Raw genomic sequence first — 144179 nt, 5'->3', positions numbered from 1 at the left:
TAATATCTAATATAACATTCAGAGTAGCTAAGCAAGATCTATGTAAATATTACACAGACACCAAAAAGAACTAAGAAAACTCTGAACAACCCAATTCCCGATTACAAGATATTACATTAATCATTTAAACATAGTAACTCAAGGACACTGCCAGATTGTGTTATAACTGGGAATCTATATACAACCTTATGTAAAAATTAACACTTTAAGTCAGACGCAGTAGGATGAGAAAGAAGGGTTTATGAGACCTTTTTTTTTTTTAAACAAAACAAAGGATAGCTATATGAATTACAGATGAAGTCTTTAAAATCACACAATTTGAAGGAAAGAAAGAAGACATTTAATAATTTAATAATTAAGTGTCAATTATATCAAGAAAACTCAACATTCTAAGTATTGTATTGAGAAATAACCATCAACTCTAAAAACTTGTGTAACCTTAGAATGTCTAGATTTCTCCCCATCAACAGGAAACCCAATTATTTTCTTCAGTATTAAACAACAAGGTAGGTTCTCTGATCCAATGTATTCTGACACTAACTGTAAATAGTTAAATCCTGGTAGGAGACTATTCCACTTTCCTTTTAGATGCCTGTCTTTAACCACAAGTTGATTTAACTGTGCTTCTGTCAGTTTGGCTACAACTTAGATTCAGTTATTTTGTCCAAACAGCTGTCAGAACTCAGAAAATTTTCTTAGTAGCTTATCATTAATGATAAGGCAAAAAGCATGGACTACAAAAGACTTAACATAAGGTTTTGAAAAAGGGAATGGGAACTTGATAATTCACATGTGGACAACTGTGTAGACTTATGATCAGAAGGGCAAATAGACCTGACTGATGGGAAGCCAGGCATAGCGGTGCCAAATTGGAATCCTAGGGCTTGGCTGAGGCAGAAGGATGCTGACCTGGAGTCAGGAAAACCTAAAACACATTACAAAACATTTTTTCAATCAATCAATCAATCAATCAATCAATCAAATATCAATAAAAGAAGGGAGGAAAAAGGTAACAAAACGGCAATGATGAAGGAAAGAGAGAGAAAGGTAAAGAGAGAGAGAGAAAGAAAGAAAGAAAAAAAAAGAAAGAAAAAAAAAGAAAGAAAGAAAGCACTCCATTTCTGCCCCTCCCTCCACCCACCGTGGTTTGGAGCATGGCCCTATGATATCAGGAGAACATTTTGTTCTACTTTCAGACACAATGGTTCAGATAGTTTCTTTAGAGAAACTAAAGAGAAGGAAAAATTATAGATACCATATCCTTTGGAGAGATGGTTATAACCTGGTGTAAAAGGAACTTTTATTCCCCTGACATAATTGTCATCTCAGAGGCTTATTGTTTCAGTCTGCTAATTTAGGCCTAGTTTCTAGCCTCCATACAGTCTAATCTAGGTCTAGAATGTTTTCAGCCTCTGAGACTCACTGCTGAATAAGCTCACCATTTCTACTTCTATCTGAATTCTGGGCAAGTGCTTCTACTCAGCTGTTTTGGCTCAAACTCCTTTCCAGGCTGACTGATTCAAACTGTTTTCTGTCAGCTTCTCACTGAATTGCTTTGATTCGCCTCAGACAAACTGTAGCAATCTGCTTTAATATCCTGGCTCCTCATTCTCTGGCTTGTTTTGCCTTGCCCTGTGTCTAGTTTGTTTTCTTTGCAACCCGACTTTGTAAAACTGTCCCAGCAACACTTCCTCCTCTCTTTCCCTCTCTCTGCACTGCTCTCTTAAGTCACTTCTCTTTCCTGTTCTGTTCGCATATGAGTTGGGCATATCCTATCTCTGGCTCATTCTGTCAAATCTTTCTTTAATCCATCACCTTTTCTGCCCTGCAATTAGAATTCACTTTCAAACATAGTTGATGACTTCTCCAAGCTAACTTTATCTTCTTTGTTTGGGACTAAAGGTTTATAGTAAAGGTGTGTTGTTATGCCAGCCAGAAGATTAAAAGTGTATCATTTCAATCAGATCACCCAGACAGACCTAGAAGGTCTTTGGTTACAACCCCTTGCAAGACCAGCCATGTTGCTGGATTAAAATTCTTCTACAACCTGGAAACTTTGGTTTAAAAAAATACCCTATATATTACACACACATACATTACAGCATTACAAATATGAATCACACTGGAAGAACATTGTATAGTATTAAACACAAGTAAATAAATATATAAAAAACTAAAATTTGATGCTTTAATAATACTCTTCTGACAACTTATAATAAACAAAGATATAGAAGAATAAGTAGTATTATTAATCCAAAGGATATATTAAAGAGTCTACAGAACTCTCCAACTGACAGCAGCAAAATATTAATTCTTTTAATTTTACTAACGTCCACTGATGTAGACTAAATTAGAGTCAAACAGCAAAATAGAACATTAGAAAGACTTGGGGCCATAAAAATGTATTCTTGAGATAAAAATAACACTCGATGGAGAAAGATAGCAGGAAAATGTGAAAATACATAAAACTGTCAAACATCTGAACATAACTTAAAGCATTAAAAAAATGTCTCATGTAAATCAAAATATAGAGTGGGCTGAATGAAAAGGAAACATACAATACACTATCCCCGTATTATATCCCCAAGAATTAAAACAAAGAGGAGACATCGCCATTCAATAATAGAAACTCTAACAGCAAGAGCTGAGAATCAAGTAATCAACAGATCACTAAAGAAATAAGGACTCAGAAGGGAGAACTTAGCTTACTTTAAAATTAAAATTAATTAAAAATATCAATGAAAAAAAGCAATTCTTAGACACTAGGCATGGTGGGCATGGGTCTGGATGTTCGAAACATAAGGTCCTCAATGCATTCTGAGGAGGAGGATTGTGTTCCAGAGTTACACATGAATGTTCACCCTGAAGAGAGGCCTGACTGGGAGGAAACACTTAGCGCAAGGTATTAGAGATACCCAAGCTGAGAGATCATCCAAGATGGTGTTGATCACACACTGTGTCTGATCCATGGAACAGCAGTGACTGCACAGCCACCACTCCCAAACACAGTGCTATTGTTTCCCAGAAAGAATGAAGTTCTGTCATGTGTATCTTCCATGCTCTCCTGCCGTAGAACCATGAGACCACGCTCAGATGAGTTCCTGGGGACCCCAGGCCACCTCTGCTGCTGCCGCTTTTCGGGTTGCAGCCTGGCGCCATGTAGGCCAAGGAGATGTAGTTTGAGGAGGGGGTGCTGTTCCAGCTGAGCCAGAGCGATGACCGTACCGCCCATACTACAGGCCTCAGGGACCTCCTCGTGGCCGGCTGGGGACATTCTCAGTGCTGAGAGCTGGATCGTGCAGAGGCGGATACTAGGGGCAGCACTGAAGCAGGGGACCATGGCGGATGGAGCATGCAATGGAACCAGAGACTCGGGATGTGTGAATCAACAGAGCCGCAAGTTCCCCAGGACAAGAAGCTGAGCTGTGCCAACATCAACGGTTTCTGTGAGCTACTCAATGAAGACTTTAAGGGGCCTCCACTTGCCACCTGCTTTATGGCCCACAAGATCTAGTACCCACAGGAGTAGGAGGCTATCCAGGCCTTGACGGCCATCAACAATCTGGCAAAATGAACGGGAGCAAGAGAGCTGTCCCTGAGGACATGGAAGCAGGCGAGCTGACCTTGAGGACACAAGAACAGGTGATCTAGCCCTTAGGACAAGAGAGCAAGTGAGCCAGCCCTGTGGACATGGGAGCCTGAGAGCTGGCCCTTCCTTGAGGAGTCAGGAGCAGGAAAGTGGGCCCCATCCTGAGGACACAGGAGAAGGAAAGCTAGCCCTGCCATGATGACATGGGAGCAGGAGAGCAGGCCCTTCCTCAAGGACATGGGAGCAGGAGAGAGTGTCGTGCCCTGAGGACATGGGAGTGGGCGAGCCAGTCCTCCCCTGATGACATGAGGGTGGGAGAGTGGGCCCTGCACTGGGGACATGGGAGCAGGTGAGCCAGCCCTGCCATGATAACAGCTGGCTCTGCCCTGAGGACACAGGAGCCTTTGAGGCGGCCCTGCCCTAATGACAGGGGAGCAGGAGAGCAGTTCCTGCTCTGAGGACAGGTGAGCAGGGGAGCTGGCCGTGTCATGATTACACAGGAGCGAGAGCAGGCCCTGCCCCGAGGGCAAGGGAGTTGACCCTGATCTGGGCCTCTGAGTAGACCTCACACCAACATCTACCCCATGTATGACCTACTGGAACAGATGAAGGGGCCAGACCTGCAGATTCAAAGATCAAGAATCTCCTTGACTCATGGCAACAACAGGATATCCAATAACAGTCCCAATGAGGATCCAGTGTAGGCCTCCAACCTGACCCATGACTCATAGTAATGAACATTTGAAAGTAAACATTTGTGGACAAAAGGCTATATTGCGTGTTTGTCTGTTTGTTTTATTTTACTGCGGGGAGGAGAAGGATTTTGGTATATGTATATGTATATGTATATGTATATGTAAATCATAGACATTCAATAGAAGTATAAAAAAAAAGAAAAGAAAAAAGTAATTCTTTGAAAGAATCAAAAAATGGAAAAAATACAAATCTGACACAACTCAAAAAGTAAAGTAATTTCTAACAGTGTATAGAACCTGGAAAAAAAACTAATAACAATAATAGCAGCAATAGTGGCACATTATGAAAATTATACATATAAATAAAAATGCAGTCTCATTACTCAAAAATCATAATCACAAGGTATAAAATATGAAATAGGTATTTTGGGACAACATAACTATTAATGGAATTACATAAATACATACACAGACACACAGACACACACACAGACACACACACACACACACACACACCATGCACACATGTATACACAATTTGCTTCAAAATTTCTTCCAAATAGCCAGACCTAGATATTTAAACTTGTAAATTTTACTGAACATTTGAGGAATAATTAGTAGCATTTTATTTATTTCCCCTAGAAAACAGAAAAAAATAGTTTTACAGAATTTTATTAAAGTAGTGGTAGCTAGACATAAAATTAAAGACAATAAAACATTTTAAGAAACATTTTCTAGATTATTTTTATTATTTTACGTGTATTAGTTTTGCCTGCATATGTTTATTAGTGTTTGATGAACCCTGAAGAAAGGCATCAGATCCCCTGGAATTGGGGTTATTAGATGGTTGTGAGTCACCAAACGAAGCTGGACTCAAACCTGGGTCCTCTCCAAGACCAGTAAGCATTTTTAAATGATTGAGCTAACTCCTTAGCCAGTGAAGATGATTTAAAGTCTATACACTTGCATATCCTGTGAATAAATGCATAATGTATAATTTATAAAAACTACATGCCAAAATTTATTGTCATTTATTTCAAAGAATCAAGGATGACTTAGTATTTGAGAACCAATTAATGAAATCCATGATAAAAACAAACAAAAGAAAAAGAGAATAAAAAATTCTATCAATGAAGAAAAAATCTATTGGCAAATTTCATCAGGCAAACATGATAAAACAAAAACAGGCCAAAACCCAGAGCTAACATTACAGTCAGCATTCCATACCTGCGGGTAATACACTTATATATTCAATAATGAGAATATGCTAATTTCTTTTTAAAAACAATATATGATTAATCACTAATCACTTACTCTATCAACTGCACATATTAAGATAAATACAACAGAAGAAGATGTCATAAACTGGAGAAGTTAGGTGAACAATGGAGGAGTTGGGGAAGGAGGATAATATAAATGGAGTGTTTATTTAATGATTTAATTTAATTATTTAATTTAAAAAATAATATATAACAATTTAAAAAATAAGAGCCAAAATTCTAAAAGTGGCTATGTGTTTAGGAAGACCAATAAACTCTGTGTCAGAAGATCATTGCTTTTTAATTTTATTTCAATATATATATATATATATATATATATATATATATATATATATATATATATATATATATTTATAGGAACGATTACTTGGGGTTTGATACTCAACAAAAGTTTCCTTCAGAAATACTGCTACTCTATTTCTCAACAGCAATTAATACCTGATATTCTTTTTGTAACTTTGCATTGTGAGATTTCTCCCCTTCATTTTTCCCTATCAACTGGTGCTGCCATTGTCTCAGTCTGATTTAGGCAAGCATAATGTTGAGGTCACTAGTGCAGCTTCCTTGTCATATCTAGAAGACACAAAACTTCAGCAGACTTCCTGTTTCTTTGGCTCTTAGACTCTTTCCTGCACTCTCTTCGGAGATATTCTCTGAACCTTATCTGTGAAGGATCTATTTAGGTGTGTCATTTGGGGCTGGGCACCCATGATTAGTTGTTCCTTGTGTTTTGAACAGTTGTGGATTCCTAAAATGCCCTTATTCTGCTCCAAAAAAAATCATCTTTAATGAGGGTAAAAGCTACATTTATCCGTGGGCAAAGGGATATTTATATTTATAACTTAGAACAAAGAAATAATACAGGTTTAAAATGGAGAGAGGAGTGGGTTCACACACAACCCATAGGGAGGCGGCTAGCTTTGCAGTGTTAGGCTATAAATCTCTTCTGTTGAGCACACCATAAGTCTAATTAGATGTCTGTGGTTATTCTCCTGCTGTAGGTGCGTCTTCTCCACCTTTGTGATATCTTGCCGTGATGGTCAGTTTTGTGGTTTGAATACATTATCTCTGAACAAGATATATTGATTTTCTTTCCTGGCAGCTTGCATAACATCTTCAGACACGTGAGAGCTACTTCTTAGGAAGGAGGCTTCCAGATCTGATCCACTTTGATTCTTCCAAATCCTGTGTCCCAAGTATATGAAATACACGGTGTCCTCAGCAAGTGGAACTTAACTTTCAATTTCTGCAAGGTCATCCAGGGCAATGGCAATACCGCGCATTGGTTTTGATAGCAGTTATAATCACAGAGTTCTTCAATATGACTCAAAGTTCAGAAATCAGTGATAAGCACTAAGCTTTTAAAAGCATGTTTCAACTGTGATTTTTTTTTAGCTTATTTCTACACTAATACCACTGTACTCAATGCAACATTAGTACAGAAGACACAAGCCCTTAAATAGAGCTAGCCAGTACCTCTTATGCTTGACCTTACATTGTTTAGGTATTTAGGTTTTCTGAGTGCTTAAAAGTATGACTTGAGAATTGTTGTTGATAATAAAACCAAAAGAAAGTGAAAATAACTCATTCTCTTGAAGACTGAAGGATGGTTGTACCTTCCTTGGGTACATTTGGCTGTTACAGCCAAAGCAGAGGGAACTGAAAGTGATGGCAAAAAGCTAATATGACTGAAGAACTGGTTGTCTGGTGACTTACAAGATACAGTCAATTTAGTGTACACTGGAGACCATGTGATTATCATCATTACACTGGAACTTTTACATGTGGGCATGGGCACAAAAGAAAAGAAAACTGCCTAGAGAAAGCTGCCTAAACAGAGTTTAGAAGTTAATCAACACATATGCTTACACTTGTCTTGTCTGAACTAAGCACGTAAATGTCTCCAAAGAAGAGTGTAATTGCCTGTATCAGCTACACCCCAGTTATATATACACGTGTTTACACATATGTATTGCTGGAAAAATATAAGAAACACTCAATTGTAATATCTAAAAATGGGTGATTTGAAGGCTGGTTGCCTTCAAATCCCAGCACTTGAGAGGAGAATAGGAATCTCAGAATTGTATTATCTACAAAGTGAATTGGAGGTCTTATAGGATAATGCCTCAAAACAAAGCTAACTAAGCAAACGAAAACCTGTGTCTTTACTAAACCAGCATATTATCTAGCTAAATATTTGTCTTTATACACACAGATGAATGTAGTCCTCACTCGTAATCAGTAAGATTTCTCTTTAAAACAGACCCCATTAAAGAAAAGGACAACCAATCAGAATGCAAAGTTGTATAGCTCAGGGCCATCTGAACTTAACCCCTCCATGTAAAGTTCAGAGATGATTGTAAAAGGTGGAGCATAAAGATTCTAAAAACCAGAGGACTGAGTTTTCTGTGGGATTATGTTTCCTAGTAATGTCAGAAGCTAACCCGTAACATCTCATCACACAACTGCCCCAACATATCCTGAATAAAACAGTTAACAGTGCACAGGGAAAGGCCCAGTGTCTCATCTCTCCATTAAGAACTACAGAAAAGACAAATAAGGAATGCTGAGAGAGGAAAAGTAGTTTTCCTGAAGGGACAGTACACCAATTAGTTACATAATGCCAAGTGGTCAAAGCCGAGAACATATAAATGCAATTAACATACATACTGTGCATTTTGTATTAGTGTATTTAGGAATACATTCAGATATATAAACAGGCTTATGTAACATGCATTTATGTATATAACAACAATTCAGGAGAAAAGAGGTATATGGGAGGGTTTAGAAGAAGGAAGTGAAAGGGGAAATAATGTAAATATATAATAATATCAAAAATAAAAATAAATAACAAACCCTTTGTGGATAAAAAGTACTTTTATAACATTTTATTTTATTTTTTAAATTTCATTTTATTAATTTGTTCTTGTTACATCTCAATGGTTATCCCATCCCTTGTTTCCTCCCATTCCTCCTTCCCTCCCATTTTCCCCTTATTCCCCTCCCCTATGACTGTTCCTGAGGGGGACTTCTTCCCCCTGTATATGCTCATAGGGTATCAAGTCTCTTCTTGGTAGCCTGCTATCCTTCCTCTGAGTGCCACCAGGTCTCCCCATTCAGGGGAGGTGGTCAAATATGAGGCACCAGAGTACATGTGAAAGTCATACCCCACTCTCCACTCAACTGTGGAGAATGCCCTGTCCATTGGCTAGATCTGGGTAGGGGTTTGAAGTTTACGGCCTGTATTGTCCTTGGCTGGTGCCTTAGTTTGAGCGGGACCCCTGGGCCCAAATCTGCCTATCAAAATTTTCTTCTTGTAGGTTTCTACAAGAAGATCCTTCAACTTTGCCATTCTCCCATGCTTCTCTCATCTAGAGTCTCAATAGGATGATTTTATAACATATAAATAACATGAGTGTAAAAATAATCTCCAAGTAAAAATAAAACATTGTCTATGTTATTTATTAAGGAATGCTGTGTAAATAATGTGGGTTTACTTTTAAATATTCCTCAATAGTATCCTGTATATACAAGTTTTAATTAGTAGTTTTGTCATAATTTTAGTTGTGTGCTTTCCATTTTTTTTAATATCATTAAAGAATTTAGTTTATCAAAATGATTCTACCCTTATGAAGGCACTTTTGTTTCCAAAATATTTTGAAAGAAAAATAGGTCATATCAATAAATTATTTAGTCTGTTTTGAAATGGCACTGCACCAATATCCTGCTGATCCTTCACTGATTCCTGGAATAATCTCCATCTGAAATGCACTGGCTGTCCTGGGTCATTAATGTGCTCTTCAGTAAATGGCATCATCTTGGGGCATCAATTTCAGTGGCAAACGAGTGTGTGGTGCTTTTATTTGCTATTAAAGAACAGGAAAAAAAAAAAAAAAGAATAGAATGAGGAACTGAACTGATTTTCTCTTGGTACAACTGAAGAGTGGATGCCATGTCTGTCATGCGATTTTGTATTTTGATCTGATTCTTTTGAGTGTGCACTTATGCTACATGTAGGCACGTTTTGCCTCACGTGAAGAAAAGCTGTCCCGTAGTTGTCTGCACTATCTGGAGCATTTTATGGCAGTAATTATACAATTTGCCAAATGGTCAAAGATCACTTTAAAGGCATCTCAGGAAAATGTTACTGTGTAGATTGTGATAAAAGGGAACAGCATTAGTTCCAATCTTATTAAAAAGACAGGTATGGAAGGTATATCATAAAGTTTGATAAGTTGATCACCTGAAATATGTTTGATCATTTTGCAGCAATGTAGAAAATAGAAGAACGAGAAACGTGTATAGCATACAGTAAAAAGTTCCGAGTCAGAAAGCAATGGTGAAAGAGAAGTGTGGCAGGTATGGAATACAAAGCATTTCAAACTATGCTATGAGATTTAAGGAAGAACTAATTTATTTTCTCTGTTTTTGTAACAAGACCACTAACTTTAGTAAATAAATAAATAAATAAATAAATAAATAAAATCAATGTTAAATAATTCTCAGGAAATTTCCTAATAGTTTAGTTATTATGAAACAGAAAGAGCTGTTCAAAGTCCATGTGTATTACAGAGTAAGAGTTGCCTCTATGGATGGCAGTCTTTGGTATTATATGTGTTATCTGGACAAGCACCAGAGTTCACTAAGTACAAAGAGAGTCCCTTGGGAGTTTCGTCACATGCCTTGCCTAAGAATCTGGTGAAGATGCAGATTCTTGAGCTGCTGACTTCATGATTCTGAGACTTTCTGTTTGGGGCCAAGAAGCCTGTTTTGTTTTTGTTTTTAAATGAAATTCTAGGCTTTCTCAATGCAGTATATTTGGTCCACTTTAAGAAAATCTTAACACACTTGCTACTTGTAGACATGGAGAGGCCACTTTTCTAGTAATAATTCTAGTGTCAGAAACTTCAGGTACTTGCTACTCTTTGTACCCAGACCAGATGATTTTTAAAGCAATAATCAAATTGCTACAGTTATTTAGAATCTGTCAAGATGATAAAATATTATATAAAAACATTATGGTTACACCATTTATGATGGCCATATTTTTGCATATATAACTGCAATAATTGTTTATAAGAACAATAAATCTCACAAAATTGGAAAACAAATTAACAATTTGGCATCACTAAATTATGTTTTTGAATTCATATGTATTACTTTTTACTTGTAGTTCTAGAGATTCAGCACAGTGCCTTGTAATGCTACCCTTGAGATAGATTCTCACACTTGTAAAATTTTCGCTTCCAAATGACCAGTGCAATACTAAAGCATTATCTCACTGTGCTTATTAATCTTGATTTCCTGTACAGATAGTAATTCACCTTCAAGGTGTTTGAAGTTTTTTCTTATATTCTTGGTTGTGAGCCTAGCCTTTAATGGCCAAGCCATCTCTCCAACCCTTGAAGCCTTTTCTTAACTTTTATTTTATTTTATTTTTTACAGAATATATTGTAAGTTGAGATGTAGGAAGGCTAGTATTACTGCTCTGCTAAGCTTAGGAAGGTGACATTGGAAGTGACGGTGTCATATTTTTCTCTTCTTTCACTCCATTACCTGATGTAATGAACCAAAGGAAGAGATCTTTAGTCTTTCCTCATATTTATTCTCCCTTTACTTATTTATTTTTGAATTCCTGATTGCAGTGGATCTATGCATACTGCTATATCTAAAAAAAAAAAAAAAAAAAAAACAAACAAAAAAAAATAAACCACACACACACACACAAAAAAAAAAAAAAACCCAGGTCCATGTAATGTTAGTTAATCTGAAAGATAATATAAACTCTAGCAAGGTGATTTTATTTAGAAACCTTTGCTGAGCAATGGATTTATATTAAGAGGGGGTGACTTAATTAACAGTTTTGTAAAAATACTTATCCCAGGAATCATTTGATATAATTGATAGACATAGACTTGGTTGGTCTTAGATGGACCATGGGATTGCTGTTAAAGAAGTCTCTATACTTGCTTATAAGGACATAATATGGTTAGAACTGTGCTAGTAATTAATGCTGGATTTGTTTTTTAGGTGTATTTTTGTATAAAAGCCTTCATAACTAAATCAATGAGAAACCTATAGCCCTAGCTAGCAATTTTGAGAATGTCTAAACAAAGCACTCTGTAAATTTTCACGCTCTTCTTTTTTATGAGATTATATTAGTTATATAAACTTTTGGCTTTTATTTTGCCCTGTGTATAATGCATTTTGATTATGTTTACCACTTCTATTGAATCTTCTTCCCCTGTGGTTCTTCTACACTAAATAATATACTTTTTTCCCAGCACCTCATATGACTTCCTTCAAAATTGACACAAAGCAAATCTCAGCAAATAAAAGGAAATTGAAATATTATCCTGAATCCTATCTGATAACCATGATTTAAATCTGGATATCAACAATATGACTTGATGAGCTGGGGTGGATGGAAATGGGGCCTTTCTTTTTCTGAGGAATATGAGAGAGGGGATGGGAGAGAGGAAGGGACAGTGGGACTGGGAAGTGAGGAAGCACAGGAATATGACCAGGATGTAGATGAATAATAAATAAATAAATAAATATATATATATATATATATATATATATATAAATGTGTTAAAGCACTAGAGAAATATCCTATTAATAACTTTATGAAACAATGGAGAGTTTTAGAAAAACAAAGAAGAAATTATACCCAAAATGAATTGACAAGAAAAACAATTTTAGAATGGAAATCAATGATATAGAAACAAAGAAATTACAAATCAAGGAAATGAAGACTTGGTTCTTTGAGAAAAATTTACAAAATTATCAAACAGTAGCCAACTTTTTCTTCTTTTTTTTTTGCATTACTTTGTTTGTAAATTTTTTTATTTAAGTAATTTATCCAGATCACATATAAATTGTGATCCCCTCACTTGTATCTTCCTGTTCCTCTCCATCTCACTTTTATGCTATTCCCCTCCCATAGGTCTGTGACAGAGGGGACCCCTTCCCCCACTATAAGATCACAATTTAAAGAGGAAAATATAAAGACACATTTATTTGGTGGATTTAAGTTTGGACACAACATCAGTGATGATATACAGCTACACATAAAAGTTCATCAAGAAACTACATGTGTGTATAATATATAGATTTTTAGCCAAGTCATTAAATGGATCATGTTGCCCAGTTATGTTTTTTTTTCTCAAAGAATATATTTATTAGTTTATCATACAGATTTGATTAGTCTAACTAAATTTATCTCAGTAGCTTAGTTCAGTGTAATATAGAGAAAGTAAACATAAAAAATTTCAGAACTGTATAAATCCAAGATGGACCTAAATAAGTTATGGGTGGAGCAAAAACTCAACCAAAGTTAATACTAATGTACATGTTATTAATTTTAAACTCATGATTTGCTGCAATTGTCATATAACATCTTCAAATTCCATCTCTTCTACTTTCCAAGAATCCAAGACAAACAAAATCTTCCTTAAAAATATCTAAAGGAAAAATATGTGATACAATGAACACCAGGTGTTCCAGGTTATTCTGTTTAATGTAATCAATAGTTAATAAGAAACTCAAAAGTCAATATACTGATAGTGTCAGTTTTTAAAACCACTTTAATTATGTAATAACTATGAGGTTCATGTCAATATAATAAACTGCACGTGTACTTATCTCTGTGTATTGCCAGAATGGATATTGTATTTGAGAGTGTATTCTATGTAGTTGTGGATACATTATTAAAATTAGACCAAGATTTCAGCCAGTTGTGGTGGCACATGCTTTTAATCCCAGCACTCGGGAGGCAGAGGCAGTTGGCTCTCTGTGAGTCTCAGGCCAGCTAGGTCCACAAAGTGAGTCCAGGACAGCCTAAGCTACACAGAGAACCTCTGTCTTGAGAAAAACAAACCAAATCAAACAGACCCAAATCAAACCAAAACAAAATAATTAGGCCAAGATTTTATTGCCTGTAAAAATCTCCTTCAGTAAAAAGTATTTATACCTTCTGAGTCTTTTTATTTTTCTTGAAATTGCTTTGAAATAGATACTATTTTTCTCATAATTTTATAAAAGATTTAAAAACCTAAGAATGTACAACTTATATACCTAACCAGGAAAGTTCATCAAAGAACTGTGATATGGGAATTTTTCAACTTTTCATTTAATTGTCTGTTGACTAACAGTATTTTGAATCATGAAGATGGTTCGATTTTTAATCCATTAAATTTCTCAATGTTGTTCTTTGTAGGACCCTAGTCCCAAAACACATTTAGATACAATGCTGATCAAGTGCTTGTTTTAATAAAGAAGTATATGAGTAAGACAGTGCTTCCCTATTTTTCTATTCCTTATATATTTTAATACTTTGATACTTTTTCCATCTGTGAGATCTTTAAAAATACTATATTGCTCTAATGCTAGAGAGAGTGTTGTGTGACTGCTCAGGTAGTAAACTGTCTCAGTCAGCTTTTCGTTTTAGAAACTGGTAACCTGCACTTCTAGTTCACTCAGGGGTTGAGGACCAGGTAGTTTAGTCTTACAATCAAATTTAGTTGGTTAAGGGATAAGATCTTTTTAGATCAAGATAGGTAATTTAAGTTAATAGAGATGAGATATGAGAGATGCTGATTTTCACTTAGAAATTTAGACCCAACAAAATAGGAAAGATATTTACTTCAAGTTTGCTAAATACAAATCACTATGAGTGTAATATTTATATAACTCATGACTGTCTCATGGTTCTTCCTCCTGTATGTAGTTTATTTTATTCATGTGTAATGATATAAATGTATATGTTAAAAACATAATAAAATAATTTTAAAATGTTATATTGCTATTTTGGGGGCATGCATACCAACTGCACATATATTGAGGTCTTAGGGCAAGTATCAGGAGTCTATTCTTTATTTACATATTTTGGTTCCTGGGACTCAAACTCAGGTCCTCTGACTCATGAATAGCACCTTTAACACTGAGCCACCCCATCATTCCCTGGAAATTATTTTTTGACCATTTCTCATGGATCAAACAGATTATGTTTAATTTTCTAGATACAAGTTCATTTAAATGTAAATGCCACCAGAAACATTTTTCACATTATTAGAGGTTAATAAATGGCAAATAATTCCAGTATGAATGCAATGTATTTTAAAACCTTAAATTTTATCAATATATTAAGAAGATACCTGATTACTACCTCATTACAAAACACAAACATTTAAATTAGACCAATGTGGTGGTATATACTGCCAGATACCACAAGAAGCTAAGGCAAAAGGTATTTTGAGTTTGAGCCCAGCCTGGAATATATAGCAACTCACAGGCAAACAAAAACAAAACAAGAAACAACCTCAGACAAAGTCTCAGAACCTCAAATAAAATAAAATAAAGAGACAAAATAAGTTAAACACACTTATTTATAGAAAACTTCCAGGCTTATTATATATAACAAGTATCTTGTGGTAATCTTTGATGAACTAAGGCTATATAACATTCCTGGGTATATGCTAAATTGTTATTATTATATTATCATTTTTTGTTTTGTACTTTATTGTGATTTTACTGGTTATTTGGCATGAGCTTTTAATTGTCCTCCCAACATCCCTCTGTCCTATTCCACTGCTAAGAGAAGTATAATTCTATTCTGCTACCATTTACTCACTGCCTTTGGTCAGTAGACTGTGACAAAGTTTATATCATTTACTAGGTTCTCCTATTTCCCTTTCTAGAGAAACCTAGAGGTTGGTAATCTAAGGCTGGGTAACTCATAGCCATAGCACTATCTTCAGTGTTGGTTCTTCTTACTGCTTCCCTACTTCATGGACCAGTTTTGGCTTGATAACTACCACAGCAGTCACACAATGTCTGCAACAGCTTACCTACATCTTACCCTTGTCCACACTTCCTTCTCCATCGTCGAGCAAGCGATTTTCTGAAGTCCCGCTGCACTCTCCCTCATGACTCACTAGTTACAGTTGTATGGCATGCCTTTGCTTGGTATATTAAGTTATTTGCTATTGTTTATGTTTTAGGCAACATATTTTTTTATGCCCAGGCTGATCACCAATTAGCTCTGTAGCTTATGATGACTTTGAAGTACTGTTATATCTGGTTCCATCCTCTGAGTGCTAGTATGATTGCACTGCGCCACCATGCCTGGTTTTTGTGGTATTAGGCATTGAACACACAATATCATACATACTAAATAAGTACTCTGTCCACTAAAACATATCACTGGTCCAGCAAATTTGTCATTTAAATACATCTTTTGTCATCTTTGCTTAAGTCTAAACTGTCCTCCCTTTCCAGTATTTTAATGGCTATGAAAAAAAGGGAAATGAAACTTGCTTGTGTTGATAAAGAGCTTGGTTGGAAACCACTGCATGAAAGCACGTGCTTCCTGCCTGTGTGCTATCACATTAAGATAAAGAATTCTTCTAAGCAAATGTGACCCAGGGAACTTTGGGACTTTACTCAGGTTATTTCAGATAATGGCAAGAAGTTTTCTAATATCAACATTGTACATGGAGCTACAATTTATTATTTAAAATATATGACAGGTTAAACTCCAAAGTTGCTCATAGTTGATGGAAAGAGCATTGCCTTTGGAGATATAAACTGTGAAATTTCCCTTGACTCTGGACATTGAACTACGGAGCTGCTGAACAAGTGCTCAATATATCTCCCCACCCCACCTCTTTGAGTGTAGAGTAAAAAGAAAGAATAATGTAGTAGTTTTGTTTTTGTTTTTTTCAGAAAGGACAGGTCTTGTGCCAATCTCAGATCTTCTAGTTTACCCCACAATCTGCTATGATGGCTCCCCTCATACAACACAGTTATTTGAAGGCATTTTATATTTTAAATCATTTGTGCAATCTAATTCTTTTCATATAGACTTCTTTTTCAGGGGGAAAGTAACTTTAGATAATAACTTGAAATAGGCAAGTCATTTCAAGTACTTGGTTTTATTTTACAAATATGCAGATTTCTTAAAAAACGTTAATACAGAGTCATTTAATATTGGACAATTTTACAATTTAAATGACTTTAATATTCTCATTTTTTTTTTCTTGCTTTTGGTGTCCTCATTTCTGGATGTCTATGATGTAGTTTGAATTTATCTGGTTCTTCTTGCTACAGGTAGTTTATTGCATATATCTGCAATAATATAAATGTATATGTAAAAAATAAAAAAGTTTAAAAATTCTTTGTATATTATTAGTTTTGAAATAGAAAATGTGGCTAATTAATTCCTACAAAGTTACATATTCTTCTAGATACTAATCTATGTGTGGATGTTAGAATACGGAGCTTTTCTCCAAATAAATAGCAGGTAGTTTCTGCTTTCTTTTAAATACTTCAACATGACTAATAAAACACTAAAGTATTCAGTTTTTCTTGAATATTCTTATTTTGCGTTTAATGTAAAATGATTTAAATGGTAAGCCATAGAAAAGCTACAAAATGAGTAATTTAAACTTTTTAATCTTATTATAATTCATACAGATTATATTCAGATTGTTATTACCTCGCTTGTATCGTCCCATTCTACCCTCCCTCTCTCTTCCCCCTTATTCCCCTCCTCTAGACCTCTAACAGCGGGGGACCTCCTCTCCCACCATCTGACCACAGCTTATCAGGTCTTATCTGCTTCCTCTTTCTCTGTGTGCCCACAAGGTCTCCCCACCAAGGGGAAGTGATCAAGTAAGGGGGCACCAGAGATTATCTCAGAGGCATTCCCCACTCTTTCCACAACCCTGGAGAATGAGCTGTCCTTTGCCTATATCTGAGCAGGCGGTCTAGGTTTACTGCAGGCAGTGTCCTTGGTTGGTGCAAAAATTTGTACAAGTCCACTTAGGTCTGGATCTGATGGCCTTGAAGGTCTCCTTGTGGGGTTTCTGAACACTCTGGGCAACTCTGAGATTCTACCTGACACCTACCAGAGTGATTAAGATCAAGAATGCAAGTGACAGCACATGCTTGCAAGGATGTGGAGAAAGGGAAACACTCCTTCATTGCTGGTGGGAGTGTAAACTTGTAGAACCACGTTGGAAACCAATTTAGGTCTTTCTCAGAAAACTGGGATTAGTGCTACCTCAAGACCCAGCTACAACACTCCCAGGCATGTACTCAAAAGATGCTCCACCATACAACAAAGTCATTTGCTCAATTGTGTTCATAGCAGCTTTATTCTTAATTGCCAGAATCCCTCAGCTGAGGAATGGATAAAGAAACTGTGCTACATTTACACAATAGGATACCACTAAGCTATTAAAAACAAGGAAATCTTGAAATTTCAGGCAAACAGATAGAATTTGAGTTGATTATCCTAAGTGTGATAACCCTGACCCAGAAAGATACATATGGTATATACTCACTTATAAGTGGATATTTGTCCAACACAGATGACCTCTGATAGATTTTTACCCAGCAGGGGATTGGGAAAGATGCTGTCACTCACTGATGGAATCCTGATGGAGTGCTGAAAATGGTTAGGAAGAATGAGAGGTTGGAAAATATGTAATTTTGAATGACATTTTTCCACATCCAACTTGCTAGAGACTCCTTTTCTTGTATTTATTCATGTCTTCAGACTGACACTGAAACTAGAAACACAAATAGATGAATTACTATTTATTTAGTAGAATGTGCTTCTATTTTTCACTAAGCTTTGATTCAGTCACAATGGCTAAAATTCTCCATTTTTGAATTCTCATCAATATAACCATTTTGATATTTTTGTATTTTTTGTTTCCTGCCCATATCCGACCCAAGTCTGTGCTTTTCCCAATCAATCAAGCTGAAACAGCAGTAGTCAGTTTAATGTGCAATCTCTCCTAATTTCTTCAGTCATCCTAACTGAAAAAAAAAAAAAAAAACCTATATCTAACAGCCACTATGCACCGGTAGGCATATTATCAAAAGGATGATGGGCTAGAGAAAAATGCAAGGATTAATGGGCCACAGAGGATAACTTCATAGTTATGAAGAGCAGAGATGTGGGTAAGGAATATGAGACACAGTAAGAAAGAACTCAGAGGTTGGAATTCATGTTTCTGTTATAGGTGGATCTACAAACACCAGACTCACATCAATTCACAAAATATACATAAATTTGGATTATATACATGAAACAATTATCTAATTTTAGACACAGTACTATATTGTAGCAGCAAATGATAAGAATAGTTGAAAAGTAATATTGATCTGCCACACACAAAGCTAGCTTTCAATGGATGGCGCACCTTTATTTGAACTAGAACTTAGAATATCAATTTAAAAACAGAGATTTAAGTGAAACGAGTTGCTTAAACTTAAATGTAAATGTTCAGTTGTTTAACAAAGTCTTCTGTCTCCAGCTTAGTTGACTGGCTAGGACAGTTAATTCCCATAGACTTAGAAATGGATATTAACTAATCCAGGTTCATTCTGGCCTTAGAAATACATTCAGAAGCCTAATACAGCAATGAGTGCACTCTTCCTTCAATTCTATAATGTAAATACAGCATTAAATAGCCCCTGCTAAATTAATCATTAATCCTCATTTAACTATTTGTTTGTCTACTATCTAAACATCATATAATCTTCAAGAGTAAGTATCAAATATAATTTGCATAATTTCTCTACTTCACATGTGGTTTATGTGTATTTGTGCACATGAATGGAGATAGTTTCTCTCTGTCTCTCTCTTTCCCTCTTTCAAATAATCACCAATTAACTTCTTAGTATTTTATGTTTATTAAAGAACTGAATATTACAGTAAATTGTATCGGTTCGGCCTAAGATGGCTAATAACTGACATAGGTTCTGGAAAGGACTCTAAAACTGTTAGTACTATGTGCCAGGCAGAATCTAACCTGATGCAAATCTACTGGTAAACTAAAGAAACTACTCTAAACCTCATAACATACATATATATCATGCACTTGCCACTATGATCCTTGGGCCGTTTCTCTGTCCAGTCCGGTCCTTGTGCACTTTCAAGGATCTCACCTCTCAACGTCAAACTTGTCTCCGCCCCCATCCCAGGAAGTGTCGCCTTCCACTTTCTGTCCTTCTGCCGAGCTTGTTGACTAAACAGCGCTTTATTGACAGTTGTTACATCTACTCAAGACATTGCTCCACAACTGAAGATTAAAAGACAATCATGATTTATTTATAAATTTTGTTTTATTAACCTTTAAATCAAATTTTGTGCTATTCAACTGCCCCTGTGAACTCGAGGTATATCTTCATCTACTATGCTATAATCATCTAACACTAATGTATTTTTGCCACTTTGTCAAACCTATGACATTTCGTATGCTTACTGGTCTGACAGTGCTACATACATACACTGCCATTAATATCTTCTTGAATAGCCAGAAACTAAAAGAGGGGAAAAAAAAAAAACATTTGCTAGTGATTTCTTTTCTTCCTATGGACATGGGTATTGTTTGTTAAGCCAAAGCCATTTTTGGCTCTGGTAGCCAAAGAAGAAAAGATGACCCTCAATCACCCACCTCTAAAAGAACCTGAACAGCAAGCTTGTGTTCACACACTTGGCTCATGTGGAAAATCTTTTAAGATTTTCCATGCAAAGGAAAGATGTGATATCTTCACAGTACATACAAGGAACGGAATGTAATGATACATACATCATTACAATTTGTTCTTTTTTACACCCCATTATCCTCTCAGGTTCTTGTCCCTTGTCCTGTTGATTATCTGTCTTCCTGTTTCTATGTCACATACATCTCATTACCCTGTATTTTTAATTTCACCCTGACCTTTATATATCCTCTCTCCAGTCTCCTGTATACTTTTATTATAAGCCTTTAAAATCATCTTTATTGGGGATTGTTTATTTATTCATGCTTTCAAGTCACATTGCAAAAGTACTTGTTTTCAGCTCAAGGTTTCTGTAGTGTTACCACTTTAAAGATAGTGGGGCCCTAGGATAATGGAGCCCATAAATGAGGTGTACTAAAGTTTCAGGCAATACACAACTTTATTCAGAACATCAGACAGTTTATACTTTAATGGTTAAGAATGGTGTCATGAGTAAAGTTCTCATGAGTTCAAGCAATATACAATCACGAGAACAAGCTGCATTTGAGAAACAAACAAACAAACATGTTTGCTTGTTTTTACAAAAGATAACAGCAGCAGAAATAATGAGTAATCTGAAACAAACTCACTCTTTTACCCTAAGCTGAGAGGAGCAGGGAAATACATTCTAAGAACAACTCCATGCTTTAGAGAATCTGAATCCATAGTACTCTTGTTTTGCTTTCTTGGAGTTTTCTCACAAGCACTTGGAATTCCCTTCATATGACTCCATTCCTGAACTGTATTCCCACACTTTAGTATCTCTTCTAGGATGCATGCGCCTTCTCACAGTGCATTTGGTTTTACCTTCATCTAAAAATTACTTAAATAAATTTAAATTTAAATGTATTTTGATCATATTCTTTATCTCCTTCAAGTTCTTCCAGGTCCTCTCCATTTCTTATTCACCCAACATTAAATTCTTTCTCAAAAAGATACAAAAGTACAACATACCTGCAAAACCCCCCAAACAAAATAAAACCACATCCAAGATAAAAAAGAGCAGCAAAAAAGAAAAACAAACAAACAATCCACCAATCTGTAACCAAATAAAAGCACACACACACACACACACACACACACACACACACACACACACACACACACAAACTGAGGAGTCAATTATAATTTGGGTAATTAATCTTGAATATGAGGCCTATACTAGAGTGGCTGAACTACAGTGTCACTCTGCTGAAGAAAATTGATTTTCTATCTCCCATCAGATATACATAACACTTCAGCTTTTAACATTTACCTGGATAATTAGGATTTCATTCATTCATATTCATTCATTCATTCATATTCATTCATCCATTCATTCATTTATATTCATCTATTCATTCATTCATTCATTCATTCATTCACTTTTAAATGTACTGATGTGGCACTGCTTGGTGTCTGAATCAGGAGTTTGAACAAAAGCTTGAAATTCCCAGAGCTCTTTGCCTTTACCTTCACTATCCCCTTCCAGCACAGCTAGGCTCTAATAGCAAATGGAACCTGACGCTGAACTCTAGTTAGAGGCACCTTTAGCCAGTTCCCTCCTCATTAACCTGCTTAGATATCTGCCACACTTTCCACCATCTCATACCTCTTGGAGTCTGAACCAGAACCCGGAAGGTTCTTGGTGGCTATTATTAAATGAGCTGTTTCTCCTAACATCTAGATGTCTAAGAGGGGCGTCTCACTTCCCTGATTTGCTAAAACGTTGATATTGAAATCCAGTGTGTATTATGTGCTACTCTTCCCAACACTGGCAGGTATTTATATTGACTGATGTTATTCTGGGATTCTCTCAATTGTGGCTAATGGTCTGTAAGAAATCTTTGAATCTATGATTGCTGGGGTAAATGAACTAGACACTGATGTGGATTACAGAAAGACGGTCATGTTCAATGAAATTTGTAGAAAAGACCAGTGTCAGGTATGGATTAATACATTTAAATAAAAACACAGTTTTTGATAAAGATTGACCTTAATGTGACATTTTTATATTAACTCTGAAGTCACATTGAGAACTGAGCAGAACTTTGTAATCATCAAATGCAGTCAATCACTTTTTATTATCCAATGTTTTCCATATCGTTTAAACATTAAGATCAGGTGTGCATACGTAAGCAGCAAACCTAGATTTTTGCATTGAATCTTGAACAGGCACTAGTTTTGTTGTTAGTAGGAATAGAAAACTCGGGCAATACTTGGAATCCAGAGTGCCCTAGTTAGTGTTTGAAGACACTCATGCTAAAGCTCTGGGAAGGACTTTGGACTCTGCCCATTCTCTTGCCCCATAACTCATCTGCCTTTGTCTATCATAGTTAATGTTGTTGACAGCAAAGGAGACTCTCTGGAATGGTCATTATTTGTAAGGTCCCATGAATTTCAAGATGCCAGAAAAAAAATGCTCTCTTGTGGATGTCTCTGAGGTTGAGACTATTATGCTGCTTGTTTTACTAAGATGATAAAACAACTAATGTTCCATCACATCATAGTTTGTGTACAGTTCAAATTGATCAATGCTGTCCTTTGGTACCTTTTACAATATCATGTTTTATAGGCTTTTCACATGTTGACCTTTGGCAGGCTGTCATTTGGTTTCAGATTTTATTACTTTTGTCTATTACATATGATTCAATGAGTCTTAATTCTGACTGTAGAGAACCCACAAATTTTTATTATCCAGGCAAACTGGTGTCTCCTTCATTATCGAATAGAAACATTTTTGTTTTCTAAGGCTCACATTCATCAATAATTAATAATAACCATTTATTTAATATGTGAATTATTTTAAGAAGTACAGTTTAATAGCATGTTCTCAGATCTATTTTAAAAGATATGTAAATCACAATAGATTTAAACTGAACTTCTATCATGTGATTTTGAGACAGAGTAGTTTTCTTGTAAACCTATGAATTATCGTATAGAGGAAATTACAATTCTACTTAGTAGGACTTGATATGAACTAATGATTGTATAAGGAGGACACAACACATAATACTTATAGCTATAGTCCATAACTTAAATCAGTAAGTAACAAAATAAGATTTATCTAATGTTTAATGCATTTAAATTATATTTAAAAGTAATTTTAATTTTGTTGGCTCTGTTTTTTAGCAATTAGACTTTATTATATAACCCAACCATCTTATACAAGACGGAAAAATATGTTAGAGGCAAACAAGAATAAACCTTTTGGCATCTGTTTCATGGGACCAATATTTAGGTGTCTCTGGCCTGAACATTGGTCTGGCCTATAAGCTGGTCATCTCCCCAATCCACAGGAGGGGAGGATATAGGAATAGGTACATTTTTGAATCTATTAGCTTCAAAACTCTTAAATTGGTATTGCAGATTGATGAAATTTTAAGATTATTTTGGTTGATGGAAATTTAAGACTATTTCATTCAACTTTTGCTTCACATTGATAAAAAATTAAATTGCATATTGTTATTCATCTTTTGCCTTATGTATTATATGTTGACAATATATATTATATGTTAGTAGACTCTTAAGATCATTCTGTTCAATGTTTATTTACTGTATTATTCATGTGCCACTCATTCAAAATGGTAATGTATTATAAAAAATAACTATTAATAACCTGTTCAAGAAGATCAGAGGTAAAAGTTAGTATTCAGTTACCTATAGATCCTACTAGGTACTAATTTACTTGGTCACAGAACAGGTTCGTTCAGTTTCTTGTAGATATCATCATATTTTAGCTCATATATTAATCAAACACACACACACACACACACACACACACAATGATACAGTGAAAATTCTGAGGAGGGAAAATTCCTTGAGAGCTGAAATTTGTTATATGTATTTGTGCAACAAGGTTGGGCATGTGGCATAAAGTGAATGTGGACGCCAGAGGAAAACTTATGTAAAATGAGTTATTTTCTTCCTCCTGATATTTGGCGTTAAGGACCAAACCCCATGTGACAACAGCCATTATTTTCTTACCAAGCCATCCTCCTGGCCCAAATCTAATGAAATAGTGAAAATTTGAAAGACAAGAGGTAAATCCTTAATGTTTTCTCTAATAATGGTGGCACAAAAAATTATTGGAAAGTTTTAGGAGAAAGACCAGAGAAAAGATGTAGAGTTTGATTCCAGACCTTGAGGGATGAAAACACATTCAAGTAAAAATGTACAATGTAATGTTATATATATGTGTCTGTGTTCTCTGTGAGAAGATGAAAGTAGAAATAATAGCAGAGAAAATTCAGAATGCTGTAGTTTAGGTGAGAAGAAAAAGTAGAAAAACAAGTTTAGTTGTTTTGAAAAAAGAGATGACAATTGAAGGATGAGCTCTCTGAGGAATAGGATTGTAAGAAAAAACATGGGTCTAAAGTAATTTTAAAAGCCAATAAAATTTTTTGTTGATCTATCTTTTGATATCCAGCTCAATATTCTCTTGACAATCACGAAAAATATGAAGAGACCATGTTCAGAAAGCAAAATCTTCTTCCTGAAACACCTCTCTCTAGAACAAAAGCCTATATCAAATTTCATTTAAACCAACATATTTTTAATAAAGCAATAAATTGTCTATATATAAGATAGCCACATCTTTTCTTATGGAAGAATTTATTTCATCCAGATACCTTATTCCTTTGGCACAGAAGACTTTAGAGAAAGAAGAAAAGTATCTTTATTTTCCAGAAGTTATTAGGTAAACTCTACACAGGTATATTTTTATCCAAGATCCAAAATTGGATGTGAACATGAATTTCTCAATTTTATAACCAGTTCTTGATAAAAGCTATATTTTCAGCTAATTGTCTCTTCTCATAAATTTTTAAAAAATTATATTAATTTATTTTTATTATATATTGAGTATACATATATATATGTGTGTGTGTGTGTGTGTGTGTGTGTGTGTGTCTATATGTGGGAATTGCAAAATGAATGGTGGTGGCCACAAGGTCAGCGTGTTGTATCCACTGCTGATGGAATTACAGGCAGCAGTGAGCCAAAAGACAAGGATGCTGTGGAACAAATCCAAGACCTCCGCAAGAGCAGTGTGTACTCTGCACTCTGTATCACTATGCTATCTCTTAGATCCACTTTAATAGGTTTTAAAATCTGCATTCCATTATTACTATAAAAGGGAATAATATTTGCAGCCATCTTTGGATCTTTAGGCTAAGTTGTATCTGTGATATAAAGATACTTATACTAAAATGCTTAGTTTGCTGTTCCTGCTTTTTTTTTTTTTTTTTTTTTTTTTTTTTGGTTTTTTTGAGACAGGGTTTCTCTGTGTAGCCTTGGCTGTCCTGGACTCGCTTTGTAGACCAGGCTGGCCTCGAACTCACAACGATCCGCCTGCCTCTGCATCCCGAGTGCTGGGGCTGTAATTAAAGGCATGCACCACCACGCCCGGCTTGTTCCTGCTTTTTTAAAAATAGCATTTAGTTTTCTGACTTGTTTCTTATCATAAATTGTAAAAAACAAATATTAGATAATGGTATATGTATCATTTTCTCCTTTTTAGAACCAAAAGATTAGTAGATATGGCTGATGAAAAAGCTCAGTGGGTAAAACCCTTTATATACAAGCATGAAGGTCAGAGTTCAGACTCATAGAACCAGGTGAATGCTAGGAAGAACTGGCAGCACATCTGTAAGCTCAGGCTTGGAAGAACAGCTGGAAGAGCAGAAAGTATACCTCAAGCAAGTTGGCCAGCCAGACTAGTTGAATCTAGAAGTCGTGGGCTCAACTGAGAGAGCCTGGCACACTCCATAAGATAGCAAATGTCGACAATGACTATTGATACCCAGTGACAACTTCTAGCCTCCAAGTTCTCTCACACATGTGTGTAAGCACTTTCATGAACACATATGCCAATACATATGAATGTGTACACACACAATCATGTATATTACACATATATACTCACACAGAGGCATTTACTCTTTCACTCAAAGTTACTTGAAGCATATATAATTTTAGTTATTCCAACATTTTCGGTGAAGACGTTGATCTAAAGTTCATTTAGGGAATCTTCTTTTTTTGTTGCTGTTGCTTTGGATTTTGAGACATCGTTTTTCTGTGTGGCCTTGGTTGTCCTGGGCCTTGCTTTGTAGATCAGTATGGCCTGGAACTCACAGAGATCCACCTGCCTCTGCATGCCCAGTGCTAGGACTAAGGCATGAAGCACCACCACTGCCTGGCTAAAGTTCATTTATGACAATTTTATCACACGTCACAAGCATGTTAGAGATCTTATTTTTTTTCTTAATATAATGAGGATAATATATTTACTCAGAAGAACTGGTAATGTGTTGTTAGACAAAATGGATCACCCATGTTTGCTCCTATCACTAATGACACATGAAAACATGATTTGTAGGTTAATACCGTAATACGGTAAGGATTAATATTAAAAAATATGGTTATATGGACATTAATTAAAATATACACATATTGATTTGATCATAGTACTTACCTATTGATAAACATAATAGTTGCACTAAACAAATTGCATATTACATATTGACAATAGTAACAAAATCTAGAAAAAAATCGCTTATGAGTCAAATATACTATACAAAGGGATGGAAAAATTCTATTTAAGATTATTAATAACAAAGTCTTCAGATTGGTTCATGGTAAATATTACTGGTTTAATCACTGATTTTTTCTTCCTGGTAGATTGTGTTAGGTAAATCATTATCATTGGGTTGGAGAGATGGCTCAGAGGTTAAGTGCACTGATTGCTCTTCCAGAGGTCCTGAGTTCAATTCCCAGCAACCACATGGTGGCTCACAACCATCTATAATGTGATCTGATGGCCTCTTCCGGCCTGCAGGTGTACATGCAGACAGAGTACTGTACACATAATAATAAATAAATAAATCTAAAAAATCATTATCATTATTTTTATTTTCTGATAGACTGTGCTAGGTAAATTATTATCATAAAAAGATTCTATTCTCTGTACTTAGAATAGAGCCTGATATTTGTAAGTAGTATGTAAAATATTTAAAACTTGACAAATTAATTTTTTTGATCTCACACTCACTTCTAATAAATGTTCACATAAATAAGTGAATATCTACTCCAGTTTACAGTAATGAAGGATACAGTGTGAGAATATATCATTAGCATGGATAAGGCTAAAGGAATTATCTGTTATGGTATGATCTGGAGTGTATCCAAATTGTCTTTTTAAGAGTTAGCACTTGCTCAACTATGTTCATTGTGACAGCTTTATTCTTAATAGTCAGAAATTGGAAACACCTCAGATATCCCTGAAGAATGGATAAAGAAATTATGGTGCATTACATGGAGTTTAATCAGCCGTTAAAACAATAACATCATGAAATTTGCAGGCAAATTGACACAACAAGAAAAAAAATATCCCAAGGTAACACAGACCAAGAATGACAAATATAGCATATATTCATTTATTAGGTAGTTATTAGCTGTTAGGTAAATGATATTCAAGCTATAGTCCATAGTCCTAGAAGAGTTAGGTAAAGAGGAGGGTTCTAGTTGGGACACATGGGTCTCCCAGGAAAGAGGAATTGGATTGATTTTTCAGGTAGACTGGGGCAGGTGAGAAAGAAAGGAGTGGTAAAGATCTAATCAGGGAGGAGAGGAGGGAGAGAGTGCTGGATAGATAGTTGGAACTAGGATGCATTGGGTCATAGGGTAGAAACCTAGTTTCCATTGAAACTTCCTGAAATCTTTAAGAGTAGCCCTAGTGAGGACTCCTAGTAATGGAGGATTCAGGGTCTGAACTAGCCATCTTTTGTAGCCCGGCAAGGTTTTCAGTGGAAACAACTGGATTACATTCTGTTGAGTTGTTGCATGAGGGTGTCCAGAGAATATCCCTAAACAACTCAGGCTGAAGCTAGGACAGAGAGTCAGTCTCTAAGACTGACAGTGGGGCCGCATTGCCAAGGACAACCTTTCACACACCTCATTGAATGTTGAGAGGTTGAGCTGGTATCTAAATAGAGCCTTCATACTTACGTTCTATTCTCTTTTCTAGAAGAAGGTATTCTGCAGGGCAAGGAAAGAGAAACCTAGACACTATTCAGCCACAAAATCTTAGACCTATGGTCTGTCAGGCCTGCCTGCATGATGTGCTGGGGCAACGGTAGTGGTGACTTTTAATAGTGCCATCCAATCCTTGGTTTAACTTAGGGAATATGCCAAGAGAAGGAGGCCATGACCTACATTGCCTTGTTGGCCAGGACTGGATGGCTCACAGACCTAGAGTAGAAGCAAACATGAGTGTGAAAAAAAATCAACAAAATGATTCTTTTGATATTCTGCTAGGCTTATTGATCAGTTCTTTGTCCAGTTCTTTTCAGAGAGGCTTCCTCCAGCAGGGGGGGGGGCAGGTACAGAAGCCCACATCCAGACATTATGTAGAAAGAGTATAATTGGTGCTCTCTATCAGGACTCTCTTCTCAGAGATTAGGGCATCTTGAGGAAGATGGGGAGAAATAGGAGTCAGAGGGAACAAAGGACACCAGGGGAATGTGAATCACCAAATCAACTAAGCAGGGCATGTATGGACTCAAAGAGACTGAAGTGGCAAGCAAGAAGCCTGCATGGGTCTGCACCAGGTCCTCTGTGTATATGTTATGGCTGTCAGCTTGGTGGATTTTTGACACTCCTAAGAATGATAGCAGGTGTATCTTGACTACTTTTTCTGCTCTTGGGACTCTTTTTCTCCTATTTGGTTGCCTTGTCCAGCCTTGTTATGAGGGCTTTTGCCTTGTTTTATTTTATCTTGTTTTGTTCTGTTTGGCTGTCCTCTCTTAGAGGCCTGTTTTTCTTTTATTCTTGTTTTATTTTTTTGTTTTGTTTTGCTTTTTGAGAAAATGGTGGGGAGTGGATCTGGGGAAATGGGAGGTGTGTGTTAGGATATAAAAATGGAGTGAGACACAACAGATCTTATATGGAGAGATTTATTCAAGAGAAGGGAAGGGGGAGGGGAGAGCATGAGTGGGCCATAGGGGTAGAGAGACAGAGACAGATATAACCGAGGGAAAGGGGCACATAGGAAAAGGAGTGCCCTTTAGGGAGTGTGCGAGAGAGAGTGCAAGAGTAAGAGAGAGAACACAGTGGTGGGTTGATCCTTTTATAGTCTGGCACACACCTGGTGGCAAGTGATGGTGTCAGACGTTGCTAGGCAGCCTAGAGGCAGATCAGCTTTTTGCTGATAATAAATGGACAGCAGGCTGAAGAAATCTATCTTCTTTGGCTGGTGCCTGATGAAACTGTGGTGGTGACAGGGTCAAAAGACTGAAATGTTGGTCAAGTCCAGGAAGAGCAGGCTGATGTGTTTGCTGTTCAGGGTCTGAGAACATATGCGGCTAGGAGGGGCAATGTAGGTCCATTTGACACACCATCTGTGAGGCTGGACTGGAGTACCTGTGGGTAGCATCTTTGGTACTGTCTTGGATGTAGGAAACATGAACGTAGCAGAATACTGGAACATATATATGGGCAGGAGACAAAGTTAAGTTGGTTAGGGAGAAAGGTCTCCTTAGGTGTACAATCAGAACTTTTGGCAGAATGAAGAAGAGAAAAGGCTTGAACATAGGGAACCTCCTTCTGTTTACCCAATGTCTGGCAGTACCTAAAAGGCGTGGTTTGGATCTGTCCATGTTTGGTTGTAGAAGTGTGTAAGCTTAGCATCCCTCAAAGTGGGTGTCAGTATTTGAAATTCTCCAGAAGATACTCCAGAAGGAATCGTAAAGGGATAGGCAAATGGTCTTTTCCCATGGGGAGTTGGAGTCAGTGAGCCGTCAGGGTATCCCCTGAGCAAGGTTTGACACAAAATTGATGCTGTCTGTTCCAGCAGCTAGTCAGTGCTGGTCAGAGAGCAAGGGCATAACCTGAGCAGACATGGTCTCCTGGTACCAAGATTTCCAGCACATGTGAGAGGGAGAGGGGATGGAACATTGTTGATAGAGGGAGATGTCACCTAGATGAAGGGTTTGGACGTAGGTTGGAAAGAACGGCAGGAAGTAGAAGGAGCAAAAGCTATAACTACATCATGTAAACAGTCTCTCTATTTAGAGGACTGGATGCATATAATTCAAGTGCAATGGAAAACATTTTAACTCTATAGTTAAAATACAATTTAAAATCTTGAGCTTGGAACTGTGAGAATGGATTGTCCAGTGGAATGTTTTTGACCATAGTTAGATTAGTAAATCAGAGTTCCACTGATTATGGACAAAGCTCTGAACAGTCTCAATGTAGCAGGAGCATAGCAACAGAAAGAAATAAAACATCTTTTTAGATGCTTTGACCTTCTTAGCTTGCATTTACCAACTTTAAAACACCTTTTTAGACCCTCAAATAGCTTCTTTTCAGCTTTAGTTTTTAACTTAAATTTCTGTATCCTTACCTAATTATTTACTATGAAACCCAGGTGATATTGCTGTGAGGAGTCACTATACTGTAGCTAAAATAATGGTAAAATGCTGCACCTCATACCTGCTTTTTGAGTTACAAGATTGACTGTATGTAGCCATGACAGTAGCAGCTCTAAGAGTGAAGCTTAAGGCCTGGTACATTGCATAAGTGCAGGACTGAGGAGGCATCTAAAACCTGTTTGTCTTTAAGCTGAGGTCTGTGAGTTAGGCAAGTCTGTTTGCCTTTATATAAGAGGTCTAGTATCTAGTAGTTTTAACTAGCTAATGAATTGACTAACAAAGTAACATGACGGATTACTTTGGGCTAAAGAGCTAATTGCTTGTGCCCTAGCTATCAAACTACTATTAGCTTAGCCATCAATGTGATCAGAGACCCGAGAAGGATAAATTGTAACCTAAATGAATTTATGTATCATTCAAAATGACAGAGATTACTAGTCAATCCATAGCCCAGTACCTACACTGTTGTCGCAGGCACCCATGGTTTTCATGGCATTATAGGCCAAGGCTGTGTGGCCATCAAGTACAGAAAATCAGAGGCTGTTTCTATGGATGATGAACATGGAGAATCTGACCTGACCTTGTTATCAGTGACATGAGACACTATCTCTTTGGGTGTCCAGTTTGTCTACAATTTAGGTTAGTCCCTAGCAGAGTGCAAGGGATTGGGGGCAGGTTGCATACCACAATCCAGGCTTGAATTCATATGTTGTTCCCAAATCCTCTGGTAGACCTTTGGGAACTACTGCTAGTATACCCAAATTTCTCTTTATCTTGATAGACTTACACATGTTAAATGCCATATTCATCAGGTCTCTGACAAGAGTTAAGCAGCCTTTGTCTGTCTTTAGTTATTTGCTCTAAACTATGTCTTGCAAACATAAACAGAAATTATGAACTTAAGTTACATTTACATTTGACCTTGAATATATGTATAGTAGTCTAAGTAAAACGTAATCTTGTAATCTATCACATTGGTCTTTAGTATGACTAAATGTATATTTCTGAACACTTTAAAGAATTTAATCATTTGTAAGATCTTAATCATTAAAGGCTAAGACTTTAGATTTCATTCCTGTAAAGTTGGAGCTTCCTTATGGGCCACCAATGTTAGGATATAAATGCCACAGATCTGATATGGGGAGATTTATTTGAAGAAAGAGAAGGGGGGAGGAGTTAGGGCCTGAGTGGACCATGGTGGTAGAGAGACAGAGACAGAGGGAAAAGCAGAAATGGGAAAGAGCTCCCCATTATGGAGTGTACAAGAGAAGAGTGCAAGACAAAGAGTGGTGGGTTATCTTTTTATAGTCTGGCATACACCTGGCAGTAGGTGATGATGTCAGAGTTTGCTGGGCAACGTAGAGACTGACCAGATCAGCTAGCAGCCTAGCAGATTGGCTTGTGATCTAAGAGTGAGAGTATCAAGAAGGAATGGAGAGAGTAGAAATGGTGGACAGGATGCATCGAATGAAAGAATGATCTATTTTCAATAAAAAGAAGAAGAGGTAGCATTTCAATTTCCCATAATTTATGTTTTAAGCAGAAGCCAGATTTTAAAATATTAGATAAAACAATCTACTTGAGAAGTCATATTAAAATTTATTCATGAAAATTATGTATTACAATATTTACAATACATATTTATTACACATAATGTAGTTTAAACCCAAATTTAATACCAAATATTATTCCTACTTTATATTGTATCTATAGTCCCTCAAACATCCTGAGAAGAATAATTACAAAGTTAATATTATAAGGTTTATTTTGTATATTCCTGATTAAAATTACAGGGAAGCCACTGGCATCATAAAATGTTAGCATCACTCTTTGTTTTCATTTAAATTGGACAACGTCTTTAAAAATCATTTCCTAAAGAATCTAACTTGAAACATTTGTTCCAAGTACAAACTCCTCTCCACAGTTAACAAGCCTGTGTGTATTGCTCTTCTCTCTCTGCCCTCACACAGTACTGGCCTTTCTTAGCACATGGATATGTAACCATGGTCACAAAAGCTCAAAATGTGGCACTTAATAATGTTTGAGCTAGGCTGGTTCCTTGCTCCAATTGCTGTTCATTGATTTAGAAAATATATGAGCTAAATGACCCTTTACACCGGTCTTTTCTTCCTGGAAACATATTCTTGAAATTACTGTTGATGTGGACATAAAAAGCCTGTCTTGTGAGTTGGTGGATGTAATATTATATAGTCATTTATAAAGGTTTCCTTAAAATTCTAAATATTTTAAAGTTACAATCATTTAAAATTCTCTTGTCATCACTGTGATATAACAAATAAATATATTATAATTTAGGTTCTGTTTTTGTTTTCTATTTCTGGAATAAAACATAGTGGAAAACACTTTAGAGGAGAGAAAGTTTTGTTTTTGATTTTTTTGTTTAATCTTACAGTTTATAGTCTTTCATGAAGGGAACCCAAGCAGGAATTCATAAAGGTATGAACCTTGAAGCAGGAACAGAAGCATAAAGAATGGAAAGTATGCTGCTTACTAAATTTTTCCCCAGGAATTACTACACTGATTTATTATATAACCTAGGACCCCAAAAACATCTGTCCAGAGGTAATATTTCTTCTGTGAGAAGGGCTTTCCCACATTAATCATTAAGCAAGAAAACGCACTCCATCCTTTCCTATAAGCAGTCTGTGGGAGGCATTTTCTTAATTTCAGTTTCTCTTCCCAAATAACTCAACCCTGTATCAAATGAACAGGTTGATGACAAAACTTACCACCCAGATTTGAAATGTGAAAAACTGAGCTTGTGTGCATAATTACTTGATAGCTTACTATCATTATTAAGTACTTAAAAGACTGGAAATTTAAGAGAAATTGTTTGGAGTCCTAGGAAAAGAGTATAATTTAATGTTTACTGTACATCATTAACCATATAAGATTGCCTTTCATGTATTTAAAATGTGAAATTTCAGACTAACTTTAGGGTTTTTAGGTTATGTGTCAAAGAAATGTGGTTTCAAGTTTCTAGATGTTTAGGTCAAAGAAGTCAATCTCACTTTATCAGTGATCAGATTAATTTCAGGGAAGTCCTCTTTACGTTTCAAATCTTTCTCTCAACTCTTATGTTTGCAACTTCAGCATGAGTAGCTATTCCACTATAATCACCTTTAAAAGTCCTTAGTCAATTTGTTTGCTGTATCTATCATGTAGCCAAGTATTTCACAGTTCAAAAGTATTTTCTCTATAACAAATTTCCTATAGCTAAAATATGGAGATATATGTAAATAAAACTTTAAACAAATTTTTGAAATAGTTTTAGAAATGAGATAGACTTTTAAAAATATTTATCTTCCTCACTATAAGAATATTTTCTCCAGTATTTATTCTTATAAGATGTTCTATTTTATGTGAATATTTTAGTGCTGACAAAATAAGCTTTTTTTACATGTCACAACTTGAATTACTACTAGGTGCAATGTATTTTACCTATTTGCTGCAATGATGATTAAATGATGGGTTTGTATATTATTAGGAATTATTTTAAGGGCTTACATTTGAAATAATGAATTTTTTGTCAATCCGAGTTTATTCAGCCTGCTCTAACAAATAAGCAAAGACTTGGAAGCTTACAAAAAAAGTTCCTAAACCATTGATAGTCTTCTCTTCCTTGGTGGTCCTTTGCAATCACAAAGCATGAATCCAAATTCTATTTCAAACCTCATGTCAACTACCTGTACCAAAAGTCTCTGCTCTTTGTTTATCTGCAGCTGTGTTCCAGATAGCTTTAGGCTGGTGAGTCTTGAAAGGGAAAAGTCGTCATGAGTATAAAACTCTGCTGTACGTTCCTGTATCACTCTACAGTGAAGATCGTGAAGGCACTGTGGACCAAGGAAATAAAGGTATTCTTGCTCTCTACATGTTATCAGACTCACATACCGCCTTTAGGATATGATGAGCTGAGGCAGCTCTCCAATATTGCATACACATTAAGCTGCTGTACGGAAGAAAATGTCATCCTTTTGAGCAGTATTGTAGGACAAGGATTGAGGGATTTGTTTGAAAACTACGTGCTGTCAGACAAGCTTTAAAGTGTGGACTGACTTGCATTAAGAAAGCGCAAATCATATACAGGACCAAATAATCATAGATGAGAAGTTATGGAAGTTGATCAGGGTAAGGGAGTGTAGAAGCATATTGACAATGAGATTAAATCAAATCAAAACAAAACAAAATGGGGGGCCAAGTGCATATGAGTTCTTTAAATAGCATTTTTGGAGGGTTTTGTCTCATAACACAATGTCTGGGCATACTTTTGGCTTATACATTATGTTTTCTAATTTTATGTTTTTATGAGGTGTGTGTGTGTGTGTGTGTGTGTGTGTGTGTGTGTGTCTGTACTTATCTCTTATTCTTTTACTTTGGTTCAATTTTGTTTGTTTTGTACTATTCTGAATTTTTAATAACCTGTTTTCTTCTAATGAGAAAGAGAAGGGGAAAGGAAGGGAGGGAGGGTCAGGTGGAAAGGGAGAGGGAGGCACGGAAGGAGGGAGGCAGGGAGGGAGGAAGAAAAAAAGAGAGAGAAGAAAGCTTGTGGATTTGGTGGGAAGGATTTGGGAGGAGTTGGAGGAGAGGAAGCCATGATCAGAATATACTGTATGACCATATTAATTTTCAATAAAAATTAAAGCTATTAATAACTTTTCTCGTATTTTCAAGTTGTTTTTTTATATGTCTCTGAAAAAACAGTATCTTTTTTGATAACTCAGTGTTATGAAATATATCAGCATTATTGCTGTGAATGTTACAATTAGGTCACTTTTTCTTTCAACAACCTTAAAAATCACCATTTAAGTCTAAAGATTTTGCAACATCTTACTCAAATGTGCATATTTTATATACACTTTTTGTGTCCCTAAATTAGAAATCCTGAAATGCTAATTAATATGTCTAAGCATATCAGTCTCATTTTAGAGTACAATTTAGCATAATTCTGTTTTGTTATAGTAGGTTTCACTCACTGTTTATTTAAATTCACTCCAGTGTTTACATTATCTGCCTATTTTTTTAACCCACTCAAGTTTAGGTTGTTTTGTTTCACAGTTTTGTCATTTTTGTACAATTTATATTTCATCAACTGAAAACTTCGGGGCTGGAGAGACAGATCAGCAGGTAAGAGCACATAATGCTGGTATTGGTTAGTTTTTTTTTTTTTATCAACTAGACACAAACTAGTCATTTGAGAAGCTGGAACCTCTTTCAGGAGTTATCTATATCATATTGGCATATGGGCATGTCTGTGTGGCATTTTCTTGTTTATTGATTGATTCAGTAGTACAGAGACCACTATGGGTAGTTCTATGCCTTGGTAAAGATGGACTTGTCCTGTATAATAAGAAGAGTAGCTGAGCAAGTTAGGGAAACAAACAAAGAAGCAGTGTTGCCTCCTAGTCTTTGCTTGAGTTCCTGCCTCAAGGTTCCTGTCTTGCTTTCTTGCCTTGACTTCTTTCTGTGATGGGTTGTAAAGTTCAAACATCTTATCTCTTTTCCTTCCAAGTGTGCTTTTAGCCAGTGTTTTATCACAGAGCTACAAAGCAAACTAGGGCATTTTTTTGCAGAAAAACTGTTTTCAGCAGTCAGCACCAAAGTTAGGCAGTGCAAACGTGCCTCCAGCTCCAGGGTATCCAATGCCATTGGTCACTGTGAACACCTGCACATACCAAAGCCTCCCATAACTTTAGAAATTAACATTTGCTTTAAATAACAACATTCTGTTTTAAAAATCTCCCAAATACTGGATATAGTTTGTCTTTGTTTGTAACTGAATAACCATTATGGTTTTATCAGTCCTAGTCTTTTCATCAATTTCTAAACAGATCATTCAAAGCCATTGGTAGGAGTGTGAGAAGACAGAACAAAAAAGAAAGAAGAGAGAAGAAAGAAAGTGCTCAAGTAAAAGTCCACCTCATAATATTAGAAAGATATTTAAAGAGGGAATAATTAAAGAGAATGTATGAAAACATTATCATATACATTTTATGAAGATTTAGCTTTCTTTAACAAACTTATTTGTAAATATTAAATTTCATAGTGACATTACTGAAACAAATATTTTGTGGGTTCTCTTTGTGTCCACTCATCTCCTCTTTTCTTTTTCTATCACCTCATACCTAATAGTTGCCTGTACTTCACTTGTGCCCTTACGGCCTCTCTCTTCCTCAACACCTGTGATCCATCTCACCTTGTGGTATCCTATCTGTAGCAGGGCCTACACTCATTCTCATATGCCTTTATGCACATGCACATAAACGTTCAAATTAGGATCCACATCTGATAGAGAACATATGATTTTATGTTTATACCCATGAGTCAATTCAATATAATTGAAAAAGACAAAAACAACTATGTAAGATATATGAATACACCAAGGACAATGTGAAAGATAAGAAATACCTATAAAAATCGATCTTGATAGAGGAATAATAATAATAAAAATGCATACATACAACATTGAACTGAAAACAAACTGGTTTTATGAATGGCCTCAGAGATTTAAAATTGATGCTAAGAGCAATAAATTGAATTTTAAAAGTCATTCATGTTCTTTAGTAAGACAGTAGTTTGTAATTTTTGTTGCTGAGTATTTTCCAGTTTATGGATATGTAGGCCTGGCAACTTAAATGTTTCCAGTTAAAGGAAAATATGAACCAAGTCATTATGAATGTATTGAGGAAATTTTATATACCTCATCTATGTTTTCTGGAATTTTTCATTGTTTTTCTTATTTTATCAATGAATATTGTGTTTACTTCATTTCCACTGTCTTCCTCTTCCAACTGCTTATATGCTTCCTTAAATTTCCTCTCCTCTTTGTGATTTATTCTTTAATGATAATTGAATAAAACATAAATTTATAGTTATATACTATACACATATCTCTCTGAGCTTATTAGTGTTACAGTGCACACGTGTTTACAGTTTGCCATCTCAGCACCTGGGGTTGGATAACCTATTAGGGAGCTTAAGAAAAATTTTGGGAGAAAAATGATTCTTTCCCAGCAGCAATTGGTTGACTATAGTCCTTCATGTAAGGTGAGACCTTTTGAAAATTCTCCCAATATTGTTGCCACTCCGCCTGGAATTGTCGTTATGCAGATCGTGTTTGCGCAGCCACATTGCTGAGACTTCTTGGATGCAACTCCCCTATTACTCACAGGAGATATCGTATTACAAAATAATCCTCTTCTTATGGTTCTTACAATCTGTCTGCCATATGACAAGGCTGTAGCACTCATGGTCAAATACACCAAAAATTCTATCTACTACAGAGATACTTGGTCATCCTTGTTCATTAGTACTCTATTCATAGTAGAAAATGGAAACACCTCCACTGTCTTTTATCTAAAAAATGGATAATGAAAATGTGGTACATATATACAATAGAAGTCAATTAAGCTGCAAATAAAATTAAAATTATTAAATGTGTAAGAAAATTGGTAGAATTAGAAAATATACTGATATAGATATAAACAGATCTATATAGATAATATTATAGATAGATGATAGATGGAAAGATTTATAGCTTAAGTGACATTAAGACATACGGAGGGAATAATTTTTTCCCATAAGATCCATAGACTATATAACAAATCAGCAGTGCCTGCCTGTCATGAAAACTTACTTTTGAATTCTTAGGAGAGTTCAAAAGACTCCCAAAGCAATTGAATGTATTTCTATTGCCATTGGTTGTCCCCCAGCATTTGAGTTTAAGGCATCATTGAAAGATCCAACATACTTTGTAAACAGTACTTGAAGGAACTGAGCTGGAAATGACTTATTTGTCTCCTCTCTGAGTGCAGTCTGTAATATTGAAAGGTGTTATACAAGCTACCAAGGAAGAAAAGCAGCTGAATAACCTAGGAATCATGCTGATCATTGTCCCAGCAATATGTTCCCCAGCAATACGTCAATGACCTAGGGGAAAGGAATAAGATAAAAGCAGGAGGGAGGAAGGAATGGGAGGATACAAGTGATGGGATAACAATTGAGTTGTAATCTGAATAAATTAATAAAATTAAAATAAAATAAATAAAATCAAAAATACATCCCACACGGTTAAATAGTGGCGCTTTCATGTAAGGAGTAGCTAATAGCTGTCTAGTTGGACTTAAGGTTCATTTAATAGGAGGGAATTCATGCATTTCTCTAAAAATACTGCCAAATACCCGCAGCAGAAGAGTTCGTAGACCCAGAAGAGAATCTACTACTTCCATTCTAAATAAAGATAGTTCCAATTGTATCCTAAACTTTATCTTTATACACACAAATGAGTGAAGATTTCACTCCTTATCTCACTCACTTCCTTTCATCAAGAGATGGAGAGAAGGGCAGAGATCCTCAACTGGTCAAACAGAAAATAAGTAGCTGTAGGGTCCACAGTCCATATTGGTGCATCTACAATTCAATATTCATACACAAGGCAGATAGATAGTAGAAATATAATCTTATTTTAGTATCTTGAAATTTTGTATTTTATTTTATAGAACCAGTAGCTTGATAATAAATGAAAATATTACCTATACTTTTATTTGGCTTTTTTCATTAATAGTATGATTATCTTCTTATATATATATATATATATATATATATATATATATATATATATATATATATATATATATAGTATAGAAAATACTTCTTTGCACTATGTGTCTTTTTCCTTGTAAGGTGATTGGATGTCTCTTTATTTATATTCTTATTTGTTTTAGTTTCAGCTTGCAAATGGTCTTTGTTACATTGGAATTTAATGTACTATCATGTATCATTGTTATATACTTTTGTTACATTCGCATATTATTTCCAGGGGACTCAGGGAGAGTCCGTATTCATTCATACGGTCTATATGTACTATATGTAAAGAGCAATAATCTAAAATTGAGGTTTTATTGAACTTATTTTTCTGCTCCTGGAGACCAGTCTAGGGCAATTCTCATCTTATTTCCTTGTAAGTAGAAGGTTTTCCTCTCTCCCCAGAGTCTGGTAATGATTCAGTCATGCTGGCTTTTTATTGTTTATGTTCACATTATACTCAGGCTACCTTGAAAGGGAGTTGCTCTAGCCTCTGTGATCACATTATTTTGATATGACTCTGCTGAAAACAATGTGAGAGAGCGTATAAGATACAAGTACTATGTAAGAGACAAAATAGACTCTCCTGGTGTCAGTAAAAGTGAAACAGTTGTAAGAGATTACGGCAAATGATTTTACTCTTTCATTAAGCATATTATTAGGCAGTTTCTTTAACTCTTTTTGGATAAAGACATGTGTTCAACAAACTTGCCTGCAGATTTTGTGGGCAACACAGGTCTTTTTGTTCTCAAAAACCATGCTCATTATATCTTTATCTAGCAACATAGTCATAAATTCTAGAAATTTTACACTATGATCCAAGAAACATTTTCATCATGTTTTTTTGTAAAGTAAATTAGTGTCATATATAAAAATAAATATAAGTTACTATTCCTGAAGCCTTAGGAGTGGTGATATATGTAATTCACCCTCACATAATCAGTAATTTGTAATGAAATATTAATTTTTATAGTTTTCAATTGGAAAAGCCTGATATTAATTATTTCTCTGTAGAGGGAAAAGCAAAGATGAGAATGAACAAGATCTGTCAGGGAAGAAACAATTCCAGGACACTGGATGACTGACAATGCCGGAACCTTAGAAATGCTTCTGCGCGCTGTCCTTTTCTATATCTAGTGATTCTATGAATCCTCTTGGGGTATTTCAACACTTGTGATGTAAGATACCAGATTGAAACTCCGATTTATAACAATGAAAACTTTCCAGTTAAGTGTTTCCTTGCAAATACTTTATAATTTACATTGTTGCAATGTTTCCAGGTGTCAATATAAATGTAACAGTTCATGAAAAGAGATAAAAGTTCTCAGAACCATGTCCAAATATTGAATGAACTACAGATATTTTTCAAAGAAGAAAGCTAATTTCAAAAATTGATTATTTCTTACTATCTAGATGTCAAGAGCTATCTAAAAATGCAGTTATTAATTAACTTGGCATGTCAGAGGGATATATTTATATATAGCGCTTTCAGGACTAAGGCTTCAGCAATTAAATGTTGTACAGAAGAATATTAAACATTGATAGGCTTGTGAAAGTGCAATAAAACTTTATGAGTAGTCAATATATACCTGAGCAATTTTCTCTGATCATTACTTTAACAACCGTGCCCAACTCCAACACAACACAGCAAATAGAACAGGCTATGAGCTAAGGTGAGTCTCCAGATCCCAACATGTCACTGTGGTCTTGTGTCTAAGCAAGTAAGCTCTTAAGTTATATTAGAAATCGCTGCACTTTAAAAAATATTTAAGTAGTAATTTTTTATTCTAAGTATGATGCTTGTGCTACGGGCATAGGAACAAATTCAAATTTTGTGAAATAGAAGCATTTGTTCCTAACTTGCTCTGAAAGTTTTGTGTGTGTGTTTGTGTGTGTTGTGCATGCAAATATAAGTGGAATCTTAGTTTTGTTTAAATATGTTCTAGTAGCAGAAAAGATTCAATGTTTTAAAATACTGAGATAATTCAGGTACTGTGAAAGCATTTTTTAAAAGAATATCTACATAGAAGAGATTCTAGATTTATTAAATATTTAATTATTGCTACGAGATACTTAAAATAACACCCTTCATACTACCATCTAATAAAATATTATTTATGTAAAATTGGTTATCAATTACAATTTCCCAATAACATTTTACTTAAAATTAGTATGAGCTGAAATACAATTTCTTTAATTTCCACCCACAGAAAATGAATAATTTTAGAGACTGTTTTTGCATACTCGTGTCTAACTTGATTTTAGTACATAACTTTTCTAAATAAGGCAAGGTTGATATAATAATACTATGTATTTTTATATCTTGTTGTTCTATTATTGTAGATTTTTAAAAATGTGTTTTTAATTTTTTGACATTACTATATAATTGCATTACATTTCTCTCCATTACCTCTATCCAACACTGTCCTCCATGTTCTCTTTTAAGTTCATGCCTTCTTTGTCTTTAATTGTTGTTACATACATAAATGTCCACAGTTTTGTTAGCTTAGTAATTAATATATAAAAATGTATAATTAATTGTGGCTTGCTGACAAAAACTTTACATTTTATTCCTGAACTCCTTTCTTTCCTCAGATGGCGAAGAAGAAATTCAGTGGGTTAGAAATCTCTCTGATTGTGCTGTTTATTATAGTGACAATAATAGCTATTGCTCTTGTTGTTGTTTTAGCAACAAAGGTGCCTGCAGTGGAAGGTAAGTCATACTATCTGCTCTAAGCAGTGGGGGAAGTTAGGGTAAAGTTGCTCCATAATAGATATGGGTTAAAAACCGTATTGGTGCCTGTGGGGTCAAAGTAATGAACTAACTCTCAGAAGTTTTAAGTTCTCCTTTTGCTTCCATAACCATGCTATAACACCAAAGTAATGCCTTACCCTCTCTCCCTCTCCCTCCCTCCTTTCCCTCCCTCTCCCCTGTCTCTGTTTTTGCTTTCCTTTTCAGAAATGTAAAAAGTCCATGGATGATGTAGACAATATTTTTGTCCTCTCTATGATGTATAAAATAGAGCACATGACAAAGTACAAGAAAGGTGATTAAGGATTCAGGTTTCTAGTGAGTTTTGCTCTCTTAAGTGGAGTCGCTGCATGTTATTTTGGATGTCCAAACTGTTTCTTACTTTACTATTCTCTCTTGACGAAGTGAGAACTGAAAAAGATGTTATATGCTCTACTCATGTAAAACACCTGTTACAGATCCTGTCACTGTCATCACCATATTCCCGCCCCCAATTGTTAACAGCTTTATAAAGTCACATTCCTCTCTTCTAGAAATCAGACTGTACCTATAATATTTAAAAATATTACTTAAACTTTTCACTATACTGACCAAGGTTTGAATTTTTAGGTCTTCTAGAAACAAACATTGATTTCAATTTAATTATAAATAAACTGAGTACATTTTTAAAAAAGTATTCATTAATTTAGAAACATGTAACAATACTTTTAATATTTTCTTTTTCCAGAAATACAAAGTCCAACATCAACCCCTAGTGTTGGAAGGTGTCCCAACCAACAAGATGATCCTATCAATGAGAGAATTAACTGCATCCCAGAACAACTTCCAACAAAGGTCTGCCAAAAATGCTCTGGATGATTATAAAATATATACATCATTACATGAAGAAAACTACTCAGTATAGAATAATTTAAAGTTATTAAAGACGTAACATAAACTTACTTATGTTCCCATTAATTTTCTGTATAAATACATGACAGAATCGATGTTAATGAGCCTCCTTTAAATTCCTTTGGGTATTTCAAATTAAGTTAACAAACTATTGTTGATGTTATAAACTTTCATGAAAAATTCATTGTTTTTTCTTAATTCTTAATGTAGAATCCATGAGAGCACAGCTTCCTTGAGTATCACTTGCATGTTTTAAATTAAACTATTTGTAGTGCAGAGCATTAAGAAGAATATCCAGAAAATTATATATAACTCACTTTTCTAAATATATTTATGTTTTATTATCAAAAGTTAACAGAGAATATGGTTGCATTCATGTAATCATACCTTGACTCAGACATTTTTAAATAATATTTTTAATTTTTTACATATACATTTATACTATTACACATACATAAAATTAACTACATAAAGAAGAAGAAACACAAAACAATCAGGAATTATATTAATGTTACAATCATAGTGTTTTGGCTATTTGCATTTAGCAACTTTAAAGAAAACATTTTCCTATCTTGGTGAGTCTAAAATTCTGAATGTAAATCACTATCAGACTTTCTAATTCATAAAATTTGTGAAAATAAAAGTCAGTGAGTGTATGTGTTTTATGTTCATTTTTTACAGTTTCTATAATATTTCTGTTTTAACCCAAATTCTACACTCCCCATCACATGATTTAATGTAATATTTTCCACCTTTTATGCATCACTCTTTACACAAAATTTTCTTATTTATTTATTAGAAACTATACAAATCAGTGATGTATTCTTCAATAAACTGAGAGGAGTAGCTTCTTTTTCCATTGATGATGCAGCTACACAGCAGTACTTACAGTTACGCATTGAGGAGAGTAGATATTCTGATTACTCATCTTCTCAAGAAATTTTGGAAGACTAATAGTGAATCTCTTAAAAAGAATATGGAGAGATCGCTCAGAAGTTAAGACCACTTCTTGCTCTTCCAAAGGTCCTGAGTTCAATTCCCAGCAACCACATGTTGGTTCTCAACCATCTATGATGAGATCTGGTGTCCTCTTCTGGTATACATTGTGGCAAAACACTGTATGCTTAATAAATAATTGAATATTAAAAAAAGAAAAAAGGGCACGAGTCTTCTAGAAAGCAAATACACAATCAGGCAGTGATTTAGCTTTGATGTCATCTTTAGATTTTTATTGGTAACTCAATTTATTATACTAATGAAGAGTATCTTTATATTCATGAGCATAGTAATAATACAAGCTCATGAAGCAAACAAATTCTGATTCAGCAAGTATATTTACATTTGTCATTCAAGAAGACACTGTGAGTCCAACATCATGCTACATGCTACCAGAGAGGCTGAGGCAAAATGATTATAGGTCTGATGCTAGCATAGGCAACAGAGCCAAGACTATATACACATATCTGCAATGCATCTCTGTGGTAGAGTGTTTACATAGCATTGTACGGGCTGGGCTTGATAGGAAGGCAAGGCAGAAGGAGATTGGAACAGAAAGGGAGTTTTTTTTTATTTAGATAAAAACTTTAAATTTAATAAAAATGTTTAAATGAGATTCTGTTACTTAGCAAACTGCCATTCATTGAATTCTGGAACAAACAGGAAATTCAAAGAGTTTATCAAAGCAAAATAAATACGTTAGAGACTTCCACAAGTGTATACAAAGTTCAATCTTAGCTTATCGTCCGTAAACTCAATAGGCATTAGTCATTAACCAGTGTCTTAAAATATTTTAATTAGACTTTCAAGGTAGTTTTTTACCACAGAAAACTGATAAAATCAATGAAAAATTGAATCTGCCAGAAATTAGAAATATATATGGCCTAAATATTCTTTCTTCTCTATCTAACTTAAATGATAGTATATATTTTAAGTGGAAAGTTTATTTAAATTATGTCATATGGATTTTTATAATCTGATTTTTAAATTATATGTTTCCAAGAATATTTTTTCAGTAATACATTACAGAATCTTTAACATACTTGAACTTTTACCTTCCATTATCTTTAGTGATAATCTGAAATAGTAGTTTATTAGCTTGATGTATATAATTGATTCATACTCTAAATATAAAATTATTTTTGAATAAATATTATTTATCTCAAACAAGGCAGTTAAGATTAAATTAGTCAAATGATTATTTTCTGTTAATTTCTATTTTTTTTAATTATAAAAATTCTTTTGAATTTTATATAGGCAAAAATTTGTCAAGATGGACAAAATATTTTAAATCAAAATGTTTAAATATGAAACATGATGTGTATACAAACCATGCATACTTATTGTTATATAGTGACAATTAATGGTAGAGTCAAAATGGTAATGTAAATAGCAGCTATATCCTCACTCAAAGTGTTTTAGCAAGCATAGGCTGCCATAACAAATATCTCAGATTGGTAACTTCTGCATGGGTTTCCCATAGCTCCGGTGGCTAGTTGTCCAAGACAAAATAGCCATTTTCACTAATTTCTAGTGAGGACTTTGAATTTGTTTTTAAATATACATGCTTAATTACATTACTGCCACTCTCCCGTTTTTCTCCCAACAACTCCCAGTCTCCAACCCCCATGGCAATCATTGTCTCTTAACCCTTAATTATTACCGTTCGATATACAAACATAAATGAATAAATGCAACCTCCGGAGCTCATTGGTGCTGCTTGTGTGTGTATGTTTAAGAACTGAATATTTGGTATTGGATAATCATATAGGTGGCTTCTTAATTAGGAAGACTGATTCTCCCTCTCTCAGCGGTTATTGATTGCTTATAACTCTTGATCTAGGAGTGGAGTCTTGTGAGATCTCCCTACCCACACTAGCACATCTTTCTAGAACTTGTGTTCGTCTTTTGTGTGGGGAACCATATTGTTCACATTTTATGTATGTGTCTTCTCTGTCATATTTAGAAGTCATTTTACCACAGATCCTGTTCATCCTGAGCCTTAGGTTTAGGCGTTGGGCTGTAGATGTATCAAATGGAGCTAGTCACTACACCATTACTTGAACTCTACATTTTATCAAGTTGTAGCTTCCTGTAATTGTCTCTGTGTGCTGCAAAAAAGACACTACATTTGTAAGGAGTGAGAGCTGAGCCTCTTTGTGCATATCTACAGAGAATGTCACTGCTGTTGTTATAGATGGTGCTTCTTGCATCCTCACAGAACATCTCTTTTGTATGCACATCACAAGTAAGGTTTTTTAAAAATAAGGACAGCAGTAGTTTTGAACAAGTTGAAGTAGGCTCCACACTGTTTCTTTATCATAGCCTCTATCATTCTAAGGACTTTATCACCAAACAAGGTATTATGAGAAGAAGACCCAAGGCCTTCCTTCAATATTTGAATTTGAGAAGAATTCAATTTTTTATACCACTGGTTCAATATAGTATGTATATTACTATATACATTAGAATTCTAATTATTGTATATACATGAACTCATTCTACATAATAACATAAGAATTGAGGTTTTGCCATTTTATTTATGAGAACTTACTGAAATTATGCTCATTGGTAAATTCTCAGTGTGCCTTAACCCCCTTTCAAGCAAATTAGAAAGAAAAACGAAATTAGAGAAACAAATAAAAGTATTGAAAGACTCTTAAAATTATAATTAATAGGAGGATCAGCAAACCAAAAAAACCCCATTGAATTCTAAAACTAAACTAAAATTAATAAGTTACCTTTAAAAGTAGCATGATTTTTGAACTAATATTATAATTTATATATGTAGTGAGTAACATTATTTCTGCCAACTATTTATATCAACTTGGAGTCCCAAAACAGGATCTTATTTAACAAAAAGGCTTTGGCAGATGTTTCAATTAGTATCTTTATATAGAGGCACTATGAGGAGTGACAGACAGAATACATTTTAATAAAGATTAGAATCCAAGACATACCAACTCTACCAAGGGTCACTAGAAGTCATGGAAACAAAGGAGGATTCGACTATGGACTTTCAGATGCAACATGTCTTCCTAGATACCTTGACTTAGGCTGCCCAAAAAACAGTGTTATGAAAAATTCATTTCTGTTGCTTTAACACACCCTTTATTTCATGTTTTTAAAGGCAGCACCAGGAAAATACTAAAAGAATATATTTTAAGAAATTTACTATGATTCTACTTTACTAACTTTTCAGTATGTCAAAATATGCTTACATGTGCTTTATTATTTTATATTGTTTTTGTTTTTTCAAGACAGGCTTTTTCTGTTTAGTCTTGGCTGTTGTGAACTCATTTTGCAGACCAAGCTGGCCTCCAACTCACAGTGATCTGCCTGCCTCTGTTCCTCCATTTTTCCTTTTTTTAAAAACACAACTTTACACATTTCTTCATTATTACATTTATGTCTAGTTCTACTTTGTCTTTGAACGAAGTTAAAACAAAGCATCTTAGAAAGACTTCTATAGTGTCTACTATTTTCCAGTAGATTTTGTGTTGCCAAGGACTTTTTGATAGGTTATACAACTACAGATAAAATTGTTCCAATAAAGTGTGCACAAACATGATGCTCTACGAGATGTCAAATGAACCTTTTCTCTCTTGTGTGATACATATATGTTTCTATGTTTGAAGCATTTTTATGTGATATGGAGATAGGAGTTTAATGATACCTTCATCTAATTAACATGTGCAATTTGAAAAATGGTTTTCAAAAAATATATATGAAAACATTGTGCCAGTATTCATATTATAAAAATATGTCAAAATTGAAATTTTTATTATGTAAATATTCATTTGCACTATTGATAATGCACATCACCATGCCAGTCAACATTTTAAGTATGCATTTATGACTTATTCTACTTCATATGATTTTCATGTGGTTATTAAAATTACTATATAATCAATGTTTTTTAATATTTATTAAGTATGGTAATTTCTTCTAGCTATTAAAAATAACTCAGCTACTAAAATATTTAACCAATAAATGGTTGAAAATGTTTCATAAAACTGTGGGCTGAGACTGTGGTTAAGTAGTAGAGCATTTATCTAGCATGCACAAAAAAGGTTATGTTTTTAACCCTAGTCATTGCTACAAAAACTATATGTGCTTAAATTAAGTTTAGATTTTTCATTCAGGTAGCCTCATCTGCATTTGATGCTTAATTTACACAAATATTCCAATTCTTCTTTGTTAGTATTATGATGAAGGGAAAATATTGATTATTGAGAGGGCAAAATATCTTGACATGTGTGCTTAGAGTGATACCAGTAGGTAAAGCAGACACTAATATATATGATTACAGTGCCAATCATGTTATTTATTAAAAATATTTTGTCAGGCACAATGTGAAGAGCGAGGCTGTTGCTGGCGCCCATGGAACAACACGGTCATTCCTTGGTGCTTCTTTGCAAATAACCATGGCTATAATGCTGAGGCAGTAACTACAAAAACTACTGGTAAGGAAGGTCCCTGTCATGATAGTTCAATATATGTTCTGAGTTGAAAGAGTCTATTTGAAGTTGTTCTTTGATGATAGTGTCTTCAATAGAGTCTAATAAGTACATATACCATTACTTTTAAATACTATATTGAGTCTAATAAGTACATATACCATTACTTTTAAATACTATATTGAGTCTAATAAGTACATATACCATTACTTTTAAATACTATATTGAGTCTAATAAGTACATATAACATTACTTTTAAATACTATATTGAGATATTTCCCCCCATGGGTGCATCATGTGAAATTTAAAATAGAAACAGTAATTTGTGACAATAAAAAATTACCAATGTGAAATAAATTATTGATGACGTTAATATCAATACATTATTTTGAAATATGTGCTCTCCCCACTTTATCTAAGGACTTGAAGCCACATTGAACAGGATCTCTTCTCCTACTCTATTTGGAGAAGACATTAATAGTGTGCTCCTCACAACTCAGAGTCAGACCCGTAATCGCTTGCGGTTCAAGGTTTGCCCTTTATGATTTTAAAAGATTAATTTATTTTTTATGTTATGTGTACAAATGTGTGTGGGTGTGGATGTGCCCCTAAAAGCAGTACCCAAGGAGTCCAGAAGGGATCTCCTGAAAATGGAGTTATGAAGAGCAGCAAGAGATATTAACTAAGGAGTTATCTCTCCTGCCCTTGCTTTTTAGGATTTTTAAAAAAGATTTTGTCATAAAGTATGCTGGAAGGAAATGTTCAGAGTTATCCTTTCCATATGTTCTTCACTCTGAAAAATATTTATTCCAAAAATTAACTACAATACTAGTGGTCACTTTTTTTTTTTTAAAGATTTATTGATTATTTATACAGTGGTCTACATGTACACCTCAGGCCAGAAGAGGGCATCAAGTTACATCATAGATGGCTGTGAGCCACGACGTGGTTGCTGGGAATTGAACTCAGGACCTCTGGAAGAGCAATCAGTGCTCTTAACTTCTGAGCCATCTCTCCGGCCCCAGTAGTTTTCATCTTTTTTTATACTTTTATTTTATTACACATATATAAAACAAACTGCATACAGCAAGGGGGGAACCATGTGACAACTGTAAGAATAAAGAGTTCTATAAATGTTACATTCATAGTGAATTGGCCATCTGTATTCAACCCGTTTGAAGTATGTGCCTTTCCTGTCTTCATCTTATGTGTCTTCTTTTTTAAGGCAATATCAATAGCAATAGCATTGTTTTAATAATTCAAAAATATTTCATATTTAAAAATAGTCATGTTATTTTCTTGAGAAGGATAGGTGCTCAAGAAATATTTGTATTAAACGGTAGGCAATGTAGGGTTGTTACTTAAGACATTTTAAACAATTGTTTATCTTATGTGTATGGATGTACTGCATGTGTGATTGTTTTTGCACTGTGTGTATGTCTGGTACCCACTGAAGCCAGAGACGCCTGTCAGACTCCTGGAAATGGTGTTTTCTTCTCTCATAAGGGTAGTGAGTATTCCTAACCACAAAGACACTTCTCAAGGTTTTTAATTTAAAATTTAATTTGAGAATAGGTAATGGTACTTTATAATGCAATGGTTTAAACTTCATACTTGAGTTTAAAACAAGAGATACTGGTTTATAAGAAGGAGTTAGTCATGTGTATGTTGTGTCAGGCACATACACCTATAATTTGGAGAAAAATGCTGACTTTGCACCTTTTCAGAAACATATTCTAAAGTTAAATGACTTAAATTTTTTATATATAAAATGAGTTTTGAACTGATAAGAATAGAATATGTGTGCTGAAGAGATGGCTCAGACGTTAAGAGCACTGACTATTCTTCTAGAGATGGTGGCTCACAACCATCTGTAATGTGATCTGATGTTTTCTTCTGGTCTGCATATACTTGCAGGCAAAGCACTGTGTACATAATAACTAACAAATAAAATATTTCAAAAAGAAGAGGATATGTTTAAATGAATATGAAGAATAAATATGCGGAAAAGGTGGTCTATTCCCACAATGTATGACAAAAATACCAATTTGAAACTAAATTCCTTATTCACTGTTGCAAAGAACCTGAATAAAAGTAGTTGTCCATCAACAGAAAGATGGATAGTTAAAATTTGATATTACAAATATATTCATGTAACAGACACATATACTTGTTTGCTATTCAGATCATAAAATTTAAAGAAGTAATAGACTGTCCTCTCATCTATCCCAATTTCCTGGTGGGGCTCAGAAGAAGGATAGCGGGCTACCAAAAAGAGACCTGATACCCTATGATCATATAAAGGGGGAGGAAGTCCCCCTCAGTCACAGACATAGGGGAGGAGAATAGGATCAAAGCGGGAGGGAGGGAGGAATGGGAGAATACAAGAGATGTAATATGAATAAATTAATTAAAAAGGAAATTAAAAAAGAAATAATAGAAGAAGGAATGAGCAGAGGTAATAAACAGAAAGTATAAAAGAGGGTATATAGCTCTTTGTTTTTAGTTCCAATTTTGTCTAGGTAATAGATGAATGCATAGAAAATATTCTGTATGTCAAGCTTAAAATTCAATGTGAATCTTTACAGCTCCTTTTCTAGTTTCTACATATAATTTAGAGATTCGTTGAGATGTACAGACTTGGGGTCTGGTTAATTTTAATTTATGATTTTTCCATTTGTCGGTTTTTAAATAAATAATTTTTAGAAAAGATAAATAACAATTTCCCTCATGGGAATATCTAAAGATATAGATTGTAGTGGAAGTTTTGGTTATGTTACATAAACATGATTTTGTTTTGATCCAGTGTGGGATGTGAAACGACCTTTAGCTTACCCACAGCTGACACCAATCCATTCCAATCTTAGGGAATAACTGTTTTGTGTAGCCCAGTTACTTAATATTTGTTTAACAAATGGAGAATGCATTCCGTAGGAAATGATAGACTGATAAAATGCTTTACATCTATTATTTCTATTGGATGCCATGTTACCTCATCATAATAATGACCACTATTATTAGAAGGCAAGTGTTCCCAGTTACGGGGAAAGCTGAAGGCGCTTCTATAACCACAGGCAACTCCTCTGGTGGTGCACTTGGCTCAATATTAACCCTTTTGTCCTGTATAGTCCTCAGCCTTTCCTGGTCCCTAGCCTCACCCAAGTCTGCTTTAGATACTAAAGGAGCTTACAATATTAAAGTTAAAAACCTAGTTTTAAACAACATTTAGTAACACTGTCTCTCTTATCCTGACAATAAAATATTTATTCAACCATATCGAAGACTCTTAATTATTTATATATAATTATTTCTTAGTAATCTGTATTGTTTATCTGTGCACAACCACTAAAATGTTAAATTTATTGTGTGGCAGTAATATATGTTTTATATAATTTTATATATTTGCATACATATTTCACATCTTGTACGCAGTAGTCGGAGGTGGGAATATTACAATCACTTCTTGTTTATGTATTAAAATCTGGGCAGATCACAGATCCAAACAAGAAAAGATATGAAGTGCCACATCAGTTTGTAAAAGATGGTACTGAAATCCCAACTGCTGACGCGCTCTATGATGTCCAAGTCTCACAAAAACCATTCAGCATTAAAGTGTTCAGGAAAAGCAACAACAGAATCTTGTAAGTGGTGACTGTATTTTGCATTTATATCTGTTCAAATAGGTGGCCAACATCATCCTGTTTGCAGAGAATAAGAATATCTTAACATCCACTCTAGTTCACAAATATTCAAATTTCTCCCAAGAACCGAAAGTGAAGAGTTGTAAATATTGTAATGATAAGATATTTGATTCCCTTGGAAGAAATAAAATGAAATAGAAATCTGAAAATATCATTTGATGTCAAACAAAAGCAGAGATGGAGGGAATGGCTCAAAATTTTTGCGTGGCCAAAATTGACTCATATGTAGGAATGGCTGCTATGTACTTTACCCTCTTTATTTCTCCTTTTCTAAAACAATTTTAAGAATTAGATGGTTTCTGTTCAGTGCAGTATGAATTTCCAAGGCAATATAAAAATAATTTTCTCACACGGATCAACTCAAATTCAAGCTGAACTTTTTCACTTAGAATGTATTTTTCTGGGGTAAAGAATAATTGTTGGAAAGACTTTGTAAAATTTAGTAACTTCCTATAAAAATCATCATACATAAAGGTACCATTTTACACACACACATAATAAGTATTATTAGTAAATAGTTATTAACTTTAAAAAGCAAAGGCTTATGAGAAGATTTGGAGGGGAAGGAAGTGAAGGGAACTGATATAATTATATTTCAATATCAAAAAATAATTATTTTAGAAGTAAAAGAATTCATTTTTTTAAAAGTAAAAAAAAAAAAAAAAAAAAAGAAGAAGAAGAAGATATAGGCTCTTATGTTACCAAGAAATGTATTTAAATTTAAAAATGCTGAAACTCAAATCTCATTAATTTACTCTACCTAAATATATTTGGACATTTTCTGTATTTTCTTTGCCCTATATCATAAAAAATAATTTTTTTCTAAGCAGAATAGTTAAGCACACAGAGAGAAACACTTTACTGACTCACGTGTAAAATCTGGAAAGTCTAACCATAGAAGTAGACCAACAGGATGCTTACTTATCTTGGCTTTGGGTAGTCAAGGGTAGGAGATATTTGCTAATGCACTACACATGAAAATATAGATAGTTTTCAAGAGTTTTTCTTGACACTTTAAATGTTTTTGGAAATACTGATTTTTGAAATTAATTTTAGCATGAATGGAAACAGGTAAGATGATGATTATTACAAACACATCACTCATCTCAATGAGCACAATTTAAACCTGGGTCTACAGAATATGATATATAATCTTTAAAAATACAGCTTGCTTTATTACTTATTGTTTGTTTATATGTTGCATCTGTGTAACACGAATGATAGTGGTAGTTATATTCTGAGACTGTAAATAGTGTTAGAGGGAAGGATACTTATGAAAACTCGTATTGATGAAAACCAAGTTTGCTTGATGCCATAAATTCTGTGTGTGGGACAACTTGTACTATTTCTAGTAATGACCAAAGCTGAAGGCTTAGCCTTAGAAATAAAATAACTCAGGTGATGTCAACATTAAATCAAGATAAGGGAGTGTTCCATTTATACACATACCTTTTTTTTTTTTTTTTTTCTTTTGTGGTTCAGGTTTGATACCAGTATTGGTCCCCTGGTGTACTCGAACCAGTATTTGCAGATTTCAACAAAACTTCCAAGTCAATATATTTATGGCTTTGGGGAACATATTCATAAGAGATTTCGTCACGACTTATACTGGAAAACATGGCCAATCTTTACACGAGACGAACTTCCTGGTGATGTACGATATTATTAATAGATTAAATAATTACACTGAAGAAGTTGATTCATTCTCTTCATTTTGACAGCATTAATTATGTGCCAATAGCATTGATTAAATTATTTACATAACAGAAATACTTACCATAGACATGTACTGGATTTTACTTTTTAAAAAATTATAATCGGCTAGAAAAGTATCAAGTTTATTATCGCATTCTCAAACATAATGTGTTTGGGTTGATATTCTTTCACCTTCTCGGAATGCCCTCATTTTCCTGTTCCCCTGCTAGTACCTTCCGTCGCCTATAGTCTTTCTGCTTTTTTCTGTCTTATGTGTTCCGTTACCACTCTCTTTTCTCAAAATCTATTTCTCTTCTTTTTATGGTCACCTTTCCAGTTACATCATGACCTATAACGTGAGAGAGAGAGATAGAAAAAAAAGAGAGGATGGAGGTTTAAAGCCAGAAACCAAATCTGAGAAGAAACATATGGAAATGTGTGGCATTTGTCTTTTTTTTTTTTTAGTCTAGATTACATAACTTATCATAGTATTCTTCATCCCCACTCTTTTTCCTGAAAACTTCAATAAGAAAACTGAATACAATTTTATTGTGTATGTTTATCATATTTCCTATCATTCATTCATTAGTTGAAGGGCATGTAGTCTGATTTATGCTCTTGCTATTGTGCACAGAGTAGCATTAAACCTTCATGTGTGGCTACCTTTTTGGGAGGAAATGGAGCCCTATGGGTATATGCCCAGAATTGGTATACATCAGAAATATGATAACTTTTTAAAAATTTGTTTGAGGAACCCCCATACCATTTCCATGATGCATCTATCAGTTTACACTCCCAACGTCTACGAATATGAGTTCCTTTTACAAACATTTTAATCTAGGATTTCAGCCATTTTTTTGCTCTTGTTTGTTAGTTTAATTTTATAACATTTATTTTATTTTTATATATGTACAGATTTTGCATGCACCAATGTCTGTATACCATGTGCATGCACGTTACATGCACAGGTCAGAAGAGGAGATACATACCCTGGAACTGGAGTTACTGATAGTTTTGAGCTTTCATGTGGGTATGGGGAGTCGAATTCAGCCCTCTGCAAGAGACCCAAGTATTCTTAACCACTGAGTCAACTCTCCCCATTTCATTTGTTTTCTTGGTGATAACCAATCTGAATCATAAGAAATAGGATCTAAGAGAAGTTTTAATTTGCATTTTCCAAATGGACAGGGATAAAGAACACATTTTAAGATAATTACTGAAATTTTGTGTTTCCTCTTGTCAAAGTCACTTATTTGTTTGATTATGTCAATTATTATCAGATTTATTCTCTGAGCATCTCTCAGTTCTTTATGTATTCTAATTCCTAACTACAATATTTGAAAGACATCTGGTAAATTCTTTTGTAATTCTTAAAATTATCTCTTTTTTTCTGATAGTTTATATGCAATGAAGATATTAATTAATGTCACCTTATGTAACTTCCTGTCTCTGTGCTTTTAGAGTCTGCTTTAGAATGTTCTTATCTGTGCCTAACTCTTGAATTAATTTTCTGATATTCTTCTTTATTAATTTTTGTATTTGTTGATTTAAAAAATTTTTAATTTTAATTTGTTCACTTTACATTTTCATTATAGCTCCTTCCCTTATTGCCTCCTGGTCCCACCTTCCCTCTCTCATACCCCTTCCCTCCCTCATTCCTTCCCAAACCATCTGACCTCAGCCTATCAAATCTCATATGGACTGCCTATATGCTCTTTCTCTGTGGCCTGGCAACAGTGCCCCATGAGGTGGAGGTACCAGAGTCCGCATCAGAGGTAGCCCCTACTCTCCATATTGTGGGAATGACAAGGAGACTGTGCTTCTAGGTCTTCACCATGCACTGTCCTTGGTTGATGCATCAATCTCTGCAGCCCTACCCTTATCACCCCATTCTGCCAGATCCCTGGCCTGGATTTGTGGGTTCCATTCATCTCCTTGTGGAGTTTCTTTCCTCTTCAGGTCCTTTTATTCCCCCAACTCTTCCATAAGACTTCCTGTGCTCCATCACACAGTTTGGATGTGTTCCAGCTTATGCTTTCATTTCCCTCTGTGTGGAGGCTTTTAGGGAATCTCTATGGTAGGCACCATCCTGTTCCTTCTCTTCAATTGCTTTAGGGTCTATTCTATTTGCCCTTCTGAATGACAATTAGGCATTTTCCCTTGGGTCCTCCTTGTTATTTAGCTTCTTTAGGTCTGTGTATTGTAGAATGGTTATCCTGTATTATGTGGCTAATATCCTCTTATAAAGTGAGTATACACCATGAGTGTCTCTCTGGGTCTGGGTTCCCTCACTCAGGATGATCTTTTCTAGTTCATGCATTTGTCAGAAAATTACAAGATTTCTTTGTTAATGATAGCTGAGTAGTATTCCATTGTGTAAATTAGCACAGTTTCTTTATCCATTCTTTTGTTGAGGAATATCTAGGTTGTTTCTAGTTTTTGGCTATTATGAGTAAAGCTAATATGAACATAATTGAGCAAATGTCCTTGTATGGTGGACCACTTGTGGTTATATGGTCAGCAGTAGTAGAGCTGGCTCTTGAGGTAGCACTATTCCCAATTCTCTTTTAGTTAAAGCCAATGAACTGGAATAATACCAAATAACTTGTTTTCCTTATGATGAGGTATCTACCTACTTTTAGTCACTGTCCCTTGCAGTCTTGTCTCCTTCCTCCTGATCCACAGTGCACAATCACCAAACACATCCAGTTTTTGCAAGGAAGTCATTTCTTCATAAATACTGCAACTTCAGATCATTTGTACTTTGCATAATCTATTATATAAAATGTCATGCTACTTTGTAAATATTTTAACTTCAGATAATTTGTACTTCATATTATAGAGTACATGAAGTGCCATGTTACAAAACTTCCCTCATACTTTCCCATAAAAAATTAAGCCTTCAGAATTTCTAACACTTTGTAACCAGATGATAGTCACAATGCTTTAATTCTGCATGGATTAGTTCCATATATTAATATAAAATTCAAAATACTAAACGATTAACCTCTACAGTAGATTTTACTAATTATTAGTTATCTTTTTGGGTTCTTATACCAATGCTAAAACTATTATTTTCCAAATGAGTAAATAGACAGGTGGTTTTAAAGAACTTGGTCTAAAACTACTGATAAATTCTAGCATTCTCTGTATTTAGTGTCAACAACATTGCCATCTAAAATAAACACGAGGCCGAATGCCTCTTCATTTTGCCTTTCTATATGGGCTTTCGGTTAAGCTTCTGTCTAAAACCCGTTAGGACGACTTAACTTACCACCAGTCAGCATTTTAGGATTTGCCTGTATTACCTCATGTTGTCTTAACAAATATACTGCAGAATCAGGATAGGCATATTTCTGTGCCCTAGGCAAGAAAAAAATGAGTCCTGGTCTCTCTCTCTCTCTCTCTCTCTCTCTCTCTCTCTCTCTCTCTGTCTATGTTTCTGTGTGTGCCATAACACCATATAGACTATTGAAATATATTTAATTCTAGTAAAACAAAGAAGGCAAGCAAAATATTAGCACACATTCATGTCTCTTTTTGCTAATATAAAATCATTAAACAAAGTACATTGTACTATTTTTACACTATAGTCATTTATGTAATATAATAAAGGAAGATAATATAGAGTTATAGACAGTAAGTTACAAAAAGCTGGTGAGTTTGTAAATCCCATTTAAGTATATTTTGTCATGTTGATTCATTTCAATATTTAAAATTTGAAACTTCACCTTTCAGAATAATCATAATCTTTATGGGCATCAAATGTTCTTCATGGGCATTGAAGATAACTCTGGGAAGTCATATGGTGTTTTTCTAATGAACAGCAATGCAATGGGCAAGTACAATTCATTCAATAATATTTTTATGTAAAATTAAACATGATGTATAAAGACTTGTTTGATTCCAATCATAGATATTTGACCTTAAATACAACTTTTTCCAATAATTATAGACTATGAACTTTTTATTGGAAAGTTTTAAAATTAGGTTTTAGTTGTCGGTGTTTTATTTGGGAAAGGATACATTGTGTTGTGACACATAGTTGATTTATTTCCCATCAACATAAAGCTTAAATGCATTCACACAATGCCTATTGTCAAGATAAGTTAAACAATACTTTCAGAGAAAACAAAACTAAGAAACTGGAAAGGTCTTTATGGACATTTAAGTGGTAACTTCATTTCAAGTACTGTGGAATCTTTCATTTTCTAAATGGTGTGACTAGAGTATCTTAAAATGTGGTTCAAGTCTCTTCTTGGTAGCTTACTATTCTTCCTCTGAGTGCCACCAGGTCTCCCCATTCAGGGGATGTGGGAATGATAGCAGGCTACCAAGAAGAGACTTGATACCCTATGAGCATATACAGGGGGAGGAGGTCCCCCTCAGTCACAGTCATAGGGGAGGGGAGTAAGGGGAAAATGGGAGGGAGGGAGGAATGGGAGGATACAAGGGAGGGGATAATCATTGAGATGTAATATGAATAAATTAATAAAATAAAATAAAATAAAAATTTAAAAAATGTGGTTCATTGCTAATGAAAAGTTACAATTGTTCAGCAAGAGAAATTTTTGTTCAAAATTATCTGTAAATTACTTGTATAATGTTATGTTAAAACTGTTTTTTGAGACAGGGTTTATCTGTGTAGCCTGGGCTGTCCTGGACTTGCTTTGTAGACCAGGCTGGCTGGCCTTGAACCCACAGCCATCCATCTGCCTCTGCCTCCCAAGTGCTGGGATTAAAGGCATGTGCCACCATGCCCGGCCTATGTTAAAACTTTAAAAAAAAAAAAGAAATTAATTCATATTAATATGATCTTTCAATAAATCTTAAATTTCAGTAACTAAGATACGATTTTAGCAAGACATTTGTTATTGTTAGGAGTCAACATCTATGCTCTGCTCTACGATTTTCAGAGGAGTCATATCAACTCTGGAGAAGGACATCTTGGCAATCCTATCATAGACATTACAAGTGACAGCCTTCTGCTTTCCCCCCATGTTATTCCTATTTTCAGTAGCTTACTTCTCCTTAATAACTGAACATCATGAGCCTGATATCATTAACAAGACGATCTTTAAATGTGTACAACACTTGTTTTTTCAGTATTTAAAACAATTTGTAGATTTTCCTATTTTTATTTTGCAGAGATATTCATCCAACCAACTCCAATAATTACTTACAGGGTTACTGGTGGAATTCTAGACTTTTACATTTTTCTTGGAGACACACCAGAGCAAGTAGTTCAACAATATCAAGAGGTTTGTTTCACACAGAATTTGTAAATTATTTCCCACTATAATTTATTTTAATGAGTTGTTAAATAATTTGTACACATGTGGCCTTCTTACCTACATGTATTTTGGTTATAAACATTTAAGGACAGGATTTTTATTCCCCTGTGTAATGAAAACTGCATGTATTTAATGTCTAGTTTTATTTATATTAAGTTTATATCTAGGTAGCTGAGCTAAAAATTCATTTATTTGCGATATTAAACTTTACTTAGTCACCATCACTTCTGATAGATTAAAGCAAAAGAAAGTGTTTAATATTGGAGAATAATAATAGTAAATAAAAGTTTGGCTCATTCTCAATTTTGATCAAAATAGGAATTGAGGGCATGACAAAATGTGTTCCTTTTGTGTTATATTTTTTCACTATACTTCCAGTCTTATATTTAATTTTCAATGATAGATAAGTACATCTTTGCAAATGTTATTTTCTTGATAGTTTCATTAACACAAAATATACAAAAATCTGGGATACAACATAAACTTATGAAAGGCTTTATAAGAAAGTTCTGACAGGAAAAATTAGAATTTAACTGTCGTTTTGTATTTATAGTATGTAGCAAGACGAGTGCTAGATGCATAGAATACAAGCCACATTAATGTTAGTAGGTCTAATGACATGTCTCTTTGTTGAAACTAACTACTGATCCCTTAACCTCAGCTCATTGGGCGACCAGCAATGCCAGCATATTGGAGCCTTGGCTTTCAACTGAGTCGCTGGAATTACGGGTCACTGGACGTAGTGAAAGAAGTCGTAAGAAGAAACCGGGAAGCTGGCATCCCATACGTAAGGACAGTGAAGGGTGCTAGGGATTGGGGTATTTGAGGAAAAGCATTGTCACATAACAGAAAATTACTCCAAGTGTCAGGATATATAAATGTATAAAGTATATTAGATTGATTGTTTAGAATATTTATGATTACAAATGTGATGGAATGGTAAATTTATTACATGTTCATATATGATGTATATAGGATGATTAAATTCATGTACTTTTTTGCTTTTGTGACATTATAGTTGTATTATGCCTCTTTTTTATTAATTGCTCAAAAAATATTTTTGAAGAAGTTATCAGGAGTTGTATTAAAACAAAGGTGGTTTGTTATTAATTTTTTATTTAAATTTTAACAATTCATACGTGAATGCAGTATTTAATAATTTGAACTCTCCCCCTTGGTCCTTCAACTTCTGTGTTCACACTATTTTTTCTCAAAATCATAACTTCTTATTTAATTACTGTTACATACACATACATTTGTATATAAATACATCCTGCTGGGTACATTTAATGTTGCTTGTATGTGTTTAGGGCTGCACATTTAGGATTAAATAACCTATTGAAGGTCTCCTCCCTGGAGAAAACCTATTCCCCTGTCTAACAGCAGCCATTCATTTCTGGGAACCTGAATTTGGCCTTGGGTCTTTGTTAGATTTCTTCCCTCCATGCTGATAGTTCAACTGCAAGTGTCATTGTGTAGCTCATTTTCTGGCATCCATATTGTTAAGATTTAATGGTGCCATTTCCTCTCTGACAGAGAGACACTCTCAGTTCAGATGAGCTGGTCTTTTGGCTCTTATAATCTTTCTACTCATTCTTCTGCCAAATTCCCTGAGTCTGTAGGGATTGCATTGTAGATTTATCAATCTGGCTTAGGGACACCAAAGTCAATCTTTTTATGCATTTTCACCAGTTGTGGGTTGCTGGTAAGGTCTCTATTGGCTACAAAAAGCAGTTTCTTTATTAAGAGTGAAAGCAACACTTTTCTGTGGGTATAATGAATACAGTTAGAAATTTTACATATTTATTGAAATAACAGTAATAGGAAATAAATATATATATGGACAAAACCATTGTGTTTTTAAATAATACAGATATCATAAACACACACATTTGAAGATTTGAATAGAAATTACCAATGAAATATTCAAATGAATAGTTATTTAATGCTTTCACACTTAAAAATGAGATAATGTAGGGCAAAGATACTGGTTCTGTAGGAGAGCATTACTTATATTCTCGTTTTTAAAATCAGCACTGAAAAATGTAACAGAAGGAACAATCAATATGAATGAAAACACTAAACAGTTTTATAAGAATTTAATTCTATTTTTTTATGAAATAGCCTGTTAATTTAGTACCTTTTTTTCTCAAAACAGTGTCTTCCTCTGTAGTCTAGGCTGACCTGGATTTTAAGGCCTTCCTCCTTCCCTCTCCAAATATTGAGATTAAATTATAATACCACTCTCCTTTATGACTAGGTTGAGTTCATTGTTATCACTTTCTGCATAAAACAAATGATAGCCTTAACCACTGAGGTTACTAGAAAGCTTTTTCTACTCTAACTGAAATACACTTTCCTAAATTTCAGGATGCACAAGTCACTGATATTGACTACATGGAAGACAAAAAGGACTTTACTTATGATGAAGTTACATTTAAAGGGCTTCCTGAATTTGCTCAGGATTTACATAACCATGGACAAAAATATGTGATTATCCTGGTAAAGAAAATCATGTAATAAAACATATTTATTCTTATACATTTTTACTTGAACATATTGCCTACAGGATCTTATTTCTTTATCAGGACCCTGCAATAGCTATAAATAAGCGTGCCAATGGAGCAGACTATCCAACATATGAGAGGGGTAATGCACAAAATGTTTGGGTGAATGAGTCAGACGGAATTACACCACTTATTGGACAGGTAAGTTCTCATATCCATGAAATTTATATGGATCTGACTTCCTATTTTACAAACATGTAAATGGTGTACATTGTGTGTGTTTATCTGCTTTCCTCTTTGAATAATTGTCACTTTTGAAAGGCAAATTTAGTCTGATGAAGCATCCCATAAAAGATCATTTAAAGTCAATAATCAAAATTAAATCAGATAAATATGATACACTGTTTAAATTCTTATAAATATTCTCCAATATTTGTACATAAAATTTAATATAAAATATTTATTAATACAATCTGAATAACTATTTACCAGGCATGTAGTTTTATGATTTATATGTAAAATCCAAAATAATGTGTTGTTACTGTTGTTTTTAATTATCAATATTATTATCATGCCTACCATGTTGGGCACCATTTGTTGTTTTTAAAATATCAATAGGCCCTATTTATGTTTATTATCAGGCATAATATTATTATTACTTAAGTATGCCTGGCTAGTAATCAATTAAGACACAAACACTTGTTATATTTTAAAAGTGCCTTAGTTAACCTGAGGCAGGGTAGACACTAATCTTCTACTTCCCATAGTGGGCCAGGTATGGGATCTCTGCCTCAATCCTATGCCATCTGCTTCTAATAATGTGTATCAAGCTACCTCCCGTTCATAACCACATATACTTGCTAATGTTCTTCATCTGGGCCAAATCCCCATACATGCTGGCCTTGTGCTTCTCTTCCATCTAGCCCATGGCAGACTTCTCCTCTTCGGGGTCTCTATCCTTTCTCTTTTCCAGGATTCCTCTCTGTCTCTCTATGAATCCTGGAAACCTCAGCCCCATCTATGTCATCTGTTCTGCCCAGGTGGGATGGCTTTTTTTTTTTTTTTTTGGTCAAAAGGTGGGTTACAGAGACAGGAAGCAGTAATTAGCATAAAAATACATCAGACCATACCCCAACAAGTTACTGAAATTGTTGCAAGGAAGAAAACTGAAATATATAAAATTGAATTAAAATTTCAAAGATTATATAGCCAATTATTATCACAAATCAAATTAGTGCCTAGATTATGTTTATATATGTATTTTCATTTGCATCTGTTTGTTCACCGATCTCTATGCACATGAGTGCAAGCTTATGTGCATTATGACATGGCATGTATGCAAGCGTCGGAGAATAACTTTGGGTGCCAGTCCTTGCCTTCTTACCTGTTTGACATGGGACTGCTTGTTTGCTGTCGTGTTTGTCCAGCTAGATGTTTCAAGAGCTACCCAGGGTTCTCTTGTTTCCTCTCATCGCACCTTAGGATATTGGGATTTCAGAATGTGTGAGTGTTCTGGGAATCTGAGTGCAAATCTTACATGGCAACGATTTTACCAGACCTAGATGTGCCTGTTTGGAGAGAGTAAATATTATTAGAAGCATAGTCGTAAGTCATGTCAAAAGCAAATAGTGAGCAGACACGTTGATAATTCACTATTGTTGTTAATGAAACTAAATAAAAATACTAGAGGAAATACCAATTTGAAATGTTTATTTATTAAAGCAGTACTTATAACAATAATAAATATGCTATCTATTCTTACTGCAGTTCATGAACAAAATTATCAGGGCAACATTTCTTCCCATGATTATAAGCTCCATGAGAAATACAAATGTCCCTCCCTCTACTAGTCCATTTGATACTGTGATCCTGAGCAGAGCAGAAAACAATTCTGTTTATATTGTTTTAAAACTACATATAGTTATCCAAATTAATTAAACATTAATTAAAATATTATATAATGTGGTAATTGGAGGAATGAATAAGGAAATATGGCTTGAAAATATATACCCAAACAAGGCAACATAAAATAGCCTATTTTTGATATCATAGGGTCAAGCCTTGGGTGCTCTGAGTTTAAGTTCCTGCGGCCGTCTATGAGGAGTATGGCCTTGAACATCCCATTGAAACTCTTTGGGTATAACTTGTCTCACTTACCAGATGGATTTGATTAACTTACCTCTCTGTAAAATAATGACAAAAATAGCTGTCTCTAAATTTCTAGTGAATAGAATGTTAACATCATAAAAATGTTTACAACATTTAGCAAACCGCTAAGCATATGTTGCCATCATCATGAGACTTTCGTCTCTGGACATTTTTGCAGGTAGATGTGTTTGTAAATGTGGTCATATGCCTTTAATGAATGACACTGGAATACGTCGTAATACTTTGGTTTATTAATCTAATCTAAAAGAATACTCAGAAATACACTTACTTTTACTTCATACAGCAACTTCATCCCTCGATTGTTTTCCTTTTCTAAATATTCAATGCTTCTTCTTCATATTTACTTAAACATTTGTCCCTGAAGGGAATGTAACAAATGCTCAGATAATTTTGAATGTAGTATGAACATGAGCCATACTTATCTATTGAAGTACAATATTAGAAATTTAATAGTGTTAATATTATTAACAACATGTGTTTTCAATACTATTGATTTTAAAATACTCCTTTTATTCATTTGTAAATGTGAATGATCTCATCATCTAGGTATGGCCAGGATTAACAGTGTACCCAGATTTTACTAACCCCCAAACCATGGACTGGTGGGCAAATGAATGCGATATTTTCCATCAGCAAGTGGAGTATGATGGACTTTGGATTGTAAGTAGTTATTATACACAAATTGTCTTATTTGCTGAACATAATGTGATATATGCACACATTTTCTTTTCTTTTATTATAATTTATTCACATTACATCCAGATTGCAATCCCTTCACTCACACACATTTGCAATAGAATGTAGTCTATGTGAAAAGACTAGTTTTTATCTCTTACTAAAACACATAAACATCATACATCTGGAGAAGAAAGGAAGAAAAGATAAAAACTGTAAATTTAGATTATTTTCTCCCTAATATTGGACTTTGTAGAATAATACTTTATATGTAAAGAGTTACATCTTTGCCCGAGAAGGTATTAATTTGGGGATAAGCCTAAAGTGGCACAATTCCAAAGCACTTCTGAAAATTAGCAGTAGACAACTGCAGCAGTGTGAAACACTAATGTCCACAATAGGAGGCTCTCTTCCTAGTCAGTGAGGGACTAGAACAAGCTAAAACTGGCAATAGTTTGTATTTTAATTCAAAATACATGAAAATTAATTTTTAGATTTTTATGGAGTAACTAAAGAAAAACATACATTTTGGAAATTTTTTGGAATTTTTTAATTTTCATAATTTTTATTAGTCATAATTTGCCATTTACAGAACAGACACATGAGGTAATATTCAAGGTAAATCTGAGTTTGTGGTGAGGGAGCAATAACCCAACTAGAGGGATGAAAATGCTTCAAGATTCTAAGCCCTAAGTTTAGAATATACTTCTCAAAGATCTAAACACAAGGTAAACAAAGGTTTTAGAAAAGTGTAACAACTCTATAGAAAAATGGATATTGTAGATGTGTTTTCTTTGGTTGTTGGGGTCTGTCACTATCTTAACTCTCTCTCTCTCTCTCTCTCTCTCTCTCTCTCTCTCTCTCTCTCTCTCTCTCTCTCTCCCTCTCTCTCTGTCTCTTGCAAGTTATGTACTACTTTATTTAATGAGGAACTAATTTCCTTAAGATATGTTTATTCACATTATCCACATATCAGGTGTGCTTGAGGAGGACAAACTGGGAAATGATGTGTTTGTGATGACAGGATTCCCGTGCAGACATCACTAGAATGAGAAGGAGAGAGTGTTTCCTGTAATTCTATGAGGTCACCCTGTTTATATTTACTCAATAGAAAGAACAACAATAATATGCACGATGCAATTAAGCTTCAATGTTTTCATACTAGCCTCCAAGTTAGTAATTATGATTCAAATTTTCTATAGACTCCTATTCCAGTCATAAAACCATTTTCATTAGGAAACAATTATGTGATACTATAGTAAAAAGGCTTGGTTGTTGCTGCAAGAAATAACACCCTATTTTCTGAATCATGAACAACTGAATGAAAGAGCAGAAACAAGGAGAAACAGCATTTTCCACTATCTCACTAACACAAACACATTTCACTTAATTTTCTAAACATGAAGTCAGCAACACATAATCAGTATTCACTCAGCACTCAACAGATATCAATAAATCAGCACTTACTACTTAGGAGCCCTGGATGTTTCAGTTTCCAGTAGTTAAATAATTAAATTCTACTGCTGACTTGTTTCTTTAATGATTTTTAAAAATTCTTTTTCACAATAGAATGATTTTTTCAGTGAAAATATACTTACAATTCAACTTATTAGGTTTTGTTTTTATGTCAAATTCAAAAAAGGTTTCTTTTTTATAATTGTTAATGTGGTAATTTCTTTTTTAAATTAATTTATTCAGATTACAACTAAATTGTTATCCTCTCACTTGTATCCTCCCGTTCCTCCCTCCCTCCCACTTTCACCCTATTCCCCTCCCTTAGGTCTATCACCAAGGGGAACCTCCTCCCCCCTCTATATTGTCATAGGCTACCAGGTCTCATCTTGGTAGCCTGCTTATTCTTTCTTTACTTGTAAAGAAACTAGCCCAAAAGGCATGTCCATGAACGTCTTCACTTACCAGGAGATTAGGATAGATGTGAGGACATCCCACTGGGACTCTAGGTAAGACAAATAGAGAAGATGGAGAAATAGAAGGACCCAGAGGGTCCTAGAAACCTACAAAAAGAATATCGTGAAAGGTGGATTGGTGCCCAGGCGGTTCTGCTCAAACTATTGCACTAACCAAGGACAATACAAGTAGTAAACATTGAACCCCTACGCTGATCTAGCCCAAAAAATGTTTCTTTTTTTTTAATTAAAAAAATTTTTTATTAATTTATTCATATTACATCTGGATTGTTAGCCCTTCCCCTGTTTCCTCCCATTCTTCCCTCCCTCCCATTTCTCCCCTTCTCCCCTCCCCTATGTCTGTGACTGAGGGAGACCTCCTCCCCCTATATATGCTCTCAGAATATCAAGTCTCTTCTTGGTAACTAGCTATCCTTCCTCTGAGTGCCACCAGGTCTCCCCATCCGGTGGACATGGTCAGAAAAGGGGCACCAGAGTTCGTGTGAGAGTCAGATCTCACTCTCCACTCAACGGTGGAGAATATCCTGTTCGTCGGCTAGGTCTTGGTAAGGGTTCGAAGCTTACTGCCTATATTCTCCTTGGCTGGTGCCTTAGTTTGAGAAGGACCCCAGGATACAGATCTGCCTGTCATAAAGTTCTTTTTGTAGGTTTCCAGGACCCTGTGGGTCCTACTATTTCCTCTTTCTTCCATGCTACTCTTGCCTAAAGTCTCAATCGGATATCTCTCCTCTGACCCACTTTCTTGGTAAGTAAAGATCAAAAAATGTTTCTTAACTAGAAAGATTTGTGATTTTATATTAATATCTTTAGACTTGAAATTTTAAAGTAAAATCATTTTGACAAATTATGTGAGCTAATTGTAAGTGAACACAGATTTTTGTATATAAGATATATACTTGACCTCCATTTTCCTCATCATCCTTGATAAAATCAGTTTCATATTTGAAACAGGAGCCTATTGTATGCGATATGTTTAAGACTGAAACAATGGTTTGATACTAATACTGATCGTCAATACTCATAAGTTCAAAGGCATTGCCCATTGTCCTTTACTTACAGGCATACTTTGCACTCATATAGTGTTATTGTGGTTTAATTTTTAAAAGAAGTATTATTCAATGAAGAAATATAATGATTTAGTATACAATGTTTGAAACAAATTATATCTTCATTGGGACTATATACTCAACTATATCTCACAAATAATTGGGGCTATTTGAATAATCATCCTTGAGCATAATATATTTTTTCTAAAAATTAAATTATTTCACCAATTCTAAATATAACTTGTACTTATTTAGATTATTTATTCATTAATTTAAGCAGTAGTGTCATGAAAATGTTTCATTTACATTTTAGTTTGTATAAAAATATCTCTATTTTAATTTCACCTCACAGAGACAAACAGAAATGAATAAGATTCAGGGCAATTTCTAAAACCTAGGGTAGCTTCAAGTCTTTTACACTGTGGGATACTCCACTTTTCTCAATCATAGTTACATAGAACACATTTAAGAAAGGTATTAAATACCTTTTGTGTTGTTAATGAGTAACATGTTTTCATTTAATTCCATATAACGTGTGTCTTATACCTTCATTAGGTTCCTAACTTCAGTACTTACATGAGAGTAGTTTGAGAAAATATATATGAATAATTGTCTTTAGTATACTTGGGTCAGGAAAACTGAACATTTAGGGAGGTTCTAAAAGAGTAAATAGTCTTTATGATAATTTCTAGATCAATCCATTTGTCCACGAATTTCGGAAATTCCTCGTTTTTAATAGCTGAGTAGTATTCCATCGTGTAAATATACCACAGTTTCTTAGTCCATTCTTCTACTGAGGGACACTTAGGTTGTTTCCATATTCTGGCTATTATGTATAGAGCAGCTATGAACATGGTTGAGCATATGTCCCTGTTGTGTGGTAGGGCATTTTCTGGGTATATTCCAAGGAGTGGGATAGCTGGGTCTTGAAGAAGCCCTATTCCCTCCCAAGACCTAGCCGACGAACATGATACTCTCCACCGTTGAGTGGAGAGTGAGATCTGACTCTTACATGAACTCTGGTGCCCCTTTTCTGACCATGTCCCCCAGATGGGGAGACCTGGTGGCACTCAGAGGAAGGATAGCTAGTTACCAAGAAGAGACTTGATATTCTGAGAGCATATATAGGGGGAGGAGGTCTCCCTCAATCACAGACATAGGGGAGGGGAGAAGGGGAGAAATGGGAGGGAGGGAAGAATGGGAGGAAACAGGGGAAGGGCTAACAATCGAGATGTAATATGAGTAAATTAATGAAAAATAAAGATGAAAAAAAAAAAAAGAGTAAATAGTCACATCTGGATATTACCACTGCAGTTCTGTGGAAATCAAAGAGCAAACTATATATGTAATTATGATGATTCAAATTTATGTCTTTGAAAGTGGCCTGTTTATTACTCTTGTAAGGATCCTACTGTTCACTTAGAACAGCAAATCAGTCCAGAAGTATTAGCTGTGTGCTTATAACAATTTAGAAAGCAGAACAAAAGTTGGACTAAACTGTCAAAACAGGAGTAATTAGTTTAAAAAATATGCTAAAGAGCTGGTAAAAAGCAAATCAAAACAAAAATAAAGGAGAAAAGTGAAAATATGAAGGTGAAAACATATTTGGAGCTTAAAAAATTAAAATAGAACTAAGACTCAGGTTATAGAATTTCCTTTGAAAGCAGCAGAATCTGGAAACTGGGAAAAATCCATAATTTTCAACATAATTGACATGAAAAGAAAAGGACATAACCTGACTTGAGAGATAGGATATAAAATTACACATATATTTAAATATTTTAGCAGAAGCTTATAAGACACATGAACTATTACACACACACACACACACACATATATATATATATATACACACATACACACATACATATATGATATTAGTTCCAAAGGCTTACTGAAGGAAAGAGTAGATAAAGAAGGGTACTGGGAAGCTGATGATGTTTCTATGTAGTTTGCATCAGAACTTTCTGCCAGCCCGGAGACCAGTACCTATCAGAGACACTGGACCTGACATCCTGGCCAGGACCCACACTGGGTCCCAGCTCTCAGTGCCTGGGATACAGAGATTTTTTTCTTTTTAACAAGAATGGGATGGGACCCGGGCTTTTAGGACATTCAGGAGAGAGACTCCTGTGGTGACCCGCTGTAGAGGGCAAGGTCAAGCACTTTAAGGGAGTTTGTTTTATTTTAGTGTGGCTAGCTTCATAAGGGATAAGAACTAAGTACATTCCCCAGTATAGGTTCACTCTAAGGACTCTACAAAATCTAACTCCAGGGTGTGATGCTGATGGGCTACTTCTTGTCATCACCTGCTACCCTCGAGCTTCTGACAATAGCTAGAGGTGATCAGGAACAGGTTTCCTTTGGAAACTTTTTTTTTTTAATTTTTAATTTTTTATTAATTTATTCAGATTACATCTCAATTGTTACCCCTTCACTTGTATCCTCCTGTTCCTCCCTCCCTCCCTCTATCACACTATTACCCTCCCCAGGTCTGTGACAGAAGGGTACATAGCTACTTGTATAAATTTTCTATTTGGTTTTTTGGTGCTGTGCTTGCAAAAATCTGACTAATATTTAAGTTCAAAAATATTTTGAGGAGTCATCCAATGGGGTGTACACTAGGACATGGTCATGAAAATATATACAATAAATAATCCAAATTAATTCCAATAAAATAGACTTGCTTATATTAATATTAAAATTTTGGTTGAATGAGAGACGCATGGGAGAATAGCAAAATAAAAGGATACAGATGGTCCTAGAAATCTACAAGTAGAACAATATGATAGGCAGATTTGGGCCCAGGGGTCCTGCTCAAACTAAGGCACCAGCCAAGGACAATACAGGAGGTAAACTTTAAACCCCTTCCCAGATCTAGCCAATGGTCAGAATATTCTCCACAGTTGAGTGGAGAGTGTGATACGACTTTCTCACGTACTCTGGTGATTCACATTTGACTATGTCCCCTGGAGGGGGAGACCTGGTGGCACTCAGAGGAAGGACAGCAAGTAGCCAAGAAGAGACTTGATAGCCTATGAGAATATATAGGGGGACGTAATCCCCCTCTGGAAACTTTTTATAAGCAGAGTCACTGCTCCAAGAATCATTTGCCTCAACTCAAGCTCACATCATCTTTCTTTCCCACTCTCCAGATGGAAGTCTGAGGATACAGTGGTTGTTCAGTCCACAAAGCTGGATGTCTCAGCTAATATTCAGTGTATGTTAGCATCCTCAAAAAATGTGGCCTTCAATACCAGTGAAGCTAGCGCAAAGGAAGCAGGCCAAAAGCAAACACTTACTTTATCCTGTCCTTTATATAAGCTTCCACCAGAAGGTGTGGCCCAGATTTAAGGTGGATCTTAATTTAATGACTTTAAATGATTTAATTAAGTAAAGCCCCTAAGGTGTATTGAGCTGCTTGAGTTTTAGTTAATTGCAGTTGTAATCCAATTGACAACTACGAATATCCATCACACATAACTTAAATTAAATTATCGACGTCTTTTCCAAAACAAAAATTTTAACACATTCTTAGAAGAAAATCAAGCCAAATTAAGATTTCTTATAAAAACTTACAAGGTTTTTTATGATGCTTCTCATATTACACACACACACACACACACACACACACACACACACACACACACACACACACACACATCCTGTGACAGTTTAGGAGCCATTGACTAATTGAATATAGGTACCAGCAATGGGCTGAGATCATGATGAAAACTAGATAACTACTTGTAAGCATCAAATATGTATATGAATGAATATCTGAAAATGGGCATAGGAAAATTACACTTAGAAGGCTGACAAAAATATGTAAAAGGGGTTTGTTGAATGTATAGGTGTGCTTTGTGTCATTTCATAATTCTGAAAAATAAGAGATACTTCCAACATTTAAAAATTTACACTCCAGTCTAAAGTACTTGTCTCAGTATATTCATCCTGTGTGTGTGTGTGTGTGTGTGTATATATATATTTCCAGAAATAAAACAATTTCAAGGATGTCTTATTTTTAAATAGCATAAAAAATAAATTATACATTATTTTTAACTACTGGTATTTATTTTCTTTTCTATTTAGGACATGAATGAAGTTTCCAGCTTTATTCAAGGTTCTCTGAAAGGGTGTACTCCAAATGAACTGAATTACCCTCCTTTTACTCCTGGTAAATTTTAATTTCTTACCCAAAGACCCATGATTGAGAGAAAATTTTTGTTAGCTAATAAATTCTGAAAAAGATTTCTAAATCACAAATTTTGTTATAATTTTAAAAATTAATTTATTCATATTACATCTCAATGGTTATCCCATCCCTTGTATCCTCCCATTCCTCCCTCCCTCCAGCTTTCACCCTGCTCCCCTCCCCTATGTCTGTGACTGAGGAGGACATCCGCCCCCTCTATATGGACATAGGGTATCAAATCTCTTTTTGGTAGCCTGCTACCCTTCTGCTGAGTGCCACCAGGCCTCCCCATCCAGGCAACGTGGTCAAATATGGGGTACCAGAGTTTAATCCTAAATTAATGATCTTTATTTTCTTTTGTCAAATATAACACACCTAAGGTTACATTGATGTACCACTTAGTTATGTATGTGTTGTATGCATGCATATATGTTTTAATGTTCATATATGTTATGCTCAAGTCCTTCTCTCTTATCTCTACCTTATATTTTTATTTAATTACTTTTTCCGTGTGTTGTTTGTTCCTGTATATAATTGCATGTGTGTACATATGACCTCATGTGTAAAATAACATGCCAATTTTTTCCATGATTACTCTAAATGTTATTTTGTAAATTTGTTATGATTATATTAGTATATGCACACACATATACCTGTGCCAATGTTTGGAACTCAGAAGAGAGCTTTTGCTTAATCCTCCTATCACCCTCTGTTTGTTTTACACATAGGTTTTCTCCATGAACTTGGGCCTCACATTTTCTCAGCTAACCCTAGTGATTATTGTTCCAATGCATTGAGTTATAGACCTGTACGGTACATCCATCTTGTTATGAGAGTGCTGGACCTAAATTCGGGCACTTAATTTTGCACAGAAAGCATTACAATTATTGAGACAACCTTCCTCAAACTCATTTCTTGAGCCAAGATTTCTTCACTAAAGCTAGAGCTTGCTGATAGATGTGGTGAAACACACACACATGCACACACACACACACAGAGTTCTGGGGATCCATCTGTGTCTGTGTCTCAATGCTAGAAGGACAGATGTTCACGACCACGTATAGCTCACATGTGGTGCTGGGATCTAAACTGAGGTCCTCATGCTTGTGTGCTGAGAAGTTTCCTTACTAAGCCATCTCCCCAGCTCCTAAGCATAATCACATTTAAACCAAAGTGTACTAAAAATGACGAAATTAGTATTTAACAAATGCTTCACAATGTCAATGTGTAAATTGCAATTTACTTATCAATGACTATTTCCTATTGTTTTTTTATTAAAATGATGTATCGTTTAGTTATATTAAAACACATTTAAATGTAATGCAATTAATGTGTAACGTGTTTACACTTATTGTAGCTACAATAATTTTTCAATAATCACAGGAATATAAGGCAGAAACCTAATTTTATATTGTTTAAAGAAATGTAGTATTTTGTGATTTTTTGATTAAGTGTTGTAGAACACACTGTAAAAACAGTTGATAATGACAAGATATGATAGATATTGATTTACTTTCACAATTTTAGACACACCAAGATAGGAAAGGTGTTTTCTTCAAGGTTGCCACATACAAACAGCGAAAACACTATGAATGTAACATATATATATATATAATTCCTGACTGTTTCATGGTTCTTTTTGCTGTGGGTAGTTTATGTATGTGTAACAATATAAATGTATACGTAAAAGACATACAAAAGTTATTATAAAATATCTCACAAGAATGTTTCTTATATTATTTTCTGAAAGGTATTCTTGACAAAATTATGTATTCCAAAACCCTTTGCATGGATGCTGTGCAGTACTGGGGGAAACAGTATGATGTCCACAGCCTGTATGGCTACAGTATGGCTATAGCCACAGAGAAGTAAGTAACATTTCCTGCAGAAACTCAATAACCCACTACAGTCTGTTTAGACATGTGTTCTGGAAGTTTATTAATTTAAATAGAAAGTTGCAAGAGAAAGAAAGAAAAAAAAGGATTTTTTTTTGGTAAAACACCACAGTATTGAAATATCTTTCTATTTTTACTAATACTGATACGTTGATTTTCAGTAGTGATTACTAATTATCAATATTAATAAGGTATCAATAATTACATGACATTTTTATTTAGCCAAGACTTGCTTAATTCACAGAGATCATTTTTTAATGTTCTGTTTGTTTTTATTAATCATGAAATTTTCAACTGGCTTAAGGAAACGGTCATACAGCAACTGCTCTTTATCTTGGAAAACAAATGTTTCAATTAAAATTTAGTTTTAAGTAATAGAGCATAGTTCAATAAGGAACAAGGCACAAAACAGAAGCAGGTAACCAGTACACAATGAATCTCTTTCTTCGCTAGTGTTCTGAAATATTCTACAGAGCAGTAACTTATTAGACCCAGATTGATCTCAATATACTTGTGACATTCTCTTTATGTACGTGTTCAAATGATATTGAACTCAAACTACTGTATATTGTCTGTCTTTGTAGTATTCGTATTTTTCTTTGTGCACACCAGCAAATAATAATTAGAACCAGAAAAATAGGCTATGGACTTGAATGTAAAGGCCAAGAATGGGGAAGGATGGAAGGGGAAAGGGAGCAGGGAAAGTATTATAATTCTATCTTAATTAATAACATTTAAAAATAAATTAATAGGATCACATGCAGTCTGGAACATTACTGTTTTGTTTTCTTGGGTTTTTTTGTTTGTTTGTTTGTTTGTTTGCTTGCTTGCTTTGGCTTGGTTTTTCAAGACACGATTTCTCTATGTATTGGCTGTCCTGGACTTGCTGTTTAGACCAGGCTGTCCTCAAATTCACAAAGATGACCCTGTCTCTCCCAAGTGCTAGGATTAAAGGCATGAGCCACCAGGCCTGTCTAAATATTACATTTTTAAGAGTAGGTACATTATTGAATAAAAAAACAACAATATCTTATGGTTCATTACAAACAGCTTATAATATGGAAAATGCATGTGAACGTGTCATATTTTTACAAAGGGAACCTTGTTGATGTCATATTTTAAAGTGCTTTTAGGTTGTTTGTTTGTTTGTGCTTATGAGCACTTCACTTTGAGAGAAATCTATCATTAATGCATAGGTGCCGATAGAGGATAGAAAAATAATATTAGACTACTAGAAAATGTTAAAATTTTCTCAAGTGTGCTAATTTCCAGTACACATTTATGCTTTCAATTTTGTAATAGATTAAACTATTCAAAATGTTAGTCCTTTTCAAAGACATTCTTTTTATGTACTCAAATGACCTACATTTTGGTAGCTAATAGCAAAACTAATGCTAAATTTTCACAAAATTTTCTAAATATTGTCTTGTGTGAGAAAAAAAGGATCAAATATACAAAGCTAGTATTTTAAATTAATGCAATTAATTATATTTTTAGAGAAACACCTATTTTTTAACTTCACTGTATTTTTAGAGCTGTGGAAAAAGTTTTTCCTAATAAGCGAAGCTTCATCCTCACCCGCTCAACCTTTGCTGGCTCTGGAAAGTATGCTGCTCATTGGCTTGGAGACAACACTGCCTCATGGGAGCAGATGGAGTGGTCCATCACTGGAATGCTGGAGTTCGGTTTATTTGGCATGCCATTGGTAAGATGGTTTACTTCTAGTCAAAAGTAGGCAGAGAACAATGTTTAAAAATTTTAAGGTAGAGAAAAAAATTAAATTCTAAATATGAAAAGTCTGATAAATCTAACAAGCAGCTAGCATAATATATATATATATATATATATATATATATATATATATATATATATATATATATATATATATAAAACACCCCAAACCTAATTTAGCAAGGTGACTTTCACATTCAATATTGAATTTAGAAAGTAAAGATATACATTATCATGATATATATATGTATATAAATATATGCATTCAAACAAATATCGGCTGACTTTCAGAAAAGAAAGGATAAATGAATTTATAACTGAATGGTAGTAATTTTATAGTACTTAATCAAAGAGTGTATGGTTTCAAATATATGGAAAACTTATAGTCATGAATATTAAATCAATCAAATCCACAAACAGGAGATCATGGTGGGCATGTCTGCAATCTCAGCATTAGGGAAGATATAGTCATGGTCAGACTAGATTTCTGAATATCAAGGATAAACTGTATTCCATAGCAAGACCTTGAAAAATAAAAATTAATGAGATGAAATAAGATAAAATAAAATATATGTAGGCAAAGAAAACCAAAAATCAAATACACAAATCATGCAAATTTTAGTACATACATTCAAATATAGAAGAATGAAAGTAATTAACCTAAAATGTATAATAAGAAGCAAGTTATTTTAATAAATAAAGTGAAACATAATCAAATATACAAAGTGACTATTTGAAAATTTGAACAAACACATCAAGTTAAATCATGTGCTAGCAAAAAAATAGGATTTCAAAAATTTTTCTTTGAACAATAAACACTGATAGTGAAATATAAGACATTAATTTTTGAATTATATTTCTTAATGTTTTCATTTCTGTCACTATATTTTTGCTCTTATTTATCTTCCCTTGTTCTCATTCATCCTCCTTGACCCCACACTTCTGTTCTTAATTTGAAAATATCATATGTCTATAACGTCTTTTGATCAAACACACTCTCCATTCTCTTCCTTCACACTTCCTCTATCGCCCCACATTTCCCTCCCAGCATCATGTGCAAATTGTAAAATGCTGCTCCAGGAGACCAGCACCAAGAATGACAAAGAGAAGAGAAAAGAGGTGGATCCATGGTAGAAAGAATTGAGCAGATCGTGAATGGCTAGTTAAGGGAAACCAACTGTTGGTTGAACAACTAGCTAGAGGAACTAGTTGCTGAGGAGAGGTTGAGGAAAGGAGGAAGAAGAAATACTAAGAAACTTAGGGATATGCAGTATAAGCTGAAGGTCTTGCTACCTAGCATCTCTTTTCTTCTGGCTATCTATCTCTCTTCATCTCTGTCTTGCTTGCTGTCTGTCTGACCCCTTGCTCCTTGCTCACTTACTTGCTTGCTGTCCTTCTATCTAACTATCTTCTTGATTGCTGTTACCCATCTTTCTATCTCCTTGCTTGATATTTCCCATCTTTCTAATTTCCTTGCTTGCTCTTCCTCTTCTGTCTATCGCTCTTGCTGTTCCCCATCTCTCTATCTTTCTTCTTGCTCTTCTCACTCTAGCTTACTCTCTCATGTCTGTTACGTGTTTGCCCTCTCGCCTTGGGCCAACTCCAGTATTTTATTGAATTGAAGTTCAATTTTCTTTACTTACAGATTACATCATTATTTTTTTCCATCTTTACAATCACTAGGGCAATCAAAAACCAACAGAGTAACATGGGAATACAAAAACTTCTGTAACCTACCACAAAAATCAAGCAATTATCAAGCAATGGTCAGCATGACCTGATCGTTATTTTTAAAAATAATACACAGGAATGTTTAATCATATATTTCCCTGGTGCTAAGGCCAATATGTTTAAAAGATGGTCATAGCGACATAGCTTGAGCTAAATGTTCTCTAAAGAGAAAACTTGACCTACTTCCAATCCCAGACCAACAGGTGTGCTATTTAAGCCTAGGCTAACTGCCAAGGGGTCCTCTATTGTAAAATATCTGTAGACCATGATGTTCCAAGTCCACCTTAAAGAAACATTTCTACAAGTAACAATATTTAGCCAGGTAGTGCTATGTCCAGGTTTTAACTTTCTTTTATGTGGTTTCTGCTTCGATGCTCAGAGCAAAAAAAAAAAAAAAAAAAAAAAAAAAAAAAAAAAAAAAAAAAAAAAAAAAAAAACTCTATCATTGTCTCAAGTCTTTGGACAGATGCCCTCTTTCAATATTCTCTGCGGGAAAATGATTTCCCTGTGTGATTTTCTTTAGAGCTGTAAATAAAGAGAAAAGAAAGACAGTTTTAGGAGAAATAATGGCTTTCTAAACAACATTACACCTGGACCATACATAATATTTAGGTGCAGCTGGAGATCTTTGGAACTTTGTCAACAGCTGTTATAGATGTCTAGAGATCATTTTGACAATCTGATGTCTCTGGAACTTTGTCAAGCAAAGCCTCTACGACTTATCCTCATGTCTGCAATAGTAAAACATACTGAGTTCATATGGTATAGCTAGGATGTACATTGGTGTAGGCCAATCTACAGAGGCATGGAGAGTTTCTCTCCATGAGCTATTTGCTACTAACTAGACGTGGGTTTCTTTTGCCACTCCCTATCTGTGCTGGGAGCCTGTTTCCTAAAGCCAATCTTTCAGATCACCTTCTTGGTCTGAACAAGCCACATGCATTCCAATACCTACCTTCCTTTTATGCCTCTTTTCCTTTCTCCCTTTAAGATTTGTAAAGGTTAGAAGTTACAAAGATATACTAAAAGAATTGAATTAATTATTCAACATATGCAAATAAGAACTGCTATACTAGAAACAAGAACTTTCCCCAAATTGAAATTCAAATTTACTGCACAATGTTTTGCCCTGCCAGATAAAGAAATAATTAACACATTGAATATGGTCTGTAGGTTTCCAACTAGGTTTATTATTATTAAAAAAAAAAAAAGACACTGACTCATGTATTTATATGTACTTTCCTAGTGATCCATGTCACTGCAGATATCTAAAATAAAATATCAAGTATTCATATGAATGATTAGTTGTACATTAAAAAAACAGAATAACACATTGCAATTTTACATTTTCTGTAAAACTATATCAATATCATGTATATAAAAGACATGAGATTTAAATAAAGTTTTACTATTTCAAAGGAAAATGTAAGAAGATAATTTATGACATGTCATTAAAATAATATCTTAAAACATATTTGTCACAATTTACACAGGAATGTTATATAAATTGGATTAAGAGGAAATTAAATTTTTGGTACTCAAACAATATCTTAAAGTTTATAAGTAGAAAGCAACCAACATATGAGAAAATGATAGTTTCAATTTATATAACTTTAATTGATTAATATTAAATTTATAACACCTATTGCAAATAAAAAAACCAAGAATAGAAAACTTTGAGTAATGTTTCTGATAAGCAATACTAAGAGAGAAACTTCCATATACTCAAACACTTCAAAAGACCTCACTCAACCTAAACAGAAACTAGAGAGATTAAAGGTAAGCACTGGTGAGACACATTTCATGTAAATCACTGATAAAATTCAGCCTGACCATGAAAAAGAATTCTGAAAATGAGAAATAAGAATGTTTTGGGTGGGGAAGTGAAGAAAGGAATGGGATTAAGAGCAAAGAATAAGAATAATGTAGATAATTAAAAGAAGAATCAAACATGGAGAGAAAAACCAGTTTAGAGGACACGTATAACTAATGGTGTATACTCTGAGCAATGCTAATGGTGTATAAAATGGGATGGCCTAGGCAAAGTAGAATGCCAACACTGACACTGTTGTTTAGGTAGGTGCAGACATCTGTGGATTTGTAGCTGACACAACAGAAGAACTCTGTAGAAGATGGATGCAACTAGGAGCCTTTTATCCGTTTTCTAGAAACCACAATGCTGAAGGCTATAAGGTAAGTGACTCTTGTTTCTCATTATTTGAAACTAACACAACTATATTTTTATTTTATATTTTTCATCAATTACTTTATTTACCTTATATATTCTGGATCTGAACTTCCCCTCCTTCCTCTTCTCCCAGCCTCTCGCTCTCCTCTCCCCTCAAAGTACACACCCTCCCTTTCTTCTAAGAAAAGGGGAGACCTCTCATGGATATCAACCTGCCTTGGCATATCAGGCAGGACTGGACACATCTTCTATTGAGGCTAGTCAATGCTGTCCGCTTAGGCGAAAGGGAGATGCAAAGTCAGGTAACAGAGTCAGAGTCAGACCCTGATCCTGCTGCTAGATGTCCCATATGAGGACAAAGCTGTACATTTGTTATATGTGTGTGTTACAGGCCTAGATCCATCCCATGGATGCTCTATGCTTGGTGGTTTATTCTCTGTGGGGCCCTCTGGGCCCAGGTTAGTTTTGTAGGGTATTTTTTTAGTGTCTTTGAACTCTCTGGCTCTTTTAATCCTTCCTCCCCCTTTTCCGTAAGACTCCAAGAATCCAGCATAATGTTTGGCTGTGGGTCTCTCCATCTGTTTTTATCCACTGTTGGGTAAAGCTATTCAGATGTCAGTTATGTTAGTCATTGGTTGGCTGAATGGAAAGTTTTGTGGGTGGCACAACTGTCTTTTTAAACAATGTTTTCCATCTTTATAAATAAGGTAAGGTCAAAAATATGAATGTGTTTTATCAACAAATGTTTGAAAATCAGTTCTCAATGCCAATATGTTTTATGTATACAATGGACAAATTTGGAAATCACAGGACAAAATGTATTCATACCATTTTTTTGTCTTGGATTCCAACTGGAATGTTTCAGTTTGTGGTATAATGAAATATCACATTCTTGCAAGATTCTTTGCTGTGTTTCACAAAAGGAAAACAAAAATTTCAAGACACTTTCAACATGATTTGATCCCAAAGTTATTTTGTGATGATTATGAAGAGTTCATTGAAGAAGTCAATAAACTTAAAACCAACTTTTAAAGAGTCTGAGCTGGTAGAAATAAAGTGGCTGAAAAATTAATCAGCTATTCTCAAGTGAAATTGACATGCTGTGGCTATCATGAACTTTTTAAATTATAATTTATTCATATCACATTTTTTTGTGGTGGTACATGTCTTTATTTATTTATATTTGTTTATTGTTTTTTTAAATTTTTACTTTACATATCACATTATCTCACTATTATCTTCCTGTTGCCACCCACCTTCCCTCTTCTGTCCTATTCCCCTCCCGTAGACCTCTGACCATTGGCGTCCTCCTCCTCCACCTTCTAACCACAGCCTATCCTGTCTCAACTGGATAGTCTGTATCCCCTTCCTCTGTGTTTATGGACACATTTTTAAAGAGAAACATGTTCATATGTTGCTCTCATACAAAACTTTAGCTCCACAGAGAAGTGTCAGTAGAAGAGGTCAAGCTTTAAGGGAACTTCAGACAGCAGAGCCAAAATGTGCACAAAGACGTTTCTGAGGAATAAAATTCTGCACTCATTTGAGTTTTCTAAAAAGTAAATGGCGTGCCAGGATATATATATATATTAATGACTAGTTGGTAAAATTCACATAAATGACAACATAATGATTAGATGAATGGAAAGACTTTTCAATCCTCTGTTCAAGACCGAAGCTGAAGAATGGCTGTGATTTAGCAGGGAGAGTCATCCAGCAGCTGCGTTCTAACAGACTCTTCCAGCTTAGTGGAAAAGATGTTAATGTGGACAGGACCAGTGGAAGACTCTTGAATCCCCAGAGTAGAGTCGACCATAGCAGTGTCACGGTCTATTCTGAGGCTGGGATTACTAAACAGAGAGTATTATTTCACTGTAAATTTAATGGGATCCTTAGTAAATTCTGTGATTCTCTAGCAAAATGTGTCAGCAAGCTTTATCCTTGCAGTGCTCCTTGGTGCTGGGAGTAACTTGTATCTTAGGTAGAGGGTTTTTGGTCTCAGGAGGAGTGTTGGACTTCAACGCTGAAGTTTGCTAACTGGCCAGGAATATTGTTCCTTGTGTTTCTAAACCCTAGATTATTTCTGTTCCTTCTAAGGCCAGTGGCTGTACATAGGAGATAATCTTTAGCATATTCCATGCCTGTCCTTGCATGCACTACCTGCATGCTATCGGTCAAAGTATGCCATGTAGCTGAGCACAAAATCAAATGTATATATTATGTATGAAATGGACCACAGGTTATTTGGCAAAGGTTTTGAGAACATGAAACATTAGAATCATACAAAAACAACTAAGAGTTTGAACTTATGTTTGATTATTTTTCATTTTTTTAATATGTATATTTAAGTGATAAATGCATACTTTAAACTAGAGTTTAATTAAAATACAACTGAAGATACAAGGCCTGCAACATTCAAACATAAAGGCATAATAATAGGGATGATCCTTAACTATTCATAGTAGAGCTCAAATTCAAACAGTAACTAAAACGGTTCATTTTTAAATGTTTATTTAATTTTACATTTTCCTTTTGATTTCTTTTAATATTGTACAGGAGCAGGATCCTGCATCTTTTGGCCCAGATTCTCTTTTGGTAAAGACATCGAAGCACTACTTAACCATCCGTTATACTTTACTTCCTTTCCTCTACACCCTGTTCTATAGAGCCCACATGTTCGGTGAGACAGTGGCAAGGCCCTTTCTTCATGAGTGAGTATAGAGAACTCTGAGTAAGAATTGTGATTTAAGGGGTTAGAAAACTGTCTTGGGGGTTTAGAAATCTCACTACGCAAACAACGGGGGGAGATTGAATTCTAATCTCAAGAACACACACAAAAAGCTAGATATGGATGATTTTGTCTGTAACTGCAATATTAAGTAGCGCAGAGAGAGATGGACTAAAGAACCAGCTGGTCTGCCAGTCTAGCCTAGTCTAAATGTTGAGCTACTGGTTCAATGAGATACCTGGCTCAAGGCAATAAGACAAAGAACAAATAGAGGAAAAGACCTTTCTGTGGTTTCTACATGTGCGAAAGGCCATGTGCACTTGTTCACTCATGTGCATGCACACGCACATACATTAAAAACATGTGCATACACACACACATGCACGCACATTGAACAATTGCAATAAAAGTATATTTGAACACTAATAAAACAAAATCAATATAAAAGGGGATCTTAGATATTATTTTTTCTAGTTTTATAGAAACGTTTAGGATATGTATAATGGTTGTACTAAATATAATTAATTTTCTGGTGCACAGGATTAAACTATAAATGATAGTAAAATCCTGTATATGTAGCAAAAACTACATGTAAACCAGGTTAAGGAGACTATATTAATAGGAAAGGTTAAAGTTAATGTTACCAAAAAATGTAACAATCCTGTATGTTACAATATATCAGTAGTGTGGTTTAGTACAATGTGACAACTCTGTGTTGATACAATAGATGAATAGTGTGTTTTAGTTACAAAAATGTACATTGTCTACATGCTTTTATGTTACGAATAAACATTATGTATCTCTGGAAATGACTTAATGCTCCTTTTGTTGGATAAAATATTTAAAATAGTTTATGAAACAATTCTGAAACCTGCCTTACAAGAAATTTACAAGTATCAAGTTGTTTACTATACTATGAAAGAACCCATATATGTGTAGTTACTTTTTTGGTTGTTTTTTTATTAAGTATGGAAAGCACTAATGCCAGCCACTCCTTCCTCAATTTGAATCCTGCTTCTTCTCTTGTCTCTCTTCCTTCCTGTTTGTCATAGGAACTACATTAGAACTATTGCATCAAAATGACGCGTTAAAAATAAATTTAAGATAATGATTCTCAGGGAAGGACTGAAAAGATAAAGAAAATAAGCATTTTAGTTCTGTTTGTTTTGCAATATTATGTCTCAAATGTTCCAATTGTTCTAAGGTTTTATGAAGATGAAAACAGCTGGATTGAGGACACTCAGTTTCTATGGGGCCCTGCACTACTTATCACTCCTGTTTTGAAACAGGTAGGCTTTACAGATATTTTATATTTTTGGACTAAAGAAATTTTGCTTAGCCATATAGGTACATGGTTCTTATGAACATGGGTAAAACTTATTATTCAATGAACTACTTCAAGCTCACAATCTCTCACTGAAATTTAAAATGCAAAGAGTTTTGAAACTTATAAAGTTGTAGTATATTTAGGTTATTAAAGATGTAATAAATAATATAAATATAATAATAAATATAATGGAAATAAATATAAACAACAGAGAGGAGGTTGTGTGTAGTCAGTTTTATACTGAAATTTGTATTTATTGCATTCAAAGCTCATAATAATAACTAGCTTGCACTTACGAAGCCATAAACTGCAATTTTTCTAAGATGTGAGTGAAACTGCCATGTAAAATAGCTTATCTTAAGACTATGTAAAACAAAAAAAGGGGGATTAGATACATTTATTTTCTGTTTCCAAACTCTAGTGTCAATATAGGTATGTAGAAATGGACATTTTATATCATGGCAGACATGTGTTTTATAACAATGCAAGTGCATACATGAATTATAACTGCCACCCAAATAGTATCCCCTTTGCCATGTAAATGTGTGCTTTACAGGATAATTTAAAGCTCTTAATTCAGAACTATTGGAGGAAAATAACAGAGAAATTTTTTTCCTCTGGAAAAATGGAAAATCTAAAACAATACTTGGAATATCTAAAAATCGAATACCCAAAAGAAATTCTAAACAATAAGAGTCTTTGTTAAGAATTATGATTTAAAATTGTGTATAATTTATATGCATACTATATATTTTTGAATATTTCTACTGATTTTCTTTCATTTAGGGAGCAGAAACTGTGAGTGCATATATTCCTGATGCTACCTGGTATGATTATGAAACGGTAAGTAACACTATATGTGTATATATATCACAAGGCCATTTTCATAGATACAGTGCATGAATGTTTGAGAGTTTTGAGATATTTGTAAGAAATATTTCCCAACTGGAGGGTTGTGTAAAAACTAGTGCACCGTTATTCTTCATTACACAAGTCATATTTTAACATACAAATATATTTTTATTTAAATGGAATTAATAGAGTATTTTAGAAAGGAATGGAAACTTATTTATTATGTCATAACATATTTTTCTTTTTTCCAGAAAGGCTTACATGTTTTTAAATAAAAAACTAAGTCATTTTAATGTATTTCATTGCCAGCTGGAACAGCCAAAATAATAGTATTCACAAATTTCTAAACACAATTCCTTGATTTATTTATTTATTTATTTTTTTAGAAATAGGATTACTAAGACTTCTTCAGATTCAGATTATTTTTAAATTGACAATATTTTTAAAGTGACTGTATTTCACATATTACTTATTTGGTTGATCAGGACTTTGGTTTGAAAGAATGTTTGAAAATATTTTCCAAAGGCAAGAAAACTTTGTGTACATCATTTTCCTATTACTAACTTCTTTATTAATTTAAACACACACACACACACACACACACACACACACACACACACACACACACACACACATATATATATAAAGGGATGTGGTAGTATTATAAAAGTATTCATTGTGTACTGAACACATAAGGTGATATTTTCACTTCAAGCACTTTGTATGGTGCTTTGATTGACATATAAAAATTATTTTAAAAAATGAGCTCAGTGTAATGTTTCACAGCACGTATCAATTCTGTACTGGTCAAATCATTGTAGTTACTATATTTTCCTCCGTTATCATTACCTGCTGTTTGTTTCTTTTCAGCCCTCCCTACTAACAGTTATTCTTGCTTGAAGTAGGAAACTTGCAATTCTGATCCTCCATTTTGAACAATAGTTAACAATTCTGGCATAGGAATTGGTATTTATTTATTATTTCTTCCATCAAATTGTATTTTGGTATCACCTACAAAAACCTCCTTTTGCTTTCCCTTCTGTAAAACAAGACAGAAATTATCTAATTTTTTTACAGATTTGCCTTATGACTAAATTATATTATTTTGGAATGTATACATGATAGTGGAAGGAATGTTTCAAAATTATATACTCTTATACTTATGGTTGTACTATTCTGATAGTAATTTATCTCATCAGCTGCATGTTCACCAGTTGAAGAATGTATAAAGAAAATGTGGTTTGTATACAATGCATTCCTATCCACACATTAAAATAGTGAAATCTTGTCTTCTGCAGTACAATGGTTAAGACAAGAGGGAATTCTATTGAATGACAAAGCCACGCGGAAGATGAATGTTTTTAAAATGCAAATGGCAGTCTGAATTAAGAAACATGTTTACTAGGAGCATGATAGGAGAAGAATATAATATGGGTGTAATTGTTAATTATTGTAGGTGGAAAGTATTTCTCTGTATGCTATTATTTTTAGTTTAGAAGAAAATGAACTGATTTTGCTGTGCATAGAAAACAGAATGAAAACTATTTTCTGTCCGTAGTTATAAACAAATAAATGATAAGTAAGTAAAATGTATAACTCAGAATCATTATAAAGCATGTTTTAAAACCCACATCAATAATAAAAATAATGTGTTCTTTAATGATTAGGGTGAAAAAAAGTCATGGAGAAAGCAAAGGGTTGACATGTACCTTCCAAAAGATAAAATAGGAATACATCTCAGAGGAGGTTATATCATCCCCACTCAGGAGCCTAATGTAACAACAACAGCAAGGTAAAATACAGGATCATTGCACAGTGATAAATGGTCAGGATACTTTGTGTTGTATGAACTATTGCTGGTACCTGGACTTCAAATTCCATGTATGTTGGGACTCAGATTCTTACAAATTTATACACCAACAGTAACAGTGGCCAGCCTCTAATTTCTGAAAACGCTTATTAAGGAAATACTATGAGTACATCAGTTTGTGTTAGCAGTTTCATACTTGGGTTATTTGTGAAACCATGTCGTGAATATGTTCTCAAAAACCTGAACAAAGAATCAAACTTTGGTTAACATATATTGCACGTAACATGCTCTGTGTAGAACAGTTGCTCAGACTCTATACCCTCAGAAGTGCTATTTTATGGGGACACAGCATGAGGATGCTTAATTGACCTCATGAATCATTTCTATGATAACTGCCTTCATTTTTGAAATTATTATATATTTCTCTCAACATTTAAAATTATCGTTGTCTTAGTTACGGCTACTATTACTGTAATGAACACCATGAGCAAAAACTGATGGTTAGATTTTGGTGCTGATAACCATACAGAAGTCTTCATTAATGTACAATGTAACATGAGCAATTTCCCAAGTACCCCAAATTGGAAATTCTTCAGACACATTTACTTTTAAATTTTTCATTAGAATGTCACATATTTTTTAAATTTGCAGATGTCATATTCTTCAACAACAACTTAATGCCATACTTTATATTGTTTTAAAGTGTATATAAATTGTCTTTGCTCATATGATATTTATATAGAAAGGTACAAATATAATCATTTATACGTTTCTGTGTTCTTATTGAAATATATTTGTTATAAGTTATAAATTGATCACAAAATGATTTTTAATACTATACAAACCTCATTTTACATTGTAGCCGTAAGAATCCTCTAGGACTTATTGTTGCACTAGATGAAAATCAGACAGCAAAAGGAGACTTCTTCTGGGATGATGGTGAAAGTAAAGGCAAGTCTGACATAGTGAGCTCTTAATTATCCATTCTGATGACTAAGTGTTTTAGGTTTATTCGTATGAAATACATTCCTAATGATAATTTAGTATGTCCTTATAAAATTTGACTTGTGTATGTGAGTTATATCAACATTGTGGAGTGTGCATTGTAAAATATCTGACAAATGCATGAGATATTTGTTACATTAATATTTTAACTTTCTACAGCTTACCAGAATTTCAAGTATAGGAAATCTGTCATGTTTTCAAATGTTTTTGATAATTTATTGAACTTTTAATCATGAAATTATATTAATGAAAACCATAACCAAAACCAATTAATTAATTAATTAATTTCAGTTTCAAATTTATATAAGCTAAAAAAATCCATATTCACTATTTGGAATTGTTTAGATTATACTTTGAGATTTTAATATAACCAGAAACAAACAAAATAATTAATAAAACAATTATGAATCATCTTATTAAACCATATAATTTATGCCTATTTATTTTAATTTTTAGATATAGTTAATCATTTATATTTATATTTACCTTGAAAAAATGTTTAATTCCTTTATATTAAGATGAGACCCTTAGGTAACAGTAGTTTATTATGTGTCCACAAATATTTTCATATAGTACCCCAGTGAACTCATTTATTTTTCAAATATTTTATTTTCTTCACTTTTCTTCACATATTACTTCTAAAGTTTAGTTTTCGTACAACGTCGTTAGACTGTTTTAGCAGAAGTATGACACATATCATAGTTTTCTTGAATTTCCTTCACTAAATATATTTATTTATAGAATAAACTTTGTTTTTAGCATCTCTCTAGAGTCATTCTTCTTTTGAAAATATTAAGAAATAATATAGTAATGTGAAATAAAACTGTATTATGTCATGTCTTCATAAAAAAATAAATAATTTTATACATAGGGTATTGCTTTATAAGATATTACTTTTTGTTACTGCTTTAATAGTGGAGACAGGGTAATATATATCTCAGCCTGGGTGCATTTCTGGCTTTCTGACTTCCTGCCTCTCCAAAACTGGGATCATAGGCTTCGGCCAATACACTGACTAGAATAAGTTTTGTCTTCTGAATTTCTAGACCATTTTTCTAGTTATGGAATATTAAACCAGGTTATATGTGTAATACCTTTGTTAATTAGAATATTAAATACCAAAATGAATATATTAATTGTTATTTAAAAATTACATTCCTGTAGATGATATTTTTAATTTTTGATATTATAATGTAACTGCATTATAGTTGTATCATTTTTCCTTTTTCTTTTTTCCCTCTACTCTCTCCTCTATATCCCTTCATGTTCTCTTTCAAATTCATAGCCTTGTTTTTCACTGAGTTTTGCTGCATACTTACATACATATATACATACATATATGTGTGTGGATTTGTTTGTGTGCATGTTAATATCTTCTGCTCATTATGTATAATCTTGTTTGTACATATATGTTTTCAGAGCTGACTATTTCATATAGGATAACCAATTACTGTGCTATTCCCTGGAGAGTGCTTTCTCCCACTTTCTGCATTCCTTAGTTGCTTATAGTTGTTTGTGTAGGGTTGAGGCATCAAGAACATCCCCCCTTCGTACATGATAGTCATATTTTAATTGTATCTACATCACCCTGATGCTCTTCAATTCTCCTTAGAGCCTCGCAACACATTTCCATCTAAATTTTCTGCTTTTTTCTTACTACCAGAATTAACCACCAGGGTCAAGTTATTAGAAATGCAAAAGAAAAAAATACAGATTTTCATTACTAAGATGTTAAAAGAATTCAGTATTTTATAAGTGTAAAATAATAAATAAATTATTCATTTTTATCTGATAACTATTTTTTTTAATTTCAGATACCATAGAAAGCAAAACTTATATTTTATATACATTTTCTGTTTCTAATGTAAGTAATTTGGGGAAATATATGTATATTTAATATCAAGTTTATGATTTATTATAGGCTACTTCCGTGAAGTACTTAAATTTTCAGTTTCAATAAAATTCAGAAAAATAAATTGCTGAATTAATTGTTAAATAACTTATTTCATTATGAGGAAACAAAAGTGTTTATTAAATATATTAGAATAAATTTATAATAACAGTTGTGCATTGTAGTCTTTGAATTTCTCAAAGTCTACTGTAACAACATTCCTAGTAAAATATTTTTTACATATCCTATATGTTTTTTAAAATATTTATTTGTTGTATATGAGTGCTCTATCTGCAGAATAGGGCATCAGATCACATTATAGATGGTTTTGAGCCACCATGTGGTTGCTGGGAATTGAACTCAGGACCTCTGGAAGAACAGGCTGTGCTCCTAACCACTGAGCCATCTCTCCAGCCCCAATATATATTATATGTTTTAATATGTCTATTACAGGGAAAATTTATGTTCATTTGGGAATAAAGATAAAAGAAATATCTGCACATTTAAGATTTTTTTTTTAGTGAATAAGGATTTTTTTCCATTGCAGTTAGATTTATTTATTCTAACAATACTGAATTATTGCTCAACATAAGGACTAGGATAAGAGGTATTATATATGACTGACCATAATTAATTCTATAAATAAAATTTGGGGGCATATTTACAAACAAAATGAGTTATTTTTGGTGGAATGGAGTGGTGGTTGACTAAACCATTTCCTTTTTGTAATTCTCTTCATAAATTTAGTTAATATCAAAGGACTTGACATCTTACATTGTATACTGTCTTCCTTAGAATAACTTGATTGTTACGTGCACACATTCATCATATTTAGAAGGAACTGCTCTTGCATTTAAAACAATCAGAGTCCTTGGGCTGACAAACACTGTAACAGAGGTTACAGTAGGAGAAAGTGACCAGCAAATGGCAGCTCATCCCAGTTTCACTTTTGATCCTTCCAATAAGGTAAATTGGTCACTTTAAAATCTCTGATGTGTCTTTTCACGTTGTTGAATACTCATCTTAGAGTTTTGCGTATCGATGTAATGTGTCTTTGTATTTATTTTCTGTTATTCAAAAAAATACATCAGGGTAATAAATAATTCTGAAAATTTGCTGTGTGCTATATGTTGACATAGTTTTAGTTTTACATACATCAAGTTAAATAATTAATAATTAATGTATTTTCCATAGGTTCTATCAATTACAGATCTCAACTTTAATCTCGGAAAAAACTTTATAGTTAGATGGAATCAACTTTTATCAGATGCTGAGAGATTCTCCTGTTACCCAGATGTGGGCACAGCAACTGAGGAAGCATGCGTACAGCGAGGCTGTGTATGGCAACCGGTAATCACTTTTTCATACGAATAAAAACGTGGCTTCCATATAGTATATCAGCGAGACATTTTGAATTCTACAATATATAAATTACATTCATTTATGATTCATTTGGTATTTGAAAATTGCAATAGACTAACAGGCAATCAAACTTTACATGGATTAATTCTTTAAAGACATATCTTAGCAGATGACAAATGAGTAGGCCAGACAAATCACTGAATGATTAACTTTCCCCTTACAAATACATTATACTATATGCTGACGATAGGTAACTGGTTAAATTGGCAAGACATTTTGTCAGCAGCAACCAGTATTTCATAAAAAAATTTCTTGGAATATACCCAGAAGATGCTCCAGCACACAACAAGAAAATTTGCTCAACCATGTTCATAGCAGCCTTATTCATAATAGCCAGAACATGGAAACAGCCTAAGTGTCCCTCAGTAGAAGAGTGGATAAAGAAACTGTGGTACATATACACTATGGAATACTACTCAGCTATTAAAAACAAGGAATTCCCGAAATTTGTGGATAAATGGATTGAGCTAGAAATGATCATAATGAGTGAGTTAACCCAGAAGCAGAAAGAATCAAATGGTATATACTCACTTATATCTGCATATTAGCCCAAGGGGCATGTTCCACGAAAGCTTTCACTTACCAGGAAACTGGAACAGAGGGGAAGACATCCTATTGGGACTCTAAATGAGAGACGCATGGGAAATAGCAAAATAAAAGGATACAGAGGGTCCTAGAAATCTACAAGTAGAACAATATGATAGGAAGATTTGGGCCCAGGGGTCCCGCTCAAACTAAGGCACCAGCCAAGGACAATACAGGAGGTAAACTTTAAACCCCTTCCCAGATCTAGCCAATGGTCAGAATATTTTCCACAGTTGAGTGGAGAGTGTGATACGACTTTCTCACGTACTATGGTGCCCCACATTTGACCATGTCCCCTGGAGGGGGAGACCTGGTGGCACTCAGAGGAAGGACAGCAAGTAGCCAAGAAGAGACTTGATACCCTATGAGAATATACAGGGGGACGTAATCCCCCTCAGGAACAGTCATAGGGGAGGGGAATAATGGGAAAATGGAGGGGGGGAGGAATGGGAGGATACAAGGGATGGGATAAACATTGAGATGTAACAAGAATAAATTAATAAAAAAAATTTAAATAAAAAAAACATATAAAAAATATGGATATGTGCCACTAAGGTGTATGTTAGTTATTTTTGCCACACTTTGGGAATAAAAATAATGATGATGACTGTGTACAGAAGGCGTTTGTGTCACTGCTCCAGGGAAGAGGAGGTGAAACCATTTCCCTAGTTGTAATTATCATTCATTTCTCAGCCTTTGCTTACATCTCTGAGTTTTGAGAGCAGGCAGCAATTATTAGATAACAGAATTAAATAGCATTATAATATAATAACATAATAGTAATTAAATAGTAGTTCAACAACAATAATTTAATTAATTAATATTAGTATATATAACAATATAATTATATAATAGTAATTAAATAGTATTATAGGACTAAAGGTACAAGACATCAGCCATCAACTTCCCAGGGTGGTGTTTTTATGTGCAATAAGTCATAATTTTTGTTTCCAAAAAATGCTCCCTTTCCTTTTTCATGAAAAAGAACTGCACATTGCTTACTGTTGTAACAGTAAGCACTAGGAACAAATAGGTATGTTGTAAGTAAAAGGAAAATTTGAGGACAGGAATAATTTTGAAGTTGAAGTGATCCATCATCTGTTATCTGCTGCTCATTTCTCCTGAATCTTATTTTTTAATTAAGTCACAATGCAAAAGATAAATAGAATCATTTATTCAAGCACAGATAACTTCTAAACAGGAAAGTATATTGAAATACACTTTCCCAGAACAAGAAATATTTTAGAGAAAATCAACTGGTAGCATGAAAAGAGGCACTAGCCATGACTTACAAATAGAAAAAAAGGCTACCAAGTCTGTTTCAGGATTAGTGGTGAAATAACATCAAGAAACTGTTTAATAAAAACATGAAAACAGGTCATTTAAATTAATCAGATAGTCTTTTTTTAGAATAACAAGTCAGCGTGACAGATGTTGCCATTAAGATATACAAACGCCCAGAGTGGATTTCTATTTTAATGCTGTCATCAATTGTTGCTGTGTTGAAGAAGCAATGGGAGAGCCAGTGATTTAATTCAGTGTTTCAATATTATATTAACCAGTGATTAATCTTACACACATTATAACAAAAAGGCAAGAATTTTGGTTTTTCACTGAGTGTTGAAAAATTAACTGTCTCTTTGGCGTTCTTATTTTGGAAGCTGGTAACCTGTATTTCCTGTCTGCTCAGATAATTAATTTTATTCCTTCTCAAGTCTCTGATGTGGTTGAAGACCACATAGTTTAGGTTTACAGTTAAATTTAGTTGTTTAAGGTTAAGATGTTTTTAGGTCTAGACAGATGCAGTAAGTTGATCATGACAAGATGTGATGGAGATTGATTTACATTTAAAATTTTAGACACACCAAGATAGGAAAGTTATTTACTTCAAGGTTCCCAAATACAAAGAGCCAAAACACTGTGTATGTAATATTTATATAATTCCAGACTGCTTCATGGTTATTGCTTTAGGTAATTTATTATATATGTGTGTAATAATATAAATGTATATGTAAAAAAAACTGAAAAATAAATGAAATAATTTGGTTTAAAAAGGAGAAAGGAGAAAAATAGATATAGATTTCAAGGCATTCATTTGGACCACTGGAAAACAAGCAGAGTATTAGTAGATATTGAGAGAGCTCTGTGGTTGAGCAGCAGGCTTGGAGGAGAAGCTTCTGTTTTATATAAATCAAGGTTAATATTCGTAATAGAAGTTCAAGTGCATCTGGCTGATTACACATACATCTAAATCTCTTAAATGACACTTTCTCATTACATATCAGTATATGTGCAGTGCCCAAAGATGTGATGGGGTGAACTGAACAAGGGAGTGAACATGAACAGAAAAGAGAGGACCAGCCTAAAACTAAACCATGGATTTTTACAGTATTCCGTCAGGAAAATAAAAAAGTTGCACAAGTATTAATTTTAAAAAGATGGCTCTTCTCACGGAAGTTAAAAATGCATCTTAAGGCAGATAAAATTTTCTACTGTTCAAGTTATTGTTATATATCTGTGAGATAAAAAGGTGAGAATTGATCTCCGGATTTGGTAAGGTGGAAGTCATTGCTATTATTAGCAAGTGAAATGCAAAATGGAGTTCATAGATGATTTAACTGAGATTAAAATAAAGTGAAAAAGGAGATTTTAATTTAATGAATATGATAAATGTTTCATTTTTATGTAAAAAAAAAACCTTGAAAGTAAATATGAAGCTACAAGGGTAAGTTTTCTTGGTTGGCAATCAAAATGGGAGTACAGTCAGTTGATATTAGAAAAGATAACTTATCTGAATAGAAGATAAGCCATGTAGTTGAAACTGTGAAGGTGAGAGAGAAATTTCTTCAATCAGAGGAGCACTGGATGCACAGCTAAAATGTGTCTTACTAGATATAAAACAGTCTATATCATGCAACGGGAAATGATATGGGTACATAAATGTGATATTCCATTCTGCATTTTATTTTGATTGCTCTCTTTTTCATACTCAAAACCAAGGAAAACCATAATGTCATGATAAAAATAAGAAATGCGTTGGTCAGAAGTGAAGAATGTACATTTTCATGCAGGGTTAGTGACAGGATGAGCTTCACAGAAGTCAGGAATTGTTGCAAGATTAGTGTCCATTGGTTCTGTTGTTATTTTAGGAAGAGCAAGTAAGCAACATGGCACTATATTGCCAAGTCACAGGCACTTATACTGCTGAGGCAGAATACAAAATATTTCTTCGAGCACTGTTAATTTACACTGAGAACAATAATTGTAGTAAGGGCACATCGATTAATGTCAATTGAAAAGGGGCAATTTAGTAATGGAGAAAGATGAAAGATTGATAAGGAAGGAGTGAAAGTCAAAAAGAGAGTGACAAGATAACATCAAAGGGTTAATTCAGCTGTCCTCAGACTGTGTGTAAATCATATTTTTTATTCTGAAGAGAAGGAAAACTTAAATGTATCTCCATAAGACAATACAGAATGAACTCACTGATATTATCAGAAAACCTAGATCGAGATACATCAGCGACTCTTCTAGGTCCTTCAGGTAGTCAACAGTCATCATGTTTGTTCTTAAGCTGACATCAATATTCATGAACCTTAAATGTCTTTACCGATCTAAAATCATTTAGAAACCTCACATCTAAACTATGCATAACTAGTACTCTTAAAATCACAGCCACTAGTTTACTTCTAAAATATACAGATTTACTGCCATAGAGGCAGCATAGTGTGAAAGCAATCACTTTTCAATCACATATTTTAAATATGGGCAGTTAGCAATAACTCGGGAAGTCCAAATTTTTTATTTATTTTTCTCCTGAATTCTTACATAGGTTTTAAAGGTGTTTTATGAATTCTTTTTCTTTTTATTAATTTTATATGGATGCACATTTTGCCTATATGTGTATGTATGTATACATATAATCATGCATATATATATATACATACATACACACATAGACACACATATGTATGTATGATCCATGGGTGTGGTGTACAGTGCATGTGAAGGACAGAAAGGAGTGTCAGTAGCCATGGGCCTGGAATTTCAAAAGGTCGTGAGCTTCCATGTTGGTTCAGGGCATCAAACTCATGTATGCCAGAAGAGAAGCCAGTACTCTTAACTCGTTATCCATCTCTCCAACACTCCCTAATTTATTAACACTAGAATATAGTTATTCTAAAAAGTAAATTCTGATGGGAACTATTACGTAAAGAGATAAAGTGAAACTAATAAAAATAGCTTTGATAGAGACATAAACTGGAATTGCCCAAGTGGGACCAATTTACAAACTTCATTTTTAAAAATATATTTTATTAATTTATTCGTATTACATCTAAATGGTAATCCCCTACCTTGTATCCTCCCATTCCTCCCTCCCTCCTATTTTCCCCCTTACTCCCCTCCCCTATGACTGTGACTGAGGGGGACCTCCTCCCCCTGTATGTGCTCATAAGATATCAAGTCTCTTCTTGGTAGCCTGCTGTCCTTCCTCTGCATTTTTAAGAGCACCAGTGTTCACATTAGAGAAGGGTTACTTTAAAATGAGATTTTTAACACCTATGATCTGAGTAGATTAAGAAAACTGGATTTATTTTTTTCTTATAAACAGAAACTCGAGGTTGATTTGTCTGCATTTAATGTGATTGCTGCTCACATTCTTCCACATTTACCTTAGGGATTTGTCTTCAAAGTTTATTATAGCTATTGGGATTATATTTGTAAGCTGCCCACTACTAGGAAGATGAGAGGAAAAGACCAATCTTGGTGTAGTTAATTTGTATCTCCTTCTTTTAAGGAGTTTGGTGGCTTTATAGAATATATAAAAACAGACTGAAATATAGAGATTGTATTGCTTCTTAAAAATTATAATTGATTAATAACTATGGAAGATTTATGAGAAAGGGTGTGGTAAGCTATCTTAATGTTCAATTCCATAGCTATCAACTTCTCTTTGTGTATTATCTTTATTGTGTCAAAGAGAAGAGAAAAATATCTTTGTTCAGAGTTCATGGTTCAATACCTAATAGGAAAACAACCTTCAGCTTTAAACATGAAATCATAAAATAGACTGTACTTGTATTATTAGAAATGAAAGAAAAGAAACTACTACTTTTTATTTTACAGTCATTTTCAGAAAGAGAAAGTAGCAGCATTCTAAAGCATAAAATGAAATACAGGCAACAATTTATTGGAACATTTTTTGAAAGCAATATAATTAATTTATATTAATTTGCAATACTTGATCTGTTATCTCTATTGGTCTAAGATTAGGTTCAATATGTAAATATGTGATTAATGGTGTAATATAAAGCTCAGATGAATAATAGATATTTTATGAGTCATTCAATTTATTACTAAGCTTTGGCAAGCTCTTTTTGTTTGATTTAAATTCAAAGTTACAATGTTTAAACTTTCTAATGTTGAGCATGTACTGCTTTTAGGTTCAAGGGCTATACAATGCACCTGAATGCTACTTTCCTACAGAACACAATCCCTACTCATTAATTTCAACGCAATATTTGTCTACGGGTATAACAGCTGAACTCAAGTTGAATCCTGCAAATGCCAGGATCACGCTTCCATCTAATCCCATCTCCACTCTCCGTGTGGAAGTAAAATATCATAAAAATGACATGTTACAGTTTAAGGTAAGTTTAATATAATTTTTTAAAGGAGAAAATGTTAAGTGCTCCTTTTGAGAAGATTATTTACATGTGCTCTATCTGTAGTAGGAACAAATGCTCATGTTTTGTCACCATCTCTCTGCAATAGATTTACGATGCCAATCATAAGAGATATGAAGTTCCTGTTCCACTAAACATTCCAGACACCCCTCAAAGCTCTTATGAAGAGAGGCTCTATGATGTAGAAATCAAAGAAAATCCTTTTGGTATTCAGGTTCGAAGGAGAAGCAGTGGAAGGCTTATGTAAGTAATTAAATTATTCTATATGAATGAAAATATATTAGCATAAAAGAGCAATATGGTAAGAGTTGGAGTTGAGTTTTTTCCAACTTTAACATTTTAAATGACATAATCCTAGGATCATATAAAGAACTCATTTAAAACTTTACTTTATAGGTATGATTACATTTGTTGTTGATTAATATTAGATTCAGTATTATAATGATATAAAGAATCATAGCAGAATCATCTTAAAATAAATGGTGAGTGTTTGTTAAATAAAAATTAGAAATGTGTTATGTAAATGTGAACCTGATACATAGTGATGTAAATAAATTGAGAAAAAAACTGTATTAATATTATGGTGAATGAATTTACTTAAAAGAGCACTGTCTTGATTTTACCAATTGCAACACATTAAAATGTTTTTATTTAAACTCACCATGCCTTCTTTTAAATGATGTCAGGATGCTGTCAGTTATCAGTAGGTTTTTTTTTTTCTTTTGCCATCTTAAATTTTCTGGTCACTATTTCAGCTACAGTATATCTCCTATACGATAAAACACCCTTTTAATTTGTAAGTGACAATTCTTGTGTTCTCTCTCTCTCTCACCTATGTCTGTTCATACCTTCTCTATGAAGCACAACCTGTTTATTGTTCATATCAGGACTGTTTATTCTTTTGATTAAGTGACTAGTCAATTTGCTTTTAAGACACAATGAGAAATATCAAATCTTTTTGTATTTAGAGGTCAAAACTTTTTCCTCTCTAGTGTCATCGTCTCCAAGTTGTTTTGTATTTGTATATTCTAGAAATAAACAGCAAGTCTAGGAGAGATTCCTGTACCTTATAAGCTATTCCATTATGTGTTTCTGTGTTTTGTTGCAATTTTCATTTTTAAATCCTAGTTTGGCCAAAATTATACTGCGTTTTGCTAAATAGCTGATGTTAGACATGCAGAATTAATAGTTCTATTGAATTTGATTCTAAAATATTTTAACTTACTGCATACATGACACTGTGTTCTTGTGCACATTTCTAGACTTCTATATTTATTTAAGATTTTTTGCCACATATGAAATGTATTTGGTATTTCTGTTTAATGGTGATATTATTCATTTATTATTCAACATATTTTAAATAAATATATCAATAGCAAAATGTCTAACTCCAAAAAAAAAAAAAAAAAAAAAAAAAGAGAGAAAGAAAAAGAAAAAGAAATCCCTACTACCCTGGTGTAATAAAATTTTATTATAAAAAATAGTGTAAGGTGTTGAAAACCAAAATCATTTGTGAAACAAACGCTTGGGGTCTGTTAAGGTACTCCTTTTTATGCAGTAGTTTCAAAAGTATTATAGAAGCTTTGAGAATATTTTAGGTTCTTACAATACAATATCTCTTCTTGTTGACCTCACTCTGTTTTCCTCTTTTCAATTTTCCCACAAATAATTAAAGTAACAATGCATTCCTTTTAAATATATTTTCTTACATATCATCATTATAAATGCAAAATTGAATTAGAAAACATCTGAGTGTAGTAACTGAAAAAATTACAATTGAAATATCTATTCTGATTATAGCTCCAGGTAGGACTTATATTTAAAATTATAAAAGTTAAAAATAAATAAAAATTATTATCATAAAGGATAAATAAAATATCTTATATGTAGGATATAAATCAAGAAATAAGTATAAATTTGTCCAGTTTTATTGTAAAATAATATTGAAGTAAAGATGAATACATGTGATTATATTCTTCTCTTATATTTCAAATAATGGCACCTCAAACAAATTTTATATATTGAGAAATTAACTTGGTGAAAAGAAAAACATAGCAATTTCCTTTATTCATTAGATACCTGGATGTAATCAGGGATACAAGAAAAATTATCCCTTTTCAGATTACGAAAAGAATTACCATTATTATTTACAATGTTACTTCGTGTTTGCATACGGAAAATGTATTTATTTGATTTCACTACAACAAAAACAAGTATAGTCGTTGCTTTTGTTTTTTTTATTATTATACACATATTTACTGAGATAGACTGGTTTCTTTTTGTTTTCAGCTGGGATTCCCGTCTGCCTGGATTTGCCTTCAATGATCAATTCATTCAGATATCAACACGTCTGCCATCACAATATTTATATGGTTTTGGGGAAGTGGAACATACAGCCTTTAAGCGAGACTTGAATTGGCATACTTGGGGGATGTTCACAAGAGATCAACCTCCTGGAGTAGGTACCAATTAGTGGTTACCAAATGAGGCAGCTAAGATAGTGAGGAGGAGCTAGTTCAGTTCTCTGCAGGCTGATAGCCCAAGACTGAAACACTTAATGTAAAGAGGGCTAGAGATTTGCAGAGCTGATCAACTGGTTTTCTGAAAGAAAAGAAAAACATATCAAAAATCATTAAAAAGGTAGAAAATATACAATTTGTAGGATATTTTTAAAAAGCTTATTGAACAATTTTTAAATTTTAGTTCTTTGATTTTATTTTTAAGTTTGGAAATGTGTTTATTGTTAATTTACTTAAAAAAAAAAACTCATTGATTTGATTAGTGCTTCCCATATACAAATGGACATAGGGTCATCTAACAGAGCCTGGGAAACCTACCAGTGATCATTTGTGAAGTGATTCTCTCTTCCTAGTAGCATTAACTGTTCCTTACTCCTCACACAAGGGTAGGGCACCGTGGCTGTCCTCCCCAATCCATATACAGATCCTTCAAACAAAAATACAGTTGCTGTAAGTTTGTGTCTGCAGCAACCATGATATGTCGAGAGGATGGCATTTGACAGAACTACTCTCTGTCACTGACTCTTACATCCTTCTTATCTCTTTTGAAATTCGATTTTAGCTATGAAAAATTGATTAAAGATATAAATGACCTACCGTTGACTACGTAGTCATAGTTGCTTCTTATCATCACTTTGAACAAAGGTACATCTGTGCATTAAGCACATCACCCACTATGATAAGTTTCTATAATTGAAGTTCATAGCAGCTCATATCTATGGAGATAAATTTAAATTTGAAAAGCAATTTGACAACATGACCCTTTAGGAAAGCAGCATCAATAGGTGCTCTGCTGGAGTGCATGACATTCCTAGCCATGGTTTTTGGCCAGGTTTACAATATTAGGTCTGAAACTCTCCCAAGGGCAGATCTCAAGTTCAATCAATACAGTAGCTGTTCACTTCCGTAAACTATTTTGTCAAATTTGCCCAACGTGTGAGCCTATTATTTAAGTGACAGCATTGGATAAAACCATTGATGTGTTTTCTGCATCCAAACACTTTGATAGAACCTTCTAGAACTTATGATAACTAATTTCTTAACCTTTCCAACAATATATAACAAAACATTCTTAGATTACTCCTAGAAAAAACTGACTATATATTTGATGCTAACTCTCTATATCCTACAGCTAAAACTGTACATTTTATGTGGTCAGATTACTACTTATATCCTTATATGCTTTGATAACAGAACAGATTTCATGGATACCCAATACACAGAAAATAAATAATATTAATTGCCATCATGGCAAATATATCAAAGATATATGTTTTGAAAACTAATTCACCATCATTTTTATTTGTAATTGATACTTGAAAGATATATTCAGCAATAATATATTAATATTGCATTAATTTTTGTGAGATGTGCACAATCAACTGACATCTTTATCATACTGGAACTGTATCAACATCTATTTAAAGCAAGGCGGTATCAAAATTTTTTCCAAAGAACCCTTCAATATCAACACAACTATTATTAGACTAATTTGATCTTGTTTTCACATGCTAACATAGTACTGAAATTCTAGTTAGGAAATCCAAGCTGCATTCCAAATATGGAAGTTTGTATTTTTATACACATTTTTCTCAGCAGTTTGATTATTTGTATCACTGTGATTATTCCAGGTCATTTTATTTGAGGAAAAGTGATCACTTACAAATAAAGTGAGGCACCTAAATTCCTGCAAGAAACATAACTGCTCTAACATCCAGGTTGCTTGTCAGTTACTGACACATTGCTTATGCATGGTGCATATTTTCATTTGTGTGCTCTGTGGAAATGTCTGTTAAAATAAGTAATATTTTAAATTATGTATAATTATTTTACTAAAGTGCACTTGAGTTTTCTAGTCTGGAATATGTTAATTCCAAGGATAAATTGATTTAGCTAATATGCTATTGATCTTAGATTTATAGTATGTTTTTTTAATATTTCAGTATAAGCTTAATTCCTATGGATTCCATCCCTATTATATGGCTTTGGAGGATGAGGGCAATGCTCATGGAGTTCTGTTACTCAACAGCAATGGAATGGGTAAAGCTATTATTTCTTAACTTTCTCATAAAATGGGTAAATGTGGTATAATAGCAAATATCTCACACAGATAAAAATTAAGTAAGTCTTATTTTGCATTTCAGATGTTACATTCCAGCCAACTCCTGCTTTAACATACCGCATAATTGGAGGAATCTTGGATTTTTACATGTTTTTGGGACCAACCCCAGAAGTTGTAACAATGCAATACCACGAAGTATGACTGCATATTCATTAAAAACTATAATTCTTTATTCAAAACGTAAAATACTTCTTTTATCTAACATATCATATTTTCAAAGGTAATTGGCTATCCAGTCATGCCACCTTACTGGGCTCTAGGATTCCATTTATGTCGTTATGGATACAGAAACACTTCAGAGATTAAACAACTATATGAAGACATGGTGGCAGCTCAAATCCCCTATGTATGTATATAAATAACATACGGCTCTTATAAATAAAGAATGCATATTTTAACACTATAATCCTTAGGATTACATTAAAGATTTAGCATTCTATGAAGTAGATGTACAAAGTCTTATATATTTTTGCCAGATATATAAGTAAGGATCCATGATATTTCCCTAACCTACTCTCCTACTTTAGAAAGATTCTTAACTGTTATAAACAAACCTCTCTACACCACTTTTCTTTCATTAGTTGTTGATTTCTTAGTCATATGTATTGTATGTATTCTCTTTATGTTTGAGTACTCTATGGCATCACTTAAGATAACAAATTAGAAGGAGTTTAGCATGCATCTATGTGATTTGAGGTCTAAGATTAAAAAGGTGAAATAAATAAGGCTAAATGGCAAGTTTCACAGAATATGTTGCTTTCATAATGCCTAGGAAATCAGTTTATAGTGCTAATATTAAATAATTCTAGTAACACATGAACACAGCAGTATATAGGGTAGCTATGTAAAAGCTCATATTACATCAATTATCTTACCATATAACATTGGTTCTATATAAGGATCTAATAGTGCTGAACATATTATTGAAAGAAAAACAATTACAGATATTGATAATACAGAAGCATGTAAACTGATATTTGAAACTGACTTTTTCAGTATTATTCTAATATTACTGCTGCTTCTCTTTCCCCATAAACTGGAGAAATTGAGAATAGTGTTGATTTAAAGAAAAAAAAAACTCCATGATAAAGTTAAAGTTTGAAGGCTTAAATATATTTCCAAATATTTAAATGTAAGCAATGCATCCCTTAAAATTTTAAAAATCAATTTAAAGTATTTGAGAAGAAAAAATTTTATAATAACTGATGGAATTTCAAATATTATTTATTTTGTTACTATTAAAAATATCTTAATTTATCCTGATATGATTATAGTTCACATGAGTACAAAAGTTTTTCTTTATGTATGCACTGAAATTTCAGTTTTCAACTGATATTATTACTGTAATATCATAGCATTAAAATTGTTTCATAAGCTGGGCACAGTGGTGTGCGCCTATAATCACAGCACTCAGGGAGGCAGAGGCAGTTGAATCTCTGTGAGTTCCAGGTGAGCCTGCTTTAACAAAGCATGTCCAGGACAGCTGAGGCTACACTGAGGAACCCTGTCTCAAAATCAGAATCATTTTGTGTTTCTTTGCCATGGAAACCAGTATTGAAGTATTGCTGGTTTAAAATGTTTACTTCTCAAATAAAATTATTGTTGAACCATTCACCAAATCAATCATGCATACAAAAGTACATTTCCCATTCTTTATTCCCTTTTATTTTTTCTTTAACAGAGGTCTTGCTATATGTCTGAAGCAAGGAACAGTGTCCAAAGAGTCTTACCAAATTGTCATTATCTTTCTTTTAGGATGTTCAGTATACAGACATTAATTATATGGAAAGACAACTAGACTTCACGATTGGTGAACGATTCCAGAATCTTCCTGAGTTTGTTGAGCAAATAAGAGGGGATGGAATGAAATATATTATTATACTGGTCAGTATCTCTTTTTAACTGAATTATATTATATGTTTGTATTTACTCTTCTAAAATGAGGGTATGGAAGGTTATTCATAAAGAAAACAATGTACCATAGGACTTAGGGCCTGGTGATGGCTCAATATTTAAGAAACTTTCTTTTTTAAGAAGCGGAGAGTTTTAATCTCAGCACCCATACTGACATATAACTCCAGCTCCATGGGAATCCAATACTCTCTTTCTGCAGCACACATGGCACAATGGCACACACAGACAGACAGACAGACAGACACACACACACACGCATGTGTGCACACTTGCACACAGAAAAACAAATACAAATATTAAAATAATAAAAAAAGAATATCTAGTTTCCTTCTACATATTAACTTTTTTTCTCATGTACATTTTATTTTATTTACTTAGGCTACTAACCACTAACTTAAAGTAAGGCATATGTTTAAAAACCCAAGTCAAATGACATGTACTAAGGAAAACCGTGCTCTAGTTATCATTTGCTTAAACTTGGAGAAATGATGTTAGATGGTTTTGTCCCCACATACTTTTTATATATTCTTTTGATTTCCTCTAATTTTTCTCATTTAAAATCTCATCACTGCTGGGTTGATTAAAAATAATGAAGGCATAGTTTTTTAATATATTTTAGGGAGCAACTGGACAATTGGGAAATTCATCAAGTGAGAAAGAAACCAAAAAGCATTTAATAAGCTTGTTTGAGTTCCTAGAACATTCTTTTGAGATTTTTTTTTGAAGCAGAATTATTTATTTCTCTTTTTATTTATACATTTATATTATTACACATATATACAATAAACTATTTACAGTAAGAAGAGCCATGACACAATCAGGAATTACATAAATGCTATATTCATAGTGTTTTGGCTATTTGTATTTGGCAACATTGGAGAAAAAAATCTTTCTTTTGAGAAGTTATTAGAATATAGCTGTGAAACTGGTGTTTGGTCATTACTTCCAAATGCGGGCAGCAGGTAGGAAGAATGCAGAAGCACAAAGTTGCAGTGTCTCTGAATGGCCAACCAATACATCGTGGATATGATCAGTATGCATTTTGTTTTAATCGTGTATTGTTATTTAAATTTTAGGATCCAGCAATCTCAGGAAATGAAACGCAGACTTACACTCCCTTTGAACGAGGCATAGAGAAAGACGTCTTTGTCAAATGGCCTAACACAAATGATATTTGTTGGGCAAAGGTACTCACTATTCTTAGGTTGAATAATTTTAAAAATGCTACATGTTGTATTCCATTAATTATTTTTTAATTATCTTTCTTCTTTGACATATTCATTTATATTATTACCCATGAATAAAATAAACTACATACAGCAGAAAGAACCACCAGAGAACCAGGAATTATATAAATGTTACATTCATAGTGATTTGGCTATTTGTATTTGGCAAACTTCAAGTAAACATCTTTTCCTATCTTGTTGGGTCTAAATTTCTGAATAAAAATCAATATTTATCATATCTCATCTCTATTAATTAAAACATCTATCTTGATCTAAAAACATCTTAATTCCTAACCTTACTATGCTTAATTGATAAACTATCAATCTGGTCTTCAGCCCCATCAGAGATTTGAGTAGGAATAAAACTTAAATATCTGAGTGAACCTGAAGTGCAAGTTAGCAGCTTCCAAAATGAAAAAATGATTGAGACAGTTTACTGCCTGCACAATCACTCAACACTCTCTATACCATTTCAGTATCATCTTCAACCTTCTAGCCCAATTTTTCTGACAGACATATTTGCAAGACAGGAACTATTGAGGACTTGCTCACCCTGTCTTGGCAGAGCCAGCTGTTGACTCTGCCTGCATCTAAACTTGCCTATTTTCAGGAAGAATTCTGTCTGTGGCAGAAGCGAGGACATTTTGCCCAGTGGCTTGTTTGCCACGTTGGAAGCCAACTGCATAAGGAGGTTCTTTGATGCTCATGATATTCTTTGAAGCAGGATGGGTGTTACCAGAAATTAACTTGTCTTGTTGTCAAAGAATCTTTAGAATAATAAAAATATCCTCAAATACCATATTTTGTAAGTCTCTGAGGCTTTTGAAGCCCTTATAACTATTTTTACCTCATATTCCTATGGAATAATATCTATGTAGTAGACCTAGAATATATATTATTGTGATAAAATTAGACTAGTTTTTTACATTAGCATGATTTGCATCAACATAAAAATTCAATATTACTGAATTAAAAAATAATCTTAATAACCATTTTCCCCAATTTAGGGGGTGGGGCTTTAAAAGTATTATTTGCCCTAAATCTACCTGAAGAAACCTTAAGATAACAGTGTCCCATTTCCTCTAAGGGAGGTTGGATAGGTTTCTGTTTACTCTCTATGTCTACAGATGCTTATTTTCATTGAGAGTTGGTTATAAGTATTATTGGTCTTTTACAGAGAGTTTTCATGCTTAGTTTGGACTCAGGGATGACTTTTTTTCCTTTATCTTTCTCTTGTAGGGTAGGAGATAGGAGCTGAAAAGAAAAAATGGGGGATGTAGAACTATAGAGGGAGGATAGAACTAAAGGTAGATTATTGAATCTACTTTTTATCTCAAGGCCTTAATTGTTACTACATTAATTATTTAATAAGAATATTCAGAATGAGATTTAAAACATAGACTTAATAATTAAAATAGTATATGTATTATCTGATCTCATCTGAATAAGGAAATCATACAAATACTCAAATTAAATATTTTATCATTAAATTGTGTTTTACTAAATTTTAAAATATGTTCTATGTTTTCTAGTAAAAATTCTAATAGTAGTGTGGCCACTCCTGGTACTGTGCTGTTACAAACACACATTTTTACTTGTATTAAAAATATCTTATTGATAAAAAGAGTAGATTTAGATTTTGTTGTTAGGTTTTTTGTTTTGTTTTGTTTTGAGAACTAAGCCTATATGACTAAAATGAACAAGTAATGTCATTCACTGAACAGTACAAACACTGGTACAGAGATCAAGTGAATTAGGGAAACCTCTGAATTTTTCCTTATAGTATTTGTACAGGTTACACAGCATGAGGGGATTAAAAGCATGAAAACTCATTGATCCTTACATGCAGGTCAGACTGCCCCTGGTGTAGGAGAAACCAGCAGGACAGCTCTGAGGGGCCAGAAGAAAGTTCTGCCTAGAGTCAGAGGCTAGCTGAGTAGGAATTGGGGAGGTTATGGCTTAAGCAGATATGGAAATCGCTTTCTTGCACAAACTATGGGTTGACTAAACGTAGTTTATATAGCAGTAACATTTTAATCATCTTGATCTATTATTAATACTATCTCATAGGTTTGGCCAGATTTACCTAACATTGAAATCGATGAGACTATAACAGAAGATGAAGCTGTTAATGTAAGTTTTATATTGCTGAACTTTATAACTAAAAGAAATCCAGAATTTTGAATTAAATGTTATACTAGCATATGATTGAATCGGAATATTTATTTTAAAAGGAGGAAGCTTACTCTTAAATATTTTCTATTGTATTTTTAAAATTGCCTTTACCACATTCCCTAAATATTAATATTTATGAGTAACTAGCTGAAGCAATTGTATGTTTTACATTGCTTTAATAAGACAATCATATGTAGGATTTTTATCATATGATGATAATGCTTAATGCTAGGTTTCAAACCTAAGGCAAAAAGATGGAATGCCTACTTAATTTGTTATGTTTTCTCCACTACACAATAAGCCAATTCAAGCTGAGGTAAGAGTATATAAAGGTAAGTTTACTGGGGTTAAGCTGTAGGGAGGGTTCACTGGTGTCAAAAGCAGAAATCTTGCAAGGTGCTGTGCAGGTGGGAAAGATAGAAAAGAATACGGAGGGGGAGGGGGCAGGTAGAGAGAGGAGAAATGGAGGACAAAGAGAGAGAATGAGAGAGAGAGCATAAAGAGAGAGAAAGAGAGAGGGAGTAGAGAGAAGGAGGGAGAGAGGGAAAGAGAGAGAAGGCAGAAAGAGAGAGAGACAGACAAACAGACAGACAGAAACAAACAGAGACATAGACAGAGAGACAGAGAGAGGCTGGAGGCGGGAAAGTGTTCAGGGTGAAGGTGCAATGCCAGCCATGCTCTGTAACAGGCAGGGACTGAAGGATGCTGGGAGGAACCAGAAGCCAGGTCCCCTTTGATATGTTAAATAGTACCTCAGCAGCTTGTTCTAGTCTGAATCACAGCAATCATGAAATTTTATTGTAAAGATACTTTACATTAATTTGTTGTTGACTCTCCTTTATCATTCAGCATAATACTCCTATATGCTGTGATGTTAAATCATGCTCATCTCAAAGAAAAAGAGATTAAGACTCAAGATGTCACAAAGACAGAGCTCTACCTGAATCTCCCTTTCCCCTTCCCCACAGATATCAGATGCCAGGAGTTTGGACTTTGTACACACTTTCCTTCCCCATATTTGGATTTCATTTGGCTTAAGCTTGCACAAACCCCATGATGATTCATATGTGAAACTGCTCTATTTTGGCAAAGGAAAAAAAAAGTTGTTTTAGTCATCTACCTCCTCTTAGGATAATTTTGCCTGTCTTTCGCAGTGATCCCTGGGCTCTCCTCTTATTACCCACTTAAGATTTGTAGGTGCTCTCTCTTTCTCTTGGCACTGGACGCTGAAGGAAAGATACATTGACTATTACTCCTGTGTAACTGGTGTGCATGTTCCCTTGGAATATGACCGGGGATCTCTCGTCTTGTGCTTAGGCCTCCAGAGCCCATGTGGCATTCCCAGACTTCTTCAGGAATTCCACAGCAGAGTGGTGGGCAAGAGAAATCGATGACTTCTACAAAGAAAAAATGAAGTTTGATGGCTTGTGGATTGTAAGTGAGCTATTATGTATGTTAGCTTACTCTTGTCACAGAGCACTGTTATATAAAACACACATCTTTAAAAATTCAATATACATGTATTCCTGCTACTTCCTGGATTTCTCAACTTAACGAAGTAGCCAAAATAGCTTCTGCTTCTAGCTATGAAAAAAAAAAATACATTAACCACTTACTTTATTTTATCTAATACAAAAGTGTCACACTCAGCTGACAGTGATAACACATGACCTCCCAACTATCAGGGAGGTAAAGACAGGCAGATTGTTGTGACTTTTAGGCCAGGCTGGTCTATAAAACTAATCCAGGATAGCCAAGGCTACACAGAGAAACTCTGTCTTGAAAAAACAAAAAACAAAACAAAACAATAAAACAACAACAAAAATTTTACACTCAAATATTAACAAATGTAATGCCTTTCAAACACCTTCCTTATCTTAGAAGAAACTTTACAATGTTGTTACAAATTTTAGCTGTATAGTTTTAAGATAGAATAAAATTAACCCCCTTTCCTACAGGTAAATATTTAATGCAGAGAAATGTACATGATGCTGCCCAGGTTCTTAAACGGGTATTCTTTGCTGTGATGCCTTGCCCATGAATATTTGTATTCTTACTTCGTTTTTTGACTAAGGAAAATATAATGTAGATACTACCATGGGATACCTATGGGACATAAAATTACATGATGCTTAATATATAAATCAGAATCTACACTTGTTTGATATTCAAATATTTAACATATAAAATTTTTCATAAATATGTACTTGATAATTATGCAAAGATCAGAGACGATAACCTCTTCTCAGGTAAAGGACGTCCTTTAATGATACCTATTCAGGTATCGATTCATATTTCATGACCACAGAGACTCTAAGCCATGTGCTCTGTAGAGATGCTTTTGTTGCTTCTTGGACCTTTGGCTGAGCTCTAGTATAGAGATGCCCCTAGAAGTTGTTTATTTTTAAACTACATCTTACATTTTAAATGGAAAGCAGTATATGTCAGTTTGAAGAAGGATTTAGGGGTTAGAAGTAATTAGACATAAACTATTATAATTTACCTCATGGAAGTATAATACTCAATTCACTTTTATTTGCACAATCTACAGTGGGAAATACAACAATAAATGTTTCTAAAATGAAGCATAGATTACACAAATTCCTTTAAATATTCTAAGCTAAATGATATTTTAAAATGAAATGTTTTATAAGTTTGGAATGTGGAGTAAACAAAATGCTATTAAACACCATTTAATTTGTTTGCATGCTAACACTCCAATAAATTACCATAGAACTCCCTACTTCCCAGATAACCCAGACAGTCTCAAGATCATAACAGTCCTGTCTTAGTCTCCTGAGATCTGGAATTAAAAAATTGTGTCACCTATCAAGATTTCAAAATTACTCTTTATAACTTGTTGTTTTCTCTTTAAGGATATGAATGAGCCTTCAAGTTTTGTAAATGGAACAGTTACAAATATATGCAGAAATGATACACTAAATTACCCACCTTATTTCCCAGGTACAATTAGATGGCTATACTTTTTTTTGTATTGTATCATTATTGTTGTTTATTGTTTATGTCAAACTCAGTTTGTAGTAAATGGATTTATTCTAAATTTCTAATAGTCAGTCACACAGTACAAAATGTCCAACCTCTTGTCCTATATTCAACAGCTCAACACTGTTTTGAAGAAAAGAGTAAATGTATTATTTCTGTACTCATAACTTTAACTTAATTTAATTTTTTTTCTTGTGGTTTCCTATGAATTTTCTAAACTAAATATTTTAATTTCCTGTACTCATTAAAAATAGCTTGCAGTGATTATTTTTAGGAAGGAGAAAATGAAAGAGAAATATCTTCTGCTTATTTTTCATCTGATGGCCGCTACTGTCTGAAAGGGGTCAGCACACACAAATAGAGTTGGTGGAAGACAACAGTGGCTTGGTTCTGAGAGCTGTGCTCCAATTGTAATTTTTTTCAATGAAAAAACACTGAATCAGTATTTCATTTAAATGAATAAAAAGTGGCCGAGGTTCCATGCAAGGAGAGATAGATTCATGGTAGAGTGCCAGCTGCTCTTTGGGGGAACCACAGTTTATTTTCTACCCACCTGGGATAGCTCAAAACTACTGATATACCCTGTGATCCAGAGGATTCAATGCCACTTTCTTGTCTCCACGAGCACTTATATGAGTATGCACATATACACATAAATAAAAATTTGAAACTAAATATAAAAATTGTACTCATATTTTAGACATTTATAAATGTACAAGATTCAGCTACTGTGCACAGATCACTACAAATACTTAAAACATGTATATGCATAGTGTCCAAATAACTAAAAATCAGTACCTTTTAAAATCTCCTAATTTGTTGACAAAAGTAATATAGGAGTAGATGCAATTCGTGCTTTGTTAGAAAGAATATGGGTTTTCTGTGGCTCATATGGTGAGTATAACTAAAAAGGTGGTGTATAGGGTTGCAGAATATTTATTTATTTATTTTTATTTAAATGTAATATTGTATTATTTGCGAAGTTCATGCATCTTCATAATGTTTTTTTATTTTTTTTGTTTTTTTTCTTCTGAGACAGGGTTTCTCTGTGTAGCCTTGGCTGTCCTGGACTCACTTTGTAGACCAGGCTGGCCTTGAACTCACAAAGACCCACCTGCCTCTGCCTCCTAAGTGCTGGGATCAAAGACATGCGCCAGCCTATAAGATATTTTTCTCATACTAAATCCTCTCTCTTCTGCCTCTACTCTTACACTGTCTGAACTTTGAGACTTATTTTTAATTATAATTTGAATTACAATAGAATCACATAATTTACCACTTCTTTATCTTTAAAGCCTCCTAGGACTCAGAGTCTTATAACCCAGAGAATCCACATTGATATGGAGTGAAAACTACACTTACCTTTTGATATGAAGACAAGATAACCTCTTAGATCGGAGTTACAAATTACATTTATTTAGAAAGTTGGCAGTAGTATTATTCAGAATATTTACAAAATAGGGTTTTCACATATTCATCATAAAAAAATGTTGAAAGAGTACGGTGCTCATCATGGCAATATCCCTGGGTTGGTTACTATCCAGATCATGCATGTGTTAAAGCATTACTCTGCTCATCATTACAGTCTTGTAAATCATGAAGAATGCTTAAATCTGAAAACTAAAGAGTATATAGTTGTGAGCTACGCATTTCATTTCATGTTCTTCAAGGCATTCTTATATTTTTCCAGAACTCACAAAAAGAGGTGAGGGGTTACATTTCCGAACTATGTGTATGGAAACTGAGCAGATTCTTAGTGATGGATCATCAGTTTTGCATTATGATGTGCACAATTTATATGGATGGTCACAAGTAAAACCCACTCTGGAGTAAGTAATGTTTGTAATTTTCCCCTCTATTTTTCTGTTTTACTTTTTTTCTATTATATTAACAATATTAGCTTCAAGGATTCATACTTCAAGTATCTTGCTAAATTTCTTTCTATTTAAATTGGTTGTTTTTTTTCTGTTTTAAAGTGTATTTATTTTTTTATTCACTTTATATCCTGGTCATAGCAGTATCCCTTCTCTCTTCCTAGTCCTACCTTCCCTCCCTTTCCCCAAACTCTCTTTCACTATTCCTCACAAAAGGAGATCACCCATCCTATCGCCTCCATCCCAGCCTATCAAGTGACATCAGGACTGAGAAGATTCTCTTCCTTTGTGGCCTGGCAAGGCAGTCCCACCAGGGAAGAGTGATCAGAAAGCTGGCATCAGAGTTCAAATCGGAGACAGCCCCCACTCCCCTTACTAGAAGACACACATGAAGCTTTAACAGCCATGCATGGTTCCTGGTTGGTGCTTCAGGCTCTGCAATCCCCTCTGAGTCCTAGCTAGTTGATTCTGTTGGCCCTCTTGTGGGGCTCCTGTCACCTCCAGGCCCTATTCTCCTTTCCCCCACATTTGCGTAAGACTCCCAAAGCATTTGTCCAATGTTTGGCTGTGAGTCTTAGCATCTGTTTCGAACCACTGCTGGGTGGAGCCTATCAGAAGGCAACTCTGCTGGGGTCCTGTCTGCAGGAATAGCAGAGTATCATAATAGTGTCTGAGTTGGCTCTCTCCCATCACGTAGGTCTTGGGTTGGGCCAGGCATTGGTTAGATATTCCCTAAATCTCTGATCTATCTGCTCTATATTCATCCCTGGACATCATCTAGGCAGAGTAAAATTTGCACTGATGTTTTTGTAGGTAGGTTGATGTTCCTTCCATTCCCATATGTCCTCTTCAGACACTTTGGCTCCTGCTACTAGAAGTCCCTGCAAGAGTACTTCTCAAATTCTCCCAGGAGCCTACTCTGACTTAAGTCTCCAGCTTGTCACAGAGATGGTCCCCACCCACACGTTCTCTTATCTCTGCAGGCCTTCTCTCCTCCCGAACCCACTCCCCGGGTCAGATCTTTGCCCTCATATCTCTCTGTGCTCCTTCTCCTACTATTTTCGCTTTCTTCTACCATTACCTCTGTATTTTCTATTTTTCACTCTGAGTGATATTTGAGCATGCTTTCTTGGATGCTTCTCGTTACTTATCTTTTTATAGGCCTTGCATTATAGTATGTTTATCCTGTACTATATAGCTAAAGTTCAAGTATACGTGAGCATACACCATGTGTGTCTTTCTGGGTCTGGATTACCTCACTCAGGATGATCTTTTCTAGCTCCATCCATTTGCCTGCAAATTTCATGGTTTGTTATTAATAGCTGAACAGAATTCCATTGTGTAAATGTACCAAGATTTTTTTTTTTTTTTTTTTGTCCATCCTTCTCTTTCAGAACATCTAGGTTGTTTCCAGATTCTGGCTATTATGTATAAAGCACCAATAAACATAGTTTAGCAAGTGTCTTTGAATGATGGGGAATTTTTGGGTATATACCCGGGAGTGGTATAACTGGGTCTTAAGGTTGAAGTGTTCCCAATTATCTAAGAAAGCACAAAATTGATTTCCAAAGTGGTTGTACAAGTTTGCACTCCCACTAGCAATGGAGGAATGTTTCCCTCTCTCAACATCCTTGGCAACACGTGCTGTCACTTGATTTTTTATTTTAGCCATTCTGACAGTTGTAAGTTAGAATTTCAAAGTTGCTTTGGTTGGCATTTCCTTAATGACGAAGGACATTGACTATTTAAGTGCTTTTCAACCATTTGAGGCTCCTTTGTTATGAATTTTCTGTTAAGTCTGTTCCACATTTTAATTGGGCTATTTATTTGTTGGTGTCAATTGTTCTTTATAAATTACTTCTTTTAACTTTTATTTCTATCAAACAAGCAATCTACGTATCTTCATTATGGTCACTATCATTATGTTCTTATTGTTTTTGTTTTTTCAGGTTATTCCAAAGAATTCTGTGACATTTTAATATGGCATATATATGTCATACACACCTATACATGCTAGTATATGTATATGTTATATTACACATGATATATGTATAAGTCAGAGAAAGAAATAGTTGAGAAAGCACTAGAATGATTAAAAATGAAAAGTGAAGGTGAAAGGATAAAATAATGCAGATAGTAGAAATCAATGTATTATTACAGTATATATTAAATTGGAATATATTTTAATATTCAAAATCATTAAAGCTACTCTCTAATGATAGAGGAAAGAGAGAAGAAAAATTATAAACACATTAGCAAAAGACATTTCTTGATGAGATTTGATAGAGTAAATTCTAGAACTGAAGTACAATGATTACTTAAAAAGATAATCCATTAAAGTCTTGCATTCTTTATATACAGTAAATCAGAGGATGCCTTTGCAAATACATTCAGAGTAATATCTACAATAAATATTGCTAAGTTATATCTAAGTAGAACTGCATTGAGTTGCCATATTTAGACTTCTCCTAAATGTTACAAATTTGATAATTAGCTTAGTTAATACCATTTTTAGTTAACTTACAAACATCAAAAGGTTAAAAAAGGAAAGTTACATGTTGTATGTACATGTACCTCCAGTAAAAGTTAAAAAGGTAAGAGAATTGTCTGCCGTGCCTGGGAGGGTATTAGTACCCAGTGAGTAAAAGGAACCTGGTATCTTTAAGTAGGTGCTATGTCTTCATGAAGATCTTTAAGTGGAAGTATTTAACCTAGTCATGACGACACAAGCCTCTAATCCCAACATTTTAAAGGCAGATCTCTGAGTACGAGGCCAGCTTGGTCTACAAAGCAAGTTCCAGGTCCACAAGCGCTACACAGAGAGACTCTGTCTTGAAACAAACAAAAAAGAAAACAACAACAACAAAAACAAACAGAAATATTTAAATAAAACTAATGATGTAAACATGCAACATATTTCTTCATTGTTTAGTGCATTACAGAAGACCACTGGCCTAAGAGGGATAGTCATCTCTCGGTCTACATACCCCACTGCTGGTCGATGGGGGGGACACTGGCTTGGAGACAATTATGCAAACTGGGATAATTTGGAAAAATCACTTATTGGTATGTAATAATTATCTTTTATCACTATTTTTGTACTTTTCAAAATTTTTATTTTGCCTTCTGCAAAATAAATTTAGCAAAAGTATCATTGCTAAATTGTATGAAGTAAGAGATTCACATTATTTTTGTGTGACAGGACATCCCTGAAACATCACTAGTCAGGGAGGTATAAACAATGATCCTTCGGAGAAACAAATGACTGATTATACTTAACTAGTTTATTTGTATAAAATATCTGTATCTGTTTTGGACTCTGTTTTCTGGTTTAAAAGGCAAAAGCTTGAAGATACACTATTCTAAAGCTAAGAAAGGAGTGAGTAGGTATTATCTGCTATAGAATAAGAATCACCGAGAGTTGTAAGAAATGAAATACATCCAACTAAAGTGTTTTCTGACACATTGCAAATGGCTTTATGATTTCTAGCCATGAACAGACAACAACTGTTTTGATTCTAGACTTAAACCTTATTGACGAATGAGAGATTCCTAAAAACCAAGCATAGAATATTTATCTAACAAAGAGCTGGGAAGGTACATGTATTCCATTTTCTTGAAGTTATCAATTTAAATATTATAAGAGTAATTATATTTGTATTATATGGTAAAATAAACGGCTAAATAGTACCAGAAACATTTATTGTTAAAAAAAAGAAAATGAGGAAAACACTACCACTTAATCTTTTGCCATTATCATTTGTGTATATATTTGTGCTTAAATTATGTTATAGTGTTATCACCTTAATGCGAATTATCTCTTTTTTGAGAATATTATTAACATTATTAAGTACAATAAGTATGATGATAAATGTTTTGAGATAATACTTTATTATTAGTACCATTTTTTATTTAATAAGAACTGATATATGAAGACAGCATCTTTATTAATAAAAGTAAAATACTAAAATAAATGAGAACAATTTTCTAAAATTTCATTCTAATTTTTAGGTATGCTGGAATTTAATCTTTTTGGGATACCATATGTAAGTAGATTTCTTCATTTTTTTATTTGTAGTCTATACCTACTAAGAAACAGTCATTAATATGCATTAAATATAACTATCTTTTAGGTTGGGGCAGACATATGTGGCTTTTTCAACAATTCAGAATACCATCTCTGTGCTCGTTGGATGCAAGTTGGAGCCTTTTATCCATATTCAAGAAATCACAACATTCAGTTTACCAGGGTATGTAATTACCACATTTATGTTATTTTGCTTTATTTACTTTTTACTGTGCAACCTTAGATTGCTTGTTGTTGTTTCAACTATATTTTAATTGACAGTGTTGTAGATGGATGCTTCACATCTTTTCATATTTATGAAACACGACTTAGTAGGACCTGAAGTATGTCCTGAGACCACGGCTCGGTCAGGAGTCACACATGCTACACTCATTCTATGTGAGTTTGGAAGAGCAAGGGACAAAATGCCTGACTGTACAACTTATTTCAAACTGGGACAGAGCAGCAACAAAAATTTCAACTTGAAACTAAATTGATTAACAGTATAATGCATTTGCGATGATGAATAAAATGGGAAGATTTAAAGGCATGTATCTGAAAGAGCAAGTTGATAAATTGAGAAACAAGAAAAATAGCATGAATTGTAGGTACAGATTTTTGTGCAGTGGCAATCACTGAGGATTATTAACTAATTTCATAAAGGGTTTGAGTACTATATTAGACAGTCTCTAATTTGAATAGTTAGTGGTTATAGACTGTTAAACATTATTTTGAGCTAAACTTTTAGTTACAAGTGCAGAGAAAAGTTGAACTGAGCAGAAAGCATGCCAGTCAAAGGTTGAGGATATAGAACATCAGAAAGACATAGTTCAAGTGTATTACTTATAGACAGATGCAGGCTATGCTGAGAAAACTTTGTACCATCCAAATTTTACTTGAACTAGAGTGGGTGGAATTATTTTTTAGTGGCCAAAATCAAGAATACGAAGCAAATTCCAGCACTCGGAAGGCAGAGGCAGGTGGATTGCTGTGAGTTCGAGGCCAGCCTGGTCTACAAAGTGAGTCCAGGATGGCCAAGGCTACACAGAGGAACCCTATCTCGAAAAACCAAAAAAAAAAAAAAAAACCAAAAAAAAAAAAAAAAAGAATACGAAGCAAGTTAGGGATACATTTTGAAGCAACTTGAAAAGCAGGCAAATCACCGATAAGCACATTGAAGACATATGAAAATTTTAATAAAAACTTATTACTAATTTAGGAGATTATCAAATTGGAGGAAAAGGGAAGGGATTAGGAAAGTCTGGATAGGGAATATATTCTTAAATATTTATTTCTTATCCTAATCATTTATTATACTCTAATGTGATTTATTTATATTATATCTATTTGTATTTAAAATATATTAAAGTCGAATAAATATGGGTTAAGGGGACTATAATTAAAGAGATGCATGGTGGTTCTGCCTAAATGGTAGTCTCTGAGGACTTGGATGAGGAGACATTTGAACAGAGGCCTCAGAGAGGAAAAAGTAATGTGTGGAGCAGGAGAATTCCAGATATAACATGCCCTATTTGAAAGCAAAAGATGCTAACAGTGGTGAAAGTTTGGAAGAAAGTTATCATAGAGAAGGAAGAACAAATGATAGAAACATTTGTAAGTAAATATTCCCAGAAAACTCAGCTTGTTGAACTATGAATTCATATAATAGAACTTAACATTCAACGGTTTAGATATGTGTGCTACTGTATTCACAGAACAGTTGCTGATATTAAGTAATTTGGCAGTATTCTATGATCTTTGCCTTTTTCTATTTACTTGAATATGAAACTATGAAAATATACGATGTATTAATAGCTAATGTATTAAACATAGGATCTTGCATAACATTAATTATTGGTGTAGTGAAATTCCAAGTCATGTTTATTTTAATAGTGAATTTGCCAGGGAGAACACCAGGTGATTCCAGTTATTTCCAAAATCCGGTAAACTTGGATTCTTCATACACATGATGTAGCTCTAAAAGACTTCCCATCGATTGCTATTAACACACATAAGAGACGTGTCCTTTGCAGTTATGAGGAAGTGCAGCTTGTGTCCATGATACAAGCTAAGATGTGTAATAATCACTCTCCCGTATGCTTAGCTGATATGAACAACAATATTTTTGTAGATTTTTAATACTACACCATCAATATTACTTCTTTCACTTGAAGTACATACTGCAAATCAGACTGAAAAGCGTTCAAGATGTATGTGCATATTCCTTCTGTGCTAGGAGTAGTGCTGTAATATATTCAATTCACATGTGACTGTGCGGTGTGTCAGGCCAGTATGATGATCTCTACTTATCCCTTGGTATTTCAGGCTACATTTGGGTAACAAACCATATAATTTGCTTCATAGACTTGACTTGTCAATGTTGAAAATGGCCATAGCCGACAATGTATTTATCATCTTTTAAAATATGAGCTAATCTTTCTATATGTTTACTTACGTTATATCAAGTTTTTTGCTTAATGTATATTAGCTTATTAAACTACTTAATATGAAATAGAACTGAGACCATTAGGGATCTTTGTAAAGATAGTATATAGTCCATGATATTGTTTATATTTTGCTACTTTTATTCTCCAAGAATGTATTAAAATATTAAGATTCAAACAATGAGTCATGACTGTTACATTGTGCTTTGTTTCAGAGGCAAGATCCTGTTTCCTGGAATGAAACTTTTGCTGAAATGTCAAAGAAAGTTCTAGATATCAGATACACTTTGCTGCCTTATTTCTACACACAGATGCATGAAGCCCATGTTCATGGTGGCACTGTCATCAGACCTTTAATGCATGAGTAAGTAGAAAATTTATTTATTTCTTCCACAAGTAGCTCTCATTTATTTTAATCTATTATATCTTATAATACAATATTTTGTAGGTGCTATATTATATAATTTGAGATTAAAAAGGGGTGTAGGTGAACAGACCTAATAAGGCCACTAGTGCAATCAGTGTATGAAACGCTCTAATTATTAAAAAAGTAATTGTTACTTTAAAAATATCTCCTTTACTTACACATAAGATACTTTGCTGCTTAACTCTCCTATATTAACTGAGTCATTAAATGAATTGGCTGGCTAGATATCCTTTATGATAAACAAATAATACTCACAACTGTATAATTTAAGAGCTAGTACAGGGAAATAAAATTATCAGAATAATACATTTCAATTGTATGCCTCACTTTTAAAGATTTAAAAATGTAGCAAAAGAAGCTGCAGTGTGCTCAGCCCTAAATGGGACACCTGTACAATTCCTATTCTCAAGGCCCAGCAATCAATGCGTGAGAGGGAGAAAGATTGGAAAAATCAAAGGCTATGAATGACTATAGTAAAACAATATTTTACATACACAACAGGGCAGCTGCACATAAGGACTCAGAGTGTTGTGACAGTGTATGCAAAACTTGTGCAAGCGCAAAGCAGACAAAATACAAGTATGGAATAGGAAAGTAGACAAGGGGATCCTTCTCCTGGCTGCAGAACTGTCAGTAAGAGATGACTGTTCAGAGATTGATAGTGTGTTTTATGTTTATAGTCCCTGTTGTGTTGAATATGCTCCATGGATAACCATAGACTCAAGATTATACAGGTGGCACTTTTTGCAACCAATGTTTTCTTTTTTTTAATCATAAGAAATGATAAAGGGTTGGTAAGGGTAAAATAAAATTATGTGAAAACTAGAAGAACTAGCAGTGGTGAATATGACACAACTAATATTGTGAGCCAAGAATATGGTTGTATTCTCAGCTCACCTGCTGCCATCCTGCTGTTTCTCTCTTCATCCTATTGGAACTCGCATTCTTATGTTTCCATTAATCTCTTTTGCATTTCTAACTCTTAAGAGTTTGATTCTGGATTCTGAACAGCTTGTTGTCCTGGTGAGAGTCCTTCAGTCATTGTCTCATGGGAGTTCCGTGAGGGCTGATCTCCAAGGACTAGTTTACCACTGATTTTGGTGCTAATGAAACAAAAGCAAAACTAAGCCATTTTTAAAATGACTCATTATTTAACTTCAGTAACATAAGAAACAGGAACATTTTGCTGGTAACTATTTCCAAATCTGTAATATTTTTCTATGATTATTTATTTTCTATGCTGGAAAGCTGCTTACATCTTTGATGTCATAATGGCATGTCAGCCAACATGAAAAGCTCTAAGGCAATCTTTCATCTTTCTCCTGTGATGTTTTAAAATCATGTTTTGAACTATAGATTCCATATGAAGAACTGTAACTCCTACTTTCTATCTTCTCATCATAGTCCTTTACCTGTTGAAGAGTCATCTCTACAGCACTGGGCCTTGCTCCATTTTTTTTTTGGTTTTAATTTTTAGATTGTTTTTGAAACAGGCTTTTACTTTGTATACTTGGAACTCACTGTGTAGCTCAGATGGTCTTCATTTCATGGCAATATTCCTGCCTCAGCTTTCATATATTGAGATTGCACTTGTAAATCTACATATCTTATTTTAAAATTTCTTCTGATTGTAGTAGAAAAAATCCACACGATGAAAGTTTTACAGTCGTTTTAAGGCTATCCTTCAATGCTGCCTTCAATTTCCTTGATCACTTACTAGACAAAGTTAATATTTAAACATCTATATTAACTCTTCTTTATAAACTCTCCTCCATAGTGACTTGTCATTAAGTTGTTCAAATATTTTTTAACAATCTTTTTTGTTGGAATATTTAGACATAGTTTGGTTTTACTCAGAATATCTGTACTGCTCCACACTGTGTTCCAAGTAATAGATATTTTTGTCTTAAGTATATTTAAACATGGTTTTCAGTTGAACACACACACACACACACACACACACACACACACACACACACAAATTAAAAGAAAACAACTTTACAACAACTGGACTCTCCAAAAGCATTTATTGAAAATTTCAGGTTAATTGAATATTTTGTGATTACTTTGTTAAGGTTCTTTGATGATAAGGAAACCTGGGAAATATACAAGCAGTTCCTGTGGGGTCCAGCTTTTCTGGTGACTCCCGTCCTTGAACCTGTAAGTATGGCCATGTATTGTATTATCAAAATGATATAATTTAAAAGCAGATGACTTCAATGACTTTCTTTTTCCCTTCTAGTTCATGAACAATGTGAAAGGGTATGTCCCAAATGCTCGGTGGTTTAACTACCATACGGTAAGTTTAGAAAGAGTTTTGAGAAACTAACTAAACAAAAATCTATCTTATTGGATCGTTTATTCATATGATAATTTACATATCTGTTTATTTTCCACTTGAAAATACAGAATTAATTATGTGTAGTCAATTATTGTTAAATCAAATTAACATACCATGGGACAATTAATTATTCGGCTCCAGTGTGTCATGCAGTCATTGACCTGTTTTAGCAAATAAACACAAAAATACATTGAGATGTAACAAGAATAAATTAATAAAAAAAATAAAAACCTTAAAAAACCACAAACATATATACTACATTACAAATGTCTGTTGCCTCTTTCAGTTGTAAAATAATGTTCATTAAAAATAATGGAGTTATTTATCTTTTGAGACCTTGCAAACTCCACACTTTTATAGGAGATCTGAAAACAAATAATATCTATGAGGATGAAAATGTAACAAGGACCTAATGGTACACTTTAGATGAGACGATTTCTTTTAAGAAAAACATGGTTTTTGCTAGCTTTTAAGTAGAAAATTGTGACCTTTGATTTCATAAATGTGCCTTCTTAAATTCTTGTGTTAGTAATAATGTAATTTCTCATTCCTCCTCTTCTCATTACCAGGGGGAAGATATAAAAGTTAGAGGACAAAGTCAAACATTTCCAGCACCTTTTGATACAATCAATCTACATGTCCGAGGAGGTTATATTCTACCTTGTCAAGAACCTGCACAGAACACATATCACAGGTATGTTACTGTTTCTAAAACTGTAATTCCATTCTTTTATATATCTAACTGTAAAGGTCACCAGTTCAAAATGATCTGAGCTTTTCCAAGGTGATCCTTTTTTAGAAATGTGGGTGCTTAGTCATAAACAGAAGGCATGCAAGACGAAGAAACTTTGATGCACTTTAGTTCTCCCTGCTACCTAGTCCCATTGGGATGACAGAAAGTCAGCCTGGTAGATGCTTCACTTGAATCATTGAGTCAGCTAAACATTCAGTAATCTTGGGTAAATTAAAATTTTGTCATGAGATGCAAACAACGCTATCCATCCTTAGTTGGAAATGGACATGATTTCTTTTTATTATAGTGAAGAGTAAATATAATAACCATTATAGTAATTCGTAGTATTTTAAGATCTGACCTTATCTCTCAACATCACCTACTTAAAAATTTCTTTAAAATGTAATTTCAAAAGAAAAGTTGCTAGTATCTCTCTACATTCAATATGTTGAAGACTAGTGGAACATTGTTTTCCAGTGTTGGATCCCCTTTTCAAGTAAGCTTTACCTGAGTAAGTACAAGTGAAAAACTCATGACCTCTCTTTATAATATGCATAAGTATTCACAAATGAATACTCTGTCTATTGAATGGCTGCTTAAGCGAGGCCATCATCTTTTTCTTTTTAGCTACGACATAGAAATAACTTCACCTCTTAAAAACATTCTTTTCTAATATTTAATTTTATTAATTTATTTTTGAGGCAGTGTCATATATAGTACAGACAAAGGATAACCTTGAACTTTTATTTATCCTGTCTCTACTTCCTGAGTGCTGCTTGGATGTCAAGTGTTTCCTACCTTCCTTAGCTTATATAGGGCTAGATCTCACTCCCAGGGCTTCATGTTTACTGGGAAAGGTGTCTAATTGAACTGCATTCCCAGACCCCAAAACAATATGTTTTAAGACTTTCTAGAATACAATTCTGTATTGTAGAAGGGTAAGAGGATGTTACAAAGGTTTCAATGTCTTTGCTATTTTCATAGCCTCTTTATCACAAACAGCCCCACCATCTTTGGTGAACTTGCATGGACACATAACTATTGTTCAATGTCAATAGTTTATAACGGGGTTTATGCCTTCTCTTTTATGAATCTGTGGTTTTAAGCAAGTGAGTAGTATCACACAGAGCAGGCTCATTGCTCCAAAGAGCTTTTATTTTCTATCCACTCAACCCCATGTAACTCATGACAATCACAATCACGCGGCATTAGCATACATCATTTGTATCTTATGGAATGACATGTTTTTTAAACAACACAGCATGTCGCTTTTTTAGTTTACTTTTATTCACTTAGTAGTGCACTTACACAGTCCCTCCATTTCTTAACATTTTACCTTACTTATTTATATCACTGAATAATATTCTATTTTGAAGTCTATATTATTTGGAAGATTTTCCTTTAATTTCCATTTTGTCTCACAGCCTCTATCTCTCTGTTTCTCTTCTGTGGTATATTTTCTGACTTATACTCTATCGAAATATAGATATCTATTAACAATAGCTAATTAATAATAATTATTATTGATATCCATTAAAAATATAGTTAACAATAGTTTCTTCATATTACTAAGTTTCCTGGAGGTGCAAGACCAGCCTTCCCTCTTCTTAAAGTCTTATTCTGTGTGAAGACTAATGGAGCTACGCCTGTTTTTAATTTCCCTAGTTTTATTCATTATTTAATAAAACACCAGGTCCTTTCTTTTTAAATTTATAACAATGCCTACGAATATGTCCAAGCTCCAACGATCACAAATATATTCTGTGGCATGTATGTAAGAGTGACTTTCCTTTCACTTCTTATTCTTTCATATGCCTGTTTTCCTGGAAAGCTACATGATGGTATCCCAGAGGCCATGAAGAGACTTCTTAACTGCTTGAGCCATCTCTCCATTTAAACACGAATATGTAATTCGTACCATGAAGAACTTTCAGTTTCAACGAGAGAGCTCTTTCTTCTACTTATTTTTTCTGTTTATGTGCTGAAGGTCACATGTTATATGTGATATTGGCGTTATATAAACACAGAGTAGAGTCTAAGCTCTTAAGTATCTGTAATCTCTAGCTTCAACTAGATTTTTATTTTTGTTTTCTTTGTTTGTTTGTTTTTTTTAATTTATTTTTAATTTTTTTATTAATTTATTCTTGTTACATCTCAATGTTTATCCCATCCCTTGTATCCTCCCATTCTTCCCTCCCTCCCATATTCCCCCCATTCCCCTCCCCTATGACTGTTCCTGAGGGGGATTACCTCCCCCTGTATATGCTCATAGGGTATCAAGTCTCTTCTTGGTAACCTGCTGTCCTTCCTCTGAGTGCCACCAGGTCTCCCCCTCCAAGGGACATGGTCAAATGTGAGGCACCAGAGTACGTGAGAAAGTCATATCACACTCTCCACTCAACTGTGGAGAATATTCTGACCATTGGCTAGATCTGGGAAGGGGTTTAAAGTTTACCGCCTGTATTGTCCTTGGCTGGTGCCTTAGTTTGAGCGGGACCCCTGGGCCCAAATCTGCCTATCATATTGTTCTACTTGTAGATTTCTAGGACCCTCTGTATCCTTTTATTTTGCTATTCTCCCATGCGTCTCTCATTTAGAGTCCCAATAGGATGCCCTCCCCTCTGTCCCAGTTTCCTGGTAAGTGAAGGCTTTCGTGGGACATGTCCCTTGGGCTAGTATTTATTTTTGTTTTCAAGAGATATTCTTGCTATGTAGCAGAAGTAACCATTGAATCTACAGTGATCTTGCCACAGTCTCTCAAATCTGGGAAGATGGTATTAAAGTTATATGTCACTATGTATATAACTAAGCCAGATTTTTTTGATATTTACAAATACGATTTCATTTATCTAAGTAAATTTTAATTAACACACATCAACATTTGTGCTTTGATAGGCTTATCTAAAAATTTAATATGAAGTTACTAAGAAATTGGGCTTTAAAATTCTGGATATGTTAAGAAATTTCTGAATAGTATGTCTTTCAGTATCTGTGATTACATAGCAAGACAGAAAAAATAGTTTGTAAAGGAAATACTTTTTTAAAAAACAAGTTGATACTCTCAAACCAAGATACTTCTCACACATTCCTATAGAGTCAGCTGTGTTTAGTTTATAAGTAGACCTACGTAGGCATGAACTGAGAGACACTATCAATTAAGAAGTCTCAACTTGCAAGTATCTGGTTTTCTTTTCATTATTTTTTATATGAAATTTACATTTGAATGATTTTTACATATAAATGTGAAGAAATGTTAAGCCTACGATATTGAAAATTCTAGTACTAGGGCTGCAGCTACAGCTCAGTGGCAAAATACTGGATATCCCTGTGTCTGAGCCTTGTACTGTGAGAGAAATGAAAGTAGGAGTGACAGAGGAAAAGAGAGACTGATTAAAATAGTGATGCATAAAAGTAAGGGCATCTATAAACTTAATGTCTCTAATTACTATGAGTGAGTGCTCTTCTTAGTAACGGCAGTAGGTGAGCTCTTAGTGCCAAGTGACACTGGCAATATTTTGCATTGACTGTGGTGAATTTCTTCTCTGTATCTCTTTTTCTCACTTTATACAAGGGAATTTCTTCATTTACTCTGTTTCTATGTTTGTTTTCTTAATGTCCATTATAATTCATTTTCTTATTAGCCATCTCATAAAATATCTTGCCCTGAAAACATAGATAGCATTACATGCTTTTTTTCCCCCTTGTAGTCGACAGAATTACATGAAGCTCATCGTTGCTGCAGATGACAACCACATGGCACAAGGAACTCTATTCTGGGATGATGGAGAGAGTATAGGTGAGTGTGCTGCTCACCAAATAAATGGAACTGACAGCATGCATAGTCTCTTAAATTACATGGTGTTTCTTACTGAACACAAGCCTATATTTAATGTTTAAAAAAGTACAGTAATAGTTGGAAAGAGTATACAAAAATGTTTTTAAAAAGTAAAGGCTCCTCTCTTACTTTAAAGATATTTATTCCCTATATTGAAAGATAAGCTAAGTGAATTGCACAGGGATGGTTTAACTTTAGCAGAGAATAGCAAGCACAGTGGTGTTTTCATTGACCTGTACAGGTCAATGAGTTGAGCATGCCACTTTCCATGTAGCATAATGGGCACAAAAAAACATGCTTTAAAACTTGTAGACACTCTGCAGAGCAGGTTGAAATAAATCCAGTCTCCTTACTGTGTTGCCTTCAAAATAAACATTAATGTGTTTTTGTCATGGATGTTTTTGTTTCTTATTATTACCTTAACATGAAAAACAATCCTAAAGTTGAATTTATTTTCATTTTTATCATGACGGTGTCTCAACATATGTAGCTGGAATAAAAAGCTAAGCCTCTCAATATATATATGCTTTGCTCTCCGTTGACATCAGGAACATATAAAGGTCTTGTTAAGAGTGTACATTCTGATAGTTGCAAATATAACTCAACTGGTAGAGTGCTTGCCTGGAAAACAGGAGAATCTGATTTCTGTTCCAAGAACATACTCTTCTTGCTTTGTTTTGTTTTTCCAAATAATGATTGTGTGCCATGCACTCCTACACTGTGGAATTGGAAACAGGCTTGAGTTTGGAGTAAGGTGTAAGCCATGTAGTCTATGTGACAAACTCTGGGCTAGCTGGAGAACCTGTCTCAAAGTATAAAACATTGGAACCATTCACCTTTCAAAAACACATGACCACAAATACATTACACACATACATGAAAATCTACATGTCTATGTGAATATGTAGACAGAAAAATGTTTGTGGCAAAATATAAGATTTAGAGTCAGCAAAATTAATAGCATGTTAATTTTCAGAAGATTAATAATATGAATATATCATTATTTTCATATTCTGACATGTGTGAATAGTCGTGGAATTGAAAGGCATAAGGTTTTCAACTTTATGCAAGTCCATGTTTCCCATCATAAATATAACTGTAGTTTTCTTTTGCCATCTTATAAATCTTCAGTCATTTTATAAGTACAAGGTAAATAATATTTTTAAGTTTCTTCATTTGTGTAATTGCCTCAACAAATTTCATCATAACAAATTTCTTCACTGAACAATGAGAGTTTCGATAATAATAATAATAATAATAATAATAATAATAATAATAATAATAATAATAATGGCAATACACATATCCTATCACATTTCTGTTATTGTTCCTAATATTTTCCTTATAGGAAGTCTTTACTGAGTGTTAGATGCATCAATACTATGGCAAGTTGGATTTAAACTCATAGTATATATAGCATTTTCATGTTTTGAGTGTTAATTTGACTTTAACAATAAATGCATCAATAGAATATCATCATTTCTACCTTAAAAGAAAAATAAGTATGTTAATATTTACAATTGTTCTATAAAACATAAAATCAACTCACATTTTTTTCTCTCTACAGACACTTATGAAAGTAATCTTTATACCCTGATACAATTCAATTTAAATAAGGTATGTAATATCTTCCATAATCATATTTACTAGATAATGTATGGAGTTTTATTCTTTCTTCATAATATAAAACACATTACTTAATATACTTGGATTACTTATTTCCTGTTTAGTGGATTCATTTTGGTTTACAGCTATGTAGTTTTTATTTAGTTGGAATTTTAATAGAGATTATTTCTTTTTCTTTGGGTTTATAGACAACTATAACAAGCAAAGTATTGGAATATGGGTACAGAAACAAACATGAGATGATACTTGGAAACATCTATGTATGGGGGAAAGGAATATCCATCGTTAATGAGGTTAATTTGATTTATGATGGAGTTACACAACTTGTTAAATTTACTCAAGATGAAGTCAAGGAGGTAAGTGCCATAAGAATGTGTTTTACTCTAGCACGCCTCTGTAAAATGATTCTTCATGGTCATCTCCGAGACCAAAGAAACAGAATTATAAATTAACTGTGCTGTCTGCCATTTACTTATTTTGATCTTCATATTTATTTTTGTTTTAATATCCTCAGTAACTAGTCATACAAATCAATTTAATTACAGCTATTTTATACTATTCACTACAGAAACTAGGCAATATTAACTTAGACTAAAATTCTACTTGCTATCTGCTGGGACAACTCAGCAAATAATATTTTTAATAGTAAGATTTTCCTTTGAGCACTGAATATATCTTAGATAAAAAGCCTCCATTTTTCAAAATTAGTGTAGCTCCCCTTAGCACTATTAATATTGTCATGAGAGTGGCAAGAGAGACTCTGAACCAGGTGTCAGGAGTCCTGTATCAAAAAAGCACCTCCGCCTGAAAAGGCATTTTATTTTCCACTATAATTTTAGGTCTTTCCTCCAAATTTGGTAAGTACACTTATGCAACCGTTAAATTACTTCACATCCAAGTTCTGTGAATTTACATCCAATAAATTTGGACTTAATACAATATATAGTTAATAAATCAGTCACCAGTGTTTCCAACGAGCAAGGTCATGTGTTCATTACTATAAATGTGAAGAAAACATCCTTTTTGAATTTGAATTGGTATGGAAATAGCCATCAAGCAGTCATTTTAAGTGAACATAATTCACAGAGTACCAGATTGCCCCCCCACCCAAATCAGTTTTAAGAAAGACAGCTTTGGAGAAGGTTTTGTTCTAATGGATTCCACAGGCTGTTAGTGTCCAACAGCACCAGGGCCACAGGCACTTTTACTTGAGTCTGAACACTTGCTGTGCTGACCCTGATGTCTCATCTGTATGTTTGGTTTACTGTTCATCTTAGTCTCTCTACTACTTAGACATTAAACTGTCCTAAATTTCTCTAAATTATTTCAGCGTTGGTGATAAGGAGTAGGTTAAAATATTTGGTGCCCTTTGTTGGTAAAAGTTGATAGGTTAGTCCCACAAATGTATTTTTTGTGTGTGTGTAAAAACTGTACTGGCTTCTAAAATTCCTATTAAAAATGATAGTGATGTCAATCTTGGTATGAGGTAGAAGACCAAGCAATTGTTTCCTTGAAAGGCAAATTGGTTTTCCATAATCCAGGTTTTATTGCCTGTTAATCAAAGCTTAAAGTAAATTGGATTGGATTTCCCATTGTTTAGTGAGCTTGAAAGAAATATTACATGCTTTTTTATTTTTATACTTATTTAATAATAACAAATAAGCCTCATGGTTTTACTTTAAAAAGGAAGTGCATAATAACAGCTGAACATGGTCCAATAAGGTATTCTGACATGTTATTTCATATTCATTTTGGACAATCATATCATGTAAAGCCATACTTTTTCAAGAACAATTTATTTTATTAATTATAAACCTTTGCACAAATATTTTAAATGTCAATATAATTACTTCAATGATTTATAAAACATATTCATTTTAAATAACAACTGTACTCAGTTCCCTGTAAGCCTATGTCAATAAATCTCATGTGTGAATATATACTTCAAAACACTTGGGCTGATTATCCTATACCAAATGATCAACTATGAAAACAAACATATACATTATACAGAATGACAAGTTTTTATTTATGTATTTATGAAAATGTATGTAAATAGTAACAACTAATGTAAAAAGAGGCCATGAATTTGAAAAAGGGCAAAAGGAGTATATAAGGGAATTAGGAAGGAGGAAAGAGAAGGAAGAAATTAAGTAATTATAATCTCAAAAAGTACCCTGTGTGAATCACAATACCATTCCCTGAGTCTGCGTCCTAGACTAGATGAAAACAAATTGACCTGTGTAGTAGAAGAAGTTGCATGTATCTGTTATGGCTGGGATTTACTGTGACTGTAACATCCTATGGCATGATTTGATGTGATGCTGTTATAAGGTGTGATGGACTAGCTGCTTTAAGTCCCTGCCTCCTAGACTTCCTGGCTGTGATCGACTATAAACTGGATTGTGAACAAAAACAGCCCCCCTAACCACACACAAAACAAGCATCATGTACGAATGCCAAAATCAAAATAAAGAGAAGCTATGTCTGCTGATTTAGAGATGATCTGAGAAGAAAATAGTGCTTGCTATAAAAGAATAACAAAAAAAAAAAAAAACCCTGTAGTTTCAATTAAGAAATTAATTGCAATTTTACCTTTATTTTAAGATACTGACAATTGACCTGAAAAATATGGGTGTTACTCTTGATCAACCAATTGAAATAAGCTGGTCATGAAGATTACCATCAGTTTGGGTTCCTGAGGAGGAATTGGTACCAAGTTCACGCTCCACCTTCATCTACTTCCATCTTTACTGACTTCTCACATCATTACAATAAAATTAACACAGTCTTTATCTTAATATTTCTTCATTGTGTACATCAAAAGAAGTGCTAACTCATTCTATGAATGCAACCTGGATGCCACTGCTCAGCAAGCTTAACAGGATTTGAATAATCATAGCACCTTTTAAATAACCGTTTAAATAGATCTGTAAACTTGTTTGCTTGTAACTAGGATATAATTCAAGGAAATGATTTTTAACTTAACTTTTTTTTGTAATTATAAATTATATAATAATATATTCAATTGTGTAGACCTAACTTATTTAAAAAAATCAAAATATTTAATCATTTTGTACTATGTATATTAGAAAATAAAAGGTGTATAAATACATTAAGATATGGCTTCCTTTTCTTTATTTTTCATCTTTCATTCAGGTTGGGATGCTAGATGAGTTAATATAACATGGTATTTTAATTAAGAACATCAAATATTCACAGCTTATGAGTCTCAGAACACAATGCCTGCAGATCTTGCAGTGTACAGTATACCTTTGCATTGGTAGATGTCAGAGAAGAAGGTAAAGGAAGCATCTTACACATATCTATTCTTTTTTTTCCTTTTTTTATTATTAATTTCTTCAAATTACTTCTCAGTTGTTAGCCCATCCCTTGTATTCTCCCATTCCTCCCTCGCTCCCACTTCCCCCCCATCCCCCTCCCCTATGTCTGTGACTGAGGGAGACCTCCTCCCCCTGTATATGCTCATAGGGTATCGAGTCTCTTCTTGATGACCTATTATCCTTCCTCTGAATGCCACCAGGCATCTCCATTCATGGGACCTGGTCAAATATGGGGCACCAGAGTTTGTGTGAAAGTCAGATCTCCTTCTCCACTTAACGGTGGAGAATGTCCTGTCCATCGGCTAGTCTGGGTAGGGGTTTGAAGTTTACTGCCTATATTTTCCTTGACTGGTGTCATAGTTTGAGGAGGACCCCAGGGCCCAGACCTGCCAGTAGTTTTCCAGGACCCTCTGGATCCTTCTATTTCCTCATTCTCCCAGGCTTCTCACACCTAAAGTCTCAATAGGATGTCCTCCCCTCTGACCCACTTTCCTGATAGGTAAAGTTTTCCATGGGGACGTACCCCTTGGGCTAGTGTCTCGATATAAGTGAGTATATACAATTTACCTCTTTTTGCTTCTGGGTGAACTCACTCATTATGATAATTTCTAGTTCAATCCATTTGTCCACAAATTTTGGGAATTCCTTGTTTTTAATAGCTGAGTAGTATTCCATAGTGTAAATGTACCACAGTTTCTTTATCCATTCTTCTACTGACGGACACTTAGGCTGTTTCCATGTTCTGGCTATTATGAATAAGGCACCTATGAACATGGTTGAGCATATGCACCTGTTGGGTGGTAGTGCATCTTCTGGGTATATTCCAAGGAGTGGGATAGCTGGGTCTTGAGGAAGCCCTATTCCCAATTTTCTGAGAAAGTGCCAGATAGCTTTCCAAAGTGGTTGTACTAGTTTGCATTCCCACCAGCAATGAAGGAGTGTTCCTCTCTCTCTACATCTTCGCCAACATGTGTTGTCATTTGAGTTTTTGATCTTAGCCATTCTGATGGGTGTAAGATGGAATCTCAGTGTCGTTTTGATTTGCATTTCTCTGATGACTAACGAGGACGAGCATTTTTTTAAGTGTTTTTCAGCCATTTGATATTCCTCGGTTGAGAATTCTCTGTTATGTTCCAAGCCCCATTTCGCAATTGGGTTGTTTGGTTTTGTGGTGTTTAATGGGCATAAATATTCTTATGAGAATGCCACACTCATGACCTAATTACTCCCAAAAGCTGTTTATCCAAATGTCATCACTTTAGTGTTCAGAGTATACAAATATCATAACTCCACTGTTTAATAAAAATATTTTTCTTTGTTTAATTTAACTTAGCATGCAAGGGAAAAATAGTGTTATCTAGTCTAAGGCATTCAGGCTGAAGGAATGTTATTATTAAAGTAGATGTTCATGTTATTTTTGAGTTTTAATATTTTAATACACCTACAGTAATCAACATCAAGACTGTAATATAAACACAAAATTTGGTAGAGCAGAATATAAAAAAAACCACAGAATATAAACATATTAGAAAAGCAATTTCTATATTCTGCTTTTTAGGAAACAAACTCATAACTGAAATTATGACTTATTTCACCTGTTACCTAAATAAGCATTATTTCTTAGGAGCAGATGAGAAGAATGCAATATGTTTATGAATGTTTAAAAAAAACAAAGATGATTCTTTCTTTATGAAAAGTAGATTCTTTCCCCATATAACTCAACTAGTTTCCCTTCCTGTACTCCTTCAGTTCCTGCCCACATCCCCTACCCTTCAGATCCATTCTTTATGTCTCTAGATCCATTCTTTATGTCTCTCACTCTCTCATTCAAAAAAGAACGGGCTTCTAAATAATAAGAGCCAAACATGACAAAATGAAATATAACAATATGAAGCAAAAACTCTACTATTGAAGTTGGACATGGCAACGGAACAGGTACAAAATTAATAGACCTGCTCATTCACATAGTGAGGAGTCACATAAAAATACTAAGCTAATAGCATATGATATCTCCCCACAGGACCTGCTGTAGACCACTGTAGGCCTTGTGCTCATTGCTTCAATCTCTGAGTTTATATGTGCCTTGTTTAGTTTGTTCAGAGCATCTTGTTCTCAGTCTCCTCCAACCCCTTCTTGCTCTTACAATCTCTGCTTTCTTTTCTGATAGATTACCTGAGCTACAGTGGGAGGGATTTAATGGAGATTTGAAATTTAGACTTTCTCTTTCCATAATGTCTTGCTCTCTACATGTATTCACCTCTGCTGCTAAAAACAAAATGTCTCTGATAAGAGATAAGATGCAGAATATCATTAGGAATAATGTTATTGATTTTTAAAGACTAGTTTTATTTTATTCTACCCCAAGTCTTCACTTTATCTAGTTTCTGGTTCTTGGTTATCTAATCAGTGCCATGTACGGATTTCTTTCATGTGGAATGGGCTTTATATTAAGTCAGACATTGGCTGTCCACTTCCGAAAATTCTGGACCACCATTGCCCCACCATATTTTTTCAGGCAGTACAGAGTATAGGTCAAACTTTTTGTGACTGAGTCTGTATCCACATTTCTTTCTCAGTAGTCTGTAGAGTGTCTTCCAGCACTGAAGAGATACAAACATAGAGGTAAAGCCTCTGGAGAAGCCAGGTCATCTTCTCCGTGTTCAATGTGTTATGTGGGTACTGTCCCCAGCATTGGGGCCCTACTGTCAGTTTATTATAGCAGCAGCATGGGTTGTTCGGGATTTTCATGGAACTCCTTTGAACAACAATTCAGTTGAATGCACCTCAGTCTCTCCACTGGAAGCCTCAGCATGCTACAAGAGATGGCAAGTTAAGACTTTTACACAACAGGGTCATATACTCAACCATGTTCATAGCTGCCTTATTCATAATAGCCAGAACATGGAAACAGTCTAAGTGTTCCTCAGTAGAAGAATGAATAAAGAAACTGTGGGACATTTACACTATGGAATACTACTCAGCTATTACAAGTTTTCTATTTTTATTTGTTCACTTTACATCCCAATTGTAGCCCCCCTTCCTCATTGCCTATAGATCCCACCCGCCCTTGGTCATACACTTTCCCTCCCTCCGCTAGTCCTCAGAAACTAGTATTTAACCTCAGCCTATCAATTTTCATTTGTACTACCTATATCCTCTTCCTCTGTGGCCTGGCAAGACTGCCCTGCTAGGGGGAAAATCAACATGGGCGGACCAGAGTCCATGACTCCCTGCTCATATGTAGTAGACAGACAACACAGTTTCCTTGTGGGTCCCACATTATGAGGAGTAGGAGATGCTTCTGACAAGTTGAGATTTTTAAAAAAGATTTATTATTTACACAGTGTTCTGCCTCCACTTAAAAACAATTTTGTGTGAGTGTGTGTGTGTGTGTGTGTGTGTGTGTGTGTGTGTGTGTGTGTAATTTTCTATTCAGAGTACTTTCATTTTGCCTTTTTATCTTCAAACCTGCCACATCAAGTATTTTCTTCTTCTCATGTTCCTTTCTTCCTTCCTTCTTTTATTCATTATTTACACAGTGCTCTGCTTGCACATATACCTGCCTCAAGAAGAGGGGATCAGATCACATTATAGATGGTTGTGAGCCACCATGTGGTTGCTGGGAATTGAACTCAGGACTCTGGAAGAGCAGTCGGTGCTCTAAAGGTAAATATTTAGAGAGTATATTGATACCAAGTTCAGAAACTAATGAAACACCCACACTTGGTTCAACATTTGTTTTTGATGTTTCAAGCTGGTATCGGTCAATTTTTCTAACCCAAAACACCACAACCTGACACTTCAGTGGTTTCATAGGTACAGCATGGGGTGGGAATATTAGCTATTCTTGGTAGGAGGTCTATGTAGCACAACAGTCTCCATATACAGAGATCCTGGAGATGCAGGTCTTAGCAGTCAGTCTTTGTACACACTAAGCAATTATCTACAAACATTTATACATGAATTCTAGTAGAAATCTTTGCAATCTCCTTTGACTTTTAAAATTTCCCATTGGCCAATTGTTTTGGATTCTATCACAGGCCAACAGGCTATGCTTGTGTCAAAGGTATGCAATGGTACACTGTCATGATGTCACTCACTCATGGATATTTTGATCAAGGCATAACTAATTATGTGTGACTATTTTTTGTAGTTAGAAACATAACATAATATTTGAGACCATAACTTATAATACAACTACCAAAGAAAACAATAAGAATAAATATAACAAAATTCAGTTTATTCTCATGATATCTTATTCTGATTAAAAGGAATTAATAAATAGTAGTAATATAATCAGGGAAAAGAATTCACAGATATTGCATGTAGAGTTACAAAAGCATTATTTTGAATGACGAGCATTTATAGTAAGTAAAAGTACATACTTGTACTCCTCTCTCCCATTAGTTCGACCTTTGAGATGCCCCTGCACTCGCATAAAAAAGTACTTATAGTATTAACTTGTTATGTAGGAAGAAATGAGAAATATGCTGTTATATAACACCGTTTTGGAACCACAACTGGATAAGAGATAAACAAAACTACTCATTTATATTGTTTACAATATTTATTTTCATTTAGGTGTATTAATGTATATTTATGAATTCACAGCATGTGTGTCCAGTTGCTGTGGAGGCCAGAGAATGGACTGAATTTCCTGAACCTGGAGGTGCAGGTGATTGTGAGCAGATGCTGACAATCTGCATTAGGCCCTATGCAAAGGCAATTAAGAGCTTCTAGCTGTTGATCTATCTATCCTTTGCTACTTAGTCATGAGCAGGCCAGAAGACAGCTACACTGACCAATCATATGTCATTTTTTCTGATGCTAATATCTTACCTTTTCTCTAATTGTAGTTTTCTGTATTTTGTTCCTTGAAAAATATAGTTAAGAAAAAACAATAGTGGAATCTTAAATTATGAAGACACACCACTTAGAGCAAACCTTCTCCAGTTTCATAGCATAATACCAGTTCTTATAGGACTCCAGTAAAGTGCTTTTCCAGATGCACTCCTTGTCTTCAGCATTTATTTCATACCCTTCATCTTAAAGGAACTCAAATTTGTTTGACAATGTGCATCTCTACAATACTGGCATCATGTTGGACTACAATAACAAAGCAGGAAACCTAAGATAAGCATATGACTTTTTCTGATTCTCAATGAAAATACTGAGCTTAAGTCACTTAACACAATAATTTTGTATGCTGTGATTAATTAGTAAAATTGTGTTAAATTCAAATACATTATTTACTGATTCAAGGTGAATAAGAATAAATCAATTTAAAATTTCATTTTACACATACAGTGTGAAATATTCTATAAGTAGTACTATGGTTGCAGTACACACACACACACCAACACACACACACACACACACACACACACACACCAAAACAAACAAACAAACAAAAATCCCCCAAAACCAAAACATCCTGAAATATATGCTTATGAAGATGATTTCAGATGAAATGATTAAAATCTTTTTGTTCTATCCTTCCTCTATATATCTATATCCCCCTTTCTTTCATTTAAGCTCCTATCTCCTTACCTACACATGAAAGATAAAGGAAAAGAAGGATCCCTGAGTTCAGAGACTCACAGGATATGTCATTTAAAGGTGGCACTTAGAGGAAGGATAACAGGCTACCAAGAAGAGACTTGATACCCTATGAGCATATGCAGGGGAAGGAGGTACCCTCAGTCACAGTCATAGGGGAGGGGAGTCAGGGGAAAATGGGAGGGAGGGAGGAATGGGAGGATACAAGGGAGGGGATAACCATTGAGATGTAATATGAATAAATTAATAAAATATATTTTAAAAAGATGTTATTATTATTCTAAAGATTCTTTAACACCAAGACAAGTTAACTCCTAACAACCCTCAGCTGACCTCAAAAAAGATGGTGAGAAACAAAGAATCTCCTTTTAGAGTTGGCTTCAAATGTGACAAACAAGTCACTGGGCAAAATGTCCTCCTTTCTGCCACAGACAGAATTCTGCCTAAAAATGGGCAAGCTTAGATGCAGGCAGAGTCAATGGCTGAACTCTGCCAAGACAGGTTTGTTAAGTCCTCAATAGTTTCTGCCTCACAAATAAATCTGGCAGAGATATTAGGCTAGAAGGCCAAAGATGAGGAGTCAAAATTATAGAGAGTGTTGGGTGACTATTCAAGCAGTAAACTGTCTCAGTCATTTTTTTTTCATTCTGAAAGCTGCCAACTGGCACTAGCAGTTCACTTAGGCATTTAAGTTTTATTCCTTCTGAAGTCTCTGAGGGGAGTTGAAGACCAGAAAGTTTAGTTTTACAATCAATTTAGTTGGTTAGTGAATAATATCTTTTCAAATACAAATAAAGGATTTAAGTTAATAGAGATGAGATATGATAGATATTGAATTCCATTCAGAAATTTAGACCTAACAAGACATGAAATATATTTACTTCAAGTTTGGCAAATACAAATAGTGAAATCCCTTTGAATATAACATTTATATAACTCATCATTGTCTCATGGTTCTCCCTGCTGTATGTAGTTATTTCATTTATGTGTAATAAAATAAATGTATATTTTAAAAACAAAAACAAAAAATGAAAAGCCTATTTACCACAAAATTTGAACATCTAAATGAAATGGACAATTTTCTTGCTAAAATCCACTTACCAAAGTTGAGTCATGATTGGATAAACAAATTAAATAGTCATATATCCCCTAAGGAAATAGAAGCAGTAATCAAAGTGTCCCAATGAGGACAAGAAAGTTTCAGTGCAGAATTTTTTGAGACCTTCAAAGAAGAGCTAATACCAATACTCTTCTAACTATTCAACAAAATAGAAACAGAAGGATAATTACAAAATTCATTCCATGAGACCACAATTACCTATATACCTAAACCATATGAAGACTCCACAAAAATATAGAATTTCAGACCAATTTCCCTTGCGAACATTGATGCAAAACTACTCAATAAAATATATACAAGCTTAATTGAAGAACTCATTAAAAGTATCATCAACAATGACTGTACCATGGACTCTGTTTTCTGCTCTTCGATTAATTCCCCTGGTGCTGTGGCCTTACCAGGCCACAGAAGAAGAGGATGCAGGTATTCCTGATGTGACTTGATAGGCTCAGGTAAGTTAGTAGGGGAGGAGAGCTTCCCTGTTAGGAGGACTAGGGAAGCCACATAGAGGGGAGAGGGAGGGTAGGATCAGGAATATATGGAGGAGGTAACTAAGATCAGGATGTAAGTAATAATAAAAGAATAAAAAAAAGTTAAGATAAAATTAGAAATGAATTGCCAGTATATGATATATATATATTCTAAAAACTCAATATTTAGAGATATTACATGTTAATTTCTTTATTATAACTGCCCTCTGAGAGACTCTAAATAGCAGTGTATCGAAACAGTGCTGAGACCTGTAGCCAAACATTAGTCAGAACTCAGGGAGTCTTGTAGAAGAGAGGGAGGAAGAATAGAATGACCCAGAAGAGAGAACTCCACGAGAAGACTAACAGAGTCAACTAACCTAGGTACGTGGACGCTTGCAGAGATAGAATCACCAACAAAAGTGCTTGTGTGGACTGCACCTAGGCCTGGAAGTATATGTAGCTGATGAGCAGCTTGGTCTTCAAGTGGGTCCCTTAGCTGCAAGTGGAGCTAGAGCTGTATCTGGCTTGGACTCTGTTGCCTGCTTGTGGATCACTTTACTCTAGGTGAGCTGCCTTGTCTGGCCTCAGCGGAAAAGGATACTCTTAGTCTTGGTGTGACTCAATATTCCTGGGTGGATGGTGGGTGGGATTCCCTCTTCTGAGGAGAAGGAGAGGGGGGCTAAAGGGAGAAGGATGAGTAGGAGGGTGGAACCAGGAGGAGAGGAGGGAGCTGGCTGCCACTGGGATGTAAAATGAATAAATAAATACACTTCAAAAACAGATTTATTATAAAATATATATACTATATATTACATTGCATTGAATTGTTCAATTAAAATATTTACACACCAAAATTAATTGTAGTTTTTCATTATGCATCTGTGTGATTATGTGCACGTGTGTGCAGTGTCTGAAATGGCTAGCAGAAGGAATAGCATGTCTTAGAGATGGAGTTACAGGCACATGTGAGGTGCCCAGTTTGCATTCTGGGATTAGAACTTAGGTCCTCTATGAAAGTACCAAAATTCTTAACAACCAAGTCATCCAAAAGAACCTAAATCATAATTTTTAATACATATTTGGTATATTCTTTTCTCCAATCCCCAAACTGACTGAGAACTCTTTGGTAACATGATTTATTCAATGATGTGCCCTTAACTCTTTGAAGAAGACTAAGCATTGAAAACAATATCGAGAGTGAATTAAATGACTTTTAAATTCTCACACTTGAGGTTTGTAGGTTCACTCCCATTTCAATGAAGAGGGAAGTTTGAAAATTCAACAGCAAGATGTCAAAACAGAGATGAGAATTTAAAGGGCAAGGGTGCATTCTACTTTGCTTTGGTGCCCTTTTATGTAGTTAGAAGAGTGGAGATAACAAAAGAAAAAGGTGGTTTCTTTAACTGATGGTCATAACTTTTTGTAGACATTCCTGGTACACTCCTTTTCTCACTTTTTCTCTATTTTCAATGCTGAATATTGACCTGGAGAGATGACTCTGTTGTTAAAAAGTTCTTCCAAAAGACCAAGAATCTAATTCTAGCACCCACTTGGAGGCTCACACCATCTGTATGTCCAGGTCCAGAGAATCTGATGTCCTCCTCTGGTCACAGTGGGCACCTCATGCATCTGGTGTAAGACAAACATACAGGTAAAACAATCATACTCCTGTATTTTTAAGTTAAAAATGAAATAAATTTTAAGTGATAAATATTGAAGAATTAGAAACATTTATCTTGTCATTGGTGAAATTCTCCACCTACTTAGTCATATATATGATAAAAGTTCACTGACAGAAGGAGTATTCGAAATCCTGAAGTTTCAAAATACAAAACATTTATGTTTTCACCTTGAAAACAAAGTTTATTGCTAATTGGTTCAATTCATGCTAATAAGTGTAAATATTTAAAATAAGACTTACTATAGTCTTTCATCTCTTTAAATATTGCCAATTTTTAAAGTAGATTTCTTTTTTTATATTTTCAAAGTGTTATTTAAGTGAAAATATAATCCTCATGCTTAATTTTATATTTAAAATTGAAATCCACAAAACATCCAGGCTCCATACAGTTGTTTTTCTTGTTTTTTCTCTGGTTTTGTTTTTATTTTTTTGCTCTTTTTGCTTGCTTTTTATTCTTTGCAAAACAACTTTGTAAATTTAGACAAACATAGGATATTGTGATCAAAGACTCATAAACATGAAGGGTTGTGAAATAAAGGCTTAATCTTTGCTATATTAAAATGCTTAACAATAAACAGGAAATATCTGTGTAAGTATATATATATATATGAATATGTACATAGATAGATAGATAGATAGATAGATAGATAGATAGATAGATGGATAGAGGTAGAAATAGATATATGGCTTAAAACAGCACCTGTGATCAAGTAAGGTTATATACTAAAAACATCATCAAGGTTGAGGAGTTTCAAACAGATGATAAGATGGAGAGATTATAGTTAATAGAGCTGCTTGAACATAATCAGAGGCATTGTAGATCCTTAAAAGCAGAGAAAGAAAATGCAGTTTTTGGAGATTAAAAAGGAACACACACACACACACACAACAAATATTTTATTGGACAGAAAAGGACAAAAACATAAATTTTCTACTGTAGTACTGAACGTGCTGTTCTTCTGACACTTAGAGTTTCTGTCATTTGAAATGCAAGCATGTGATGATTATGCATGCTATTACTGTTTTGGTTATATGTGTGTATATTTAACATTTTGTGCATGTGATTTTTATTTTCAACTACAAAGCAAAACAATACTTTGATATTTTGATAAGTTTGCATCACATAATGTCTGCATACCCATAAATCCTAGTAATTTATTTTTCATGGAAATATTTGAGAATATTTTCATAGTTTTGAAACATAACTGTCCCTATGGCCATGTACAGCACCCTTACTATTACTCTACTGTGCAATATCCCTGGAGACTTTTTTCTCATGTATGTAAATTGGAATTTATTGTTGAAACTTGTCATTGTAAAAGACTTTTGTGTCTTTACTTCAAAGCCACCGTATTTTACATACTTTTATAGTAACAATAAAAAACAAATTTATCTAGTATAAAATGACACCAGTCTGTTACTCCTCTTTTGATGATATGTTCATCAGTTGAATATATATATATATATATATAATTATATATATATATATGTATATATATATATATGTATATATATATATGTATAATCTCATCACACTATTGTATATAATATATTAGCACACACTGAATCAGAGATTTCTTTGTGTTATTTTCACATAATTAATTTCCCATCCTTACTTTCTCCCTATCTCTTCTCCCTGCTCCCTCTTTGAAAATTCTTTTGTCCTTTCTTCCTATCCCTTTAATTTTCTTTTCACTTTCATTGCCTGCACAATCTACTATCTCTCTATACCTCTCTTAAAGCCCTACCCCCAAATTAAGCCCCTTCTATGTCTATCTACACCCACTTCCAAATAAATACACACAAAAAAATTAGAAGCTAGGACTTGTATTTGAGTAAGATCATGCACTATTTCTCTTTCTGAGTTTGGTTAACCTCAGTTAATATGATATATTCCAGTTCCTATAATTTTCCTGAAATGTTCATATTTTATTTTTATTTATGGCTGATTACAAATTTATTATATATATATTACTTTATTTTTATTGGTAGTTAACCTTTTTATAGATGTCAAAGATGACTCCTTTTACTTGCTACTGTCAAGTAGAGTAATAATTAACAAGGATTTGCCTGTGCCTCTGTAGTAGAATATACAACATTTTTGGGTATTTGCATAGAAATGGTATAGCTAAGCCTCACAATAATTCTATAAATTAGTTTTTGGAGAAAGAATCATGATGATTTCCATAATGACTATGCTATTTTACATCATATATATGTAAATGTATATATGATTAAAATCGTAAAAAAATTTAAAATTTTTTTATTAATTAATTTATTCTTGCTATATCTCAATGGTTATCCCATCCCTTGTATCCTCCCATTCTTCCCTCCCTTCCATTTTCCCATTATTCCCCTCCCCTATGACTGTTTCTGAGGGGGATTACCTCCCCCTGTATGTGTAAAAAAATGGTATATTTTAAAATCATATATATATATATATATATATATATATATATATATATATTTCCGTTTATTCTTTGAAATTTTACATATGTACGCAGTGCATATCTTGGGCCTTCATCTCTCCAAAATATCACCTTTTCAGATTCAGGTCCTCTTTAATCTTTAAAAAAATTTTAACTTTACTTTTAATGTTTTATTAATTATATTAACCCTCTACTCCCTCTGCTACAGCCTTATCTCTTTCAGATGAAATACCTTCTGAGACGTCTACCACTCAATACTCTCTTATTTTGTTTCTCTTCTTTCTTTCTTTCTTTCTTTCTTTTTTTTTTTTTTTTTTACTAACTTAGTGATTCTAATTTTTGCTACCAATATATTCCTGGGTATGGGTATGTCTACTACAGTGTGATCTTATCTATCACAAGACATGCTGTTTTTAAAAAGGGTTCTTCCTCCCACAGATACATCACTTTTCATAATTATTTAGAGATGTGGCTATAAATCCCTTTCTACTACATGCTAAAATGGTGAAATTTTGATCCCATGTAAACAAACACAGTACATATGGGTCCATATATGTAGAGATCCTATCATGTGCAGATGACAGATTTTAGCTGTTGGCACAGGGCATCAAGCTCCCCCAAATACCATGGTTGCCAAATGCAAAGCCAGTGCTAGATGCAGTATAATGTCTCAGGGGTTGTTTTTCAGAGGTACCCTACAGAGGCACTCCCTCCTCAAAACAGCATAGAGGCTTTTACTGCTCTTTGTCTCACAGCAGAGCTTGTTAATGAAACTATTTCTGAAGACATCACATACTTTGAAATCAGGACATTGGGAAATTAAGTTGCTACTGACCAGGAAGTTTAGTCAGGATGTTAGCTTTCACAGCATAGGAAGGTTCTAGCAACACTGCTGGATGTACAATGTCATCACAAGTCGTAATATGAACTGCAATAATAACCATTATGACATGATATGCCTATATATTAAAAAAATATCATTAATGTCACGGGGACAAGTATCTTCTTTCTCAGTGGATTTAAGACACACTCGTGTTCATAGCAGCCTTATTCATAATAGCAGGAACATGGAAACAGCCTAAGTGTCCCTCAGTAGAAGAGTGGATAAAGAAACTGTGGTACATATACACTATGGAATACTACTCAGCTATTAAAAACAAGGAATTCCCGAAATTTGTGGATAAATGGATTGAGCTAGAAATGATCATAATGAGTGAGTTAACCCAGAAGCAGAAAGAATCAAACGGTATATACTCACTTATATCTGCATACTAGCCCAAGGGGCATGTCCCACGAAAGCCTTCACTTACCAGGAAACTGGGACAGAGGGGAAGGCATCCTATTGGGACTCTAAATGAGAGACGCATGGGAGAATAGCAAAATAAAAGGATACAGAGGGTCCTAGAAATCTACAAGTAGAACAATATGATAGGCAGATTTGGGCCCAGGGGTCCCGCTCAAACTAAGGCACCAGCCAAGGACAATACAGGAGGTAAACTTTAAACCCCTTCCCAGATCTAGCCAATGGTCAGAATATTCTCCACAGTTGAGTGGAGAGTGTGATATGACTTTCTCATGTACTATGGTGCCTCACATTTGACCATGTCCCCTGGAGCGGGAGACCTGGTGGCACTCAGAGGAAGGACAGCAGGTAGCCAAGAAGAGACTTTATACCCTATGAGAATATATAGGGGGAGGTAATCCCCCTCAGGAACAGTCATAGGGGAGGGGAATAATGGGAAAATGGGGGGGGGGAGGAATGGGAGGATACAAGGGATGGGATAAACATTGAGATGTAACAAGAATAAATTAATTAAAAAACAAAACAAAACAAAACAAAACAAAAACAAAAAACAAAACAAAACAAAAAGACACACTCTACAGGGGAAAACAGGTGTCTTGTATTTCCAGTTAGTCGAAAAATACATGGTTGGGAAAAATCAAAGAACCCAAGAGGGAATATACTACTAGTCTTAGACTCAGACACAGTATCAAATTTCCCCATAAATTTCTCTCTATACAGATTAATGTCATTCCTGTATATCATCAGATGATTTCATTTTGCAGTAAACCTTGGTTAGTGAATAAACTCACAACGGTTCAAAAGACAGTGGAAGGCCAGTTGCAAACGTCTGCATCACACTCTATTCTTAAGTTTCAAAGACCATTGTGGTACAGGGCACAGAAAAGTTGTTTAAGCCAGGGGTTGATGATGACTGGAATGAAACATTGTCTTTTAAAAAAAAAAATCACAAATTCAGTCCAGTTAATGCTGCACATATGTAAAGGACTATGGACATTTATTCACTGTAGATGAATACTTGCCAATGGCTTCCAGAATATTTTTCACTAGGAAAAGTAAATAATATCTATTGACATATGTTCACACCCTATTTTAGGATGTTCCTCAATTAATGTAAGGCAAGACTTAGGTTACCTGAAGACATTTAGAGACTTTCTAACAGTTACCTTGGATTAAAAAAAAAAAACAAAAAAAACTCAATTCTAGAAATTCTAGCTGTTTTAACTGAATTGCTCCACCTGGTGTCAATCTAACCCTGGCAATCTGTTCTAATCTTCTGGCTCTTTATTATTCTTTGGTTTCAGCTGCATCTACTGACATGCACTGTGCTGCATGAACTTACAAAGGGACTCAACTCTATCGCACTGCACTCACTGGAGTCACTGACTCACTGTACTTGCTGCACTCACTGCAGTCACTGACTCACTGAACTTACTGACTCACTGTACTCACTGTACTCACTGACTCACTGCACTCACTGCACTCACTGATTCACTGCAGTCACTGCACTCACTGCACTAACTCTCAGTTGACTGGCTGAATTGATCTGAAGTGCCTTGAACCCAACTCCTTCCCCCCTGTTCTCCTCTAAATCATTGCTCTTTCCTGTGCTGTTCTCATAAGAGTTCTATTCATATAGTTAGCTGATTTGTCACTTTGTCTGTC

At 34.2% G+C, this 144179-nt stretch overlaps 1 protein-coding gene across 1 annotated transcript; it reads left to right on the top strand.

Moving 5' to 3' along the window:
* The first annotated feature begins 41734 nt into the window (after positions 1–41734).
* On the top strand, positions 41735–129281 carry Si (sucrase-isomaltase). Its single transcript, XM_051156839.1, has 47 exons — positions 41735–41852; positions 42619–42725; positions 48127–48244; positions 48659–48768; positions 51728–51879; positions 53422–53593; positions 57373–57472; positions 58783–58895; positions 59590–59715; positions 61299–61430; positions 61517–61636; positions 64151–64264; positions 71346–71430; positions 73199–73316; positions 74877–75048; positions 78882–78998; positions 81550–81704; positions 82926–83010; positions 83835–83891; positions 85568–85692; positions 86573–86661; positions 88530–88579; positions 89402–89572; positions 89801–89956; positions 96058–96264; positions 96389–96543; positions 98590–98758; positions 100763–100859; positions 100964–101076; positions 101162–101287; positions 102697–102825; positions 103932–104042; positions 106152–106214; positions 107574–107690; positions 109133–109220; positions 110950–111088; positions 114066–114199; positions 115145–115179; positions 115267–115383; positions 117859–118007; positions 120146–120230; positions 120313–120369; positions 120981–121105; positions 124852–124940; positions 126547–126596; positions 126794–126961; positions 129213–129281. Exons 1-47 carry the CDS (start codon positions 41735–41737, stop codon positions 129279–129281), a joined length of 5454 nt encoding a protein of 1817 aa, XP_051012796.1.
* Positions 129282–144179: the final 14898 nt, after the last annotated feature.

This window comes from Acomys russatus, chromosome 15, assembly GCF_903995435.1.
Source record: "Acomys russatus chromosome 15, mAcoRus1.1, whole genome shotgun sequence".
NCBI lineage: Eukaryota > Metazoa > Chordata > Mammalia > Rodentia > Muridae > Acomys > Acomys russatus.
Note: the sequence above shows the minus strand (reverse complement) of the source record. Positions and strands in the feature narration are given on the sequence as shown.

Excerpts from the sequence above, each read along its gene's own strand:
- Si (XM_051156839.1), top strand. The coding sequence starts at position 41,735 with ATGGCGAAGAAGAAATTCAGTGGGTTAGAAATCTCTCTGATTGTGCTG. Across the intron at positions 64,265-71,345 it reads AGTATGATGGACTTTGGATT|GACATGAATGAAGTTTCCAG; the intron begins GTAAGTAGTTAT and ends TTTTCTATTTAG. Across the intron at positions 111,089-114,065 it reads CAAGTAAAACCCACTCTGGA|TGCATTACAGAAGACCACTG; the intron begins GTAAGTAATGTT and ends TTCATTGTTTAG.